The 144,179-nt window shown below is 40.0% G+C and overlaps 3 protein-coding genes across 5 annotated transcripts; 2 read left to right on the plus strand and 1 right to left on the minus strand.

Moving 5' to 3' along the window:
• Nucleotides 1-10,266: 10,266 nt before the first annotated feature.
• Nucleotides 10,267-48,540, minus strand: tg (thyroglobulin). Of its 2 annotated transcripts, none has more exons than XM_080767947.1 (51): nucleotides 48,463-48,540; nucleotides 47,166-47,268; nucleotides 46,757-46,854; nucleotides 46,289-46,498; nucleotides 45,923-46,085; nucleotides 45,295-45,401; nucleotides 44,977-45,120; nucleotides 43,623-43,820; nucleotides 42,992-43,109; nucleotides 42,305-42,507; nucleotides 42,027-42,220; nucleotides 40,911-41,313; nucleotides 40,479-40,514; nucleotides 39,830-40,084; nucleotides 38,849-38,977; nucleotides 37,846-37,923; nucleotides 37,622-37,737; nucleotides 37,187-37,298; nucleotides 36,433-36,594; nucleotides 34,906-35,100; nucleotides 34,241-34,368; nucleotides 33,533-33,683; nucleotides 32,051-32,215; nucleotides 31,554-31,697; nucleotides 30,935-31,099; nucleotides 29,498-29,602; nucleotides 28,756-28,871; nucleotides 28,070-28,175; nucleotides 27,406-27,663; nucleotides 26,597-26,767; nucleotides 25,953-26,039; nucleotides 25,191-25,262; nucleotides 23,776-23,913; nucleotides 23,059-23,232; nucleotides 21,537-21,648; nucleotides 21,249-21,328; nucleotides 20,667-20,813; nucleotides 20,440-20,505; nucleotides 20,210-20,344; nucleotides 19,929-20,120; nucleotides 18,764-18,971; nucleotides 18,027-18,117; nucleotides 17,269-17,422; nucleotides 16,480-16,688; nucleotides 15,295-15,459; nucleotides 14,929-15,087; nucleotides 14,194-14,393; nucleotides 13,099-13,203; nucleotides 12,870-13,010; nucleotides 12,041-12,240; nucleotides 10,267-10,979 (listed from the first exon to the last, which is right to left on the minus strand). In XM_080767947.1, the coding sequence occupies exons 1-51, from the start codon at nucleotides 48,536-48,538 to the stop codon at nucleotides 10,888-10,890; spliced, it is 7,536 nt and encodes a 2,511-aa protein (XP_080624073.1). In that variant the 5' UTR covers nucleotides 48,539-48,540; the 3' UTR covers nucleotides 10,267-10,887. The 2 variants fall into 2 exon arrangements, with proteins under 2 accessions (XP_080624073.1, XP_080624072.1); XM_080767946.1 differs by having other exon boundaries at nucleotides 40,479-40,520.
• A 6,410-nt stretch (nucleotides 48,541-54,950) lies between these two features.
• Nucleotides 54,951-61,479, plus strand: LOC308318907 (uncharacterized protein). 2 transcript variants are annotated; one of them, XM_080768624.1, is made up of 6 exons: nucleotides 54,951-55,298; nucleotides 56,283-56,314; nucleotides 56,626-56,702; nucleotides 57,363-57,625; nucleotides 58,993-59,135; nucleotides 59,716-61,479. In XM_080768624.1, the coding sequence occupies exons 1-6, from the start codon at nucleotides 54,953-54,955 to the stop codon at nucleotides 60,439-60,441; spliced, it is 1,587 nt and encodes a 528-aa protein (XP_080624750.1). In that variant the 5' UTR covers nucleotides 54,951-54,952; the 3' UTR covers nucleotides 60,442-61,479. The 2 variants fall into 2 exon arrangements, with proteins under 2 accessions (XP_080624750.1, XP_080624751.1); XM_080768625.1 differs by having other exon boundaries at nucleotides 54,951-55,292.
• Nucleotides 61,480-62,451: 972 nt separating this feature from the next.
• Nucleotides 62,452-73,147, plus strand: LOC308318478 (uncharacterized protein). Its single transcript, XM_080768047.1, has 4 exons — nucleotides 62,452-62,576; nucleotides 65,741-65,842; nucleotides 70,485-71,854; nucleotides 72,288-73,147. The coding sequence occupies exons 2-3, from the start codon at nucleotides 65,773-65,775 to the stop codon at nucleotides 71,684-71,686; spliced, it is 1,272 nt and encodes a 423-aa protein (XP_080624173.1). The 5' UTR covers nucleotides 62,452-62,576; nucleotides 65,741-65,772; the 3' UTR covers nucleotides 71,687-71,854; nucleotides 72,288-73,147.
• The last annotated feature ends 71,032 nt before the right edge of the window (nucleotides 73,148-144,179 follow it).

Genomic DNA, 144,179 nt, shown 5'->3' on the forward strand with positions numbered 1-144,179 from the left:
CACTCAGGCATGAAGGAGTTCAAGTCCGTTGCTCTCCCCTTGTCCCCCATATATGGGGGACTAGGTTGGTGGAGGGTGTGTAGAGCCCAGGATCACATTAGATGATTGACACAGGGCTGAAAAATGGGTTACAAAATCGTGGGATAAAAAAATATAAATTAAAAAAACAAAGAAAACATGAAAATACATAATTACAATTTATTCTATGCACAGAATACATTTTGTAGAGAAACTGGGCCCCTTCCAAACGTGTTACCGAACTTACCGATGATGATACAAGGCTCTGTTCCATTCTGGTCAAACGGGGTCAGGGTGCTGCCATTGTGCATGTTGGCTCACTGTGGGGCGACTGTGGCTCAGGAGGTAGAGCAGGTCGTCCAATGATCCATGGGTCGGCGGTTCGAATCCCAGCTCCTCCTCCTCCTGTCTACTTGTCGAAGTGTCCTTGGGCAAAGACACTGAACCCCAAATTGCTCCCGATGTGCTGGTTGGTGCCTTGCATGGCTTCTGCCGCAATCTGTGTGTGAATGGGTGAATATCTATGTAAAGCACCTTGGATAAAGGTGCTATATAAATGCACCATTTACCATTTTAAACACTCTCCTACGTCACCAGTGGGTTCTTGAGTAGGTTGCAAATGGCCCTGTGTACGTGTGTGTGTGTTATTTTCTTTAAATGAAAATAGTGGATCTACAAGCTATATGTGTCGTATAAAGTTACAAAGTGTGAAGTTAATGCACGTTTTACGTCCTATCTTCCCCGTGCAACTTTAGTTTACAAAGGCTAATAATGTTTCAATGTTCAACGACAGAAACACAGTTAACCCATTTAGACCAGGAACGCGTCTGTGTCACATTAGCGTTTAACCGCTCGACCACTTTAGCTGCTGAAAAGTAGCAGGTCTACAAGCTCATAGTGCCGTGCTGTGAGCTTGTAGATCTGCTAAAATCGTGAAAACTTGTGCAAATCTTTGAATATTTATTCTTTGACAGTGAACTTTTTAAATGCATGCCTATCTTTGCTCCGGGGGGGGGGGGGGGGGTCGCTGGAACAACATATGTTCACATACGGCAGGCAAATACATGTTATTTTCTAACAGCAGAAAGAATCAATAATAAGCAGACTTGGCAACCTGACTGTAGAAAGTAACTGTACAGTAAAGAACCTGGGGGTCATTATTGATTCTGAATTGAATTTTAATTCACACATTAATCATGTTACCAAGATTGCCTTTTTTCACCTTAGAAATATTGCACGAATCAGAGCCTATTTGTCTTTGGACGATGCAAAAACGCGAATCCACGCCTTTGTTTTTTCTCGGCTTGATTACTGCAATGCACTTTTTTTCAGGACTGCCTAAGAAAACCACTGACAGATTACAACTTTTTTTTTTAACTAGAACTAAGATGAGAGAACATATTACTCCAGTTTTGGCTTCACTGCACTGGCTTCCGGTTGTTTTTAGGATTGATTTTAAAATTATTTTACTTGTGTATAAAGCTCTCAATGGTCTCGCACCTTCCTACCTACATGACTGCCTGCCTAAATATGTCCCAAACCGCCCCCCTAAGGTCTTCCACTGCTGGCCTGCTCGCTTTGCCTAAAAAAAATGGAAACTAAAAAATACGGGGAAGCAGCTTTTTGCTTCTACGGGCCGACGGCATGGAACAAGCTCCCACTGTACCTTCGTCAGGCAGCCTCTGTAGACATTTTTAAAGCACAGCTCAAGGCCCACTTCTACAACATTGCTTTTAATTGATCTTTTATTTTTTGTTATTCATGTCCTCACTGTTGCATTACTGCTTGTTTTTTTTAATGTCGTTGCCTTGCTTTTCTTTTTTTTTTCTCCATTGCTCTGTAAAGCACTTTGAGCTGCATTTCATGTCATGAAAGGTGCTATACAAATAAAGGTTTATTATTATTATTATACTGTTTGTGCTCAGGTAATGTCACTGACTCAGATCAGATCTATAAGGTCCCATATTGTCTGGCCCATAGTCACATTCCTTAGGAATACCGTGGTCACCAATTAGCCCTTCGCTAAGTCCCTCCTCAACCCGTCCTTGTTAGCAACGGTTACTAAGAGAGGAGGCAAGAGACACGCCCATTACGCTACACTGGTGTGTTGGTGAATTAGAATGTTGCATTTGATATAACACGTTGATTTTTATTTCCTTTACATTTAGCCTTCTCTCTTTTATCTTTTTTGCCTAGACTCCCTGCACCTCCCTGTGTGTGAAGAGGTTCCACCTGGACAGCATGAGAGAAGTCCCAGTCTGCTCCAGGAGGAACCAGAGTCTCCACACATTCAAGATAAACCGGAGCTGCTCCAAAGGTCCCCGGAGGCAGATGGGTCAACATCAGGCATGTAACGATTCACTCACCTCACGTTTCGATTCGAATATGATCGAGGTTCACGATACGACACACATTTATTTTCCAGATGACCGAAAAACACACGGCCGGGAAGTCTTATCTTGATTTTTAACCACTTGAACCCCTGTATGCATTCCCTATTCTGGGGGAACATTCGCCCAAAAATAGCTGATCTACGACCTAGTAGATCGGCTATTCTCGCGAAGCGATTTGTTGTAGACCAGTGCAGTGTTGCTCAACCTTTTTACACCGTGTACCACCTCAGAACATATTTGGCTCTCCAAGTACACCTACCCTATCCCTGTACCCTATCCCAGTACCCTATCCCAGTACCCTATCCCAGTACCCCAGTACCCTATCCAAGTACACCTACCCTATCCTATTCAGCTGTGAACCGTTCACACAGGAGGCAAATTCATTCCAATTTACATATAAAAATAATATATGTTTCACAGCCTGGTGTCAGCCAACAACCAAAACAGCTTGTTTAAGCTGTACACAATGGTAACAATAAAGAGTAGGCCTGCACGATTAATTGAAAAAAGATTGTGATCTCATATCTCGATTCAGACACCTATGCGATCGATCTCATTGTTTAAGTGACTGCCATTCTGTGACGTCATGCTGCCTTCGTGTGTTTGATTATTTGCCTGCAGCCTAAACAATTGCAATGTCCGTCACACTTACTGCAAAAAGGACAGTCGAAAACAACCATCGTATACAACTGGATTTGTCTGTATGTCTTAACTCACACACAGCGCTCGTATCACTATAGAAACCCGACACTGCATGTACTGTATGTAGTCTCGTGTGGCCAGGCTGCAAATTTCAAATGCCTCCGTCATACAGTCATGGAACAAGGAAGCTCTGATCATGATCAAGCGATAAAACGGAAGTGAAGCCTCCTCCCCACTTCCGTTCGTCTTTACAGTCACACAAATTTATCCTAATAATATAAATACAAATCATCTAAGCATGTATAACTTGCTGCTTGGCAGAAATTAAACATTATAATTGAAAGAAATGCCGGCTTCCTTGCTCAGATTTCTGGAGGTGTACAGTAGCTCTAGACTCTATATAGCATTCGGAGATTGTGGAGTTGTTGATTGTTAGTCTTGCTATGTGAGAATAACACTTGTGGAATAAGCAAGCTTATTCTAGCATTTATTTAGCGTACTTGGACAGCTTATGACAGAGAGTGCCGTGTGTCACACAAGATTTTCAATTAAATGTTTGAAAGGTGAGAGAGTTAACCCATTTAGACCCGAGGACGATTCTACAAATATCTTCAAAATCCTTCTAAATAGTTTTCTGGAAAACCCTATGTTTCTACCGTATATCAGTTTTCATGTATTTCATGTTAAAGACCCCCAAGAATATATGTAATTGGCTGACGACCCCCATCTGAAAATATGTTGTTCCAGGGACTCTCCCAGAAGCAAAGATTTTTAGTTAAAAACATTCGCTGTGAAAGAATATATATTCAAAGATTTGCGTCACATTTTTCAAAAATAGCAGACCTACAAGCTCGTAGCGCGGCACTCGGTGCCGCACTATGAGCTTGTAGATCTTCTATTTTTCAATAGCTAAAGTATAACACAATGCTTAAAACACCAAAAGGGTTTCCCGTCCTGAATGGGTTAAGTTGTGCTAGACCTCTAGTGGCGCAAATAGCAGATCTACAAGCTCACAACGATGCCACACATGGTGAGCTTGTAGATTTGTGTTACTTTTTCATTACTGTTTATTATACATCTTCAATTAAATTATTTTATTTTCACCTTGTGTTGCTCCTTTCAACTGAACGGGACATGATGTACAGTTTGATTTGACTTTGTGGTATAATTAATGTAAGAGTCTTTCTACTGGTGATTTCCACAGAGCACCACAGGGAGAGGTCTACAACTACGTCTAGAGAGATGGCCTCCAGAAGTCCTTCAACGTTGTCGGAGGAAAAGCCAGAGACGGACCAGGGACGCGGACCGCTCCCTGCAAAGATGGAACAGCCAGAGACGGACCGGGGACGTGGACCGCTCCATGCAGAGACGGACCAGGGACGCGGACCGGTCCATGCAAAGATGCAGCCCGTCGTAAAGTTGTTCAGTATGTAGCGTTTTGTTTATTAACCCATTCTGACCTGAGATCAGATTAATACGAGGTTTCCACTGGACACACACTGGTCTGATGAACCCATTCCTCCATTCTGACCTGAGATCAGATTCTAAAAAATGTCAGTCGTTCTTCGATTTTTCAAAAATAGCAGACCTACAAGCTCGTAGCGCGCCACTCGGTGGCGCGCTATGAGCTTGTAGATCTGCTATTTTTCAATAGCTAAAGCATGACATGGTGCTAACACCAAAATGGGTTCCCGGCCAGAATGGGTTAAAGGACCACTTCACCACTTTTCAACCTATCTTCATATAATAGGTTCTCACTAATAATCATGATAAAATGGCACAATTCTTTTCTACTCAGTCTGTGTCTCATAGGAGGTCTGTGGGCAGTTCAGAAACCGTCTTCCAGTGACATCATGATTAGGCAGATTATTTTTTAAACAAGATTTTGCTTTACAAAAATGTTTAGATTTTCATTATCGTGTGAACGATGGCTTCCATTTTCGCATTGCAACTTTTCAGGACTAGAACGCCTGCTGTTTTTATTACCTTTTTTTTCAAGATTATTAGTGAGGACCTATTATATGAAGATAGGTTGAAAAGTCTTGAAGTGGTCCTTTAAGCAATATTACACGAGAGGGTGTTGTTTAACGTGATTATTGCCACGACATTGATGCGGTCAGGAACGAGACGAAGTCGAGTTCCGCAAGCATCACTGTTGATCACATTAACGACCTGTCGTAGAATGTGGTTTAAACCTGTAGTAAAGTTGGAATACAAGAACGTAAGACTCAAAACCCGCTCACTCCGGGTGTGATAGGCTGCTTATTAACGGAACACGATCGGGTCTGCTGATCATGTACTGTATTATGATTCTTCTGACTACACATACATCATGTCTTAATATGAGCGAATAGGGGAAGAGTATCAACGTCACGTGATTATTATTACTTTTTTTGTAACACAATTCACCCGGTCCCAATGCCATTGCTGTAATCCTGGGCGCAGCTCTCCCTCTGCCAACCTGGGGAGAGCTGCAAACTGAGCTCGTGTATCCTTCGATTCATGGGGAATTTTCCTTTACATTTAGTCTGCTCTCTCTTCTCTTTTGCCTAGACTTCTTTCACCTCCTTGTGTTCAAAGAGGTTCCACCTGAACAGCATGAGAGAAGTCCCTGTCTGGTCCAGGAGGAAGCAGAGCCTCCACACATCAAAGAGGAGCTACTGCAAAGATCCCAGGAGGCAGATGGGTCAACATTGACATTAGTCAAAGTTGAAGGTAAGAAAACTATGATGAGAGAACATATCACTCCAGTTTTAGCCTCTCTACATTGGCTCCCGGTTGTTTTTAGACTTAACTTATTGATAAGATTCTCTTGTTTATAAAGCTCTCAATGGTCTTGCACCAATTCCTACCTCCATGACTGCCTGCCTAGATATGTCCCAAACTGCCCCCCTTAGGTTCTCCACTGCTGGCCTGCTCGAAGTGCCTAAAAAAATGGCAATTAAAAAACACGGTGAAGCATCATTCTGCTTCTACGGGCCAGCAGCCTCTGTAGACATTTTTTAAGTACAGCTCAAGACCTACTAATTCACTCTGGCTTTTAGTTGCGTTTTTAAAAAAATCCCTGTTTTGGGACTGATCGAGGGTAGCTACTGGGACGTAAGTTGGGACTTGATCACCCAGGCTGGGTCACCTGAGTGAGGGGTATGATGTTCGAGGGAGACCCGGAACACTGATGGCCTTGGGATCCATCACTGAGGATACGTGTCAGGTGCATCCATGCAATGTTTTTTTCTATCTTTTCGTATTAGTATTATCAATGTCATGACGTGAAAGTCACGTCTTTGCATTGACTTTGTATATAATGGCGTCGCTCAAACAATCTAAAAGAATCATGTCTGAACGCACCTTGGGCTGTATTTTGCGTGTCTTAAGTACCAGGTCTTAATGCTCAATGCTCTTTGGCCACTCAGAATAGCCAAATGGCATTGATCACGCCTCCAGGTCTTTAGTTTACTCAAGTTAGGTAATAAGACCTGGTACTTTAAGACACACAAAATACAGCCCATAGTCTCTTACTGATCTTGATACACTAATGTCAGCAACACAGCTGCAGCTAGTTAAATTCAAAAGGCTTGTGCTAGATAAGAGTGCCAATGGGCAAGCATTTACTATATTCTTCAGACTACACATACATCGTGTCCTAGAATGAACCAATAGGGAAAGTGGATCAGCGTCACATGATTCTTTGTGTGACCCCCGCAAAAACTTGGATGTGTGTCTCAAAGAATGATTGTTGCCAGAATTGCAGGAAGTTTCGAATAGTTGGCAGTCCCCTTATCATTTTTCAAATACCTGCATTACAATACTCAAAACATTTATTAATAATATTATTTGCTGGATGGGAAAATAGCAAACATTTCTTTTTCATTTGTATCTTCTCTCTTATCTTTTGGCCTAGGCTCCTTGCATGAGAGAAGTCCCAGTCTGGTCCAGGAGGAAGCAGAGCCTCCACACATTCAAGAGGAACAGGAGGGTGAAAGGTCAACACGGACATTACAAGCAGTGAAAAGTGAAGGTGATGTTGAACGTAGAGAAATGGAGCCTCGAGCCGGGACCTCAAATGAACACATGAAAACACAAGCTTACATAGAGCACTGGGTTTCGTCACAGCCCACTAGTGATGACCAGCTCCTCTCTCCTCTCTCGCACGGTTCCGAATCTGACACTGAAGACATTGGTGAGTGGGAGGAGACCGGGGAAGGTCAGTCGACTTTAGACACACCTAACAGATCCTCAAGACAAACTCGCTCCACGAGGACTCGTACAGCGAAAAAGTCCTTTGTTTGCAAAGTTTGCGGCCGAGACTGTATTAGCCAGAGTAGTCTGAAACTTCACATGCAGACCCATACAGGGGAGAAGCCCTTCACGTGTATGGTTTGTGGCAAAGGCTTACGTTATAAGAGTTCTCTTAAATTACACATGTGCATACATACAGGGGAAATGCCCTTTAAATGTACGGTGTGTGGCAGAGGCTGTGTTTGCAAAAGTCACCTGGAGAAACACGAGATGACTCATACAGAGGCAAAATACTTCAAGTGTACAGTTTGTGGCAAAGCTTGCACAAATCTAAAATCACATATGAGGACCCATACAGGGGAGAAGCCGTTCACTTGTACAGTTTGTGGCAAAGCTTGTACTCATTTAAAATCCCACATGAGGACCCATACCGGGGAGAAGCCATTCACTTGCACCGTTTGCGGCAAAAGCTGTACTAATCTAAGTTCACATATGAGGACCCATACAGGGGAGAAGCAGAAGCCCTTTACATGTACAATTTGTGGCAAAGTTGTGAGTCAGAAAAGTCGTCTAAAAGCACACATGTGTACACATACAGGGGAAATGCAACACACAACTTCCACAGTGGAAAAACCCTATACATGTACAGTTTGTGGCAAAGGTTGTACTAATCCAAAAATACACATGAGGACCCATACAGGGGAGAAACCATGTACTTGTACGGTTTGTGGCAAACGCTGTCATAATCTAAAATCACACATGAGGTCCCATACAGGAGAGAAACCATATACTTGTACAGTTTGTGGCAAACGCTGTAATAATCTGAAATCGCACATGAGGACCCATACAGGGGAGAAGCCCTTTACATGTATAGTTTGTGGCAAAGGTTTTAGTGAGAAGAGTTCTCTAAAAACACACATGTATACACATACAGGGGAGAAGCCCTTTAAGTGTACAGTCTGTGGCAGAGGCTCCAGTTGCCAGAGTCTTCTGGAGCAACACATGAGGACGCATACAGGTGAAAAACCCTTTATTTGTACAGTTTGTGGCAAACAATTTAGTGAAAAGCGTGCACTGGCACAACACATGAGGACTCATACGGGTGAAAAACCCTTTAGTTGTACAGTTTGTGGAAAAGGCTTTATTGGTCGGCGTTATCTCAGAAGACACATGGTGACTCATACTGGGGAGAAATCATTGGAAAAATCACAAGAAAAATCCTTTACTTGTACAGTGTGTGGCAAAGTCCTCAAGTATACCTGTAATCTTAAATTACACATGATGACTCACACCGGGGAAAAACCCTTTAGTTGTACAGTGTGTGGAAAAGTCTTTAGGAGACAGTCTCATGTTAAAAGACACATGATGACTCATATACTGGTGTGGCAAAGTCCTCAAGAGTAATCGTAAAGCACACATGATGACTCGTACTGGGGAAAAACCCTTTACTTGTACTGTTTGTGTAGACCTAGCACTATGCATATAGTGTATATTATTATATTTTTTTATGGTCGATTTCGATACGCTACCGATTATTATATCGTGCATCTCTACTTGGAATCACCTACTGTATGCGCTGCCAATTGGCATATTCACTTGTCATTCTACTAGATGTTAAAAATCTAGTTTTTTAAAAAAGTAAAAAAAAAAAATCAGCTTCCCATCATGCACCTGCAAACCAGCATGCCTTGCACTGCGTCGACGCGCGTGTCACGTGATCGGCTATAGCCGTTCGGAAGGAGGAAACATCGGAGTGCAATTTCTGTTTGTCGGCTGTTTTCAAAGGCCGTTTTCTCTGAATGTAGGCCATCATTTCTGATGTTATGCAGTGTCGAGGTTACAATATTAACGCTTCTGATGATGAATGGATTTTGTTAAGGCGGAGGGAGTGAACTAATGGTCGTCTACAGATTTGGCGACCTCGCGACTTCCGTCACCAAGTCGCCGGCCGTTCAAATTGTAATATCAGATACTTGTGAAAGGATGTTGGTGAGTGAACATCTGTCTTTAGTTAAGATGTAATTGTTAAAATAAAACTGTACAAACTGACTTTAACTGAGTATTTCTATATTGTAAGTAAAAAGTAAGTAAGACATTGCTTTGTAGAATTCTCACTAGTTTGAGTCTTGTAGATCTCCCCTATACTGCACTATATACTGTCATAAACTAAACTTAAAAACTATTTTCACTATCGTTTAGATCTGCTGTAGATCTTCTATTTTCACTAGTTTGTGTCCTATGGGCAAACGTCTTAATTTCTTGAGCTAAAAGGTCTGGTCTTCTAGCCGATGTGATGAAACCATCGGTGTGATGTTATGGACACCTGGCAACCAGACGTACAATGATTCACTGATAACAGTTGCTTCTCCTCCACAGTGTTATATAATGACACCCATTGTGATACAAATAAGTGCTTCAACCTGACCTGACTCCATAGTGTTGCAGTCTTGCCCCCTTTCATGACGACGACAGGCCCGGAAGAGAATTCCCCATATTTATTTTTCCCATAGACGTTTCAAAAAAGTATTTATTTAAAGACCTTTTAAGCCTCGGACAAAGCCAACTCTTGTTGTGACAAATCATGTCACAATAAACACGTTTTGGGCCGATCAAATAATTAGAAGAACAAAAGGGCAGGGTACAGTACAAGAGTCGTTGGTTTTCTTCTTTCTAATTATTTGATCGGCAATTGTGTTTATTGTCACGACTTTCGCAACAAGAGTTGGCTTTGTCCGAGGCTTAAAGGGTCTTTAAATATATGCTTTTTTAAACATCTATGGGGGAAAATGAATGGGGAATTGTCTTCTGGGCCTGTCGTCGTCATGGAAGGGGACGGGACTGCGACGGGACTATTCCCCATCTGTATAATAATAGTACATTTTCAGACACGCCCCCTTCCTATACGAACCCATTTTACGACAGATTCAGTAGCGCAGCTCGAAATCTGTTGAGATTACACATAAGACAAACGGTATGATGTGTTTGAAATGCTTTTTATTGTCACTACAATGACGGCAAGAGGAACAGGAACAATAAGCAGTATAGAACACTTCAGAGTAAACGAGAGATTCTATATTGCAGTGATTCTCAACGTCTGGTTGGATCCGTAAAGCTCAATTCCAATACACAAAACCGCAGCCACATGGTCACTCACACACTCACTCCCTGTGTTACGGTGAAATTGGTTACCAGCGGAAATCATGTAGACATAATCATGTCGACGTAACATCCGAACGTAAATCATTGTGGTTTGTTAATTAGCAGACTTCAACCGACAATGCGTCATGTAGGTTTGCATATTGAAAGACCTCCAGGCAAAGTTATGTGTAGTCCACAAGATGGTTGCATAATGGGTATTGGAATTTGGCTTGGGTCCATTTGGTTCAGTTTGCACACTCTCAGAGTAGCAGACCTGTAAGGGTCCACTTGGACCTCTAGTGGTCCCCGGACCCTAAGTTGAGAAACAGTGCTATAGCGAATGTATTTACTCTGAAGGAGAAAGTGACAGAATATGTATGACATCATCAAGAAGTGACCGTTGCGATGCCACTTGTGACATCATCAGAAAAGGGACATCGGGCGTTGTTGGCGGGGCTTAGTTGTAGCCATCCTTCTCAGTCTGTGATTGGCTGGCGGGCACGGTAGGAGGAGTCACTACAGGCTGGACGGGCTCCGCCCCCAGCTCAGCTGAAACAAAGAATAAAAATAAATCTTTAGAATCGAGTAGTTCAGAGTACACTAGAGTAGTTTAAAGTATGCTACAGTAGTTTACCATTTACTTTTTTACCCAGAGTGACCTAGAGCAAGCAATGTAAACACATACATACATGAAATGAAGAGAAACGGTGTAGTGCCTCAGTAAACTAGGATTGTTATGTTCTAGAGTCTAAACAACATAATTATCCTAGTTTATTAATCACTGATGACACCAGATGACTGAGATCTATATGTCCATGGCAGTTTAATTTGATATGGCGTAGATATCCCGTCAGTGGCAGTCGATGTGTTATATAACGGGGCTTTAATGTGTTTTTCAAACTTGAGTGATATGATACATATATTTTATTCATATAGCTTGTAGATCTGCTATTTTTGAAACATCGAAGAACGACTGAGATAGAAACATAGCTTTTTCAGAAAACTGTCAGGATGTAGAAGAACATTTTTAGAGTCTGATCTCAGGTCAGAATGGGTTAATGCCCTATTAGGAGCCATACCTGTCTGTGTGCTGGTGGTGAGTTTAGGAGCCCTACCTGTCTGTGTGCTGGTGGTGGTGAGTTTAGGAGCCCTACCTGTCTGTGTGCTGGTGGTGAGTTTAGGAGCCCTACCTGTCTGTGTGCTGGTGGTGGTGAGTTTAGGAGCCATACCTGTCTGTGTGCTGGTGCTGAGTTTAGGAGCCATACCTGTCTGTGTGCTGGTGCTGAGTTTAGGAGCCATACCTGTCTGTGTGCTGGTGGTGGTGAGTTTAGGAGCCATACCTGTCTGTGTGCTGGTGGTGGTGAGTTTAGGAGCCATACCTGTCTGTGTGCTGGTGGTGGTGAGTTTAGGAGCCATACCTGTCTGTGTGCTGGTGGTGGTGAGTTTAGGAGCCATACCTGTCTGTGTGCTGGTGGTGAGTTTAGGAGCCATACCTGTCTGTGTGCTGGTGGTGGTGAGTTTAGGAGCCATACCTGTCTGTGTGCTGGTGGTGGTGAGTTTAGGAGCCATACCTGTCTGTGTGCTGGTGGTGGTGAGTTTAGGAGCCATACCTGTCTGTGTGCTGGTGGTGAGTTTAGGAGCCAGGTCGTTCCAGAAGGAACACTGCTGCTGCCGCAGACCCTGGATCTGTCGGAGCTCAGGCTCCACCTCCTTGTAGAGGGGCGGGGCGGGAGGGGGCGGGACCGCGGACCAGAGGGGCAGGCCTGGCGCCGGAGGCGCTCTGGACGAATCCTGGGCCTGGTTAGGATCTCTGCAACACAATTTGATTGGTTAGGATCTCTGCAACACAATGTGATTGGTTAGGATCTCTGCAACACAATGTGATTGGTTAGGATCTCTGCAACACAATGTGATTGGTTAAGATCTCTGCAACACAATGTGATTGGTTAAGATCTCTGCAACACAATGTGATTGGTTAAGATCTCTGCAACACAATGTGATTGGTTAAGATCTCTGCAACACAATGTGATTGGTTAAGATCTCTGCAACACAATGTGATTGGTTAGGATCCCTGCAACACAATGTGGTTGGTTAAGATTTCTGCAATACAATGTGATTGGTTAGGATCTCTGCAACACAATGTGATTGGTTATAGGATCTCTGCAACACAATGTGATTGGTTAAGATCTCTGGAACACAATGTGATTGGTTAGGATCTCTGCAACACAATGTGATTGGTTAGGATCTCTGCAATACAATGTGATTGGTTATAGGATCTCTGCAACACAATGTGATTGGTTAAGATCTCTGCAATACAAGTGATTGGTTAGATGGGTAGGAAGGTACAGAATAGGTAGATAAATATGTTGGTCAGTGGCCTTGTGGTTGTAGGCAGGTAGGTAGGTAGGTAGGTAGGTACTGTAGGTAGGTATACTGTACCCTGTCTTGACGAAGTTGGAGAAGTAAGTCATCATTGCCAGAGAGAGGCGTTGCTCCGTGGATGTGAACCGCTGCGAGCTGATAGGCTGAAGGGGAGTTCCAAACACTAACTGAACGTCCAATGGGATCGACGCGTCGGCACTGCAGACAGACGCACCGCATCGACATTAATGACAACCTGTTAAACAGCCATTGGATAATTGACAGACAGACAGACAGACGGAGTTACCTGGTTTGGGCGGTGCTCTCTGGCAGGTGGTAGAGGAAAGCATTGGCTCTTCTCTCAGCCCAGTGACGAGCCATCTGTAGACTGGGACACACTATGAACATGTCCCTGGAGGTGGGACGGACAGACAGACAGACAGATATTATTACTGTTCTAGTAGCCATCTGTAGACTGGGACACACTATGAACATGTCCCTGGAGGTGGGGCAGACAGACAGACAGACAGACAGACAGACAGATATTATTACTGTTCTAGTAGCCATCTGTAGACTGGGACACACTATGAACATGTCCCTGGAGGTGGGGCAGACAGACAGACAGACAGACAGACAGACAGATATTATTACTGTTCTAGTAGCCATCTGTAGACTGGGACACACTATGAACATGTCCCTGGAGGTGGGGCAGACAGACAGACAGACAGACAGACAGACAGATATTATTACTGTTCTAGTAGCCATCTGTAGACTGGGACACACTATGAACATGTCCCTGGAGGTGGGACAGACAGACAGACAGACAGACAGACAGACAGACAGACAGATATTATTACTGTTCTACTAGCCATCTGGGACACACTATGAACATATCCCTGGAGGTGGGACGGACGGACAGACAGACAGACAGACAGACAGACAGACAGACAGACGGACGGACGGACGGACAGACAGACAGACAGACAGACAGACAGACGGATATTATTACTGTTCTACTAGCCATCTGTAGACTGGGACACACTATGAACATGTCCCTGGAGGTGGGACAGACAGACAGACAGACAGACAGACAGATATTATTACTGTTCTACCAAACAGGATACTAGTGTGGTGATTCGTGCTGAGCTGGATTGGAACCCCAGTCTCCCACTCTCTCCAGACCAACACCACAACCGTACCGTGCCAATAGGGCCGAGCCCGATTGGCAGGGCTGCTGTGGTCCGGATCTGCTCGCACACAAGTAGGCCATTCATGGCCAACTTGTGTGCGAAGCGCAAGTTGGCAGCTCGACAGAGTGCATTTCTATAGTTAAGATGGCGGTGGTATAGCACCTCAACCATCCCGAGGAAAACCACCGTTTATTTATTTTTACTGCACTGACCTGGTGGCGTCGTTGAGGGCGACGGAGAAGAGGTTGTACCCGGCGGGCGAGGGGGCGTGCTGGAGGCCGTAGAGCCAGGAGGCGGCCACCTTCACCAGCCCGCTGCCCCCCTCATGCTCCTCCTCCCCGCCCAGAGAGCGGCTCAGGGCCTCGTAGAACGCCGTCTTACCGTCCAGCCTGCCCTGCAGAACCTCAAAGTCCTGTTGGAACGCACAGCAGAAATGTCGACGTAGTTATAGCCTGTGAAGCATTCCTTTTTCGGGTTTATGATCCAGTCAGGAGCGGTTTATTTAAATACGTTTTTTATTTAACCTATTTTGTGCGGGAACCCCTTTTGGTGTTAGCATTATGCTATGCTTTAGCTATTGAAAAATAGCAGATCTACAAGCTCGTAGCGCGCCACTCGGTGGCGCGCTACGAGCTTGTAGGTCTGCTATTTTTGAAAAATCGAAGAACGACTGACATATAGAAACAGAAACTTTTTCAGAAAACTGTCAGGATGTAGAAGACATTTTTAGAATCTGATCTCAGGTCAGAATGGGTTAAATAAGTAGAAAATGGCAAAAAAGTTTAGGGATAAGGGGTAAGGCGAACTGGGTGCAAAATAGAGCCCTTTAAGTCTTTAGCCTTTTTGAATAAACTTTAATTTAGTTTTAGCGTGTGAGAAGACGAACTACAGATTGTGAGAAGGCGTTTTCAGTAGGATCGGCCTCGGGGTCTCGATGGCTTCCTGACCTTGATCCTCCGGGCTCGTCCGATCAGTCCGTCCTGCGCCGAGCTGCCCAGCAGAAGGTCAAAGGGCGTCGGGACGTCCAGAGGACGGACGACAGAAGACACCGCCACGCCGTCCACCACGGGAGACCAGGCCGAAAGAGGACCGCTCACCGCCAGCAACTACACACACACACACACACACACACACACACAAGTTAATTGCCTATTGAATGTTGCCCAACAGCCAGGTGTGGAGCGATGCGATCAGATTTCATATCAATAACAACATTTTTGATCAATCTTCGTCTTGGGCGCTACTAATTGTGTTACTAACTGAAAGGACGGTGAACTTCGTCCTGGGCTTTTAATGCACTTCTTAACTCCTACCTTGGTCTGTGCGGCGTTGAGCGTGTGCGCGGCGGTCTGCCGGAGGCAGGCGGCCATGCCGAGGTCGTCGGAGGTCACACAGCCCAGCTCCGTGGCCAGCCGCACGGCCTGCCGTCTGGACCGGGACGCTGACTGCACCGCCGCTGGAGAGAACACACTGCCCCCCTGTGGACGGGAGGAGGACCGACATGAGACTATATGAGAGGAGATGTATATACCGTATGTATACCAGACAGGGGTTCCCAAACCTTTTCATGCCAAGGACCCCCAAATCAACATGTATTATTAGTCCACGGACCTCCCATTTGAAAAAGATATGCCGGGGACCCCCCATAACAGCAGGGTGGTGCTGAAAGTGTTAAGAGTGTCTGCTAAATGTCTAAATTATAGAGCGTCGCAGTCCCGCCCCCTCGAGAGACCCGGAAAAGAAATCGCCGTTCATTTTCCCTCATAGACTTTTCAGAAAGTATTTAGTTAAAGACGGTTACGCCGCGGACAAAGCCAACTCTTGTCGTGACAAATCATGACAACAAACACAATGTTTCTGGCCAAACAAAGAATTAAAAAGTAGGAAAAACGGCAGGTTACAACACTTTTTTTTTTTTTTCTTTGTAATTATTTGTTTGGTCCAAAATATTGTGTGTGTTGTCATGATTTGTCACGACAAGAGTTGGCTTCGTTACGACGCTTAAAAGGTCTTTAAATAAATAAGTTTTGAAAAGCCTATGGAAAACTGCCTCCCCCTGGCCAGCCGGGGCGCCTGATGGAGGCGAAAGGAACTGGTTGGAATAACGTGTTCCTTCCACGCGCTACGACGTCCAACCAGGGAAACTCCCCCCTGTCAGGTGTAAAGGAGCAACTTGGACACTCAGGCATGAAGGAAGCATGAGTTCAAGTCCGTTGCTCTCCCCTTGTCCCCCATATATGGGGACTAGGTTGGTCTCCCCTTGTCCCCCATATATGGGGACTAGGTTGGTCTCCCCTTGTCCCCCATATATGGGGACTAGGTTGGCGGAGGGTGTGTAGAGCCCAGGATCACATTAGATGATTGACACAGGGGTGAAAAATGGGTTACAAAATCGTGGGATAAAAATTATAATTAAAAAAAAGAGTCTCTGCTAAATGTCTAGGAGAGAGGAGAGGAGAGGAGAGGTGAGGTGAGGAGGAAGGGAGTCGTATTCTCACCATCAGCATCATGCGTCTGAAGAGAGGCGGACGGGAGGAGGAGGGGGAGGGGAGGAGGAGGAGGAGACTGGTGACGTCGGCCCCTCCCCGCTCCGCCCCCACGGTCACCCGGGCGCCGTCCCCGCCGAACAGGGAGGCGTGGCCTGTGACCCAACGCAGTGCCGCTTCCTGGTCCGCCAGGCCGTAGTTCCCGGACAGCTCCTCCGACCCTGATCACATGACGCAACACAGGACAGCTCATTGGGTAAGTATAATGCCACCCTGATCACATGACGCAACACAGGACAGCTCATTGGGTAAGTGATATGCCACCCTGATCACATGACGCAACACAGGACAGCTCATTGGGTAAGTAATATGCCACTTCACCCCTTTTGCAACCAGATCTTATTTTAACCCATTTTGGGCGGGGACCCCTTTACGTGTTAGCATTATGTCATGCTTTAGCTATTGAAAAATAGCAGATCTACAAGCTCATAGCGCGCCACCGAGTGGCGCGCTATGAGCTTGTAGGTCTGCTATTTTTGAAAAATCGAAGAACGACTGACATAGAAACATAGCTTTTTCAGAAAACTGTCAGGATGTAGAAGACATTCTTTTTAGATTTTAGAATCTGATCTCAGGTCAGAAGTTTAGGACACAAGAAGCACTTTTCTTGTGTGTGTGTGTGTAAGTAATGTGTTTTGAGACATTTTAGTAGCCTATTTCAAAGTCTGATGCGTGTGTGTGTGTGTGTGTGTGTGTGTGTGTGTGTGTGTGTGTGTGAGACGTGCGTGCGTGTACCTGTACCTGTACTGAGGAAGCCCAGCGCGGCGGTCCTGTAGTTGGCCGTTACCACGACGATGTTTCCCACGGCCGAGAGGGTGGAGCCATCCAGCAGTCCTGGACTCTGATTGGCTGAGGAGGGGTTGAAGAAGAACACCAGCACGGGGACGGGACCAGACTGTGTCAAGTGAGACGCACGCACACACACACACACGCACACGCACACGCGCACGCACACGCACACGCACACGCACACACACACACACACACACACGCACACACACACACCCACACACACACACGTGCACACACACACACACACACACACACACACACACGTGCACACACACACACACACGTGCACACACACACACACACACACACACACACACGCGCACACATGCACGCATGCGCGCGCACACACACACACACGCACACACACTTTTTAAATATGGTGTATTTTCATCCACATACGCAGAAGAAAAATGCCTGAAGGACATAGACGGTTCCAGAGCAGTTACAAAGTGCCTTTAAGGCAGAACATTGTTTCATAGTTATAATACTTCTGCAAACACAGCAGACGATAAACGATGAAGGAAACAAAGCCTCCTCCAAATGGAGCGTCATACAGACTTAGAGGCCTGACTCACACCTTTCCATCTATAGCATACAACAATGACGCATGGCTGATGCATAAGACTGGTTTACTGATGCAAGCTCGCAATGCATTTCCAATGGTTTGACACAACATTTTTGTTGTGTTGTGCAGTGCACAGACTCACCACCGGGCCGACCGGTACGAAGACGTTGAGGTAGAGACAGTCTTCACTGGAGGCTGCCGACTGGAGGTCACCTGGTTGGATGCAGCTAGGTCTGTAGCACGCACACACACACACACACACACACACACACACACACACACACACACACACACACACCACACACACACACTACTGTTATATCACCTGGTTGGATGCAGCTAGGTCTGTAGGACACGCATGCATGTACTGTCAGACAGACAGACAGACAGGCAGGCAGGTGGACAGACGGACGTATGTATGTAGGCCTACAGACTAGCCTGGAAGTAGCCAAGCTTTTCATGGACTAGACGAGGGGTGGATTCAAAACTAGCACTGGAAACCCGACGCCGGCTCCCTATTGCTTCACCAACGTATGTGCCCGCCAGAGTAATATAGTGAGAGAGTGGCGACACTATCGTTGACTCCAATTGTAACAATGGAATGCTGAAGTGCTCATTCTATCTCAATGGGATAGTTCCAATGTGTGGAACTATAGCCCATAGCATGCAGCTCTGCGGCGAGATCAAAGCGTGTCGCCTACCCCTCTGCACTGTGATTGGTTAGCAAAACACACGGTTTCACGTCCGCTCCTATGACACTCCCCTTTCTTCCCATTCCCCATTCTTTTGAAACCGAAACCCAAGGCTGCTGGCAGGCAGGCAGGCACACAGCAGTCCAGACAGACAGACAGACAGACAGACAGACAGACAGGTAGGTACCGGGCTTTGCCGGCGTCCCAGCTCCCCGTCCAGTTGGCAGGCTGGGGCGGTCTGAAACGCAGCGGTCCTATTGGTGGACGGGCGTAGGGAACGCCCAGGTAGCGGACCACCGACTTCCTGTCTCCGCCCACCAGGCTGGTCGTCACTGCGACGCCTCGCAGCGTTCCGTGACCCGGGATCGCCACGGACGTAACCAACGGCAACCGCTCTGGAACACAATTAAATAATAATAAGAATAATAAAACTTTATTTGTATAGCACCTTTCATGACATGAAATGCAGCTCAAAGTGCTTTACAGAAAAATGGAGGATAAAATAAAAGCAAGGCAACAACATTAAAAACAAGCAGTAATGTAATACAGTGAATAACGAAAATAAAAAATAAAATATCAATTAAAAGCAATGTTGTAGAAGTGGGTCTTGAGCTGAGCTTTAAAAATGTCTACAGAGGCTGCCTGACGAAGGTACAGTGGGAGCTTGTTCCATGCCGACGGCCCGTAGAAGCAAAAAGCCCCGTATTATTTTGTTGCCATTGTTTTTGGCAAAGCGAGCAGGCCAGCAGTGGAAGACCTTAGGGGGCGGTTTGGGACATATTTAGGCAGGCAGTCATGTAGGTAGGAAGGTGCGAGACCATTGAGAGCTTTATAGACAAGTAAAATAATTTTAAAATCAATCCTAAAAACAACCGGAAGCCAGTGCAGTGATGCCAAAACTGGAGTAATATGTTCTCTCATCTTAGTTCTAGTTAAAACTCTGGCTGCTGCATTTTGAACAAGTTGTAATCTGTCAGTTGTTTTCTTAGGCAGTCCTGAAAAAAGTGCATTGCAGTAGTCAAGCCGAGAGAAAACAAAGGCGTGGATTAGCGTTTTTGCATCGTCCAAGGACAAATAGGCTCTGATTCGTGCAAAATTTCTAAGGTGAAAAAAGGCAATCTTGGTAACATGATTAATGTGTGAATTGAAATTCAATTCAGAATCAATAATAACCCCCAGGTTCTTTACTTTACTGTTACTTTCTACAGTCAGGTTACCAAGTCTGCTTATTATTGATTCTTTCTGCTCACTAGAACCGATTATGAGACCCATTTGTTTCCGTTTCGTGGTTGGACAAAAGTCCTCTCTCTCCATCCACTACCATTGAAATAACAGGTGTGTGATTGGCTCACCTTTCTTCAGGTAGACGCGGGAGGCGGGCTCTCTGACGACCAGTCTGCACGAGGTGGTGGAGGCGGGGCCGGAGGCTTTAGGGGCGGGGCTAAGCAGCACACAGCTGGTGGTGTCCGGGTAGAGGACGCAGCGAGTTGCAGAGTGCGTCTGGCTGATGGTCACGGCCTTGCAGGACTCCACCGACTCACACGCTGAAATAATGGTAAAACATTCATATTAATATATGCTATCAAGGCTAAAACTGTGGCGATTTTGTCAATACAAATACAATACTGGTTACCATGGAGACACCAGTCTCTGGTCTTGTCGCTGTCGCTGGCGATGTCCCGGCTCACGTGGATGACATCATAGGCGGAGAGGGCGGGGTCTATCGTCACCCGGGAGTCCTCTACGACACTCCACTCGTCCACAGACACTGAAAACAACAGACACAAAAAGTGTAAGTAGTTACTAACAGTAAGTAGTAGTACTAGTAGTACTATAGTACTAGTAGTAGTAGTAGTTTCATACCGTTGTTTTTGGGTGCAGGCAGAGTGAAAGGAGGGCAGAGAGCAGGAGATTTACTCCACTGGTTCACTGGAGACACACAGAGACACAGTTTGTCAGAGACATTTAACAACAACTTTAAACATTTCATTGATCGACTGTGTGTGTGTGTGTGTGTGTGTGTGTGTGTGTGTGTGTGTGTGTGTGCGTGTGTGTGTGTGTGTGTCTGTGTGTCTGTGCACATTTAGTACCAGGTTTGAGGTACCAGCCGAAGGGGTGTGGCCGGGCTCTGACGGCAGACGGCCTGCAGTCCTGAGTGGTCCAGGTGGTGGCGCTGTCGTCCTCGGAGCACGTCAGAACGCCCAGACTGATCAGCGACAGACACACCACATCGCCACCTGTTGGTGAGACATCATATCTTCCCTATAATTTCTGACGTGTCTGTCGCTTTGCTTTTCACTGGCTTGTTCATTTTGACAGTTTTAGTCTTTTGAATAGTTAAAATTTAGTTTTAGTCACATTTTAGTCACCTGGCTGGAATGTTTTAGTGTTAGTCTAGTTTGAGTCGACTAAATAAAATTTAAGATGTTAGTCGACTAAATCTACAGTTGATTTAGTCGACTAAAATGTGTTTTGGTGGGCCTCGCTGCCGTCGTAATGAGTTTACACTAGCAGATCTACAAGCTTGTAGATCTGCTATTTTCAGCATGCAACTAAGTGTAAAATGACTTATTATACTGGATCTCTTGTCCACTAGGCCCTTGCAAACATTTAGTCTAGATTCCTGTTTAAATATACCAATAATATAAATAATATAATATATAATAATATACCTGAAGACTTGGTATCTCTGACAAATCCCATACCCCGGCAGCACGGATCTTCATCACATCGACGCTCACACTCCAAGAATCTACACATGCACACGAACACACACACACACACACACACACACACACACACACACACTTTATCGTCACATTTGTGCTACTGTGCTCACTGCACACACAGTGGAGTGTCTCCCAGAGAGATACGACTGTAACCAAATGGACCCAATCATTTTTACTGTATACAGTGTCATGTTTTACATATCATTGTATTTGTTGTGTTAACAGTGTTACCCCTGAGACAGAGGAGTGTCTCCCAGAGAGAGTCGACTTCGCACGGAGTAAGAAACCATCTTCTGGAACGGAACCCGACGGTAGAAACTCTTCACCGGCCCGGACAGGTCAACTGAAACACACACACACACACACAGAGACACACACACACACACAGACACACACACACACACACACACAGACACACACACAGACACACACGCAGGCATGCAGAAACACACAGACACGTACCCATACGCCCACGCGCACACACACACTGTGTCATACTCGTGTTTGACTATAAATGTGCAGTAATTTGTAATTTTTTTTACATTTTGTTAAAAGGACATTTCATGAAAGCTGTATCCATCCATGGGCCTGTATAACATTATGCACATATTCAGTAGGAAGGCTGAGAGGAAGACAGCGTAGGAGAAACTAAGCATATGAATCTGACTAAATTGTGACGCAAATAAAAACTAGACTAAGATCCAGAAGAACTAAAAGATAAGTTATTTGATTTTGTCACGCTAAAGAAATAGCTGATCTACAAGCTTTGTAGATCTATTTTTGGCACACGTCTAACTATAAATCGGGTAATAAGGCACCGAGGCCTGCCTTAGTTTTAGTCACAAAAATTTGACTAAGACTAAAAAAAGAATTGTATTCAAAAGACTAAGAAATTAACACCGAAGTATAGTATTAACAAGAAATGATCACATAGTGATATTTGTCAGGTGAAAGAAGCGCTGTCTCCGTTGTGTTCTTATTGTCTCCGTTGTTCTCCCGCCCATATTAGTATGATTATTATTAGTAACGTGTCGTGTATGTTTGTGTGTCACAACCTCGCGGCTGTTGTTTGCGTTCGTTTCCGACGTTCTGTGCGTTGGTTCAATGACTGTGTTTTGTTGTGGCTTTCCTGCTGTCCAGCTCATAACATTAGCAGCTGTTTTCGCTTGCTCGCTGTGGTGCGGAAATCAGCCCTTTCGCGGTGCGTGTGGCATAGCTTAGGAGGAGGCAGGCAATAGAGCGTCGCAGGGAAATGAATCCCAATGCATTTTTCCCGTAGACATTTCAAAAAGTATTTATTTAAAGACCTTTTTAAGCGTCGTACGAAGCCAACTCGAGTCGTGACAAATCATGACAACAAACAAATAATTACAAAAAAGAAAAACAACAAAAAAAGTGTTGTAACCTGCCGTTCTTTTCTACTTTCCAATTATTTGTTTGGCCCAAAACATTGTGTTTATTGTCATGATTTGTCACGACAAGAGTTGGCTTTGTCCGCGACGTAAACGTCTTTAAATAAATACTTTCTGAAAAGTCTATGAGGAAAATTAACGGGGGAATTCTTTTCCGGGTCTCTCGAGGGGGGCGGGACTGCGACGCTCTATCATACGACACACTAGGCATTCAGTATGACTAGGTGCTGACTATGACTAGGTCGTCTACATTTCACGAGCTTCCATTAGCCAGCTTTCACCTACAGTAGCCTCGGAAAACCAAAAACGTCTTTTGTAACGGACTGACACACTCAACTCACCCTTCTTGACGTGGGCGCTGTGTGGCGCGCTGGGCAGCAGGGGGCGACAGGGCTGCCTCAGAGGCTTGTCGTAGGCCCCGCACACCGTGGAGTCTGGGTAGAGGAGACAGCTGTGGAAACCTGCTGTGTCCTGTCTCACGTCCACTAGGTGGCACTGCTGCTCCGACCGACAGCCTGCACACACACACACAAACACACACACACACAGCTCTTTGAAAATGGCAGATCTTTGATCAGCTATGACCTACAACGCATCACGTTGCCATTGATTCGCAACGTGAGTCATTACTATGCCATCAAGGCCCGCCAAAATATATATTTTTGTTGACGCAATTGACTGTAGATTTAAAATAGCAGATGTACAAGCTCTGAGCTTGTAGATCTGTTATAATGGCCAACAGAAAAATCTAAAATGACACTAATGCTTTCCCTGTTTTCAATATGTTTAAAAATGTAACCTATTTAAAGATGTGTGGAATGTTTTTTGAAACATTTCAAATACACAAACAAACCCTGCACAGACGTCCCTGGCACAAAACATTTTAAAATGGGCGTTAAATAAATGAATGTATGTTTTGTAATAATAATCAGAATCTACAAAGTGACTAACTACTAGTTTTCAAATGAATGTAGTGGAGTAAAAGTGCAGTATTTGTAGTAAAAGTATTGACAATGTGGTGTAGTAAAGATATTGATACAACTCAAACAGGTCCATACGTGAGAGACACCAGAGCAGTGCTTGCTGGGAGTTGAAGTTCATCTTGTTGAGCCAATAGGAGAGGGCGGGGAGGCTTCTCTTTGGATCCACCAGCACCATGCTCTCGTCCAGGGACTCGAACCCACTTTGTACCGCTTCTGTAGAGGGACACAATGCATGACAGGTATAGTCATGCATCTAATACACTGGTGTCAGTCCAATCCATCCATCCATCCATCCATCCATCAACAGATCAATCAATCACATGTATGTGTTGCATACACAGTTGTCTTTAGCCCTGGTCCAATCGAGTGTCTCTCTCTGACGCCTTGTGGAAGTACCTTCCACAGCCCTCTGGTCATATTTCCACTCCCGTGCGCTGTATTTTTAATACCAGCAAATAAACAAAACGACGTAACCACTTACCGAAATAAAGCCTGCTAGACCTTGGTAAAAGTCTATTCTCGAACTTGGGAAGCGTCTCAGGTCCCCAGTTTCTCTCTAAAATGCACTATTTTAATCATTAAATAAAATTAATCCAGCCAGATCGGCGCGGGTAAAACCCGTAAATGCCATAGTAGAAGAAATGACTAAACTAATGGTAAATTCAGGGTACATTGCGTTATTAAAATGACACAAAGTGCATTTTAGAGAGAAACTGGGGACCTGAGACGCTTCCCAGGTTCGAGAATAGACTTTTACCTTAAGGTCTAGCAGGCTTTATTTCGGTAAGTGGTTACGTCGTTTTGTTTATTTGCTGGTATTAGAAAAACAGCGCACGGGAGTGGAAATATGACCAGTGGGCTGTGGAAGGTACTTCCACAAGGCGTCAGAGAGAGACACTCGCTGTAAGCATTGGACCAGGGCTAAGTTGTCCTAAGACACATTTTAGTGTGAGCTGACAATATAGTACTACAGTATATCATATTTCTTTTTTTTTGTTTCACTTAATTTTTATTGAAGGAAGAACAGACAAAAAAAGGAACTCAACTAACAAGACAATACGGGAAAGAAAAAGAAAATAAAAGGACAAAAAGTAAAAGAAAAAAGGCTGCATTTTTCATATTACAACAAACATTCGATGAAATCCTATTTGCAATATCGCTATAGGCTGAGAGAAGAGATTCCACTTTTCCCACTTTTTATAGAATTTATCCTCTTGTAGTCTCAGTATGAATGTTAGTTTTTCCATAGCATACAGTTCCTCAATAATGTCCATCCATTGATCTTTCGTTGGTGGGTCCTGTTGGCACCAGCGTCGTGTGATCGCCTTTTTTACTTGATGCTAAGAGGAGTATATCATATTTCTAATCAATCAAGCTATCAATAGACAGACAGACACATATCCCTCTACTTTTATATCATGCATTGTACGCCATTAGCTTGTACCTGAATGCACCTGAATTAATGAATGGATGAATGAATGAATACCAACCATCCACGGCAAACGTGGCCTGCTGTGTCCCTGTGCAGGGTGGGGATGTAACATCTGCTGCCGGCTCTGAGCCTGTGAGACACATGGAATAGCATTTATACACACAGTAGAAGTAATTAAGGGTGCATTTATATAGCGCCTTTATCCAAAGGTGCTTTCTCAATAGGCTGTGCATTACATTCACACATTCACACACCGATGGCGGAGGAAACCATGCAAGGCTCCATGCAAGCCTGCACACTGGGAGCAATTAGGGGTTGAGAGAGTCTTTTGCTCAAGGACACTTTGACACTAACTCTGGGGGAGCCCACAGGGATCGAACCGGGGAACCTCAACCTTGCGGTTCCCATCCGGCTGCTCTATAGGGTTGGTACCAGTGTGTGTGTGTAGGACCCGGTAGGTGGGGTTGTAGAATGTAGATAGGCTTATTGTAGAGTTAGGGTAAGGGTTGGGTTGTACAGTACTTGTACCTTTGTGGAGTTAGAGTTAACCCATTCTGAACGGGAACCCGTTTCGGTGTTAGCATCATGTTATGCTTTAGCTATTGAAAAATAGCAGATCTACAAGCTCATAGCGCGCCACCGAGTGGCGCGCTACGAGCTTGTAGGTCTGCTATTTTTGAAAAATCGAAGAACGACTGACATTTTTTTAGAATCTGATCTCAGGTCAGAATGGGTTAATCAGACCAGTGTGTGTCCAGTGGAAACCTCGGATGAATCTGATCTCAGGTCAGAATGGGTTAAGGTTGGGTTGTACTTGTACCGTTGTGGAGGTAGATGGCCTGGAAGGTGACGATAGACGCCTGGTAGTCCTTCTTGTTCTTGCTGTCAGCCGGTAGAGCAGCATCGGCTGCATGAGAGAAGAAGGACAATACAAGCGTTGGACACAACACACCTCCGGCTGTGGCTGGCTGGCTGCCACTGGAATTAGCTACAAAGATACGGTCTACCATTCATTGTCAATGGAAGCCAGCGACGTGAAGATGCAAAGATGCATCCGACGCTTGCAGCTGCTATGAAAGCTACAAATTTACAAGTTGAGCTGATTTCAACTTCAGATAAAAAGATACAAAGCTATGAATAAATATGCTGTGTAGCTTAAGTAGCTTTATCTGCCAGTGTGAGCATAAGATTAATGAATATATTATCGGTAATTTCTATGTATTCTTCAGGTTTTTTTTGTCATATCTGCCCTGTTCATGTTAGAATGCTATTGGCCGGTGTTCTCACATCTGCCTTGTGTTCATGTTGGAGTGCTATTGGCCGGTGTTCATATCTGCCCTGTGTTCATGTTAGAATGCTATTGGCCGGTGTTCATATCTGCCCTGTTCATGTTGGAGTGCTATTGGCCGGTGTTCATATCTGCCCTGTGTTCATGTTAGAACGCTATTGGCTGGTTGTTCTCACTGATGGTGAAGTCCTGTCCCCCGAAGTTGAAGACGAAGCTCCGGTGCTGGGGGTCGTAGGTCAGTCCCGCTCCGCACACACGCTCCGCCGCGCCCTGGCCAATCACGTCCCAGTCCTCATCGGCACACTGCAGCACTGATGGCGCCCCCATGAGGCCGCACAGCACGGAGCCTGCACACACACATGCACACACGCACGCACACATGCACACACACACACACACACACACACACGCACACAGAATTTGATTGGCGATTTGGCCAATAATCATCACTCTTTGAGACACACGTCTAAGTTTTTGCACGGGTGGTCAAATAAGCGAAACACGTGACGTTGATCCCCTTTCCCCTATTGGCTCATTCTAGGACATGTGACATTGATATCCCCTTCCCCTATTGGCTCATTCTAAGGCATACGACATAAGACGTCTGTATGTGTACTCAGAAGCATCTCCATAGACTGACACCACGCTAGACAGGAACGCCCATAAACGTCACATCCGGGGTAAGAATTTTCTATGGCTGCCAATGCAACTTGTTCCAATCCTTAATCACATACGGACAAACATCTATGCCGATAATGTCTAACTTGCGGAGGTAACGTGCCTTATTGTCTACGGGCAACAGATCTTTCAACGTATGGCATTGCAAATACGTTTGATAATCGCTACTCTGCGCAATATTGTTTTGGAAATGCCGCAAATTGCATCGCAGTGAACGAGAGCACATCACAACTTCCCCCGGGGGTGGTGACTCCGCCCTGAATACGCGCCGTGGTGTCAGTCTATGGTAACGTGCGCACATACGTACCTCCGTCGAGGACGTTGCGGTTGAGGACGAAGCCTCGACAGCAGGTGTCGCGGCTGCACTGCTCCTGACAGAAACGGTGCACGTCGGTGAGGGAGGTTCCGCCCCGGGCGGGGGAGGGGGAGGAGGAGGAGGAGGAGGAGGAGGAGGAGGAGGAGGAGGAGGAGAAGGCCAGCGTGCGGAACACTCCCGACAGAGCCTTCGTCATCCTCATCCTCTCGTAGCTCTGCTGCTGATGCTGAGAGACGGAGAACTCCTCGCCTGGAAACAACCATGCATGTTTTTGACTGAAAATGTGCGTCGTTTACATTTCTTTCACTGATGATGAAAACTAAATCAAAACGAATCTATGCTGATTATAACAAATTAAGACTAGACTAAAATGTTAGGGAGGGATTAGTGTAGAAGATATCCAGTAGAACTACAATTTATGTTTGGTTGCGCTCGAGAATATAGCAGATTTTGTCAACATATGCAACCAATTATATAATAAGTCATTACGATGCCATCATACATTTTTGTCGACCAAATCAACTGTTGGTTTAGTAGAGTAAAATCTTATACTTATACAAGTAGCCTACATTTTGAAATGTCTAAAACAAATATTAAATTCTGTATTGTATTATTGTTGTTGTTATTATTACATATATAATATAATAATGGTTACCTTTCTTCCTGACAACCAGTAGATCTGAACCACCGCCCCTCACTCTTGGAGAACAGCTCAACCAATCAAACAGCTCTGTCTCCGGATTTCCCAGAAACCCACTGGCCTGGACACACAGACACACACACACACACACACACAGTGAGTAATGAGTAGCTGGGAACGACAGTTTTCTACCTCTGGTCTGCTTTGAGGCAGGACTCCAGAGAAGAAGGGACGATATAACCTCATTGTCGGCTCTGTAGCAGTGGCCGGAAAAACTGTTGTTCTTCTGGATCGGACCAGTGAAGAAACACGGGGAAGGTTGCCATATATTAAATCGGTCGATGACATGTTTTGAGAGGCGTTAGAAATTGCATCATAGGCCAGCCAAGTCTATAGATTTTAATGATGCAAGTCTATGGACTTAATTGACTGCCAATGACATGTTTCTTCCTAATGTTGATTTCTGCCATTGACGTGATTTATGTGATAAGAGTTTTTTTTTTTAATTGATTCGGAAAGGTCTCGCTAATATCTACCGAGTAGTAACTTACCAGTCGCTGTAGGCAACGCTTGTGCATACACACCTGTGTGGAGGTGTTGCAGCGTGTGTTCTGTGTGTGTGTGTGTGTGTGTGTGTGTGTGTGTGTGTGTGTGTGTGTGTGTGTGTGTGTGTGTGTGTGTGTGTGCATGTGCATACACACCTGTGTGGAGGTGTTGCAGCGTGTGTTCAGTGTGTGTGTGCTGTACAGCTGACATTGTCTCTGCTCCTCCTCGGTGAAAACAGCCACGTGATGACAGGCCGGCTCTGTAGCGCACGCTGCAACACACACACACACACACACACACACACACACACACACACTGTCACATACACACAGAGCAGGCACGTGCACAGAAACTGTCACATACACACAGAGCACGTATAGGCATCAACGGGGGCTTAATTGTGTCCCGTCTGTAAAAAGTTCCACATGCAGACATGCTTTATCTATTGAAAAATAGCAGATCTACAAGCTCGTAGCGCGCCACAAGAAATCGATAATAACGACAACGTAGCTTTTTCAGAAAACTGTCAGGATGTAGAAGACATTTTTAGAATCTGATCTCGGGTTAAAATGGAGGTTAAAGGGATTATATGTAACTTTCAAAAAAGTGTTGGATCATTTCATCATCTATTTCCAGACAGCGTATATAGCTCAATTCAGTATTTACTAGATATTCATTTTTATCAGAACTTCCAAAACAATCCATTGTAACGTCAAAATCCATGTCCTTGGTTCTGGTGACTCATACACTGCATGTCCTCCTAATACGTGAGAGGGCTGTGTTTTTATTAAATGCTGTAATCATTTATTGTTGTATTTTTTCATTTTTTTTCATTGTGTTTTTCATTTTCCAAAAGGTATTAAAAATACACTGTACATGTGCGTGCGAGAGAGTTACCTTGGACACACGCTACCAGATCAGTGTTGAGAGTTGACAGAATGTCTGTGTCTTCAGCTCCAGTGAGAAGATCTGACCCGGGAACAGCCTCAAACCTGGACAGCACTGAAAACACATTCACACACAGTGAGTATAGAACTGACCCGGGAACAGCCTCAAACCTGGACAGCACTGAAAACACATTCACACACAGTGAGTAAAGAACTGACCCGGGAACAGCCTCAAACCTGGACAGCACTGAAACACATTCACACACAGTGAGTATAGAACTGACCCGGGAACAGCCTCAAACCTGGACAGCACTAAAACACATTCACACACAGTGAGTATTAAACTGACCCGGGAACAGCCTCAAACCTGGACAGCACTGAAACACACATGCACACACAGTGAGTATAGAACTGACCCGGGAACAGCCTCAAACCTGGACAGCACTGAAAACACATTCACACACAGTGAGTATAGAACTGACCCAGGAACAGCCTCAAACCTGGACAGCACTGAAACACACATTCACACACAGTGAGTATAGAACTGACCCGGGAACAGCCTCAAACCTGGACAGCACTGAAAACACATTCACACACAGTGAGTATAGAACTGACCCGGGAACAGCCTCAAACCTGGACAGCACTGAAAACACATTCACACACAGTGAGTATAGAACTGACCCGGGAACAGCCTCAAACCTGGACAGCACTGAAACACACATTCACACACAGTTAGTAGATCTGACCCGGGAACAGCCTCAAACCTGGACAGCACTAAAAACACATGTTTTCGCACACAGTGAGTAGAACTGACCCAGGAACTGACCCCTGACACCGGTATACTGGTGGTTACTTTAATTATTTGACATGTATCTATAAAGCTATCGTCATTTATCATATATCATCATATAATCATTCTTCCAAGTATTTTGTAAAATAGTGAAAGCAGGGAGATGAGGTCTGTGTAAGTTTGTGAATTGATGCCGTTGATGTTTTGTGGATGGGAATGATTTTAGCATCTTCGTGGGGGAAGTGCCTGTCAGAAATGATAAGTTACAGATGTGTGTGAATATTACTATGGTGTCTATTATGCTTTTGATTATTGCCATAGATAGATATTCCATTTAGTTGTAGTCCTAATTTAGTCATCTGAAATGTTTGTTTGTTTGATTTTGTCTAGTTTTAGTCGACTAAATCTACAGGTGATTTAGTTGACTAAAATGTATTTTTGGCGGGCCGTGACTGAAAACAGCCGACCTACAAGCTCACAACGTGTCACTCTGCGACGTGTTGTGAGCTTGTAGATCTGCTATTTTCGGAGCACGACACTGACACCGACTTCAGTCAAAACAAAAGAGTATTTTCTTTTTTTTGCAGAATTGGCGATACCATTAAAACGAAAACGCATGCTTCGTTGTGATTGGTTCCCGTGTGTGCGTACAGGTACCTGTGCACTGCTCGTCGGAGAGAGGCTCGTTGCTATTGGTCCAGACCAGATCGTCTCCCTGGGCGGAGACACACCTCCAGCCTCCCGATTGGATGTCAGGCTGAGCCGGCAGGAAGTCACCTGACCCCGAACACCGTAAGCCCCGCCTCTGACACGACGTCACACCTGAGGTGCGCACGTGCACAAACACACACACACACACACACGTTGTACGTACGCTCAAGTCAAATTAAAATAAAACTTCCAACCTTCTGACAGTATGGATCAATTCTAGAGATGGACGGATTTGGTGTATTTGGTCATAAGTTATCGGTCATACGTTCTATATCGTGCATCTCTATTCAATTCTTACATTTAGCAAGCAGCAGACCTTTACTTTCTCTTTATCTGATTTATGTATCTTTATTGACAAAACCTGCACACTGTAGTGTACACGACCATATTTGTACATGTGTCAAAAATCGACAAAAACAATCTGGAGAGTAGGAAGTATAGGGAATTTGCAACACTGAGAATAGCAGATCTACAAGCTCACGACACGACGCACTGCGATGGTGTCGTGGGCTTGTAGATCTGCTATTTTCTGCACGACGCCCCTCACAAAACTGGTGTGGCTCACATTGGCTGGCAGACGACGCTCCAATGGCAGAGCTGCCTCGGGGACACCTGAGACAGAAGTCCCTCCCCTCTTCTCCCTGATAGGTCCCCTCGGGACAGAGGAGACACGCCCCCTCTGCGGAGAAGGTCCCGGCAGGACAAACCACTGCAGAGACGGTAACAGACCTGAGTTAAAAACATTCACTTTGAAAGAATATATATTCAAAGATTTGCGCCACATTTCTACGATTTTTCAAAAATAGGAGACCTACAAGCTCGTAGCGCGCCACTCGGCTATTTTATCATGAACATTGGTGATGAGTTGATGACTATAATTATATGAAGATACGTTGAAAAATGGTGAAGTGGTCCTTTAACAGTCCTTTAACAAAAAACTGAAAAAAATGTTTGTTTTTTGTTTGTTTTTTTTTAAACGGCACTCCATCTTTAAACAGCTGAGTCATTGACTCACCACAACCTGCAGTACCATCGGTGTCCAGCAGGGGAACAGTGACTCACCACAACCTGCAGTACCATCGGTGTCCAGGCGGTAACCGGGCGAACAGCCAAAGCTTGGTGTTGTCGTGGAAACCAGCCGGGGTTCTGATGTCATCAGCGAGGGGAGGAGATTACCCAGAAGCCCCTGCAGCGCAGCCAGCAGCCTGCTCCCATCGAGGAACACACCTGGTAAACAAACAACATTAACGATACAATATAACTTATTTTGTTGTGTGTTGTTGAATAAGATTGTGTCCACGATTCCATGCTGTATTGATGCTGGTACTATTTAGGAGAGATAACAGGGCAAACGTTGATCACAATAACAACTCTTCTACATCCTCTAATTGTGTCGACTTCTTAGTAAATTAAGTAATGCAGATGTTTAATTAACAATAATTTTACTCTTGAGAGCGTGAGAGTTAAGAATCCATTTGGTTTCATTTTACACTCTCAAGAGTTAAAGAACTAGTAAGGTTTTCATTGGGTTACCGACTCTCCCTCATTAGGTTGAGAACCACATCGATGGTAAACGATACAATTAAGCTAAAACGATTACTTAAGCAATATTACACGAGAGGGTGTGCTTTACTGTCATGCACACCTGCGTTGTTTCAGGAACGTATCGAACCGATAGGCCAGTTCTGTAAGCAGCGCAGAAGTGCAATTAAGGACTTAACAGATACCGTTAAAAAAACACACGTCAACTCAATGTCACTATAGAGGGTATGAGCATGCTTAAAGTGAACTGGCACACCGAGTGGCAAAGCAACATGCAAAGTAAGTTTAACATTGTTTAATGCAATCAGACAGGACTTTTCTGTGTGGATGCATTGGGCTGTCGAGGCCAGAAAGTAGTTTTTTGCCACTCAATAGGCGTTCCTGCATAACGTCCGGGTTTGATGAGGATGTCACGCATACCCTCTATAACTAAGATATTTGCTAAAAAAAACACATATTTTTGTAATGACAGATGTCACTACGACCGAAAATGTTCCAAGGAAATTGCTAGCCTAGCAACCCAACCTCCGCTCCGCTCAGAGCAGAGAGATTTGAAGCACGGTTAGATGGCTGTTTTCAACCAATCAGATTGCTTCCCCGAAATGACCTGTTGAATAATGTTATATTATACCTAATAATGTCTGTGTTAGGGCCGATTCATACTCCTATTTTACCGCTGTTTCGGCGCTGTAGTGCCGAAATGATTTCGGCTCGTCAGAAGTTTTCAGTAGCACCGAAGAGATGACTTTAGGACGGTACCCCCCCCCCCCCCCCCCCCCCAAACCTCAAATGACGTCACATTGTAGACTTTTATTCTGCTCTAAAATAGGAGTATGAATCGGCCCTTACTGTTTAGCAATCATCTATAGTGATATCTGTCAATCATCAATAGTGATATCTGTCAATCATCAATAGTGATATCTGTCAATCATCAATAGTGATATCTGTCAATCATCAATAGTGATATCTGTCAATCATCTATAGTGATATCTGTTTGCTCACCGACATCGTGGAGGTCGGGTAGGTCAGGGGTCGGGAGGTCAGATAGAGAGGCCACCCACGTGACCTTTAACCTCATGATGTCATCGCTGTCGCACTGCACCTGCACCGAGGAGTCGTCACACACCGTCACCCAGTCACCTGACACAGGTAGCTGCACACGCACACACACACACACACACACACACACATATATATTATACACACACAAATGCTCAGCTGCCATTGTTAGTTAAGTACTTGAACCCCAAAATCCACGTGTCATGAGCTTGTAGATCTGCTGTTTTTGGAGAATATATGTGGTCAGATGGGTGTGTGTGTGTGTGTGTGTGTGTGTGTGTGTGTGTGTGGCTAACCTTCAGTGAACACACAGCAGTGATGAGTGGAGGTGTGTGTGTGTGTGTGTGTGTGTGTGTGTGTGTGTGTGTGTGCGTGGCTAACCTTCAGTGAACACACAGCAGTGATGAGTGGAGGTGTGTGTGTGTGTGTGTGTGTGTGTGTGTGTGTGTGTGTGTGTGTGTGTGTTGCTAACCTTCAGTGAACACACATCGTGGAGGTGTGTGTGTGTGTGTGTGTGCGTGGCTAACCTTCAGTGAACACACAGCAGTGATGAGTGGAGGTGTGTGTGTGTGTGTGTGTGTGGCTAACCTTCAGTGAACACACAGCAGTGATGAGTGGAGGTGTGTGTGTGTATGTGTGTGCGTTGCTAACCTTCAGTGAACACACAGCAGTGATGAGTGGAGTTGTGAGGTTGGAGCTGATGGAGGAACAGGACTGATGGTCGTCTACAGAGAGAGACATCTCTGCTGTCGAACGCACCGTCTGGAAGGCCTGGGATCCTGTATGTACAAACCATAGACTGTAAAACATGGACAAAGCGTTCCCCGGGTCTGACATGGACGTACAATGAAGCCTGTAATTCCTTGCACTGTAAGTCGCCATATTTCTAGATCCGTTTGGGCCCAGCTGGCCATTAGCTGGCTCCGTTTGGGCCCAGCTGGCCATTGGCTGGCCCAGACAACGAGGCAGGACTTCCCCCCTTACTCTTCGTTGGTTTATATTTTGACTGAACGGGGGGGGGGCTCCCGATCATAGACTGTAACGGTATAGCCACGCCCCTCAGAACATACGCGACTTTATTCATTTCATTAATTTTTTTAATAAATGGGACCATAATCTTCCAAAAAGAATATTATGACATGATGAATGAGACTTTAAACTAGTAACTGTAAGCAGAAAGTATTCATGACCATGTTTATTAAGGTAATACAGTCTGGGTGAAGTTGACAGCGCCACAACAGGCCATTATATTAACTTTCAGGAAGTCCCGATTTCCTCAGTGGCTTCATGAAATATGGTTAGGGTCAGGGTCTTACTCTGACACGCCGCGGCCAGCAGGGGGGTGTCTGCGTCCCAGCGTTGGTCCTCCAGCGCGCACAGGAAGCTGCCGACAGCAGGAAGCGCGTTCCGGTAACCGCGGTGACAGACGAGGTCGCAGCTCTGCGTGCCGCCCGTCGGCGTGCTGCAGAGCAGTGCACCATGGGTAATGACGGGGTGAGGACAGGCGGGTCCTACACCCAGACAAAGACACATGAAAGACAAACTGTGTAAAAAATCACACCCGTGTGAACTGAGTGGTGCAACTTCCCTCTCTCCCCTCCTCTCCTCTCCTCTCTCTCTCTCTCTCTCTCTCTCTCTCATATTAGCAGGCAACAGGCAGCACTAATACTATCTCTCTCTCTGTTTCTGGCAAACAGCGCCCCTACTGGTACTAATAGTCATTATACTCGTGCTCATGGCCACATAGGTGGCCACATAGGTAGTGGTACGCACGGACATTGCTGGTTGTAGGAGTGGTTGCACCACTCAAAAATAAGCTATTATGACTCGAGTCGTGACAAATCATGACAACAAATGTAGACGGCACTATAATTGCATTGTATATAGTCATAGCACGCCATAGTACATATGTATAGCATAGTACTATATATGTATAGTTTATATGTATAGTTTCATTATATAGATATTCCACTGTTACTTTCTTAGCTTACGCATGTTTCTTGATAAATGTGATGTATTCCCATGCTTTTGTTCTTGCTTAATGTAAGTCGCTCTGGATTAAGAGCGTCTGCTAAATGCCTAAATTGTAAATTGTAACAAACACAATATTTTGGACCAAACAAATAATTACAAAGAAGAAAAACAACAAAAAAAAGTGTTGTAACCTGCCGTTTTCTTCTTCTTTCTACGGTACGCACGGACATTGCTGGTTGTAGGAGTGGTTGCACCACTCAAAAATGAGAAGAGATCCAGTAGAACTAAAAGGCAAGTCATTTTTGCCTTCAAGTTTGGTTCCGTTCAGGTGTTGAGCTCGGCCCAAATACACAGTACATGTAATCGACTAAAATCTTATGGTATTTAGTCGACCAAATCTAGACTAAAACAAAAACTTTGCAGATAATTAAGACATATATTATTTTGTAAAATGACAACCATCTGTGCTGACTTTTTCTGTTTGGAGGACTATGAAAAACTGGAATTTTGTTTTAGGAAAGGTACTTTTGCTTTGGCAGACTTTTTATGCAGGGCGTGGGAAAAAAGGCAGAATGTTTTGTTTGTGTAAAAGAAAAAGAAGAAAAACGGAATAACAACAAAACAGATCTGTTTCTTGTACACAATGTAATATTGAAGCAATGTTATGGTGTGTCCTGTAAGTCCATGTGGGCTGGGCGCCTTTGGTGCATGACACAAAAATAAAGAAATCTATAATCTATAATAAAAAACTAAAATATGAGTAAAAAGTGGAATTTTATCCAAAATACTATTGACTTAAACTAAATCAAACTTTGCTGTCAAACTCGACACTGCATGGTGCTGACGTTCCGGGGGGGGAGGAGACTCACGGTCACATGACATGGGTGCGTTGACGCTGGCCCTCCTCCTGGTCCCGCCCACTTCCTGTCCATCCTCTGTCATGCACCAGCAGGAAGTGATGTCACACTGGAACGGGGCGAAGCTTCCGTCCGGCCGGCAGAGAGCGCCCTGCAGCTCGCACCAGCTGGGACCTGGGGAGGGGGGGGGGGGGCAGTCAGACAGATATTTTGTGAAGCCACTAAGGAAATCGGGATTTCCTGAAAGTTCATATAATGGCCTGTTGTGGCGCTGTCATTGGGCCCAAAAAAAACCCCATAGCCCCATAGAGGTCCATGTATTTGGGCCCAACTTCACCTAGACTGTATTACCTTTAAAAACATGGTCATGAATACTTTCTGCTTCCAGTCACTAGTTTAAAGTCTCATTTCTAATTTCATAACCAAAACGGATCTAGAAAGATGGCGACTTACAATACAAGGACTGACAGGCTTCATTTTACGTTCATGTTAGACCCGGAGAACGCTTTGTCCATATTTTTTACAGTCTATGGTGCACACACAGGCACTGACCAGTCACTGACCTGAGGAGGGGGGGTGCACGTGTTTTGACCGACGTACTGACAGTCCGACAGGCATTAGTCTGACACCCGATACCCCAAACCCTAACCTAACAGCGTGAATGTCATATTTTCACAGCCTGTATGTCATATTTTCACGGCCTGTAAGTCATATTTTCACAGCGTGTATGTCATATTTTCACAGCGTGTATGTGATGATGTCATACATGTGAATTGTCCTGCAGGGTCGAAGGCCGCGGCTCGCAGAACGTCTCCCGTCAGAGGGTTGACACACCAGCCTGCAGCGCCCTCTGTCTGCAGCACCGAGAACTGACCGCTCTGCGAACAAAACACACATCACAACGGTATGGGACGCCCATTCTTCCACGATCCTCCTCACTGTGTGTGTGTGTGTGTGTGTGTGTGTGTGTGTGTGTGTGTGTGTGCGCGTGCGCCACATACCTCCTCACAGCGTGTGTGTGTGTGTGTGTGTGTGTGTGTGTGTGTGTGTGTGTGTGTGTGTGTGTGTGTGTGTGTGTGTGTGTGTGTGTGTGTGTGTGTGTGTGTGTGTGTGTGTGTGTGTGTGTGTGTGTGTGTGTGTGTGTGTGTGTGTGTGTGTGTGCGTGTGTGTGCGCGTACGCGTGTGTGTGTGTGCCACATACCTCCTCACAGCGTGCGCTGTAGCCAGTGGTATTATGTCCATCAGACGTGATGTCAGAGCCTTTCAGCCAACCAGAGAGGAGAGTGTGGACACGCCTCCTCTGACAGCGAGACAGACCTGTGGGAGGCACACATAATGAGTGTGTGTGTGCATGCGTGTGTGTGTGCGTGTGTGTGTGTGTGTGTGTGTGTGTGTGTGCGTCCGTGCGCATGCCTATACACTTACACTTGGGCAGAGTTTTGGAACGGCTGGTCAGAGACTCAGGGATGTACTGTCCATCTTCATCAACACACCAACACTGACCTGCACACACACACGCACACACACACACACACACACACACACACAAAAACACACACACACACACACACACAAAAACACACACACACACACACACACACACACACACACGAAAAACATCACTTTTCTTACTTTTCGTTCTTTGTAACAATACTAGTATAAAGCGTCGCAGTCCCGTGGCCCTTTCATGACGATGCCAGGCCCAGGAAATTAATCCCAATGCATTTTTCCCATAGACATTTCAAAACGTATTTATTTAAAGACCTTTTTAAGCGTCGTACGAAGCCAACTCGAGTCGTGACAAATCATGACAACAAACACAATGTTTTGGACCAAACAGATAATTTTACAAAGAAGAAAAACATCAAAAAAAGTGTTTCTAATTATTTGTTCAGCCCGAAAAATTCTGTTTGTTGTCATGATTTGTCACGACAAGAGTTGGCTTTGTCCACGGCGTAAACGTCTTTAAATAAATACTTTCTGAAACGTCTATGAGGAAAATGACCGGCGATTTATTTTCCGGGACTCTCCCATCGGCACTTCTAATATAATTTATTTAAAGACGGTTACGCCGCGGACAAAGCCAACTTGGATTGTGACAAATCATGACAATGAACACAATGTTTTGGGCCGATCAAATCATTAGAAAGAAGAAAAGAAAGTCAGGAGACAACACTACGTATTTGTTTTGTTTTTCGTCTTATAAATTATTTGATCGGCCCAAAACATTGTGTTCATTGTCATGATTTGTCACGATCAGAGTTGGCTTTGTCCGCGGCGTAACCGTCTTTAAATAAATTATATTAGAAGTGCCGATGGGAGAATGCATTGGGGTTTCATTTCCTGGGCCACTCGCTTTTCTGAAAGGGGGAGGGACTGCGGCGCTCTATAGGGGTGTAACGATAGCTAATAATAGTATCTATGGAACCTGTGCTATGGTGACACTGCGTGCTGAGCCAGTCTCCTCGTTGGTCACACTGTGGCGTGTACGGCTGGTAGCCCGCTGGCCTCTGGCTCTCTGCAACGCTGTCATCTCTACGCCAGTACCACTGGAGAGCTGCACACAATTTACAATTTAGGCATTTAGCAGACGCTCTTAATCCAGAGCGACTTACATTAAGCAAGAACAAAAGCATGGGAATACATCACATAAAAACATTTATCATGAAACATGCGTAAGCTAAGAAAGTAACAGTGGAATATCTATATAATGAAACTATACTATAAACTATACATATATACTACTATGCTATACATATGTACTATGGAGTGCTATGACTATATACAATGCAATTCTAGTGCTGTCTACATAACATGCTGTAAGTCTGTATCAAATGCTATCTAAGTCTACAGAAATGCTATCACACGCACACACGCACGCACGAGCACACACACAAACCATATCACGATGTGACACATTGTGAGCTTGTAGAGATCGGCTATTTCCAAAACGATTTATGCACATTTTAAAACTTGAAAACGGGGCTCTGCATAATGAGTATATCCTACTTTTTACTTTTGGTGCTTTAAGTACATTTTGACGCCAATATACTTTTGTACTTTTTAACTCGAGAGCATTTAGAATTTCCGGACTTTTATACTCGTAACAGAATATTTATATACGTGGCAGTATTGATTTTAACCCATTTTGGTGTTAGCATCATGTTATGCTTTAAGCTATTGAAAAATAGCTTAAATATATAGCTTGTAGGTCTGCTATTTTTTGAAAAATCGAAGAACGACTGACATTTTTTTTATCTGATCTCAGGTCAGAATGGGTTGATCAGACCAGTGTGTGTCCAGTGGAAACCTCGTATGAATCTGATCTCAGGTCAGAATGGGTTCATCAGACCAGTGTGTGTCCAGTGGAAACCTCGTATGAATCTGATCTCAGGTCAGTGTGTCTTACTGGAGTAGGCGGCCAGCTGCAGCGCCGATCTGGAGCGGCTCAGCAGCAGCCCGTCGAATATCCGCGCCTGCTCCTCCGCCGCCCCCGATTGGCTCGCCACCAGGAGCTCCTCCTCCCCGGTCAGACGCAGGCCCTCGGCCAATAGGAACGCGTATCCCAGAGGGAGGCGGGAGGAGTTGGAGTTGGAGAGGAAGACGATGGTCTCTGCTTCCTGTCTGAAGGCGGTGACCTCGGCCAACGCCTCGGAGCACAGCGCTGGAGGAGGAGGAGGAGGTGAGGGCAGGAACTGGATTTAACACATCTAACGTAAGGTACTAGGTTTGTTAAATTTAGGTTAAAAAGATGATAAAAACGCAGAAAAACAAAACAATCAACAGCCAATGAAGGGCCCCAGGAGCCCTTCAAATATTACCGGGCCAGGGGCCTTCATGGGGGTTAATCCGTCCCTGGAAATGAGCTTGTAGACCGGCTATTTGAACAATTTTAAACTGCTTTTTTTTTTATAGTAAAACATGGCAAAAGAGTTTAGGGACGAGGGGTAAGGCAGCGCGCAAGATGGGGCCCGATGACTAAACAAAAACAAAATTCGCTGTCAAAAGTAAAACTGCTGTGTACAAGTAGAACCAGATAGAGCTTTAATGGGACTGACCTGGTCTGTTCTGAAGGGTCTGGGTCTGGGTCGATGCTGGGCCTGCAAACAGATACAGTAAAGAAAGAGTCAGGTAATATCTCAACAACAGATTCCGAGATGCAAATTCAATCTGGTTTCCCAGATTTAATTTGTGTTCATTTCTTATAATGAAGATTTATTTGTTTCCTATAAATTAACAAATATTGGTTTCAGTATCAGCCATCATGCATTTGCATTTCCAACTCCAGAAGCAAATATTTAAGTAAAAAATGTTCGCTATAAAAAAAACATAGATTTACAGATTTGTATTAATAATAAATAAAATAGCAGATCTACATATGAGCTTGAATATCTGCTCTGTTTTTGGAATATGATCCAACACTAAACATCTAAAAAAATACTGACTTTCGCAGTTTGTATAACGGATCAAATGCAGTGTAAAAAACCCACAGGTGAGAGCAGCGCCCCCTGCTGCCAGAGCCGTCGTCCTGCTGCCCGTCCTGCTGTCCACGCAGAAGCACCTGGCCCCGCCCCCGGCGCACTGCAGCGGCAGGAAGCCGCCGTCCTCCGCCGAGCATGCTGGGACATGGAGTTCCGCTCCGGCGGCCATGGCGCTCTTGGCCCGCAGTGCCCGCGCCCGCTCCGCCTCGCAGCGGGACGGGCAGCGGGCGCCGGGCCGCGACGCGGCGGCCACCTCCCGTCCGCTGAGCGGGTCCACGCACCAGCACTGAGCTCCGTCGCACTGGACCTCCTGGTAGAGACCGCCGGGGACGCAGCTCGGCACAAACATGGCCGCTGACGTCGCGTCTTCGATGCCGACGCCGGAGCACGACTGCAGCAGGGGGGTGAGTACCTTTTGGAGCAAAAAGACCATGATTTATTATTTATTGATTATCTATAAAGTTTCTAAACATAGACCGCAGCACGGGAGTCAATATCTTGGAGCTGAGTCGGTGATTTATGGATTGTTTTTATATTTCAACTAAACCATGACAATTTATTTAAGCAGTAAAAGCCACGTTGAGAATAAAGTCTCTTTTACGAGTGTTAACTGGCCAAGAGGATAAATAATGTTACACAGCTCTGCCAGTACCAACAACTACAGCACCATAAAAGGACAGACTACTAGGAAACTACAAGGAACCATGACCGTAGGGCCTAGGAAACTACAAGGAAGCATGACTGTAGGAGCTAGGAAACTACAATACAGTATAACATTCATACACACAGTCATACACTATAGGAAGCTCAATGGAAAAACCCGGAGTTGCACCACTCACTTCACACAGGTGTGATTTTTAAACTCACTACTAGGGGGATGACAAAAGTCAATTTGAGTCTGGTCTGTAGGTCTATAGGTCTGGTCTGTAGGTCTGTAGGTCATTCCTAACCTGACTCCGCCAGATGGAAGAGACACGTACTTGCTTCAATCACATTTGTTTCACAACGTACTTCCGTCTGGCATATCTGTTCTGACTGTAGCCCAATCGCTGAAGAAAGCTGTCACTTTTTTCAAGCTACTTGGCAGGTGATTGGATTAGTGTGCGTGCATCTGTATTCCGGTACCTGCTCCAGAGAGGCAGAGTGCGAGCTCCTCAGGCCCAGCAGGGTGCGTCTCAGAGCATGGAGGAAGGCCGGGGACTCCAGAGTCCTGCTGAACAGCAGCACCAGCTGGGTGTTCTCCTTCACGTCCTCACCACTCACTGCAGCCAGCTGAGCCAACGCTCCTCTCTCCCCCACCGTCCCACTGAAGTTCAGGGCTGAGGGAGGCAGAGGTTTACATAGTTAAACTTAATGAGATCTCTGCTGTCGGGAAGACACCACCTAAATTCTAAATGTTTCACCTGCAGCGTTCTTGAGGAACTTCCCTCCGAACAGGTTCTCCTGGAGGCGCTGAGGGGAGGAGGAGCGGGCCAGAGCCTCCAGCGCCAGGCCCACGGAGGGGAACAGCCCGTGGAGGACGTCGGACAGTCCGGTCACGATGGACGGAACCACGGGAGATCCTCCGAGGAGGTCCTTGACGGGCTGGAGGAGATCAGTGCAGGAGCTGGACGGAGGTACGGAGCCAAGGTTATTATGGTTTAACAAACTAACTAAATAACCCAAACAAAAGAAAATAATAATAATGATAATAATCATTAACCGAACTAAATTAAAACTCAAATTAAAAACAATGACTAGTTGAAACTGTATTGTGTGATTACAAAACTAACTAAAGGTTTTAGTTTCTCCCATTATCAACTGCACCTGAATATATATATATTTTAAATTGTATCTTTATTTAAAAAAATATATTACACATTAGGCCTACTTAATCTGACCACTTTTTTTATCCTGCCCAAAGTTTGAAGAACAAAAAACCTAAAACTAATAAACTCTAAACTTAAACAAATTTTAAACTAACACACAAGTAAAAACAAATCAGCAAACCCGCTCTAACAACTAACTAAAACTAACTGAATTAGAAAAGAAAAAAAATAGTCAAAACTAACTAAAACTATAATGAAAAGTCCACTCCAACTAATTGTAACCTTGATGAGGAGTCCGGGAGGCCAGAGGAGGAGGTTCTGCTGGGTGGTTCCACTGGACCAGAGAACAGCCTGGAGAGAGCCTGGCGCCTCTGGGCCGGACACGACGCAGAACCTGCATCTAGACATGCATCACAATATAAACACACCTCATCCTTCAGGACACGACGCAGAACCTGCATCTAGACATGCATCACAATGTAAACACACCATCATCCATTTTACAACCCATTATGATAATGATGATCATGATAATATAGTGAGTGTGTGGCAAAGTGAGTTAGACGACATTTAACGTCGTTTAATGCAATCAGATAGGACTTTTCTGTTTGGATGTCTGGGCTGTCCAGGACAGAAAGTAGTTTTTTGCCACTCAGTAGGTTTTCCCGCATGATGTCACACGCAAGATTTGAATATATATCTTTTCAGAGCGAACATTTTTAAGTCAAATCTTTGCTTCTGGGGGGACGGACAGATGGGGGTCCACGGCCAAATACAGATAATTCTGGTGTCCTTGACATGAAAGAAGTTGACACCACCGCACTGACATAGATTGATTTTTCATAAAACTATAGGATTAGGATTTAGAAGACATTCTATTTTATAATGGTGTAATGGTTACTCTTCTCACCACAGTCCACAGAGTCTCCGTCGAGCCGTCGGGATCCAGGCAGCTCGGTGCCCGTGGTGGGCTCCACGCACCAGCACTGTTGTCCTCCCGCCTGCAGGCACTGCCTGGCAGAATACCGCCCCCTGCTGGACTCACACTGTGGTACGTACGCACTGGACACCTGCTCTGATGCACGCCGCTGATCCTCACACGCCGTGGGACCTAGGAAACCACAAGGAAGCATGACTGTAAGACCTAGGAAACCACAAGGAAGCATGACTTTAGGACCTAGGAAACTACAAGGAAGAATGACTTTAGGACCTAGGAAACTACAAGGAAGAATGACTTTAGGACCTAGGAAACTACAAGGAAGAATGACTTTAGGACCTAGGAAACTACAAGGAACCATGACTGTAGGACCTAGGAAACCACAAGGAACCATGACTGTAGGACCTAGGAAACCACAAGGAACCATGACTGTAGGACCTAGGAAACCACAAGGAAGCATGACTGTAGGAGCTATGAAACTACAAGGAAGCATGACTGTAGGGCCTAGGAAACTGCAAGGAACCATGACTGTAGGACCTAGGAAACTACAAGGAACCATGACTGTAGGAGCTAGGAAACCACAAGGAAGCATGACTGTAGGACCTAGGAAACTACAAGGAAGCATGGCTGTAGGAGCTAGGAAACTACAAGGAACCATGACTGTAGGAGCTAGGAAACTACAAGGAACCATGACTGTAGGAGCTAGGAAACTACAAGGAAGCATGACTGTAGGACCTAGGAAACTACAAGGAAACATGACTGTAGGACCTAGGAAACTACAAGGAACCATGACTGTAGGACCTAGGAAACTACAAGGAACCATGACTGTAGGACCTAGGAAACTACAAGGAAGCATGACTTTAGGACCTAGGAAACTACAAGGAACCATGACTTTAGGGCCCAGGAAACCACAAGGAAGCATGTCTGTAGGACCTAGGAAACCACAAGGAACCATGACTGTAGGTCCAGGACCTAGGAAACCACAAGGAACCAGGGCTGGACTGGGACATAAATTCGGCCCGGTCATTTTCGCGTGAATTTGGCCCAGACCGGCCCACCACAACCAGATCGTGTGCAGTGACCACAGAATGTCACTGCACTGCAGTGACCACAGAATGTCACTGCACTGAGAGACATGCCGCTGCTACCGCAGTTGCTCTATACATCTCCTTACAACGCTGTTCTACCGGATTTTGCGTTATAACACCATAAAACCACCATTACCCTTGGCTTTCCATGTCATGCACCCCCTAGAAGGCGTTGGCGCACCACAAAGGGTGCACGTGAGTGACAAACCACCGTTTTGTAAACCCCTGGACAAGAGCCTTACATCTGAAGAGTCCGGTCAGGGCCAGTCTGAGCGCCAGCAGTCTCCTCTGCAGGACTCTGTAGATGTTGGTCTGGGAGAAGGACGGACCCGAGCTCACCCCTCTGAACGCTGTGTCGTACACCTGGGAGAGCAGCAGCTCCACACCTAGTGATAGAGTTTGATTGATTGATTGATTTTATTAACGGTTTGCAGAATTACAGTACATTTCAAGTACAACTCGATACAAAAAACTGTTAACTCATTCTAGTACTAGTATTTGACTTATTTTAACAAATATAGCCAAAGATTTTTTTTGTTTGTCTTTTGTACAAATTGTACCTGTATTGTCCATCTCTCTGCCTCTGCTATCAGAGCAGTAACAGTAGGACGAGACTGAAGGGAAAGCTTGTCGGAAATTGCTGAACGTCTCAAAGGCCTCTGGGAACCTACACACACACACACACACACACACACACACACACACACACATACACACACACTTAAAATTATCCAAATGATTAACTTGCATGTCGGCAACAAATTCATTGAAAGGTCAACATTTTAGCAATAATTTAATATGTCAGTCAGTCAGTCAATCAATCACAGTACATAGGTAATTAGGTATACTACCTACATAAGTGCATACAGAGATTCCGTGTATTTATTTATTGTGTGTGTGTTCAGTGAACCTGTTGAATGAGTTAATATTCTGAGTGTGTTCATTGAACCTGTTGAACGAGCCATTATGACCTGAGATCAGATTCTAAAAATGTCTGTTTGAAAATGACAGTTTTCTGAAAAAGCTATGTTTCTATGTCAGTCGTTCTTCGATTTTTCAAAAATAGCAGACCTACAAGCTCGTAGCGCGCCGCTCGTAGCGTGCCACTCGGTGGCGCGCTATGAGCTTGTAGATCTGCTATTTTTAAATGGCTAAAGCATAACGTGTGTTATGCTTTGTTCAGTGAACCTGTTGAAGGAGTTCGTCAGGTCCAGCTCCGTTGCGTCCGTGGTGTTGATGAACTTGCACTGCACCGGCAGGAAGCTGCCGTCCTCCACTGAGCACTGAGGAGGAGACCGCCCCCTGTTGGTGCGGAGGAAACGCCGCGCTCGCACTTCACAGCTTCCGGGACCTGCGGCAGGGGGTTCAGAGGTAAGCCAATGGCACTTCTGCTTAATAGTATAGCCAATCAACAAGCTCGCTCTGACACATTGTGAGCTTGCAGATCGGTTATTTTCACAGAAAACACACACACTAAAAAAATACAGTATATAGCAACAATAATAGCATAGACTTAGAGAGTCTATGAAAGTATAGCATGAGTATTTGTCGTACAGTTTGCAGGCCTGCCGTTCTGTCGGGTTCCGTAGAGCTCCATGCCGTCCGGGTCCACGCACCAGCACTGACCCTCAGCGCCGCGCTGGTCACACTGGACCGCCGCGAACTCCCCCGAGCGCTGGCATTCTGGGAGCGGCGTGCTGGAGCCGGAGACGGAGACCTCCTCGGACAACACCGCCTGCCTCTGCTGCCTGCAGAAAGACAGACCTGGGAGGAGGGGGAGGAGGAGGAGGAGGAGAGGAGGAGGAGGAGGAGGAGGAGGAGGAGGAGGAGGAGGAGGAGAGAAGAGAGAGGAGGAGGAGGAGGAGGAGGAGGGAGTGCATGCATTAAGTGAGTGGCAAAGTGAGTCTAACATTGTTTAATGCAATCAGATAGGACTTTTCTGTATGGATGTATTATATGGGCTGTCAAGGCCAGAAAGCAGTTTTTTTTCTGCCACTCAGTGGGCGTTCCCTCATAACTTACAGTGTGGAACAGAGTTGTTGGTTTGAGTCCCTGGTATCTCCTGCCCCTGGCTGTCCACACACCAACATGTCACACCGCTCCCGCTGCACTGCACGTGTCTGGAAAGCACACACACACACACACACACACACACACACACACACACACACACACACACACACACACACACACACACGCACACACACACACACACACACACATCATTACAACCCAGTGAGACGGTGGTCCTTGAGGGGGTTCCAGGGGGTGGCCGCCAGCTAAATGATGGAGAGTGTCATGACGACGCCATGCATGACAGGGCCCAGGAAATAATTCCCAATGCATTTTTTCCCCATAGACATTTCAAGAAAGTTTTTTATTTAAAGACGTTTGCGCCGCGGATAAAGCCAACTGGAGTTGACGGGTATACCTGAAGCGGCCGTCTTGTGTGCAGTGGGGGGCGTGGTCCTGTGGTCCAGCTCGTTGCCGTAGCGACTCACAGCTGGTGAGGCCGTCCTCCTCCAGCTGGTACTCTGAAAACGTTAATAGTAATGATGATTAACCCATTCTGACCTGAGATCAGATTCTAAAAATGTCTTCTACATCCTGACAGTTTTCCATTCTGACCTGAGATCAGATTCTAAAAATGTCTTCTACATCCTGACAGTTTTCCATTCTGACCTGAGATCAGATTCTAAAAATTGTCTTCTACGTCAGTCGCTCTTCGATTTTTCAAAAATAGCAGACCTACAAGCTCGTAGCGCGCCACTCGGTGGCGCGCTATGAGCTTGTAGATCTGCTATTTTTCAATAGCTAAAGCATAACATAGTGCTAACACTGTATAGCAGCGAATGTCCGCCGTTTCAAATGTGTTCCCATTTAAACCCATTTAGACCTGAGATCGATTCTATACAAATGCCTTCTAAATCCTGGCAGTTTTCTGAAAAACCTCATGTTTCTATAATGCCAGTGGTTCTGAAACGTTTTCATGTCAAGGACCACCCAAAAATATGTGTGATTGGCCGTCGACCCCCATCTGAAAATATGTTGTTCCAGCGACCCCCCAGAAGCAAAGATTTGAGTTATAAACGTTCACCCTGAGAGAATATATATGTTCAAAGAATTGAGTTAAAAACTTTTGCTCTGAGAGAATAATATGTTCAAAGATTTGAGTTATAAACGTTGGCTCTGAGAGAATAATATGTTCAAAGATTTGAGTTATAAACGTTGGCTCTGAGAGAATAATATGTTCAAAGATTTGAGTTATAAACGTTGGCTCTGAGAGAATAATATGTTCAAAGATTTGAGTTATAAACGTTCTCTCTGAGAGAATATATTATGTTCAAAGATTTGAGTTAAAAACGTTCGCTCTGAGAGAATATATATGTTCAAAGAATTGAGTTATAAACGTTCTCTCTGAGAGAATATATGTTCAAAGATTTGCGCCACATTTGCACGATTCTTCAAAAATAGCAGACCTACAAGCTCATAGCACGGCACTGTCAATGTTCAATTTGTCAATTAAAACTATGGCAAAAAAAAGAAAAGAAAGAAAATAGGCTATACTTTTTTAAACGGACGAAAAGATCACACCCGTGTGAAGCGCTCTTATCATCGTAGACGTATACATCATACAACAGACAGACAGACAGACAGACAGACAGACAGACAGACAGACAGGCAGACAGACAGACAGACAGGCAGGCAGACAGACAGACAGATCTCACCTGAAGCCTTGGTGTGTGTCAGACGACAGCAGCAGCAGAGCAGCAGACAGGTGGTGGTGATTACCCACGATGCCATGGTGCAGACTGGTGACACCACCCTGGACCGGAGGTCTCTTTATAGCTGGCAATGTGCACTGTCATGATGACGGGCACGCACGCACAGCCACGCACGCGTACACACACTCCTCCATCTCCTCCTCATCATCATCGTCCTCTTCGTGTCACTTCAACGGCCTCGTCTGACGTTCATATACGAACGCAAGTAATCTGATTATTTACTCAAGTAAAACTCTAGCAATACCACCATTATATGAAGCCCAAACCGCACCGATGCGACTCGTCTCAACTCAACTCGCAAGAACACACTTTTAACCCATTCTGGACGGGAACCCCTTTTGGTGTTTTAAACATTATGTTATACGTTAAGCTATTGAAAAATTGAAAAGATCTACAAGCTCGTAGCGCGGCACCGAGTGCCGCGCTACGAGCTTTGTAGATCTGCAATTTATTTTTAAATCAAGAAAATGTGGCTCAAGTCTTTGAATATATATATACTCTTTGGGGTTCTTGACATGATATAGTTTGAGAATCACTGACATGGAAACATAGTTTTTTCAGAGAACTGTCATGATTTAGAAGACATTTGTAGAATCTGGTCTCAGGTCTAAAGGTAAACCGTCAAAGTGTAGATGTAGAATAGATGATTGCCAGATTGGATAGCCTATGTTAAATAGATCTTAATCTGTTAATGTAGTATGCTTTGTAATAATAATACAATTCTGCAAAGTAACTCAAGTTTTCAAATAATGATATAGTACAGAGTAAGACGTATTTGCCTGGAGTAGAAGTATGAAGTATCCAAAAAATGGAAAGACGTTGAGTAAATTAAACCGTATATTGGTACAATAGGCTACTGAGTAATAGGGTACAGAATAATAGGGTACAGAGTAATAGGGTACAGAATAATAGGGTACAGAGTAATAGGGTACAGAGTAATAGGATACAGAGTAAACGTACTTATTTACTTTCCACCACAAGCTATACCATCATCATCATCTTCCTCTTGAACTCCAAGTCAGTGGAACTAAGATCCTTCCTGACTCAAGTCCAACTGTTGAAGCCCTCTCAGACACACTCTGCAGGCTGTGTGTGTGTGTGTGTGTGTGTGTGCGTGTGCGTGTGCGTGTGTGTTGTGCTCACCATTCAGGCGAGCTGCTGACAGGTCAGATTGTGAAGCCCTCGAACTCTCATCCAAATGTTCTCAACATTTATTTAAAACGCTATAATTAATGTCTTCTCTTATTCTCTTATCTTTCTGACTTTTCGTTTGAGGGGCGCTAGCTCTCCTATGGCCAGCTTCATGTGTCTGTGTGTACCACATAGCGGTGGTTTGATTGGCTGAGGGCTTAAAAACTGAAGATAAATGAGTGAGGACAGAAAAGTGAGGATGCCAAAAGTAACTGGCCAGAATGTGATGTATGTTACTGTATGATGTATGATGTATACGTATGATGTATGTATGATGTGATGTATGATGATTCTTTTGTATCTCGGAGGGACAAGCCGGCCAGAACTAAAGGGGGACTGCCCATAAGTCCGACTTTCTGTTAGTCAGTTTCTGTTGGTCATCAATACCACGGCAAACCTCTTTGCCAAAAATATCCGATCTATACGAGCTCCCAATGCCTCGCATGCAGGCTGCAGTGCGAGGCGTTGTGGGCTTGTAGATCGGCTATTTTGGGGCTAAGGTTGTACTCCGAATGGGGATGGATGGTGAATCCAAGCCATTAGAAACTCAACTGCAGGCTTTCTATTCCTGGAAAGTTACCAAGCTACATTGGAAGCCACCGTTCTTGCGATAATAAATAAGATCTATTTTTTAATGTAATTTATTTTTTGTTAAAAGCAAAAAGAATCAGCCTATAAATATTCGATGAAACAGGCGTACTGACAGAGACTAAAACAGAGGACATTTCGGTTCGAATGCCGGCTCCTCCTGTCCGCATGTGGAAGTGTCCTTGGGCAAGACACTGAACCCTACATTTCCTCCAATGAGGTGGTCGGTGCTAGCTCGCCACCGTCTGTGTGTGAATGTGGGAAGTGAGGACGCTGGCGTCGACTGCCCAGCCCAGGCCAGGCCTCAGACCGGGCTCAGGGTCCCCAGTATAGTCCTGTCACAATTATGACATAATTGTCTAATTGCAATTATTATTGCATAATCGTAAAAAAAAAAAACTAAATACAGAAACACCAGATCTACATGTTTACGGTCCGGAAAATGACCACACCATTAATTAAAACATTTAACTCCTAAATGCACTGTATGTTGCACCAATAGGTTTGGGTCTATCCAACACAGAAAGATGAAATATTCACCAAATAAACTGATAAATGGTGCATGATCACACAAGAGGTCAGTATCAAACCATGCAATGCTAAAGTGGTAATGGAAAGGGAAAACAATAGCAAGAATATGTTAACTTCAAAAAGGGAGAAAACAAGCTTGTACCTGTTTAGGCTGTTTCTGCTATTTTTTCACATTTAGTTTCAGGTAGTTATATCTTTTTCTATTTCTGTTAAAGCAGCACTGAAATATTCCACCCCGGATTCGAACCTGCATGTTCCCTGCTAAACTGCTTTGTGGTTTTTATATGATTTTCTATTATTTTTTATGTCTCAAAAATATAATAAAACAGTTGGGAATGGGGAAGTGTTACAAGTGTATAGCGGCTATAGCCTACTTATTGATGAGGACTGGGAAGGATATTAAAAAGGTCCTATGTTTTTAAACAGCAGACAGGATGTTGTTACGTCACAAAGAAGTACATTGTTGCCATGTCCGCTAGTTATAAGCGACTTCTGGCTTGTTTTTCTCCAAAATTGCGTGTAATTTGTTTTCAAAGTAGTATAGTTGCATATTTGGGGCTTGTTTCATAAATGTTGTTTCAACCAGTGGTTCTCAAACATTTTCATGTCAGAAGACCCTCATCTGAAAAATATGTTTTGTACCACTGCCGCCACACGACCCCCATACCAGATTTGTTATATTTTTGTTTTAAATCCCCAAGCTTTTTTGGGTAAAGAGCCGATCTACAAGCTTGTGAGCGTGTAGATTAGCTATTTTCAAACAGCTGATGAATATGAGATTTAAATGTGTGGAGTGGCTTAATTATTCTGGATGTGTTTTTCATAGACCTGGTGTCCTGGTCGCTCATTTCTCTTCTGTCGCATTATCTGGCAACACTGGTCAAGCGGGTCTTTTTGTCTTTTGGAATCCCCCCAGAGCAGCAGCGAACAACAGAGAAGCATAGAATATTACCGATATTATCCGTGCACCGTAGGCCTACATAGTTATTATACCCAACGAATACAACACCACGCAATTTACGCAAGACAATTAAGTAAATGAAGTGCTGTAGTCTAATAGTTAAACCACATATGGTGGACTCAGACCGCTATTCTTTGCAATAATAGCCTATGCAGGATTGCAGGTAGGAGGCTACAACACAACTTTCCACTGTGAGACAGTGGACTTTGGACTACAGTGAGTAGCCTATCTTTGTTTATTGTTCACAAGTAAGCTAAGCAGTCCATAAGCAGTGGTGGAAAACGTAGCCTGTACCAAAACGTTTTACTTAAGTAAAAGTATTGTGGTAAACTCTCCCGTTCTGAAGAACAATTTACGGCGTAAAAAACACCCAAAAGGCAGGTTCGGATAGGTTTGAAGAAAGACTTATTTTATTTGCAGGAAAGCACAGTCCACAGTCGAGGCAAAATAGTACTCAAGTATTTATTTAATAATTGTTTGAATATTGTTTACTATAATTGTAACAAATCTGTTACAAAATAAAAAACCCTGGAATACAATGTAGCCTACTTGAGTAAAAGTGCAAACGTTTTGGCATCAAATGATCAAAATGTAGCCCTACTTAAAGTGCCAAAAGTAAAATATGCCTACTCATTATGCAGAATTTCTTTAAGAATTTTTTACATTTTCTAATGTACAAAAAAAATCATTTAAAAATAGCCAATCTACAGCAAGTAGATCGGCATTTTTCAAATGGCCAAAATGAAGGGGTTAATGTATGTTTGGTAATAATAATCAAAATCTACAAAGTTTTTGATTGATTGATTGAAATCTTTATTAACAGTTTGCAGAATTACAGTACATTTCAAGCACAAACTCAATACAAAGACTGTTAACTGTGAGTGGACGACCCAATTAAGCCTTACACTTGTTTACAACAGGGTCCACATTGTTCAATTCATCAAAACATTTAGAGACAAACAAATAGACACTTCTATGTAGTTAAGAACAGAACAGGAATTCATCATATAGGAAGCGAAAAGGGAAAAAAATATATATACAGTGAGGGGAACAGGGGGATAAAAGAAAAGAAAACGAAAGACAGAGTGTAGGGCGCCTGCACACAACACCATGCGTTGATGCCATGTGTGCATATGTGCAGGCACCCAACACCACGTCCATACAGAAACATAGTACAATCCAGATAAAAATTCAGCTTTTACAGAGGCCAGTTTCGAATTGCAGCCATCCGTAGGTGCCCTTTGAGAGCAGTTTTGAAGGAGCCAAGGGATTCACATGTAACTTTAAACTAACGTTTTCAAATAAATGCAGTAAAGCACAATATTTTGATCCGAGATGTAGTGGAGAAGAAGTAAAAGTATTGAAAATTGGAAATATTCAAGTATGCATGCCTCAAATACCTCAAAATTGTACTTGAGTAAGTATACAGTAGGCTACTTGAGTAAATGTAGGCCTACTTAGTTACTTTCCACCATTGTTGGAATTTGTCGATAACGTAGATAACAAGTTAACAAAACCGTTGTGTGTTGATTATGATTTATATGATGATCAAACACTTGTTGTTTTATGAGAGACAGGCTATAGAAGTGGCTGCGTTCTATACCGTTGCCTATAGTTATTAATAGGCTGTAAAATGTATGTATTTCTTGTTACAGTTTGTTTTGCATCTTAATAGAACAATTTATATTGCATCTGTGGTATCTATATTTCATGATATTCAAATATAAGCCATGTTAAAATGTCCGACTTATACATTTGGTCACTGCTAAGGTGATGCTAAGTAGGTCAATGTCTGCCAGGAAGTAGCTTGGCCTGGCCAGGTGTGATAGAAGTTTAGCATACTATTGTCTCAACGAGAGGCCCTGGCAGAGATCACTCTGTATGCGTTCTATGCAAAAGTTTCAACCCCCTCCCAGAAATTCAACTGTTTGATGTGAAACTGTATAATAATGCCTGTAAAATACAATGTGGGGAGGTCTGAGGAGGCTAGCCACAAGCGTGGTTAGTCTGCTGTGTGCTCCCGTGGGCGTGAGAACGGCCTACGGGGAAGCTCTCTGTCTTGGTCTGTCTTGGTCTCGGTTACAATAAAATGATCAACTCTACACAACACTTCAGAACGCTCTCTGCCTGTTTTCATTCAACTGACCGTCCGGTGCTTTTGACTACAGCCTACAAGCCTGCCGTTTGCTCAGCCGTTTCTGTCTCAAATAGATTAGAATTAGTCAGTGTAAAGGGAGAAACTACACGACACATCTCTCCTGCCAAGACCCCAGTAGCCTTTGACCATCTGAGCTGTGTGTAACTGTGCATAGCATAATAAATATATAACTTTTACCTTTCTTAGGACAACCTGTTTACATTAAAATATAGAAATGTGAATGAATACAAATTGTTATAATAGTCATCTATATTACACAATTAAGCCTAAAGCATTATATACTTTACTGTTATAGCCATTCATTTTGCAAGGGATAATGTATGCCTATTGCCTGGTGGTCCTATTGCAACAATGACCACATAGCCGTACATTATCCCAATTATTCCACAGCTACTAAAAACATACATTAATAAATTGACAACAACACGAAGTATTGGCTCTGCAGAGCGCAACAGTCGCCTCGGAAACAGGAAAGTGAGTGTTGGTCAAATGGAATACATTTTCGGGTACTGCATTGTCTATTTCACGCTTCAAATGTTGTGTCATATGTCACATTCTTGAGAGCTTAATTCAATTACATTGTGTGTGTGTTTACATGGCTGTCATGTTGGATACAGCATAAAATTCAAGTAACGCAGCAGGTGCTCTGAGCCTGAATCTTTGATTAGACGGCGGAGTGGTCATTAGCAAGAAATAGCACACCGCTGAATTCAGCGACTAACTATTACACGGCTCGGTTGAATGCTTGATTCTGATTAAACGTATAATTCTGCCATCTGTCTATTTTTCTTTACACTCGATATGAAATTGCACATTGGCATATAATATGCTTCTCATATAATCTTCAACTTAATAAAAATAAAAGAACACATATCCACTCGTGACATGTATTTCCCTAAGGAAAGGGAGCAGTGCAGAAAATGTCTAATAAAAGAAAACTACTTTTACTTTGAAAATGTGTTTCCCCACCTAATGTGTTCCCTGTGTCTCTCTTCAGCGTCAGCATGGCGGCCAAAGATGCAATCAGGCGTCGTAAAACTGAGCTTCAGGACATTCTGTGTTTAGACCCCCAACGCATCCTCGACAGAGTCTTTGAGACTTCAGACCCTGTTCTGATAACCCAGCGTGAGTACAGAGACCTGAAAGACAAGGATAATGTGGAGGCACACGTCATCAGCCTTGTGGACAGGATCATGGATAAAGGAGAAGATACTTGCAAAAGATTCCTGGATTTACTGCAAACTGACCAGGACATCAAGGATACTTTCCCTGACCTGAAGAAGATGGAGTGGGACATCGATCCTAATCCATTGAAACGTACCTCAGACGATACCAAGCCAACGAGTCATGGTACAGTAGAGAAACACTTCAGTGGTGTGTCCAATCTATTGGTTCAGATCAGAGAACCAATAGGATCCACCAGCCGTGGTTAACCCATTTAGACCTGAGGACGATTCTTTAAAAAAATGTCTTCTAAGGGGGCCACGGTGGCACAGTTGGTAGTGCTGTTGCCGCACAGATATACAAGGTCCTGGGTTCGATTCCCGCTCGGGACGCTGTGGGCGCTGGCGGCGTGTCCTCTCCTCCGCGTCGTCAGTGCCCACACCCGAAGGCGGGGGTTGGCGAAATGGCCTTTCTGTGTGGAGTCTGCATGTTCTCCCCGTGTCCCCCTGGTCACTAAAACTGCCTCCCCCTGGCCAGCCGGGGCGCCTGATGGGAGGGGAAAGGAACTGGTTGGAATAACGTGTTCCTTCCACGCGCTACGACGTCCAACCAGGGCTCACATTAGATAACATTAGAAGATGACACAGGGGTGAAAAATGGGTTACACAATCGTGGGATAAATAGAAAAAAAAAAGTCAGTTTTCTGAAATACCTACTGTATGTTTTTATATCAGTGGTGCTCAATATTATTATATTATGTATTTTGCCGCCGACCCCCATCTGAAAATATTTCGTATGCCAGAACCAAAGATTTGAGTTAAAAACCTTCACTCTGAAAGAATATATTCAAAGATTTGGGCCACATTTTCACGATTTAAAAAAAAAAGCATAACATAATGCTTAAAACACCAAAAGGGGTTCCCGCCCAGAATGACTTAACTTGGCACTAGCAACACAGGGATTCATAGTATGAGGAATTGGAGAAATTAATTGCAATAATTTAAAAGTAATCAAGAAGGAAAACTTGGGGGAGTAAAACAAATGTGAATGATTGTGATTCATGAATTGTTTAATAAACTGTTCATGTCTAGGACATGATCTGTTCTGTACACACACCTAGCCACAGCACAACCATGTCATTTTGTTCATTTATTTCCTTTTTTCACCCAGGTGGTCCTGTCCATGAAGGCAAGAGACACAAGGTGAGTAGCAACTTAAGGCCTATTCATAGTCTGGATTTTCGGTGGTGAGGTGACCACCGATCCGGTGGTGAGCTGACCACCGGAGCTGAAATAATATAATAATATAATAATAAAATAAATGATGAATGACATGTTCTCAAGTAGCCTACACACTTTAGGATGAAAACTTAAACTAAACTAAAGTTAAGTGAATGAATGGTGTTGAATGCGTATAGGCTCCGTTTTATAAATGTAAGGACAGTTTAGGATGACACCGGCTAGTGTGTATTTGTGGCAAAACTCTAAATGTGTCTATGGTGTGTTTTTTTTAGGGTGACCAGGACGAGTCGACCAGCAACCCTACAGGTCTCAGTGTGCACATAAACATTGTAAACAACCACAACAATGGGTGAGTTTCAGCTCATTATCATGTTCTCTTCACTCTTGGTTAGTGTGCTCGCTGGGAGAAAGCAGATTAATACTGTATTATGTGCTCTTCCTAAAACCTTGGGATGTTTTTCAACTCCATACTCTACCCTTTACCATAAGCTTATTTTGGGAATTGTGTGCCTCTACTCAAGTTACAAAATACAACTATAGAGCGTCGCAGTCCCGCCCCCTACCATGGCCCAGGAAATGATTCTCCGTTCATTTTCCTCATAGACATTTCAGAAAGTATTTATTTAAAGACGTTTACAGCGCTGGACAAAGCCAACTCTTGTCGTGACAAATCATGACAACATAACACAATTTTCGGGCCAAACAAAGAATTAGAAAGTAGAAAAAAACGGCAGGTTACAACACTTTTTGTTGTTGTTTTTTCTTCTATGTAATTATTAGTTTTGTCCAAAATATTGTGTTTTTTTGTTATGATTTGTCACGACTCGAGTTGGCTTCGTACGACGCTTAAAAGGTCTGTAAATAAAAACGTATTGAAATGTCTATGAGGGAAGAATGCATTGTGATTAATTTCCTGGGCCAGGCGTCGTCATGAAAGGGGGCGGTATTATTGTGCATTTATGGGCGTTTTCATTCTTATTTTGACCACCTTGTTGTTTACTTTCCTCAGCCAAAACAATACGGTGGCACACGGCAGAGTCCAGAAGAAACCACGCTGTGCTGACGGAGACGACACGGTGTCCGGGTTCGTACACCGTGTGACCGGAATCCAAACGTCAAAGAAGTCGTGCAGATACTTCAACGCTGTGATACAAACCGACCGGGAGGAGTTCCACCGAGCGGTGATATTCAGCGCAGCGAAGCACAGGTCGTTTAGCCAGGCAGCAAACGACTCCACCCCGGTTAGGCTGTCACGGATTAAGAAGAGTTGGAGTAAGTATATTGAACTTGAACAACACTTTTATTTGGTGTTTTTTGGTACCCGTTTTTATGCACGTTGTTTAGCGGCACATACCGAAATAAATAAACTTGAATGGAAACAAAATATTTTAAAACAATATTCAATAATATTGTTTTAAAATATTTGGGTTCCAATAGAAAAATAGAAAAAAGGGTTTTACGCTATAGATTGAGGTTTGCGGGTAACCTTCGTAAAACCAACCCCCCCCCCCCCCCCCCCCAAAAAAAGGGGTCAGATCATCAACATATGGAATGAATTCTGGCCCCATATGGAGCGTGTCTTGAGTGTACAGGCCAGGGTTTGATAAGGTCAGATCAACATATGGAATGAATTCTGGCCCCATATGGAGCGTGTCTTGAGTGTACAGGCCAGGGTTTGATAAGGTCAGATCAACATATGGAATGAATTCTGGCCCCATATGGAGCGTGTCTTGAGTGTACAGGCCAGGGTTTGATAAGGTCAGATCAACATATGGAATGAATTCTGGCCACATTATGGAGCGTGTCTTGAGTGTACAGGCCAGGGTTTGATGAGGTCAGATCAACATATGGAATGCCAGAACAGGTCAGCTCCAGAGATTTTGAAGTTGTTTGAATTTCTGCCTCTGTGTGTGTGTGTGGGGGGGGTATTTATATGCAAATAGCATGGCCAATGGCATTGCAAGACTAAACAATGAACATCAATGATGATTTTTAGGTGAAAAAAGAACAGAAACAATGATATTAATTAAGCCATTAATTAAAAATAAAAATGTTGACAAAAAGCATTGCTGGGGCTTGCAGGGTTTTAATGTCTAATAACGTGTCTCACCTGATTGCATGGATAAATACTGCCATCTACTGCTCATCTCATGAAACATCCCCTAACATTAGCATAAGAGTGGTGTAGGCCTATGTGCTTAACCTGGGTTTTTTTTTCTGTTGAAGATTTTCTGAAAATGTGGCTAACATTTGAGATGCATTTTAATACTGAAACTATATTAAAGGAAGTTCCTTGAAAGCATGAAAAAGAGAGGAGAGACTCTAGTCCGTACAAATGCCTTCTAAATCCTGACAGTTTCTATATCAGTCGTTCTCAAACATTTTCATGTCAAGGACCCCCAAAAATATAATTATGTAATTGGCCGTTTTCAACCATTTTCATATCAAGGTCCATTATTTATTCAGCATTTGAGCCACAGAATACAATCTAATTAATTTTAAATGATTTGATATGGTTGGACATTTAACTTGGTGAATTGTTAATATGTAACAGTATTACAATCATGTGGAATATAATAAATAACCATGTTCTTTTTTTTATTGCAATTATTATATGACTCCAATATCTTTCTCTGCAGGTACCTCAGAGGACACATTTGATATCCATGTGTCAGACACATCATTCATGGTGGAGACGACTGTACCGTTCATCCCCAAGCCTCCCACGGCGTCCGTGAAGATGGACATCGCTCAAGTGTTGAAAATGGGACCAAAAGAGACGGTACGTTTTGACGATGGCAAATTTATTTGTTAGGATACTTTCATATTTACGTTTTTTTTATATACTGTTTTTTTATTAGGCATTTTTTGTATGACAGTTTCAGAATATTATCGACAATGATAAGTAATTCAGTAAAATAAAAATGAAAAAAATAACAGGCAATGTAAATGTTCCACATACAATACATAATAAAAATGACATATAAGTGTGATAAACAAGAAAAAACAAAAAACTGTTAAACAATGACAAGTGTGAACAGACAACAGGACAGACACTCTTGCTCTTCCAACATGTTGTAAATTAAGTGAATTACAGACATTCTTTTTTTAAATAAGAAAAAATAAAATAAAGAAAAAACACTCATTTTTTTCCTTTTCTTTCTTTCCAATTTTCTATTGTGCTATCTATTGTGTAGGAGGGGTTAGTGTGCACCTATTGAAATATTCAATGAAGGGTTGCCATGTCTGGTAGAATCTATCTTATATTTACGCAGTTTTAACCAAAAAATGCTATTATGTACATCTATGAAACATGATTCTACACGCCCTTGACCCCTATGAACATTTCTCACTATTAACAGATCGGAAAACTACAGGCACGGGTGATCCGCATCAAGGACGGCAGCCATGACATGATAAAGTCGGGAGGTGAAGACCAAGAAATCAAAGAGTGCGTGATTTCCGACGCGACTGGACAAGTCGTACTGCGGCTGTGGAACAGCCAGATAAACCGCGTCGCGATAAACTCGTGCTACGACTTTTCTAACGTCTCGACCAGACGGCAAACGGAATTCTACCTCACGTGCACGAAACAAACCAGCATTACCCCCATTGCCGACCTGGAGGAAATACCACATCATCTGTCGATGCCGAACTCTGTGGAAGAGCCTCTGAACGCCACCTCGGGACGGATCCGTTTCGTGCGTCTGACCAACAGGATGTGTTGTGGAAAATGTGACAGATCGCAGAAGGACATTGATCCCCGCTCTGTGGCCGTGCACCGCTGTGAGGGTTGCGAGTTGAACCAGCGCGTCGAGTCCTACGCATCGATTGTGTCCGGCACGGTCGTGATGACCACGTCCACCGGGGAGGTCGACCTCACCGTGCCGCCGTCGCCGCTCACCACGTACCTCACGTCGGGCGATCTCTTGCACCTGTTGAAGGACACCGACGAGCTAGAGAAACACTTCCTTGTCAGTCCGAGCTTCGACGTCGTTTACAATGCGAGCAACCTTCTCACCAAGATCCAGAACACGTCCGCCGTGGCTGAGAAACTGAGGGCTCTTGCCGACGAACCCCACAACTAATCGTTCGACGTAGCATTGGTCTGACTGGATTAAGATTGCTGAGGGGTCCGTTAAAACGACCGGATTAAGGTTGGTGAGGGGTCCGTTAACCCATTCTGACCTGAGATCAGATTCATACGAGGTTTCCACTGGACACACACAGGTCTGATTAACCCATTCTGACCTGAGATCAGATTCTAAAAATGTCAGTCGACTCTTCGAGTGGCGCGCTATGAGCTTGTAGATCTGCTATTTTTCAATAGCTAAAGCATAACATGATGCTAACACCAAAATGGGTTCCCGTTCAGAATGGGTTAAAACGGCCGTATTAAGGTTGGTGAGGGGTCCGTTAAAACGACCGGATTAAGGTTGGTGAGGGGTCCGTTAAAACGACCGTATTATAAGGTTTGTGTCGGATCCGTCTGCGAACAGAATAAATAAAAGGTTATTGTTGTGTGAAATAATGCATAATACAAGTTCAAAGGTGAATACAGTATTGTAAACGGTGTCTTAAAAAGTGAGAACGAGACCTTCAGGTGGAAAGACAACAGGAGGACTGCTCTTCATTTCTTTATCACAAAGTTTAAGGCAACACATCCTACGATTTGAGACATACTGTACGTTATACAGTAAACGTTTACTTTATACAGAGAGTTTACTCTAAACAAGATGAACAGTGAAATGTCATTTCTCTATTGTAAGGAGAAAAAGAGAAAGAAAAAAATTCTTAACTTGAATGTTTTAAATGTTTTGGTCATGTCATGTGATGTGTTTTTTTTTTTAACTATTTCAGATGTTCCTTTTTTTGTATGGCAATCACACCTATGGGGATTTTTAGCAGCTGTTGACAATCTGAGTATAGATACTCTTGCTGAAATTGCTGTTCATTTTGTGTTTTCGGCGGATAATGTTTAATTTGATTTCTTTTTAAATATATATGCTTGAATAAAATGAAAATGAAAATTTAAAAATATGTATAAAAGACATTTGAGTTGAATGACAAGCGAGACGAGTTGCTGTCCTGCACAGGCAAGAAGGAACATTTTGAAAAGTAAGTCATCCCAGAGTAAATCTCAACTAATCCACAAGATGTAACATATATAAATGTTCTCTATGCAAAATTAAACTGTAATGCAATTGCTGATAGAGTACTATAAAAATAAAAAAAAATGTGAATCTACCAAATCTCATTTCAATATTGAAGAAATTAATCTAATTTAAATATTGAAGAAATTAAAGATACACATACAATCACTTCTAATGTGAAGGCTGTAGGATCAGAATAATACATTTTTGTGGGAACGATCGTTATTCACACAATCCTTTTATGAGGACAATATTCATCTATTGCTTTAAAAAGGGAGGGATGATTCAGATCTGTTGGAACACTTGCTCGGGGAGACATCCTCTAATTCGTGTCAGCCTACAATTTAAATTAAAATTTGTAACAAAGGACACTTAAGCATAGCCTACTCTAGTATAATAATAAGCCATTTCAAATGCATACATCATAAAGGTATATTTTAAATAAATGTATGTAAAAAAACTAAAAGAAGAAAAAAGGAAAGAAAACATGAACAACGATTAGCTTATTGTGAAGGCAACCGGAAACCTTATTGGTGCTAGCTCACAAACCGGGAATATTGTTGCTGCAACATAACGGGGAAGAGATCGTCCGGAAGTCTTATATTTAGCTTAGATTTGCCAAAACAACACTGCGGTTATCCTGGCTCCATTGTTGACACTGCGGCCAGGCCCAGCAGCAGTGCAGCAACAGAGCACAGTGAAGTTCAGTGAATGGACATGAAACGGTCGAGAAAGCCTATCATAATATCAGTTTTCAGCACAAACCTTAAGTGTAACTTGTGTCTGAGGTTGTCTTTGCTCCACAGTCTGTGTCAAGAGTGACACTATAGACTAGAGGCTGGCACGTTGTATACACACGAGTCACGACGTCTGGTTTTTTTGTGTGCTAATGCTAATGCTAATAACAGACGGACAGTATTGAGGGACAGTCTGCCGTTTTCAACCTGAAGACACAAAGAGGACAACCCAGATAGAGTTTAGTTTGAGCAACCAGCTGAGCGTCACTCCAATGTTGTAACCCTGGCAAGAACAAGAAGTATTCGCCTCTGCTCTGACGTGTTGAGAAGACGGTGAGTAGGACTACTGATCAGTAGCCTATCTGTAAGAGTAGACCCGACAGTAGCCCCTCTCGGAACCCCCTGGGTCAGCCCAATCCGAACCGAACCGGGCTGACCCGTAGGGTTCCTGGTCAAGCTAAGATTTTTCAATGCGATTGTTGGGACGCGGATATACACAAACTCATCGTTTAGTCCATCGGCGCGGAATTAGGACGCTTTTTATTGTGTTTGTTTACGGATGTGCGAACTATAAGTACCTTACATACCTCTGATAAAATCTCCTGTGTCGCGGAAGCCGTTAAGTATTTTTAATCCATGTTTGATTAAAAATGTCGCTTTGATTTCTTCTTGTTTATTTACCGTTTATTGTACCGCCTCTCGATGTGCGGTTGGCTTTGCGGGCTATGTCCCTTCCTCTGATCTGCTCCGTCATAGCTGTAGCACCACTAGCTAGCCAGATAGGCGGTACAATGAGGTGTCAATAAACAAGGTAGGAAGAAGCGACATTTTTAATCAATCATGGATTAAAAATACTTAACGGCTTCCGCGACACAGGAGATGTGTCGGTATGGTATGTAAGGTACTTATAGTTCGCACATTCGTAAGTCAATACATGAATAACCATGGTAAAAGCGCGCAGAAGTCCGTCTCATGGAGTGTTTACATTGTATTTGTTTGTGCGTAACTGGCGACAGCCCCACGTGAAGCAGGACCCAATGCAGTAAAGTCATAAAAGTGTCAGAAACTTTACTACATTCGGGTTCTGCTTGCGGGGCTAACCCGACAGTAGAGTCGTGGATGTGACACAGTGTGTGTGTGTGTGTGTGAATAAAGCCCTTTAAATTGAATTGTGTGCGCGCGCGTGCACTAGCCGCAATTTGCACTAGAATGTTTTTTATAATGGGATCTAGATCTCAATATTTTTTTTAAATCTAGCGTTGCAAAGTGTGTTTGTGTGTGTGTTTGTGTGTGTGTTAAAGTGACAGATTTATACATTCCATTTTGTACAGCATGACCTTAATTGGCTTACGAATGTGCAAGACAAATATATATATAGGCCTATTCTTCATATATTTGTGTAATTTTTTTGCGACCTCTGGCCGCATTTACTATGAAATCGTACAGTTTTGTCCGTCAGTCAAAGTCCACATACTATGGGAAAGCCCCCATAGGAAAGCCTATATATGGTCCCCAGGTCTCGTGACATCACGTGACATCATAGTAAATGTGACCTGCTGTCACAGTTGAGCTCATATATGGAGATGCCTGATGTCATCAATATTGGCCAGCAACTCTACATCTGACCTCAAACCCTGTCAGAACCTGTTCTGACATTCCATAATGTTGATCCTTCCCCATCCATCCATCTATCCATCTATCTATCCTATTCCATGTCTCCCTTTTGACTTATAACAACCATTGTCCATTCAAACTCTAGAAGGGCCTGCCCCCAAGTTATTAGTGCAGCCACGCCTGGCAGCAGTTGAATGGGGGAATTGACAGGTTAAGTCATGATTGTATATTTTTCTATGAGGGTTTGGGCTTGTTGCAGAGATTAAAATAGGGTGCATTTTGCATCCCAAAACACAGATTATAGTTAAGAGACGCAATAAAACAACGACTTCTGCATCCACAGGATGCACTACTGTACTGTTTTTTATTCTAGTTTATTGTGCTAGCTTTAGTTATAATAATCATTTCTTCTTCTGGTTTGTACATGAGTATAACCCATTATAACCACATAAATTGAAATGGGAGTTAAATGCTGTAAAAATGGCAAGATTTGACTCCTAATGTCGTTGAAGTGGGACTCAAAACATTTCCCTGGGACTCATCTAAAAGACCATCCCTGCATCCCGGGACTCATTACATTGAAAACCTATTTACAATTTACATCACTGTTGTTGAGCTAGTTCGTCGTTGGTGGCGTTGCAAAGCGTGTCGGGCTGAATGACTTTGAATGTTTCCACTGTAGAGCGCAGCCCTTTGAACCTGTGCGTCATCTGTGATATGATTATGTTATATTAACGGGCCTGGGACACATTCACTCTAGAAGAGGTTTCTGGGTCCGCTATACGCTCGTCAGACGGAAGCTCATCGAAGTGTTTCTTCACCTTCACCGTCTCTGCCTAACGTTTTCAAAGGTTTTGCTGTGTCACCCCATTTTTCAGCAAGCCTCTCAGCTTGTCAGCTTGGCATCATCAAAACTCGCTCGAAATACGGTCAAATCTTTTGATTTTGCTGTCTAGCAGCTTAACCCATTTTGTACGGGAACACCTTTTGGTGTTTTAAACATTGTTATAATTTTATTGAAAAATAGCAGATCTACAAGCTCGTAGCACGCCACCGAGTGGCGCGCTACGAGCTTGTAGGGCTGCTATTTTTGAAAAATCATGAACATGTGGTGCAAAGCTTTGAATATATACTCTTTCAGAGCGAACGTTTTTAACGCAAATCTTTGCTTCTGGGGGGGGGGGGGGGGGGGGTCCCTGAAACAACACATTTTCAGATGGGGGGTCAGCTGCCAATTTCATATATCTTTGGGGGTCCTTGACATGAAATATTGAGAACCACTGATATGAGGTTTTTCAGAAAGAAATACATTTAAAAAAATACATTTTATAAATAGTAGTCAGGCATAAATGGGTTAACTGCTGTGGCCAGGTCTGTGTCTTGGGATTGCAGAAGTTTTGAGGCAACATTTGTTCGCTCCAAAATCTTGCTTTGGAGAACAACAGTGCAGATGAAGTTGAATTTCTCAATTGAACCTTTCAGTGAAATAGCCTCGTCTCGCTCGTCTCTCTCTTTGCGCTCGTCAGTGACAGTTTAGTCAAAGCTTTCATAACATCACTGTAGCGATATATCTCAGCGAGGTCACTGCATCATGACGTGATGACCATCTAGTGGGGCATAAACATACAAGTATGTATGTTTTTAGTGCACTGAAACTAATTCCAATCGACTCTGTTGACATGGCAATAAAGTCTTGATTCCTATTCTTTTCAAGATCATTATCCATTTTTGTTGTATTTGAGAGCATTGCCCATCTCTTTATACTGTGCCTTTTATACTGTGCCCAAAGAACGCGTGCGTGCGTGCGTGCGTGCGTGCGCGTGCAACACGTGTAGCCTAGTCCTATGTCTCAAAGTCATTCACTTGCATGGTTTTAATTTCAGACCAGTGTGTGGAGTCCAGACTGCAGGTGACGATGAACTCTCCAGACTCTTCCAGGGACATTTCTATTAAACAGGAGGAACCTGAAGACCACCCACACCTCGGTACGTGTCATGTGCTCTCTCTCTCTCTCTCTCTCTCTCTCTCTCTCTCTCCAACAAGTCCAACATCTTCTTACACAACACTTTTTTGACTTGAGAGCTACTTTCACAATGACCAGCTCAAACAAGATCTACTCACACCAAAAAAAGTATTATCCCATTGCTGAAAACGGCAGCACTGGCTGCTTATACATACTATAAGACAAACACACTTGGAATGGGAAATAGAGAGAGGAAAGTGGAATTCGTAGTTATTAGTATATTACTTTGTATTTGTATTGCATTTGTATTGTGTGTTTGAGCTGAAAGGCTCTTAATCAATCAGTCACCTTAATTCCAAGTAGTTTTTTTTAATGATATATATTTTCGGGGCATGTCATGTGGACTACCTGCAAAAAGCCTTTGTGATCTACTGGTAGATCGCGATCTACCTTCTGGGCACCCCTGAGTTTAGGGATATCCCTATGGACCAGGGGAGAGGCCATCGAGGCACCAATGCAAAGCTGCAATCCTGTGGAATTGCGAGTGTGGTTTCCTATCTCTCTATAGGAATATTGTTCAATTAGAAGAGTTGCATTGGGAATGTCACCGTGTCGTTTACTGTCCAATTAGTAGTGTGGGAAAGGTTACTTACCGTAATACGCCCTGCCAGAAGTAACCTTTTTTTTCTCGCCCCCCAGTAATTGCATCTTTTGTCTCCATGTCTTACTTTGCATTTTCAACTTAAGCAGTGCCCCCCCCCCCCCCCCCCCCCCAACCCCTGTTCTGCTACATTGTAAAATCTTCATTGTTTATTTAACTCTGAAAGGTGTACTGTATAGAGCAGGTGTTCCCAAACTTTTTTGGACCAGGTACCCCTTTTGGGGTAGATATTTTTCCAGGTACCCCTGTATCACATATACAGACGTCTAAATGTAGACGTCTAAATGTAGGCGTCTAAATGTATACAGACGTCTAAATGTAGACGTCTAAATGTATACGTCTAAATGTAGACGTCTAAATGTAGACGTCTAAATGTATACAGACGTCTAAATGTAGACGTCTAAATGTAGACGTCTAAATGTGTACGTCTAAGTGTAGACGTCTAAATGTGTACGTCTTCTCTTATGGGGGTCCCTGGCATATCTTTTCAAATGGGGGTCCACGGGCTAAGTAGTGTCAATTTGGGGGTCCTTGACATGAAAAAGTTTGGGAACCACTGCTTTAAACACTTTAGCACTTTATGAACATGAACAAAATAGATGGGTCCCCCCTGGAACTCCCTCAGGTACCCCTGGGGGTCCCCGGACCCCACTTTGGGAACCACTGGTATAGAGCGTCGCAGTTCCGCCCCCCCTCGAGAGACCCGGAAAATAAATCGCCGTTCATTTTCCTCATAGGCATTTCTTAAAGTATTTATTTAAAGACGGTTACGCCGCGGACAAAGCCAACTCGGATCGTGACAAATCATGACAATGAACACAATATTTTGGGCCGATCAAATCATTAGAAAGAAGAAAATAAAGGCAGGAGATGACACTATTTGTTTTGTTTTTCTTCTTATAAATGAATTGATCGGCCACTAAACATTGTGTTCATCGTCATGATTTGTCACGATCCGAGTTGGCTTTGTCCGCGGCGTAACCGTCTTTAAATAAATACTTTAAGAAAATCCTATGGAAGAAATGCATTGCATTTCATTTCCTGGGCCACTCGTCGTTCTGAAAGGGGGAGGGACTGCGACGCTCTATATGCCACCACACTAACTAGAAAGATGTATTTCTGGAAATGTGTGGTTGCACTTTCCCTTGATCAGCTCGCTAAGTACAATATGATGTAGCCGGCGAGTATCCCACATAACTTCACGGTCATGTTGGTCATTATTATTATCCGGGTATCCCACATAACTTCACGGTCATGTTGGTCATTATTATTATCCGGGTATCCCACATAACTTCACGGTCATGTTGGTCATTATTATTAACTTCACGGTCAACTTCATGGTCAGGTTTATCTGGAATCAAGCTGGGCAATAATTATAGGCTGGTTGCCTACTGCAACCACACTAATGATTAAGATAATAAACTTCACCACATTGTACTTTTTTTTTTTTCAACTTCTCACCTTTATTTATAAAATACATCAAACAACATTATAAATCAGGGTAAATCACAAAGGAACTTTATACAGAACAACCATCAGTAAAATGAATCAATTGAAGCAGGAGCAATCACGGTGGAAAATATTCTGGAGCATATTGTTTTGGAGTTCATGTCCATGTTCAAGTTGGGCCATTGACAGAAAAAGCTGTCTTGCCCAACTCTGTCTGGGCCTGAGGAACCTTGAGCCTTAAGGAATCACTAGAGCGGGTCTGATAGGTGCTATTGTTCAGTTCCATCATGGAACACATCTAGTCGGGGAGCATCCCAGCAATGGCTTTATATAAAAATAGGTGCCAATGCTTATCTCGCCTCTCAGTCAGAGAGGATAAACCTGCGTTCTCATAAAGTGCACAGTGGTGGGCACCATAACTATCACTAGTAGTCCACCGCAAGGCGGAGTGGTAACTACAGAGTGGACGTAGGCCAAAGGACCTTGAAGCCTGTTGTTTTTCTTCAGAGCTTAGTTTTCCAGAACCTCCTGTAATAACCTGTACTTAGCAACTGTAATGGCACAAACTTAGTAGGCAAAAGCTCAGTTTGTACATGCTACATGGAATTCAATTCAATTCAATTTTATTATAGTGTCAAATCACAACAAGTTGTCTCAAGACACTTTACAACCAACAAAGATCCACCCAGAGCAAGCAACATTGCGACAATGGTAACGAAAAACTCCCCTTTAGGAAGGAACGTCAGGCAGAACCCGACTCTAGGGTGGGCGGCCATCTGCCTCGACCGTGTCGGGGGGGGGGGGGGGTGGGGGGGTGGAGGGAGAGAGAGAGAGATAGACAGAGAGAGAAGACAGAGAATAGGCAGGTGGGCTCCGTGGAGGGGTCTGGTCCACATCTGGTCCAGGTCGAGCTCTGTGAGGCCGGGTCCAGGTCACACTTCTGGTGGGCTCCATGAAGAGGCCTGATCCACGGTCACACTCGGCAGTCCGTTGGGGGTTAATATTAGAGGTCCATGGAACATCTTAGTTAGTAGGTACAAGCTCAGTTTGTGCATGGAACACGGAAGTTAGAAAAATGGATTTACATTGGAAATGACATGTCACGGTTATTGTGGCAGAATGAATTGCGAATAACATTGTTATTTATTAGAAATGGCACTTCTGTTGAACCACTTGAAACCCCGGCATCCCTACAGAGCACCGAAGTCCTGTCCATCCTCGTGTACTTTTTATTTGCATTGTAATCATAGGGGGATTTTAGATCGCCTCATAAGAACTGTGTTTGAAAAATAAACGGATCACCCCGGCCTTTTCACTCATATGGATATGAAGCATCGACTGAAGGTGGAAATGTACAAATATACCCAAAGAGTAACAAAATAAGCGTTAGAAACAACCCAAACAACCCAGAGACTACATTTCCGGGTAGGCGGGTACATGGCTGCATCTGCCCGTCGCACAACAGAAACTCAATGTTAATGACGTTTATTTTTATTTTTATTTCATTGATATTTAATGTTTTGTGGTTATAGTACGAGTCGAGTCACCACCAGCTGAGCTTACGTCAACGAGGAATCTCAGGAACGCTATGTGTCGACGGCTGGGCGTGACGTATATTAGCAGCGACATTGCCTTCATATGTAGTTTCAAGGCTTTTTGCGGCCACATTAATTCCATTTTCTCCAGAAACTGGCCGTATCAAATATGAATAGACATCATTAACGACGCACAGCCACTCCCCTGACAGAAAGGTGGTCGGTTTATTTTTCAAACGCAGTTCTTATATGAAGCGACCTAAAATCGCCCTATATGGGGATTTCACTGCAAATAAAAAAAATACATGAACCTGTGTATTGGCGCCCTCTACTGAAAGTGACGTCAGACTTCGGTGCTCTATTCTGGGGGTAATGCCCGCCAAAAATGGCTCACAACGTGGTGTGTTGCAGATCCACAAGTTCACTACGCAAATTGATTTGTGTACAGTGAAATAAGAGCGTTCCAAATGTACTCAATACACGTCCGTTTTTTATCAACTATGGAGGGTTAAAGTTAACCTGACTCCGCGAGAATGCGTTCACAAGTTCCCTCCTCCTGCCTGGATCTGGTCTTTCAAACAGAAATGATGAACCCGGAAGCAGCTCGACAAAAATCTGTTATTTCGAGTTGTGGTCCTGTTAGGTTGTGTTTACATTTGTGCTGTGGCACAGCTACGATACGTCACCAGTCTCGCGTTGATCCCGCCTCTAGCGGCCGCATATCGCTCCGATCAGCATTTGTTCTCAGCGCATCGTCTCTGCCTGAGAGAGACCAGCTGGGAGCAGGAGGAGGAACTCTCTGCTGCCACCAGCTGGCAGAGTCAGGTTAGGTTAAAGTGGTACTGAAGTGAATTTGCACCTCGACAAAAGCCAATTCTTCCTCTTGCGTGACGGAGGACGATCTTTACAATACATTTTAATCCCTCTGCGATGTGATTATTGTGAGTGTTTTCATCATGATAACGATGTCCCATTCTTAATCCAGTGTTGACTATCATGTTCTATGTTTCTGCTCCTAGACGTCCTGCACATGGTTGTGTGTAAAGAGGAGGTTTCCTCTAAACAGGAGAGCAGCCCCAGTCTGCTCCAGGAGGAACCAGAGCCTCCACACATTAAAAAAGAAGAGGAGGAGCTACTCCAAAGACCAGAGGAGCCCACTGGATCAATGTTGACATTACTAGCAGTGAAAAGTGAAGACGGGGATGAAGACATCTCTTCACACTGCTCTGAAGTTGAATCTGACACTGAAGACAGTTTTGATTGGGATGAGACCAGTGGAGGTCAGTCGGCTTCAAACACCAGCTCTATAAGCAGGAAGAGACAAGGAGACGCAGAGGAACCGAGATCTCACAGTCATCAACAGTTTAGCAAGACTTTAACTCAGCCAGGAGAAGTGTGCATAGACGTACTCAATGTCACAGGAAGAAAACACGTCTGTAATCAGTGTGACAAGAGTTTCAAAGACGCATACAATCTGACGACCCACCAGCGTACCCACACTGGAGAAAAACCTTTCCGTTGTACAACATGTAACAAATGTTTTGCTACGTCAACTTCTCTGAAATCACACCAGCGTGTCCACACTGTAAAAAAAACTTTCCACTGTAAACACTGTGACAAGAGTTTCAAATACTCATTTGGACTGAAAACACACCAGCGTACCCACACCGGAGAAAAACCTTTCCGTTGTACACTGTGTAACAAGTGTTTTACTACGTCAACTTATCTGAAATCGCACCAGCTTACCCACACTGATGAAAAACCTTTCAGTTGTACACTGTGTAACAAGTGTTTTACTATGGAATACTATCTTAAAAAACACCAGAGTGTCCACACTGGAGAAAGACCCTTCCACTGTAAACATTGTGACAAGACTTTCAAATACTCATTTGGAATGAAAAGACACCAGCATACCCACACTGGAGAACAACCTTTCCGTTGTACACTGTGTAACAAATGTTTTTCTTTGTCAAGTTCTCTGAAAACACACCAGCGCGTCCACACTGGAGAAAGACCGTTCCAGTGCAAATATTGTGACAAGAGTTTCAAACACTCAGGTAAACTGTCAAAACACCAAGGTGTCCACGCTGGAGAGAAACTTTACCACTGTACACATTGTGGAAAAAGCTTGAGAGTGTTAGGTAACGTAAAGACACACCAACACGGAGAACAACCTTTCCACTGTAAACATTGTGACAAGAGTTTCACTTTGAATGATTGAATACCTTAGACAGAAATGCAAACAGCAACAGAGTACAGTCAAACACTTGGTCTAAAAGGATAACAATGCGTTCTTGTTTCCATTCGGGTCCTATGTATTCAATTGAGATGTGGGAGGGGCCCGGACAGGAGACAACCCACAGAGCCTAGTCCCTCCATGTGCCAGAAGGTATACTGGACTACTCGCCCCGGTGCTTGCCCGTTTTTCCTCCCGGAATTTTCCCTAGTGAGGGGGATAACTTTGTAATATGCTATTGGCTGTTTGTATTCTTTTTGGAAAAATATAAAAAGATACTGCTGTGGAAAGGCATGTATAGTATTACCTATAAACAATTTAGTATAATGTAGTATATGTAAGGTTTTTCCCCCCCTCAAATGGTACCTCGTCAGATAATCCCCGCATATCCTACAACAACTTCTGTGAACAGACTTCACTGTAGTAGCTTTTCATAAATTATATTTGTACTTAAGGCTGTTCTGCTGTCATGAAAGTTTATAGTTAGAGAAATTCAAAGTCCAGCCGTCTGCTGTCCAGCCTCTCACTGGGGAAAATTCTGGGAGGAAAACAGAAACGGGGCGAGTAGTCTTGTTACCGCCAGAAGTATACCTCCCAGCCCTGGCAGAGTAGTTCTGGAGTAGTTCCAACGGATTGTGTGCCCCTGGTTTTTCCATAGTGGGACTGATTGAGGGTAGCTATACTGGGACGTAAGTCTGGACTTGATCACTCCCGGCTGGGTCGCCTGAGTGAGGGGTATGATGTTGAGAGACCCCGAAACCCCGTTGACCTCAGGATACATCACTGAGGATACGTCCAAGGTGCATCCATGTGATGTTTTTTTTTGTTATAATTAATAAACATAACACAAAATTAAATATCGCAAAATATAAAACACTATGGGGACCTATTTCCGCTGGTGCTTTACCCCTTATCCCTAAACTTTATTTGTTACTATTTTGAAAAGCATACAAAAAATAAAGGCAAAGAAGATGACAAACGGGTCCATATATGTACAGACACCAGTATGTCCACACTGGAAAAACCTTTCCACTGTAAACATTGTGACAAAGAGTTTCAATAAATCAGGTAACTAGGGAAACAAACGTTCCACTATAAATTAGCTCACTGGGAGGATCAAGATGAAACACCTGTATGTTGGTAGGGAGGTGGATAGTGATTGGTGTGACACAAACCACAGAATTCGAGACAAACATCGATTTTTCTGATCAGGTTTTAGAACTTGGTTGAATTGCCTTTCGCTACATTTTTTTTTGATCAGTTACTGTGTGAGGACACAGTTCACACGCACACATGCAAACTCAAACCTAAGTGACATGTAAAAAATAAAAATAAGTTCACCAAAAATGGGAGATCTACACGATGGATGCTTAACCCATTCTGAACGGGCACCCATTTTGGTGTTAGCATCATGTTATGCTTTAGCTATTGAAAAATAGCAGATCTACAAGCTCATAGCGCGCCACCGAGTGGCGCGATACGAGCTTGTAGGTCTGCTATTTTTGAAAAATCGAAGAACGACTGACATTTTTCTAGAATCTGATCTCAGGTCAGAATGGATTAATCAGACCAGTGTGTGTCCAGTGGAAACCTCGTATGAATCTGATCTCAGGTCAGAATGGGTTAAGTTATCATGCCATTCGCGTAGATCTACGCCAGTTAACCCATTCTGACCGGGAACCCATTTTGGTGTTCCAGCATCATGTCATGCTTTAGCTATTGAAAAATAGCAGATCTACAAGCTCGTAGCGCGCCACCGAGTGGCGCGCTACGAACGACTGACATTTTTAGAATCTGATCTCGGGTCAGAATGGGTTCATCAGACCAGTGTGTGTCCGCAGTGGAAACCTCGTATGAATCTGATCTCAGGTCAGAATGGGTTAATAAATGCTGCACTCCACGCCATTGCCGTTGATGTCCGGCAATTGTTTTTTTAATAGTGAATTTGATTGTCAATAACACAAGATCGCACATCTTGATCTGTCGTGCCCATAAACATCTACTCTATTCTGTTTCTTTGCCTGTATCTCCTATTCCTTGTCCCAGATGGCATTTATGAGAGACATTGAGGAACATGTCATGTGAGTACAGATGTACAGTATAATAAATCATTCTGATCTGAACGGGAGTATCTATTCTCTATTATTATAGGAGTATATTATTATTATTATTGAGGGGTGCTAGCCCCATCTCTTTGACTCTAACCTATATACCTATTTTAGCGTGATGATTAAGTTTAAAACGAGTAATACACTGTCTGGATGTGATCTTGAATGAGATTTTAAAACTGGGTGCTTCTGTAATCAAAACCACCTGTGTTTGGAGGCCGACACAGCAATGGGAATCAAACGGGTGAGCTTCATTTGTATTGGCATTTATTGATGTGATTTTATGCATTTCTTTATATAAAAATACACAAAAATGAAAATGTTCAAATTCTTTTGGCATCCATTGTTGGGTATGCCCATATGGTTACCAGGTGCACCGGATGTGGTCTTAAAGTGTGACAAACGTATTTTTCATTTCAGCAGGTCTTTACATGCCAATGACAATGAAAGGATAATTTACGTCATATGTGTCTGAGCAAATCGGCTTTTCTCGTAACCCTTTACAAACATTAAATGCCATTGCATAGACTGTGCCATTGACATTGGATGATGATGTACGGCAGATGATGATCTGATATCTCCATATGTGGATATATATCATATGTTGGTCCTTCCAATCCCCATCCATCCTTCCTCTTCAATGTCTCCCTTTTGACTGATACCTGTCCATTTAAACTCTATACGGGCCTGCCCTAAAGTTATTAGTGCAGCTGCGACCGGAAGCCGGCGGAAAACTAGAGTTCTCCAGCACATAATTCATTCCATCTATTGACCTGACCCCCCCATTCCAAAGCTCCAGCGCTGTCACCCAGGCGGATGCGTGCACGTGACCTCGCGTGCACGCTGGTTATCATACTGCAGTATTAGGCCAGTGCATCCCAACCTTTAATGGACCAGCTCAGTGGCCTTGTGGTTAGAGTGTCCGCCCTGAGACTGGGAGGTCGGGGGTTCGATCCCCGGCCGGGTCATACCAAACTACCAAAGACTCTAAAAATGGGACCGAATGCCTCCCTGCTTGACACTCAGCATCAAGGGTTGGATTGGGGGGTATGTCCCTGCGACATACTAGCGTCATGTCCAGGGGGTGTACTTGTACATCAAGCTGCCTCATGGCTACAGAAACAGGAGATAGGCCCTATGGGCCTAGGATCCGGAACAATCCTCTCTGTTTTACCCCTGCCCTTATTGGCCGCCCAAAAGCATGCAAGCTCCCATTGGACCGTGAGTTCCAACTTCTCGGCCAACGGGAGATTGCCCCTGTGTTTCGATGGCGTTGCCACGTCTGCTCGTATCAAGCCTGGCTTCGTCCACTGAAAACGTTTTTATTTCGGGAACATTTTTCTGATTTTATTTGACTTGATTATGTTGTTCTTATTTGCTTGTTGTACTGTCACTGTTTTAATTATGATTGATTTGATTGTGTCACTGTACAGCACTTTGTAACATTGTTAAGAAAGGTGCTTTATAAATAAAATTTACTTACTTACTTACACAAGGCAGGTCGCTGGTTTCCGTGGCAAAACATGGCAACGACCCAGTGCGTCTCACAATGTTGTGATTTCTCTGCATGCATGCAATTAAAATGAATGACCTGTAGGTGTCGTCAATGCACAGCGTCTGATCAATAGTTGAAATGTCAATTTTGATTGATTTAAATATTTATTAACAGTTTGCAGAATTACAGTAGGCCTACATTTCAAAAACAAACTCAATACAAAGACTGTTAACTGTGAGTGGACGACCCAATTAAGCCTTACACTTGTTTACCAAAAGGGCATTGTTCAATTCATCAAAACATTTAGAGACAAACAAATAGACACTTAAATCAAATGTAAAATTCTACAGTGTAAAGACACCAATTTAATTATAAATGTCAATAAAGTTGAATATCTAAGAATATCAATTTAAAATGTATTATCCAATACAAATTTCCTTACCATTTTTAATGTTTTTAGTTTTGTATTGCTATTTTTATTTGCTAATTGTAGATTGACCTACTTTTTGTTTCTGGCATTCCGCTGCTTGTTATTTTTTATTTTATTTTCATGTGAAGTACTTTGAGTTGCATTTTATGTATGAAATGTGCTATATAAATAAAGTTTACACCACTGACTGTCCCTCCATATAAAATAAAGGCGAAAGTCACAAAAGAAAATTGATCAGTTACAATTCCAGACTATGAAGAATAATTTAATAAAGGAATACTTCCAGATTCAGTTAAAGATTAGCTACAATAATTGTGATATTAAAAGTTAAATGCTCGTAATATGACATAACAGAGAGGAATGGGCCGGACCCTAAGCGCAAGGGGACAATTTACAATTTAGGCATTTAGCAGACGCTCTTAATCCAGAGCGACTTACATTTTAAATTGATATTGTAATCACAGACTATCTTCTTGGTGTCTTTGAACTATAATTTGACATTTGATTTAAACATACAAAAGGACAAAAGTGTCATCAAAGCAGGTTATTGAGCAATGCAGGGCCTCGCACCCCATATAGGTCAGCAGAAGCTGGCTAATAGTACTATTACCATCGCTTTTCGTGTTGCTTTGCTTTGTGACACTTGAGTTCATTGTTCATCATCCAGCAGCTAGCTAACATGCTAACAGATACTACATGTCCATAACTAAGCCAAAAATGGACAGAAATGTTCCAAATTAAAATCGATCCCTTATTGGCCCCTGGAGAAAGCCCTGCTGCCTTTAAATATTTTCCAAACACCTTGTACGATTTAATAAAAAAATATCAAATATCCACACATAATATTAAGAACCCATCATCATCATCATCATCCAGCAGCTAGCTAACATGCTAAACAGATACTATTCAATTCAATTCAATTTTATTATAGTGTCAAATCACAACAAGTTGTCTCAAGACACTTTACAACCAACAAAGATCCACCCAGAGCAAGCAACATTGCGACAATGGTAACGAAAAACTCCCCTTTAGGAAGAAACGTCAGGCAGAACCCGACTCTAGGGTGGGCGGCCATCTGCCTCGACCGTGTCGGGGGGGGGGGGGGGGGGGGGGGTAGAGGGAGAGAGAGAGAGATAGACAGAGAGAAAAGACAGAGAATAGGCAGGTGGGCTCCGTGGAGGGGTCTGGTCCACATCTGGTCCAGGTCGAGCTCTGTGAGGCCGGGTCCAGGTCACACTTCTGGTGGGCTCCATGAAGAGGCCTGATCCACGGTCACACTCGGCAGTCAGTTGGGGGTTAATATTAGAGGTCCACAGAACTGCGACGGGGAGGACGAAAAGAGACTCCGGGGAGAGATTCCCCGGATGCTGGATTAGTGGCAGGCCTTACTGGAGCCTATATAGTGTATATTACAAGTACTGCTGGGAGACAAACCCACACAACAATGTACGACCATGGTATCCAGCTAGACCCGGAGACAAGTCTGGCCATAGGCTTTGTCGTAGAGAAAGGTTTTCAACCTTGTCTTGAATGTGCAGAGCGTGTCAGCCCCACGGACCGAAGCCGGGAGAAGGTTCCACAGCTGCGGTGCCTGGGACCTAAACGCCCTGCCTCCTATTGTAACTTTTGATATTTTTGGAACAGTAAGCATGTTTGCATATTGCAAACGCACTGCTGTTCTATTTGGTTTGTAGGGATCAATGAGATCCTTGAGATATTGTGGTGCCTGACCATTGAGGGCTTTGTAAGTGAGAAGAAGAACTTTGAACTCTATTCTGTATTTGACCGGGAGCCAGTGTAGGGAGGCCAGTGAAGGAGTGATATGGTCTCTTCTTCTGGTACCTGTCAACACACGCGCCGCAGCATTTTGAACTAACTGTAGGCTTTTCAGAGACTTGCCTGGGCAGCCTGATAATAGCGAATTGCAGTAGTCCAGCCTTGAGGTGACGAAGGCGTGGACAAGTTTTTCTGCGTCATTTTTGGACAGGATGTGCCTGACCTTTGCAATATTTCGCAGGTGAAAGAAAGCATTCTTTGAGATTTGTTTGATATGAGATTTGAAAGACAAGTCTTGATCAAAGGTAACCCCCAGATTCCTCACAGTGGCCTTGGAGGCCAAAGTAATGCCATCTAGAGAAAAGTTCCCATCGACCAACTTGTCTCTCAGGGGCTTAGGGCCGATCACGATAACTTCCGTTTTGTTAGAGTTGAGGAGCAGGTAATTACCTGCCATCCAACTCTTTATGTCTTTAAGACATGCTTGAAGTTTGACTAGTTGGTCCGTTTCGTTCGGTTTCATCGATAGATATAGTTGAGTGTCGTCTGCGTAACAATGAAAATCTATGGAGTGTTCCCTGATGATGTTGCCCAGAGGGAGCATATATAAAGAGAAGAGTATTGGTCCAAGCACAGAGCCTTGTGGGACTCCGTATTTGACCTTTTCACGTGTAGAGGAGCCATTATTGACCTCTACAAACTGAAAACGATCAGACAGATAGGACTCGAACCATTTCAGTGCGGCACCCCTGATGCCAACCAGATGTTCCAGTCTCTGTAGCAGAATGTGGTGGTCAATAGTGTCGAATGCAGCACTAAGGTCCAGCAACACCAGTACGGAGAGGAGGTTATTATCTGCTGCAGTCAGGAGGTCATTTGTAACTCTCAGCAGGGCCGTCTCAGTGCTATGGTTAGCTCTGAAGCCCGACTGAAAGCCTTCTAATATATTGTTGTTTTGTAGAAAGTCACACAACTGTTTGGCGACCGCTACATGTCCATAACTAAGCCAAAAATGGACAGAAATGTTCCAAATTAAAATCGATCCCTTATTGGCCCCTGGAGAAAGCCCCGCTGCCTTTAAATATTTTCCAAACACCTTGTACGATTTATTAAAATTATGAATACGTCCATCCACCGCACACTGTAACAAGATGGCCGCCGCCGTGCTGTTTTGGAATTACTGAGAGGTAGGGGCGGGACCATGCCGCCATTGGCTCCTGGGTTGGAACCCCAGGTGGAACCCCAGGTGGAACCAGCCAATGGTAGCCTGCACGATCCGGGCACCGGCCAATCGGTGGCCCGGAAGTTGGAACAATGTTGGAACACTTGGAACAAAAAAAGGACGAAGATGGAACTCGACCAAGCAGTCTCATGGCTACAGAAACAGGATATAGGCTCCTGCCCCTATGGGCCTCATGGCTACAGAAACAGGAGATAGGCTCCTGCCCTATGGGCCTCATGGCTACAGAAACAGGAGATAGGCCCTATGGGCCTCATGGCTACAGAAACAGGAGATAGGCTCCTGCCCTATGGGCCTCATGGCTACAGAAACAGGAGATAGGCTCCTGCCCTATGGGCCTCATGGCTACAGAAACAGGAGATAGGCTCCTGCCCCTATGGGCCTCATGGCTACAGAAACAGGAGATAGGCTCCTGCCCTATGGGCCTCATGGCTACAGAAACAGGAGATAGGCTCCTGCCCCCTATGGGCCTCATGGCTACAGAAACAGGAGATAGGCTCCTGCCCTATGGGCCTCATGGCTACAGAAACAGGAGATAGGCTCCTGCCCTATATGGGCCTCATGGCTCGGCAAGGCTACTTACTTACTTATACTTACTTATAGCAGAGAAGTAAGACTAGCACTAATTAAATATCCATTCATAGTAGATATGAGTAGAAATACGATGCCTTATATACAGTATGTTCTGACCACAAGTAAAAGAGTATAAAAGTGCACTTTCATTTGATTGTATTTATTTTGAGGTCAAGCAGTTGAGACGAATAACATTCTAAGTCCACACTAATTATCCATATTGGGGTCCCTGGTACAACACATGTTCATATGAGGGTCCCTGGTACAACACATGTTCAGATGGGGGTCCCTGGTACAACACATGTTCAGATGGGGGTCCCTGACATTAATTCGGGGGTCCTTTTAACTCCTTGACATGAGAAGGTTTGAGAAGCACTGTAAATATTCCTCACACATGCAGTGTCTGCTGGCGACCACTAGATGGTGGCAATACGTTGGTATTCCAGTCTGCTCCATGACACAAGACTGAACAAAATGTGTACGTTTTCACCTGCTCTACGTTCTCTCTCTCTCTCTCTCTCTCTCTCTCTCTCTCTCTCTCTCTCTCTCTCTCTCTCCCCTCTGTTGTTAGGGCTGAGACTAGAATATGAGCACATATCTCAGCCCCTGGCCTCCACCACCTCCACCTCCACCTCCTCCTCCTCCGACCGACAGCAATGTGAACCGATTCATTATGTTGAACTGTCCATCAACTGTCTGTCTGTCTGTCTGTCTGTCTGTCTGTCTGTCTGTCGTGTGTGCGTGCGTGCGTGTGTGTGTGCGCGCGCATGCGTGCAGCTTGTAAATCCACACAGCTGTAATCTGGACCAATGACGGACGGTCTAGACCCGGATAAGGTAGGCGGGGCTTATGATTTAAAATGGATCCCACACGGTGCATAGCAGCAGTGTTTGGGGCGTAGCTGCAATAAGGTAAGGTCTGTTTGAGAACCGCATGGTTGTTGTTTGCCAACATTAACTCTGATATTGTTTAAACATTACAACAGTGTTGTTAGAAGGACTGTTGGTTGTTTATTGTGACTATTAAAAGGACAACAATATGAGGAATGTGTTGGTACTTTTTGAGAGACACAAACAAATAAACTAAAACGGGTGGAAAGTAAATAATTACATCTACTGAAGTACTGTGGACAATATATTGTACTTTAATATTCTATTATTTGGACACTTTACTAGTTTTGTAGATTTGGATTATTTTAAATTTATCCTTTTGGCTACATTGCAATTTGCCACTGGGCTACAAACACATTTTGGCCATTTGGAAGTAGCTGATCTACAATCTCTCAATGCATTGTGAGATTTTCAGATTTTTATTTTTCTTTCAAACATTTTGAAATGGGACATTTCTGTGTAATGAGTACATTTGGTCTTTTTAAGTGCATTTTGATGCCATACCCTTTTACTTTAGTACATAAAGGTAACACAAGTTGTAACTGTGGCTCAGACACATTCATAAGATTAAGCTAAACTAAATGTCTCTCTGCTGGATGGAAAACTCAAATGTACAAACGTACATACATACAAAAGTAGCAGATCTACATGCCCATTTCTACCATACAGAGAAACTTTATTTCAACTTTAAAGGGCCACTTCACCCCTTTTGCAACCAGATCTTATTTTAATGATTTTTGAGAAACACTTTCCTGGGGTTTTTGTGTTTTTAGATATTTTAGTATTTCAAAGTGTCCATGGACTCCATGATGTCATGGACACCGGGCTAACTTCCTTCCTGAACTACAATTCCCACAATGCTTTGGTGCACTGCTCCTCCTTGTGGATAGGGGGAGGGCTGTCTTACTGAGACAACATTTAGTCCAGGAAGGAAGTGAGCCCAGTGTTCAACTTCATGACATCATGGACTCTTTGAAATACTAAAATATCTAAATGCATAAAAACCCCAGGAAAGTGTTTTTTGTCTCCCAAACATAAAAAAACTGGTTGCAAAAGAAATGCAAGAATTTCCTTAAAGATGTTTTTTCTACAATGTATAAAATCTGGATAAAGTGTAATATTGGTGTATGTTTGTGTCTTACAGGTTGATCATGTGACCTTGGTGTCATGCGGTGACCTTGGCTGCAGTCATCAGGAGATAGCTGGTATTGGTAATAGAGTGTCTACTCGGCTGGGCTGAAACTTATAACGGTGTCAACGAACGCTCCCTGAGATTACGAGGCGTACGGTGCTCGGGACGTATTGTGCCATACAACCTACGCGGCTCTATTAATACCGGCTGTCTTCAACCGCGCGACGGAAGCCCCCCCCACGGTATGTGAGAATGTGTGTAATAATGGTGACACAGCTCTGTCAGTGACTGTTATGACTTCCAAAATGTCATCCTGTAGGCCGACAACTAATTTTCTTTTCCCCTGCCATTTCAGAAAGTGAAGCTGACTGGAAGTGTGGACTCTATGCTTTTGCCACTGCTGGGTGAACTCTATGCTGTTGCCACTGCTGGCTGCTGTTAGCAGTGAAGGTTAGTTAACCGTCTGATTCCTGCTGCTTGTTTAAGTGGACTACATGCTACCATACCGTAGGTTGTCTTTCGCGCCATGTATAGTTTCACTTAATTTGTGTGTGTATAATGCCAGTCCACATCACAGTTGTGTGATGTTTGTGGAGGCATGTGATTTATTTATCGTTTAACATAATTTACGGGTAAACTCTGTCCACATCCACATCACATATGTATGTTCTCTTGTGTCTCCTTTCTCTTCTCTATTCTTTGGTTTAATAAAGTTATTTATTTTTTGTTGTCATAGTTTTTAATCGCATTTTGCTTTATTTTATTTAGGTAGGTAATTTCTTTCTTCTTGCCTATCTATTGCCCTAGTTCTTCACTGTGCATACAAATGTGATGTGGAGGTATGTGATTTATGTCTCGTGTCATTATGGTAGCATGTAGCCCCTTAACACTGTGTTTACAGCCTATGCTGTAGGTCTAACGGATGAAGCAAATGATGGCCGCTGTGTCATTTGCTTCCTTGGTTGGTGTGTTTTGTTTAGTGCTGATATTGAAGGTAAGTGAGCGTAGTTTATTATCCTTGGCTGTTGGGCAGAAACCTTGTATCTCCATAGTTCAACCTTTTTGTAAATTAATTTCCTTACTTATCATGCTACAGTGTCACACACAAGTAGCAAATGGCCAATCTCACGAGGCAAAGATAATCCATTATTGAATATTTAACATGTAGTATTCTGTTTTTCTAATATATCGAACCAGTGAAGTATCGGCAAGAGCTTGTGACTAAATGATAACATTGGAACACAGATTATTATATTAATAATATTGGATCACAGTTGTTTTGGTCCATAAAAGTAACCGTTTTGGACGTACAAGGTTTCTACCCAACCTTCATATTTTCTCTCTTCTATTCTTTGTTTTAATAAAGTTATTTGTTTTTGTGGTCTGAGTTTTTAATCGCATTTTGCTTTATTTTTTTGTAATTTATTATTTCTTCCATGTATGACACTAGTTCTTCACTAGTGTATGTGTGATTCGGGTAGTGTCTCGTGTACAGTTTCTCATTTGGAGCTGTTTCATGTAATTTACCAGTAAAGCGTCATCACGTCAGTTCACATCAGATATAAACACAGGCCCGGTATGTGATGTGCATTTATGTGAGTTTTTAAAGGTGATATTTCACAGCAATTGCGGATAGCTCGTCATTCGCGTCTGTCGGCATTGTTCACACCATACCAATTGTGTTCATTGCAGTTGTATGTTGTGTTCTAATGTCGTCCATAGTGTTGTATGTTGTGTACTGTTCATTGTATTGCTGACAAATACTGGGGCGCAAAGAATGCTGCTACCTCGTATAATTTATGTCAATCGTCCACAAATGGCATAAATTGTACAGTCTTGCCCCATGTTTCCTACATGGGACAACTAGATAGAAAAATACTTGCGCCACGAAAACCTAAGGCCAACTGCTTGGGCAGAGACCAAGAAAATCTATTTTGTTCATGTTTATGAAGCGCTCCAAGTGCTTAAAGTGAAAAGTGCAGCTGCAAACATCTAGGTCATAAGACCATTGTTGGTGCTATATTATCAGATCTAATTTGTAAAGTAAAGCTTCATTACGTAAGCCCACATCACCTATGAACACAGGCCCGGTATGTGATGTGTGTTTATGTCTTGTCTCATTTCACATTTGTGAGTAAGGCTTCATCATATCATCCCACATCACATAATTAACAATAGGGTTAGGGTAGGGCTAGGTATGTGATGTTGGTTGATGTGATGTATGTCTTATAATGTGCAAGCTTCATCGCGTCAGTTCACATCACATTATGTGGTGTGTATTGATATGATTTATTTATGCTGCAATTTTTCAGCTAAAACTTCATCCATGCCGGTCAGTAGGCGAGGCATTGACGATGGGCCTATATGACCCAAACGTTTTCTGCTGCACTTTTCACTTTTAGCACTTTGCAGCACTTTATGAGCATGACCAAATAAGATATTCTTAGTTTATGTCTGAGGAGTTTTCCTTAAGGTATTTGTGGAGTGAGTCTTCCGGTTTTCAATTGTATAAAGACATAATCATGGATATCAGTCATGATTCAAATTGAGTGTGTAGGCTATCTTTTATTTTATTCTCTTGCCGCTGGAGGCTGGCAAGAGTAAGTTTAAAAAAAAACTAATGACTGATTTGGACCTGTAAATTATAAAACTAAGGCACTGGTGTGGTACTCCTGGTTTACCAGAACAGGGTTCAACTCCCTGCGGTGCCCTCAATTTGTTGTATTTACATGGTTCATTTTCTGCTCATTGTGTTGCCTTTTCATAGATGATAATGTAACCCAGGTGGAAAACCCAGCTTACAAGCTAAAAGAGTTGACAAGGTTAACTAAGCTATTTCATCTGTATTGAAATTCATTATAAGGTATTTTATGTACAAAACAACCTACCTCAAACTAATAATACTCAATGGTTTAGTTGTTCATGATGTATACTTGGAGGCAACACTAGAGGGCAGCACTGCTTTTTACAGCAGCTGAAAGTGATGTCACGTCACGAAGCCCACAATTGGCCAATGGGTGGCGCTATAGCACTCAACTGAAAATGCAAACTTTAAACGGGCATAGCTCATGAACCGTTTGACCGTGCGCAATAAAACTTTGATACCCATGTGTCGTGTTCTGACCTTTGACCTGACGGGGTCTGATAGATCACCTGCCATTTTGAATTGTATTTCTCTTCTCCCGGCATCTTTGCTCAAAATGTCAACATTAACCATGGACCTATACTGATAAAACAAAATCAACATTTATTTTTTTAAGTCTAAGTCTAAAAATGACTACTATAAACTGTAGTCATATCAGAACCTGGAAGGACCACAGACGAGGGTTTTAAATATATAATGGCAATCTTTATTAAAGTAAATTTATAGAAGGCAAAACGGTGATGAACTATACGACAAGACATTTCATAATATGCAAAGCACTTAAACACAATTAAACTCTTCACATAATAAAACCTCTCTATACAATACTAGCCTATATTGCGTGTACACAATATACAACAGCGCTTTGGTGCCTCGGTGTTCCATCTATCCATTTAGTTAAATGTATTTACAATATTTATTACGTTAACGACATGAACCCTATAATCACTATTCTGAGGGGAACATTAGCCAAAAAAAATCAGATCTACAAGCTCATGATTTGAGCTTTGTCTCTGGTTGCCTGGGACTGACTGAGCACAAATGGCATTTGGTTGGTTTTCAAAACCAAATGGCACTGTTGTGCAGCCTAACGCACACATGCATATTAACTATATACGTTACCAGATTTGACTGAGACTGCCATCGCGCAAATTTCCTTTTCACCAGAGGAGAAAAGTTCTTTTTTTTCTTAAAAAAAAAAAATATATATATATATATATATATATATATATATATCACAGGCAGTCTTCACAAGTATAAGAGCTGAAATTGACATGTAAATATGAAATAAATGCTTAAACATCTAGCTAGGTGTAATGTTAGACCACAGAAGTGAACCTTTCAAGCCTGTTTTCTCAACTCTGTTTTCTGCAAGACATATCTCCAAAACTGGTGGGTCAAACTGAACAACCAATATGTCAATTTGAAGCTATGATTCCCTGCTTTCATATGACGTGAAAAAAAAATCCAATGGCAGTCCCTCAGTCAAATTTAGTCACGTATGATGATTTCAGGTGTCGGGTGACAGTTCAGTACAGTAGAGCGACCCCCCCCCCCCCACACACACGGTAACAGTCCTTTCTCGACCCTGGGGACGTTCCTGTGGGTCTGGAAGTTCCGGGGACCCCCACACGGAGTTGCACCACTTACTTCACACGAGTGTGATTTTCATGATTTGGGGGAAAAAAAGTCTACTATACCATCTACTATAGTCCATGGTTTCGGACCGCATGCAGTTTTTCATGATATTGCAGGATTTGAGAAAAATATGAAGATAATGGCCCTGTAAATTACAACAAAACAAACCAAGGCACTGGTGTGGTACTCCTGGTTTACCAGAACGGGGTTCGAGTCCCTGCAGTGCTATGCTCAATTTGTCGTATTTACATGGTTTATTTAAATTTTCTTCTCATTGTGTTGCCTTTTCATAGATGATAACCCTTATTTTTTCTACGGTTAGTACTCCCTACAGTTGAGTTACCAAGTCTATTTATTACATATGATTTCTGTTCACTAGACCCAGAACAGAAATGAGAACGTCTGTCTTATTTTAGTTTGAGAAAGTTCTCTCACATATATTTATTCTGCAAAAATTAGTGATGACGTGAAGACCAACACAACACTGACTCAACAAAGTCATCACTTTACCGAATGTTTTGTAGTTTCTGAGTTATTTAACTTAAACGCCCAATGCATTCTCAATGGCAATAGCACACATTTTGCCTGTGTCCTACATACTTAAACCTACCAACCCTATTTTAGCCTACTTAGGTTCATCTTACGGTGGACATGTTTGCCTGAAAAGGAATCTTTGAAATGTTTCATAGTTTTAGAAATATAGTGCTTTCAAATTTGAGACATTTATAGGCAGATAGTGGCATTTCAAAAATCACTTTCACCTAGAAACTCCATTCACACTTGGTAAAATTCAGCTTACTGTGGAGACAAACGCTGAAACTTTTTACTTTGAAATGTTTTGTAGTTTCTGAGTTATTTAACTTAAACGCCCAATGCATTCTCAATGGCAATATCACAAACTTTGGCATGTCCTACATACTTACACCTAGCAACCCCATTCTAGCCTACTTAGGTTCATGTTACGGTGGACATATTTGCCTGAAAAGGAATCTTTGAAATGTTTCATAGTTTTAGAAATATAGTGCTTTCGAATTTACAATGGGGCTCAATGGCAGACATTGGCACGTCAAAAATCACTTTCACCTAGAAACTCCATTCACACTTTTTATTATTCAGCTGACTGTGGAGACACATGCTGGAACCTTTTACTTTGAAATGTTTTATAGTTTCTGAGTTATTTAACTTAAACGCCCAATGCATTCTTTATGGCAATAGCACAAACTTTGGCATTTTTTTCAAATTTTCAAAAAACATGGGCTATAACCCATCGTTTTTGTCATTTCGTATTTTTTTTCAAATCTTCAAAAATTATGAAAAACGGCGCGCTATAGTATGCCGTACGATATGGGCTATAGCCCATGGTCCAAAATGATGAGAAACGAGGCTAACTTTTTTTTTCAAAATTTCAAAAAACATGGGCTATAACCCATCGTTTTTGTCATTTCGTCATTTTTTTAAAATCTTCAAAAATGATGAAAAACGGCGCGCTATAGTATGCCGTACGATATGGGCTATAGCCCATGGTCCAAAATGATGAGAAACGAGGCTAACTTTTTTTTTCAAAATTTCAAAAAACATGGGCTATAACGTCATTTCGTCATTTTTTTCAAATCTTCAAAAATGATGAAAAACGGCGCGCTATAGTATGCCGTACGATATGGGCTATAGCCCATGGTCCAAAATGATGAGAAACGAGGCTAACTTTTTTTTTCAAAATTTCAAAAAACATGGGCTATAACTCATCGTTTTTGTCATTTCGTCATTTTTTTCAAATCTTCAAAAATGATGAAAAACGGCGCGCTATAGTATGCCGTACGATATGGGCTATAGCCCATGGTCCAAAATGATGAGAAACGAGGCTAACTTTTTTTTTCAAAATTTCAAAAAACATGGGCTATAACCCATCGTTTTTGTCATTTCGTCATTTTTTTCAAATCTTCAAAAATGATGAAAAACGGCGCGCTATAGTATGCCGTACGATATGGGCTATAGCCCATGGTCCAAAATTATGAGAAACGAGGCTAACTTTTTTTTTTTAATTTTAGAAAAACATGGGCTATAACCCATCGTTTTTGTCATTTCGTAATTTTTTTCAAATCTTAAAAAATGATGAAAAACGGCGCGCTATAGTATGCCGTACGATATGGGCTATAGCCCATGGTCCAAAATGATGAGAAACGAGGCTAACTTTTTTTTTCAAAATTTCAAAAAACATGGGCTATAACCTTTCGTTTTTGTCATTTCGTCATTTTTTTCAAATCTTCAAAAATGATGAAAAACGGCGCGCTATAGTATGCCGTACGATATGGGCTATAGCCCATGGTCCAAAATGATGAGAAACGAGGCTAACTTTTTTTTTCAAAATTTCAAAAAACATGGGCTATAACCTTTCGTTTTTGTCATTTCGTCATTTTTTTCAAATCTTCAAAAATGATGAAAAACGGCGCGCTATAGTATGCCGTACGATATGGGCTATAGCCCATGGTCCAAAATGATGAGAAACGAGGCTAACTTTTTTTTTCAAAATTTCAAAAAACATGGGCTATAACCCATCGTTTTTGTCATTTCGTCATTTTTTTAAAATCTTCAAAAATGATGAAAAACGGCGCGCTATAGTATGCCGTACGATATGGGCTATAGCCCATGGTCCAAAATGATGAGAAACGAGGCTAACTTTTTTTTTCAAAATTTCAAAAAACATGGGCTATAACGTCATTTCGTCATTTTTTTCAAATCTTCAAAAATGATGAAAAACGGCGCGCTATAGTATGCCGTACGATATGGGCTATAGCCCATGGTCCAAAATGATGAGAAACGAGGCTAACTTTTTTTTTCAAAATTTCAAAAAACATGGGCTATAACTCATCGTTTTTGTCATTTCGTCATTTTTTTTCAAATCTTCAAAAATGATGAAAAACGGCGCGCTATAGTATGCCGTACGATATGGGCTATAGCCCATGGTCCAAAATGATGAGAAACGAGGCTAACTTTTTTTTTTTAATTTTCAAAAAACATGGGCTATAACCCATCGTTTTTGTCATTTCGTAATTTTTTTCAAATCTTAAAAAATGATGAAAAACGGCGCGCTATAGTATGCCGTACGATATGGGCTATAGCCCATGGTCCAAAATGATGAGAAACGAGGCTAACTTTTTTTTTCAAAATTTCAAAAAACATGGGCTATAACTCATCGTTTTTGTCATTTCGTCATTTTTTTTCAAATCTTCAAAAATGATGAAAAACGGCGCGCTATAGTATGCCGTACGATATGGGCTATAGCCCATGGTCCAAAATTATGAGAAACGAGGCTAACTTTTTTTTTTTAATTTTCAAAAAACATGGGCTATAACCCATCGTTTTTGTCATTTCGTAATTTTTTTCAAATCTTAAAAAATGATGAAAAACGGCGCGCTATAGTATGCCGTACGATATGGGCTATAGCCCATGGTCCAAAATGATGAGAAACGAGGCTAACTTTTTTTTTCAAAATTTCAAAAAACATGGGCTATAACCTTTCGTTTTTGTCATTTCGTCATTTTTTTCAAATCTTCAAAAATGATGAAAAACGGCGCGCTATAGTATGCCGTACGATATGGGCTATAGCCCATGGTCCAAAATGATGAGAAACGAGGCTAACTTTTTTTTTCAAAATTTCAAAAAACATGGGCTATAACCTTTCGTTTTTGTCATTTCGTCATTTTTTTCAAATCTTCAAAAATGATGAAAAACGGCGCGCTATAGTATGCCGTACGATATGGGCTATAGCCCATGGTCCAAAATGATGAGAAACGAGGCTAACTTTTTTTTTCAAAATTTCAAAAAACATGGGCTATAACCCATCGTTTTTGTCATTTCGTCATTTTTTTTAAATCTTCAAAAATGATGAAAAACGGCGCGCTATAGTATGCCGTACGATATGGGCTATAGCCCATGGTCCAAAATTATGAGAAACGAGGCTAACTTTTTTTTTCAAAATTTCAAAAAACATGGGCTATAACCCATCGTTTTTGTCATTTCGTCATTTTTTTTAAATCTTCAAAAATGATGAAAAACGGCGCGCTATAGTATGCCGTACGATATGGGCTATAGCCCATGGTCCAAAATGATGAGAAACGAGGCTAACTTTTTTTTTCAAAATTTCAAAAAACATGGGCTATAACCCATCGTTTTTGTCATTTCGTCATTTTTTTTAAATCTTCAAAAATGATGAAAAACGGCGCACTATAGTATGCCGTACGATATGGGCTATAGCCCATGGTCCAAAATGATGAGAAACGAGGCTAACTTTTTTTTTCAAAATTTCAAAAAACATGGGCTATAACCTTTCGTTTTTGTCATTTCGTCATTTTTTTCAAATCTTCAAAAATGATGAAAAACGGCGCGCTATAGTATGCCGTACGATATGGGCTATAGCCCATGGTCCAAAATGATGAGAAACGAGGCTAACTTTTTTTTTCAAAATTTCAAAAAACATGGGCTATAACCTTTCGTTTTTGTCATTTCGTCATTTTTTTCAAATCTTCAAAAATGATGAAAAACGGCGCGCTATAGTATGCCGTACGATATGGGCTATAGCCCATGGTCCAAAATGATGAGAAACGAGGCTAACTTTTTTTTTCAAAATTTCAAAAAACATGGGCTATAACCCATCGTTTTTGTCATTTCGTCATTTTTTTTAAATCTTCAAAAATGATGAAAAACGGCGCGCTATAGTATGCCGTACGATATGGGCTATAGCCCATGGTCCAAAATGATGAGAAACGAGGCTAACTTTTTTTTTCAAAATTTCAAAAAACATGGGCTATAACCTTTCGTTTTTGTCATTTCGTCATTTTTTTTAAATCTTCAAAAATGATGAAAAACGGCGCGCTATAGTATGCCGTACGATATGGGCTATAGCCCATGGTCCAAAATGATGAGAAACGAGGCTAACTTTTTTTTTTTTTTTTTCAAAAAACATGGGCTATAACCCATCGTTTTTGTCATTTCGTCATTTTTTTCAAATCTTCAAAAATGATGAAAAACGGCGCGCTATATTATGCCGTACGATATGGGCTATAGCCCATGGTCCAAAATGATGAGAAATGAGGCTAACTTTTTTTTTCAAAATTTCAAAAAACATGGGCTATAACCTTTCGTTTTTGTCATTTCGTCATTTTTTTCAAATCTTCAAAAATGATGAAAAACGGCGCGCTATAGTATGCCGTACGATATGGGCTATAGCCCATGGTCCAAAATGATGAGAAACGAGGCTAACTTTTTTTTTCAAAATTTCAAAAAACATGGGCTATAACCCATCGTTTTTGTCATTTCGTCATTTTTTTTAAATCTTCAAAAATGATGAAAAACGGCGCGCTATAGTATGCCGTACGATATGGGTTATAGCCCATGGTCCAAAATGATGAGAAACGAGGCTAACTTTTTTTTTCAAAATTTCAAAAAACATGGGCTATAACCTTTCGTTTTTGTCATTTCGTCATTTTTTTTAAATCTTCAAAAATGATGAAAAACGGCGCGCTATAGTATGCCGTACGATATGGGCTATAGCCCATGGTCCAAAATGATGAGAAACGAGGCTAACTTTTTTTTTTTTAATTTAAAAAAACATGGGCTATAACCCATCGTTTTTGTCATTTCGTCATTTTTTTCAAATCTTCAAAAATGATGAAAAACGGCGCGCTATATTATGCCGTACGATATGGGCTATAGCCCATGGTCCAAAATGATGAGAAATGAGGCTAACTTTTTTTTTCAAAATTTCAAAAAACATGGGCTATAACCTTTCGTTTTTGTCATTTCGTCATTTTTTTTCAAATCTTCAAAAATGATGAAAAACGGCGCGCTATAGTATGCCGTACGATATGGGCTATAGCCCATGGTCCAAAATGATGAGAAACGAGGCTAACTTTTTTTTTCAAAATTTCAAAAAACATGGGCTATAACCCATCGTTTTTGTCATTTCGTCATTTTTTTTAAATCTTCAAAAATGATGAAAAACGGCGCGCTATAGTATGCCGTACGATATGGGCTATAGCCCATGGTCCAAAATTATGAGAAACGAGGCTAACTTTTTTTTTCAAAATTTCAAAAAACATGGGCTATAACCTTTCGTTTTTGTCATTTCGTCATTTTTTTCAAATCTTCAAAAATGATGAAAAACGGCGCGCTATAGTATGCCGTACGATATGGGCTATAGCCCATGGTCCAAAATGATGAGAAACGAGGCTAACTTTTTTTTTCAAAATTTCAAAAAACATGGGCTATAACCTTTCGTTTTTGTCATTTCGTCATTTTTTTCAAATCTTCAAAAATGATGAAAAACGGCGCGCTATAGTATGCCGTACGATATGGGCTATAGCCCATGGTCCAAAATGATGAGAAACGAGGCTAACTTTTTTTTTCAAAATTTCAAAAAACATGGGCTATAACCTTTCGTTTTTGTCATTTCGTCATTTTTTTCAAATCTTCAAAAATGATGAAAAACGGCGCGCTATAGTATGCCGTACGATATGGGCTATAGCCCATGGTCCAAAATGATGAGAAACGAGGCTAACTTTTTTTTTCAAAATTTCAAAAAACATGGGCTATAACCCATCGTTTTTGTCATTTCGTCATTTTTTTTAAATCTTCAAAAATGATGAAAAACGGCGCGCTATAGTATGCCGTACGATATGGGCTATAGCCCATGGTCCAAAATTATGAGAAACGAGGCTAACTTTTTTTTTCAAAATTTCAAAAAACATGGGCTATAACCCATCGTTTTTGTCATTTCGTCATTTTTTTCAAATCTTCAAAAATGATGAAAAACGGCGCGCTATATTATGCCGTACGATATGGGCTATAGCCCATGGTCCAAAATGATGAGAAATGAGGCTAACTTTTTTTTTCAAAATTTCAAAAAACATGGGCTATAACCTTTCGTTTTTGTCATTTCGTCATTTTTTTCAAATCTTCAAAAATGATGAAAAACGGCGCGCTATAGTATGCCGTACGATATGGGCTATAGCCCATGGTCCAAAATGATGAGAAACGAGGCTAACTTTTTTTTTCAAAATTTCAAAAAACATGGGCTATAACCCATCGTTTTTGTCATTTCGTCATTTTTTTTAAATCTTCAAAAATGATGAAAAACGGCGCGCTATAGTATGCCGTACGATATGGGTTATAGCCCATGGTCCAAAATGATGAGAAACGAGGCTAACTTTTTTTTTCAAAATTTCAAAAAACATGGGCTATAACCTTTCGTTTTTGTCATTTCGTCATTTTTTTTAAATCTTCAAAAATGATGAAAAACGGCGCGCTATAGTATGCCGTACGATATGGGCTATAGCCCATGGTCCAAAATGATGAGAAACGAGGCTAACTTTTTTTTTTTTAATTTAAAAAAACATGGGCTATAACCCATCGTTTTTGTCATTTCGTCATTTTTTTCAAATCTTCAAAAATGATGAAAAACGGCGCGCTATATTATGCCGTACGATATGGGCTATAGCCCATGGTCCAAAATGATGAGAAATGAGGCTAACTTTTTTTTTCAAAATTTCAAAAAACATGGGCTATAACCTTTCGTTTTTGTCATTTCGTCATTTTTTTTCAAATCTTCAAAAATGATGAAAAACGGCGCGCTATAGTATGCCGTACGATATGGGCTATAGCCCATGGTCCAAAATGATGAGAAACGAGGCTAACTTTTTTTTTCAAAATTTCAAAAAACATGGGCTATAACCCATCGTTTTTGTCATTTCGTCATTTTTTTTAAATCTTCAAAAATGATGAAAAACGGCGCGCTATAGTATGCCGTACGATATGGGCTATAGCCCATGGTCCAAAATTATGAGAAACGAGGCTAACTTTTTTTTTCAAAATTTCAAAAAACATGGGCTATAACCTTTCGTTTTTGTCATTTCGTCATTTTTTTCAAATCTTCAAAAATGATGAAAAACGGCGCGCTATAGTATGCCGTACGATATGGGCTATAGCCCATGGTCCAAAATGATGAGAAACGAGGCTAACTTTTTTTTTCAAAATTTCAAAAAACATGGGCTATAACCTTTCGTTTTTGTCATTTCGTCATTTTTTTCAAATCTTCAAAAATGATGAAAAACGGCGCGCTATAGTATGCCGTACGATATGGGCTATAGCCCATGGTCCAAAATGATGAGAAACGAGGCTAACTTTTTTTTTCAAAATTTCAAAAAACATGGGCTATAACCTTTCGTTTTTGTCATTTCGTCATTTTTTTCAAATCTTCAAAAATGATGAAAAACGGCGCGCTATAGTATGCCGTACGATATGGGCTATAGCCCATGGTCCAAAATGATGAGAAACGAGGCTAACTTTTTTTTTCAAAATTTCAAAAAACATGGGCTATAACCCATCGTTTTTGTCATTTCGTCATTTTTTTTAAATCTTCAAAAATGATGAAAAACGGCGCGCTATAGTATGCCGTACGATATGGGCTATAGCCCATGGTCCAAAATTATGAGAAACGAGGCTAACTTTTTTTTTCAAAATTTCAAAAAACATGGGCTATAACCCATCGTTTTTGTCATTTCGTCATTTTTTTTAAATCTTCAAAAATGATGAAAAACGGCGCGCTATAGTATGCCGTACGATATGGGCTATAGCCCATGGTCCAAAATGATGAGAAACGAGGCTAACTTTTTTTTTCAAAATTTCAAAAAACATGGGCTATAACCTTTCGTTTTTGTCATTTCGTCATTTTTTTTAAATCTTCAAAAATGATGAAAAACGGCGCGCTATAGTATGCCGTACGATATGAGCTATAGCCCATGGTCCAAAATGATGAGAAACGAGGCTAACTTTTTTTTTTTTAATTTAAAAAAACATGGGCTATAACCCATCGTTTTTGTCATTTCGTCATTTTTTTCAAATCTTCAAAAATGATGAAAAACGGCGCGCTATATTATGCCGTACGATATGGGCTATAGCCCATGGTCCAAAATGATGAGAAATGAGGCTAACTTTTTTTTTCAAAATTTCAAAAAACATGGGCTATAACCTTTCGTTTTTGTCATTTCGTCATTTTTTTCAAATCTTCAAAAATGATGAAAAACGGCGCGCTATAGTATGCCGTACGATATGGGCTATAGCCCATGGTCCAAAATGATGAGAAACGAGGCTAATTTTTTTTTTTCAAAATTTCAAAAAACATGGGCTATAACCCATCGTTTTTGTCATTTCGTCATTTTTTTTTAATCTTCAAAAATGATGAAAAACGGCCCGCTTTAGTATGCCGTACGATATGGGCTATAGCCCATGGTCCAAAATGATGAGAAACGAGGCTAACTTTTTTTTTCAAAATTTCAAAAAACATGGGCTATAACCTTTCGTTTTTGTCATTTCGTCATTTTTTTTAAATCTTCAAAAATGATGAAAAACGGCGCGCTATAGTATGCCGTACGATATGGGCTATAGCCCATGGTCCAAAATGATGAGAAATGAGGCTAACTTTTTTTTTCAAAATTTCAAAAAACATGGGCTATAACCTTTCGTTTTTGTCATTTCGTCATTTTTTTCAAATCTTCAAAAATGATGAAAAACGGCGCGCTATAGTATGCCGTACGATATGGGCTATAGCCCATGGTCCAAAATGATGAGAAACGAGGCTAACTTTTTTTTTCAAAATTTCAAAAAACATGGGCTATAACCCATCGTTTTTGTCATTTCGTCATTTTTTTTAAATCTTCAAAAATGATGAAAAACGGCGCGCTATAGTATGCCGTACGATATGGGCTATAGCCCATGGTCCAAAATTATGAGAAACGAGGCTAACTTTTTTTTTCAAAATTTCAAAAAACATGGGCTATAACCTTTCGTTTTTGTCATTTCGTCATTTTTTTCTAATCTTCAAAAATGATGAAAAACGGCGCGCTATAGTATGCCGTACGATATGGGCTATAGCCCATGGTCCAAAATGATGAGAAACGAGGCTAACTTTTTTTTTCAAAATTTCAAAAAACATGGGCTATAACCTTTCGTTTTTGTCATTTCGTCATTTTTTTCAAATCTTCAAAAATGATGAAAAACGGCGCGCTATAGTATGCCGTACGATATGGGCTATAGCCCATGGTCCAAAATGATGAGAAACGAGGCTAACTTTTTTTTTCAAAATTTCAAAAAACATGGGCTATAACCTTTCGTTTTTGTCATTTCGTCATTTTTTTCAAATCTTCAAAAATGATGAAAAACGGCGCGCTATAGTATGCCGTACGATATGGGCTATAGCCCATGGTCCAAAATGATGAGAAACGAGGCTAACTTTTTTTTTTTAATTTTCAAAAAACATGGGCTATAACCCATCGTTTTTGTCATTTCGTAATTTTTTTCAAATCTTAAAAAATGATGAAAAACGGCGCGCTATAGTATGCCGTACGATATGGGCTATAGCCCATGGTCCAAAATTATGAGAAACGAGGCTAACTTTTTTTTTCAAAATTTCAAAAAACATGGGCTATAACCCATCGTTTTTGTCATTTCGTCATTTTTTTTAAATCTTCAAAAATGATGAAAAACGGCGCGCTATAGTATGCCGTACGATATGGGCTATAGCCCATGGTCCAAAATTATGAGAAACCAGGCTAACTTTTTTTTTCAAAATTTCAAAAAACATGGGCTATAACCTTTCGTTTTTGTCATTTTGTCATTTTTTTCAAATCTTCAAAAATGATGAAAAACGGCGCGCTATAGTATGCCGTACGATATGGGCTATAGCCCATGGTCCAAAATGATGAGAAACGAGGCTAACTTTTTTTTTCAAAATTTCAAAAAACATGGGCTATAACCTTTCGTTTTTGTCATTTCGTCATTTTTTTCAAATCTTCAAAAATGATGAAAAACGGCGCGCTATAGTATGCCGTACGATATGGGCTATAGCCCATGGTCCAAAATGATGAGAAACGAGGCTAACTTTTTTTTTCAAAATTTAAAAAAACATGGGCTATAACCTTTCGTTTTTGTCATTTCGTCATTTTTTTCAAATCTTCAAAAATGATGAAAAACGGCGCGCTATAGTATGCCGTACGATATGGGCTATAGCCCATGGTCCAAAATGATGAGAAACGAGGCTAACTTTTTTTTTTTAATTTTCAAAAAACATGGGCTATAACCTTTCGTTTTTGTCATTTCGTCATTTTTTTCAAATCTTCAAAAATGATGAAAAACGGCGCGCTATAGTATGCCGTACGATATGGGCTATAGCCCATGGTCCAAAATGATGAGAAACGAGGCTAACTTTTTTTTTCAAAATTTCAAAAAACATGGGCTATAACCTTTCGTTTTTGTCATTTCGTCATTTTTTTCAAATCTTCAAAAATTATGAAAAACGGCGCGCTATAGTATGCCGTACGATATGGGCTATAGACCATGGTCCAAAATGATGAGAAACGAGGCTAACTTTTTTTTTCAAAATTTCAAAAAACATGGGCTATAACCTTTCGTTTTTGTCATTTCGTCATTTTTTTCAAATCTTCAAAAATGATGAAAAACGGCGCGCTATAGTATGCCGTACGATATGGGCTATAGCCCATGGTCCAAAATGATGAGAAACGAGGCTAACTTTTTTTTTTTAATTTTCAAAAAACATGGGCTATAACCCATCGTTTTTGTCATTTCGTAATTTTTTTCAAATCTTAAAAAATGATGAAAAACGGCGCGCTATAGTATGCCGTACGATATGGGCTATAGCCCATGGTCCAAAATGATGAGAAACGAGGCTAACTTTTTTTTTCAAAATTTCAAAAAACATGGGCTATAACCCATCGTTTTTGTCATTTCGTCATTTTTTTTAAATCTTCAAAAATGATGAAAAACGGCGCGCTATAGTATGCCGTACGATATGGGCTATAGCCCATGGTCCAAAATTATGAGAAACCAGGCTAACTTTTTTTTTTCAAAATTTCAAAAAACATGGGCTATAACCTTTCGTTTTTGTCATTTTGTCATTTTTTTCAAATCTTCAAAAATGATGAAAAACGGCGCACTATAGTATGCCGTACGATATGGGCTATAGCCCATGGTCCAAAATGATGAGAAACGAGGCTAACTTTTTTTTTTTAATTTTCAAAAAACATGGGCTATAACCTTTCGTTTTTGTCATTTCGTCATTTTTTTTAAATCTTCAAAAATGATGAAAAACGGCGCGCTATAGTATGCCGTACGATATGGGCTATAGCCCATGGTCCAAAATGATGAGAAACGAGGCTAACTTTTTTTTTCAAAATTTCAAAAAACATGGGCTATAACCTTTCGTTTTTGTCATTTCGTCATTTTTTTCAAATCTTCAAAAATTATGAAAAACGGCGCGCTATAGTATGCCGTACGATATGGGCTATAGCCCATGGTCCAAAATGATGAGAAACGAGGCTAACTTTTTTTTTCAAAATTTCAAAAAACATGGGCTATAACCTTTCGTTTTTGTCATTTCGTCATTTTTTTCAAATCTTCAAAAATGATGAAAAACGGCGCGCTATAGTATGCCGTACGATATGGGCTATAGCCCATGGTCCAAAATGATGAGAAACGAGGCTAACTTTTTTTTTTTAATTTTCAAAAAACATGGGCTATAACCCATCGTTTTTGTCATTTCGTAATTTTTTTCAAATCTTAAAAAATGATGAAAAACGGCGCGCTATAGTATGCCGTACGATATGGGCTATAGCCCATGGTCCAAAATGATGAGAAACGAGGCTAACTTTTTTTTTCAAAATTTCAAAAAACATGGGCTATAACCCATCGTTTTTGTCATTTCGTCATTTTTTTTAAATCTTCAAAAATGATGAAAAACGGCGCGCTATAGTATGCCGTACGATATGGGCTATAGCCCATGGTCCAAAATTATGAGAAACCAGGCTAACTTTTTTTTTTTCAAAATTTCAAAAAACATGGGCTATAACCTTTCGTTTTTGTCATTTTGTCATTTTTTTCAAATCTTCAAAAATGATGAAAAACGGCGCACTATAGTATGCCGTACGATATGGGCTATAGCCCATGGTCCAAAATGATGAGAAACGAGGCTAACTTTTTTTTTTTTAATTAAAAAAAACATGGGCTATAATAACCCATCGTTTTTGTCATTTCGTCATTTTTTTTAAATCTTCAAAAATGATGAAAAACGGCGCGCTATAGTATGCCGTACGATATGGGCTATAGCCCATGGTCCAAAATGATGAGAAACGAGGCTAACTTTTTTTTTCAAAATTTCAAAAAACATGGGCTATAACCTTTCGTTTTTGTCATTTCGTCATTTTTTTCAAATCTTCAAAAATGATGAAAAACGGCGCGCTATAGTATGCCGTACGATATGGGCTATAGCCCATGGTCCAAAATGATGAGAAACGAGGCTAACTTTTTTTTTCAAAATTTCAAAAAACATGGGCTATAACCTTTCGTTTTTGTCATTTCGTCATTTTTTTCAAATCTTCAAAAATGATGAAAAACGGCGCGCTATAGTATGCCGTACGATATGGGCTATAGCCCATGGTCCAAAATGATGAGAAACGAGGCTAACTTTTTTTTTTTAATTTTCAAAAAACATGGGCTATAACCTTTCGTTTTTGTCATTTCGTCATTTTTTTCAAATCTTCAAAAATGATGAAAAACGGCGCGCTATAGTATGCCGTACGATATGGGCTATAGCCCATGGTCCAAAATGATGAGAAACGAGGCTAACTTTTTTTTTCAAAATTTCAAAAAACATGGGCTATAACCTTTCGTTTTTGTCATTTCGTAATTTTTTTCAAATCTTCAAAAATGATGAAAAACGGCGCGCTATAGTATGCCGTACGATATGGGCTATAGCCCATGGTCCAAAATGATGAGAAACGAGGCTAACTTTATTTTTCAAAATTTCAAAAAACATGGGCTATAACCTTTCGTTTTTGTCATTTCGTCATTTTTTTCAAATCTTCAAAAATGATGAAAAACGGCGCGCTATAGTATGCCGTACGATATGGGCTATAGCCCATGGTCCAAAATGATGAGAAACGAGGCTAACTTTTTTTTTTTAATTTTCAAAAAACATGGGCTATAACCCATCGTTTTTGTCATTTCGTAATTTTTTTCAAATCTTAAAAAATTATGAAAAACGGCGCGCTATAGTATGCCGTACGATATGGGCTATAGCCCATGGTCCAAAATGATGAGAAACGAGGCTAACTTTTTTTTTCAAAATTTCAAAAAACATGGGCTATAACCCATCGTTTTTGTCATTTCGTCATTTTTTTTAAATCTTCAAAAATGATGAAAAACGGCGCGCTATAGTATGCCGTACGATATGGGCTATAGCCCATGGTCCAAAATTATGAGAAACGAGGCTAACCTTTTTTTTCAAAATTTCAAAAAACATGGGCTATAACCTTTCTTTTTGTCATTTTGTCATTTTTTTCAAATCTTCAAAAATGATGAAAAACGGCGCGCTATAGTATGCCGTACGATATGGGCTATAGCCCATGGTCCAAAATGATGAGAAACGAGGCTAACTTTTTTTTTTTTAATTTAAAAAAACATGGGCTATAACCCATAGTTTTTGTCATTTCGTCATTTTTTTTAAATCTTCAAAAATGATGAAAAACGGCGCGCTATAGTATGCCGTACGATATGGGCTATAGCCCATGGTCCAAAATGATGAGAAACGAGGCTAACTTTTTTTTTCAAAATTTCAAAAAACATGGGCTATAACCTTTCGTTTTTGTCATTTCGTCATTTTTTTCAAATCTTCAAAAATGATGAAAAACGGCGCGCTATAGTATGCCGTACGATATGGGCTATAGCCCATGGTCCAAAATGATGAGAAACGAGGCTAACTTTTTTTTTCAAAATTTCAAAAAACATGGGCTATAACCTTTCGTTTTTGTCATTTCGTCATTTTTTTCAAATCTTCAAAAATGATGAAAAACGGCGCGCTATAGTATGCCGTACGATATGGGCTATAGCCCATGGTCCAAAATGATGAGAAAAGAGGCTAACTTTTTTTTTTAATTTTCAAAAAACATGGGCTATAACCTTTCGTTTTTGTCATTTCGTCATTTTTTTCAAATCTTCAAAAATGATGAAAAACGGTGCGCTATAGTATGCCGTACGATATGGGCTATAGCCCATGGTCCAAAATGATGAGAAACGAGGCTAACTTTTTTTTTCAAAATTTCAAAAAACATGGGCTATAACCCATCGTTTTTGTCATTTCGTCATTTTTTTTCAAATCTTCAAAAATGATGAAAAACGGCGCGCTATAGTATGCCGTACGATATGGGCTATAGCCCATGGTCCAAAATTATGAGAAACGAGGCTAACTTTTTTTTTTTAATTTTCAAAAAACATGGGCTATAACCCATCGTTTTTGTCATTTCGTAATTTTTTTCAAATCTTAAAAAATGATGAAAAACGGCGCGCTATAGTATGCCGTACGATATGGGCTATAGCCCATGGTCCAAAATGATGAGAAACGAGGCTAACTTTTTTTTTCAAAATTTCAAAAAACATGGGCTATAACCTTTCGTTTTTGTCATTTCGTCATTTTTTTCAAATCTTCAAAAATGATGAAAAACGGCGCGCTATAGTATGCCGTACGATATGGGCTATAGCCCATGGTCCAAAATGATGAGAAACGAGGCTAACTTTTTTTTTCAAAATTTCAAAAAACATGGGCTATAACCTTTCGTTTTTGTCATTTCGTCATTTTTTTCAAATCTTCAAAAATGATGAAAAACGGCGCGCTATAGTATGCCGTACGATATGGGCTATAGCCCATGGTCCAAAATTATGAGAAACGAGGCTAACCTTTTTTTTCAAAATTTCAAAAAACATGGGCTATAACCTTTCTTTTTGTCATTTTGTCATTTTTTTCAAATCTTCAAAAATGATGAAAAACGGCGCGCTATAGTATGCCGTACGATATGGGCTATAGCCCATGGTCCAAAATGATGAGAAACGAGGCTAACTTTTTTTTTTTTAATTTAAAAAAACATGGGCTATAACCCATCGTTTTTGTCATTTCGTCATTTTTTTTAAATCTTCAAAAATGATGAAAAACGGCGCGCTATAGTATGCCGTACGATATGGGCTATAGCCCATGGTCCAAAATGATGAGAAACGAGGCTAACTTTTTTTTTCAAAATTTCAAAAAACATGGGCTATAACCTTTCGTTTTTGTCATTTCGTCATTTTTTTCAAATCTTCAAAAATGATGAAAAACGGCGCGCTATAGTATGCCGTACGATATGGGCTATAGCCCATGGTCCAAAATGATGAGAAACGAGGCTAACTTTTTTTTTCAAAATTTCAAAAAACATGGGCTATAACCTTTCGTTTTTGTCATTTCGTCATTTTTTTCAAATCTTCAAAAATGATGAAAAACGGCGCGCTATAGTATGCCGTACGATATGGGCTATAGCCCATGGTCCAAAATGATGAGAAAAGAGGCTAACTTTTTTTTTTTAATTTTCAAAAAACATGGGCTATAACCTTTCGTTTTTGTCATTTCGTCATTTTTTTCAAATCTTCAAAAATGATGAAAAACGGCGCGCTATAGTATGCCGTACGATATGGGCTATAGCCCATGGTCCAAAATGATGAGAAACGAGGCTAACTTTTTTTTTCAAAATTTCAAAAAACATGGGCTATAACCTTTCGTTTTTGTCATTTCGTCATTTTTTTCAAATCTTCAAAAATGATGAAAAACGGCGCGCTATAGTATGCCGTACGATATGGGCTATAGCCCATGGTCCAAAATGATGAGAAAAGAGGCTAACTTTTTTTTTTAATTTTCAAAAAACATGGGCTATAACCTTTCGTTTTTGTCATTTCGTCATTTTTTTCAAATCTTCAAAAATGATGAAAAACGGTGCGCTATAGTATGCCGTACGATATGGGCTATAGCCCATGGTCCAAAATGATGAGAAACGAGGCTAACTTTTTTTTTCAAAATTTCAAAAAACATGGGCTATAACCCATCGTTTTTGTCATTTCGTCATTTTTTTTCAAATCTTCAAAAATGATGAAAAACGGCGCGCTATAGTATGCCGTACGATATGGGCTATAGCCCATGGTCCAAAATTATGAGAAACGAGGCTAACTTTTTTTTTTTAATTTTCAAAAAACATGGGCTATAACCCATCGTTTTTGTCATTTCGTAATTTTTTTCAAATCTTAAAAAATGATGAAAAACGGCGCGCTATAGTATGCCGTACGATATGGGCTATAGCCCATGGTCCAAAATGATGAGAAACGAGGCTAACTTTTTTTTTCAAAATTTCAAAAAACATGGGCTATAACCTTTCGTTTTTGTCATTTCGTCATTTTTTTCAAATCTTCAAAAATGATGAAAAACGGCGCGCTATAGTATGCCGTACGATATGGGCTATAGCCCATGGTCCAAAATGATGAGAAACGAGGCTAACTTTTTTTTTCAAAATTTCAAAAAACATGGGCTATAACCTTTCGTTTTTGTCATTTCGTCATTTTTTTCAAATCTTCAAAAATGATGAAAAACGGCGCGCTATAGTATGCCGTACGATATGGGCTATAGCCCATGGTCCAAAATTATGAGAAACGAGGCTAACCTTTTTTTTCAAAATTTCAAAAAACATGGGCTATAACCTTTCTTTTTGTCATTTTGTCATTTTTTTCAAATCTTCAAAAATGATGAAAAACGGCGCGCTATAGTATGCCGTACGATATGGGCTATAGCCCATGGTCCAAAATGATGAGAAACGAGGCTAACTTTTTTTTTTTTAATTTAAAAAAACATGGGCTATAACCCATCGTTTTTGTCATTTCGTCATTTTTTTTAAATCTTCAAAAATGATGAAAAACGGCGCGCTATAGTATGCCGTACGATATGGGCTATAGCCCATGGTCCAAAATGATGAGAAACGAGGCTAACTTTTTTTTTCAAAATTTCAAAAAACATGGGCTATAACCTTTCGTTTTTGTCATTTCGTCATTTTTTTCAAATCTTCAAAAATGATGAAAAACGGCGCGCTATAGTATGCCGTACGATATGGGCTATAGCCCATGGTCCAAAATGATGAGAAACGAGGCTAACTTTTTTTTTCAAAATTTCAAAAAACATGGGCTATAACCTTTCGTTTTTGTCATTTCGTCATTTTTTTCAAATCTTCAAAAATGATGAAAAACGGCGCGCTATAGTATGCCGTACGATATGGGCTATAGCCCATGGTCCAAAATGATGAGAAAAGAGGCTAACTTTTTTTTTTTAATTTTCAAAAAACATGGGCTATAACCTTTCGTTTTTGTCATTTCGTCATTTTTTTCAAATCTTCAAAAATGATGAAAAACGGCGCGCTATAGTATGCCGTACGATATGGGCTATAGCCCATGGTCCAAAATGATGAGAAACGAGGCTAACTTTTTTTTTCAAAATTTCAAAAAACATGGGCTATAACCCATCGTTTTTGTCATTTCGTCATTTTTTTTAAATCTTCAAAAATGATGAAAAACGGCGCGCTATAGTATGCCGTACGATATGGGCTATAGCCCATGGTCCAAAATGATGAGAAACGAGGCTAATTTTTTTTTTCAAAATTTCAAAAAACATGGGCTATAACCTTTCGTTTTTGTCATTTCGTCATTTTTTTCAAATCTTCAAAAATGATGAAAAACGGCGCGCTATAGTATGCCGTACGATATGGGCTATAGCCCATGGTCCAAAATGATGAGAAACGAGGCTAACTTTTTTTTTCAAAATTTCAAAAAAACATGGGCTATAACCTTTCGTTTTTGTCATTTCGTCATTTTTTTCAAATCTTCAAAAATGATGAAAAACGGCGCGCTATAGTATGCCGTACGATATGGGCTATAGCCCATGGTCCAAAATGATGAGAAACGAGGCTAACTTTTTTTTTCAAAATTTCAAAAAACATGGGCTATAACCTTTCGTTTTTGTCATTTCGTCATTTTTTTCAAATCTTCAAAAATGATGAAAAACGGCGCGCTATAGTATGCCGTACGATATGGGCTATAGCCCATGGTCCAAAATGATGAGAAACGAGGCTAACTTTTTTTTTCAAAATTTCAAAAAACATTGGCTATAACCCATCGTTTTTGTCATTTCGTCATTTTTTTTAAATCTTCAAAAATGATGAAAAACGGCGCGCTATAGTATGCCGTACGATATGGGCTATAGCCCATGGTCCAAAATTATGAGAAACGAGGCTAACTTTTTTTTTCAAAATTTCAAAAAACATGGGCTATAACCCATCGTTTTTGTCATTTCGTCATTTTTTTAAATCTTCAAAAATGATGAAAAACGGCGCGCTATAGTATGCCGTACGATATGGGCTATAGCCCATGGTCCAAAATGATGAGAAACGAGGCTAACTTTTTTTTTCAAAATTTCAAAAAACATGGGCTATAACCTTTCGTTTTTGTCATTTCGTCATTTTTTTTAAATCTTCAAAAATGATGAAAAACGGCGCGCTATAGTATGCCGTACGATATGGGCTATAGCCCATGGTCCAAAATGATGAGAAACGAGGCTAACTTTTTTTTTCAAAATTTCAAAAAACATGGGCTATAACCTTTCGTTTTTGTCATTTCGTCATTTTTTTCAAATCTTCAAAAATGATGAAAAACGGCACGCTATAGTATGCCGTACGATATGGGCTATAGCCCATGGTCCAAAATGATGAGAAACGAGGCTAACTTTTTTTTTCAAAATTTCAAAAAACATGGGCTATAACCTTTCGTTTTTGTCATTTCGTCATTTTTTTCAAATCTTCAAAAATGATGAAAAACGGCGCGCTATAGTATGCCGTACGATATGGGCTATAGCCCATGGTCCAAAATGATGAGAAACGAGGCTAACTTTTTTTTTCAAAATTTCAAAAAACATGGGCTATAACCTTTCGTTTTTGTCATTTCGTCATTTTTTTCAAATCTTCAAAAATGATGAAAAACGGCGCGCTATAGTATGCCGTACGATATGGGCTATAGCCCATGGTCCAAAATGATGAGAAACGAGGCTAACTTTTTTTTTCAAAATTTCAAAAAACATGGGCTATAACCCATCGTTTTTGTCATTTCGTCATTTTTTTTAAATCTTCAAAAATGATGAAAAACGGCGCGCTATAGTATGCCGTACGATATGGGCTATAGCCCATGGTCCAAAATTATGAGAAACGAGGCTAACTTTTTTTTTCAAAATTTCAAAAAACATGGGCTATAACCCATCGTTTTTGTCATTTCGTCATTTTTTTAAATCTTCAAAAATGATGAAAAACGGCGCGCTATAGTATGCCGTACGATATGGGCTATAGCCCATGGTCCAAAATGATGAGAAACGAGGCTAACTTTTTTTTTTCAAAATTTCAAAAAACATGGGCTATAACCTTTCGTTTTTGTCATTTCGTCATTTTTTTTAAATCTTCAAAAATGATGAAAAACGGCGCGCTATAGTATGCCGTACGATATGGGCTATAGCCCATGGTCCAAAATGATGAGAAACGAGGCTAACTTTTTTTTTTTTAATTAAAAAAAACATGGGCTATAACCCATCGTTTTTGTCATTTCGTCATTTTTTTCAAATCTTCAAAAATGATGAAAAACGGCGCGCTATATTATGCCGTACGATATGGGCTATAGCCCATGGTCCAAAATGATGAGAAATGAGGCTAACTTTTTTTTTCAAAATTTCAAAAAACATGGGCTATAACCTTTCGTTTTTGTCATTTCGTCATTTTTTTCAAATCTTCAAAAATGATGAAAAACGGCACGCTATAGTATGCCGTACGATATGGGCTATAGCCCATGGTCCAAAATGATGAGAAACGAGGCTAACTTTTTTTTTCAAAATTTCAAAAAACATGGGCTATAACCCATCGTTTTTGTCATTTCGTCATTTTTTTTAAATCTTCAAAAATGATGAAAAACGGCGAGCTATAGTATGCCGTACGATATGGGCTATAGCCCATGGTCCAAAATTATGAGAAACGAGGCTAACTTTTTTTTTCAAAATTTCAAAAAACATGGGCAATAACCTTTCGTTTTTGTCATTTCGTCATTTTTTTCAAATCTTCAAAAATGATGAAAAACGGCGCGCTATAGTATGCCGTACGATATGGGCTATAGCCCATGGTCCAAAATGATGAGAAATGAGGCTAACTTTTTTTTTCAAAATTTCAAAAAACATGGGCTATAACCTTTCGTTTTTGTCATTTCGTCATTTTTTTCAAATCTTCAAAAATGATGAAAAACGGCACGCTATAGTATGACGTACGATATGGGCTATAGCCCATGGTCCAAAATGATGAGAAACGAGGCTAACTTTTTTTTTCAAAATTTCAAAAAACATGGGCTATAACCCATCGTTTTTGTCATTTCGTCATTTTTTTTTAATCTTCAAAAATGATGAAAAACGGCGCGCTATAGTATGCCGTACGATATGGGCTAGAGCCCATGGTCCAAAATTATGAGAAACGAGGCTAACTTTTTTTTTCAAAATTTCAAAAAACATGGGCTATAACCTTTCGTTTTTGTCATTTCGTCATTTTTTTCAAATCTTCAAAAATGATGAAAAACGGCGCGCTATAGTATGCCGTACGATATGGGCTATAGCCCATGGTCCAAAATGATGAGAAACGAGGCTAACTTTTTTTTTCAAAATTTCAAAAAACATGGGCTATAACCTTTCGTTTTTGTCATTTCGTCATTTTTTTCAAATCTTCAAAAATGATGAAAAACGGCGCGCTATAGTATGCCGTACGATATGGGCTATAGCCCATGGTCCAAAATGATGAGAAACGAGGCTAACTTTTTTTTTTTAATTTTCAAAAAACATGGGCTATAACCTTTCGTTTTTGTCATTTCGTCATTTTTTTCAAATCTTCAAAAATGATGAAAAACGGCGCGCTATAGTATGCCGTACGATATGGGCTATAGCCCATGGTCCAAAATGATGAGAAACGAGGCTAACTTTTTTTTTCAAAATTTCAAAAAACATGGGCTATAACCTTTCGTTTTTGTCATTTCGTCATTTTTTTCAAATCTTCAAAAATGATGAAAAACGGCGCGCTATAGTATGCCGTACGATATGGGCTATAGCCCATGGTCCAAAATGATGAGAAACGAGGCTAACTTTTTTTTTCAAAATTTCAAAAAACATGGGCTATAACCTTTCGTTTTTGTCATTTCGTCATTTTTTTCAAATCTTCAAAAATGATGAAAAACGGCGCGCTATAGTATGCCGTACGATATGGGCTATAGCCCATGGTCCAAAATGATGAGAAACGAGGCTAACTTTTTTTTTCAAAATTTCAAAAAACATGGGCTATAACCCATCGTTTTTGTCATTTCGTCATTTTTTTTAAATCTTCAAAAATGATGAAAAACGGCGCGCTATAGTATGCCGTACGATATGGGCTATAGCCCATGGTCCAAAATGATGAGAAACGAGGCTATTTTTTTTTTTCAAAATTTCAAAAAACATGGGCTATAACCTTTCGTTTTTGTCATTTCGTCATTTTTTTCAAATCTTCAAAAATGATGAAAAACGGCGCACTATAGTATGCCGTACGATATGGGCTATAGCCCATGGTCCAAAATGATGAGAAACGAGGCTAACTTTTTTTTTCAAAATTTCAAAAAACATGGGCTATAACCTTTCGTTTTTGTCATTTCGTCATTTTTTTCAAATCTTCAAAAATGATGAAAAACGGCGCGCTATAGTATGCCGTACGATATGGGCTATAGCCCATGGTCCAAAATGATGAGAAACGAGGCTAACTTTTTTTTTCCAAAATTTCAAAAAACATGGGCTATAACCTTTCGTTTTTGTCATTTCGTCATTTTTTTCAAATCTTCAAAAATGATGAAAAACGGCGCGCTATAGTATGCCGTACGATATGGGCTATAGCCCATGGTCCAAAATGATGAGAAACGAGGCTAACTTTTTTTTTCAAAATTTAAAAAAACATGGGCTATAACCCATCGTTTTTGTCATTTCGTCATTTTTTTTAAATCTTCAAAAATGATGAAAAACGGCGCGCTATAGTATGCCGTACGATATGGGCTATAGCCCATGGTCCAAAATTATGAGAAACGAGGCTAACTTTTTTTTTCAAAATTTCAAAAAACATGGGCTATAACCCATCGTTTTTGTCATTTCGTCATTTTTTTAAATCTTCAAAAATGATGAAAAACGGCGCGCTATAGTATGCCGTACGATATGGGCTATAGCCCATGGTCCAAAATGATGAGAAACGAGGCTAACTTTTTTTTTCAAAATTTCAAAAAACATGGGCTATAACCTTTCGTTTTTGTCATTTCGTCATTTTTTTTAAATCTTCAAAAATGATGAAAAACGGCGCGCTATAGTATGCCGTACGATATGGGCTATAGCCCATGGTCCAAAATGATGAGAAACGAGGCTAACTTTTTTTTTTTTAATTTAAAAAAACATGGGCTATAATCCATCGTTTTTGTCATTTCGTCATTTTTTTCAAATCTTCAAAAATGATGAAAAACGGCGCGCTATATTATGCCGTACGATATGGGCTATAGCCCATGGTCCAAAATGATGAGAAATGAGGCTAACTTTTTTTTTCAAAATTTCAAAAAACATGGGCTATAACCTTTCGTTTTTGTCATTTCGTCATTTTTTTCAAATCTTCAAAAATGATGAAAAACGGCGCGCTATAGTATGCCGTACGATATGGGCTATAGCCCATGGTCCAAAATGATGAGAAACGAGGCTAACTTTCTTTTTCAAAATTTCAAAAAACATGGGCTATAACCCATCGTTTTTGTCATTTCGTCATTTTTTTTAAATCTTCAAAAATGATGAAAAACGGCGCGCTATAGTATGCCATACGATATGGGCTGTAGCCCATGGTCCAAAATTATGAGAAACGAGGCTAACTTTTTTTTTCAAAATTTCAAAAAACATGGGCTATAACCTTTCGTTTTTGTCATTTCGTCATTTTTTTCAAATCTTCAAAAATGATGAAAAACGGCGCGCTATAGTATGCCGTACGATATGGGCTATAGCACATGGTCCAAAATGATGAGAAACGAGGCTAACTTTTTTTTTTTAAATTTCAAAAAACATGGGCTATAACCCATCGTTTTTGTCATTTCGTCATTTTTTTCAAATCTTCAAAAATGATGAAAAACGGCGCGCTATAGTATGCCGTACGATATGGGCTATAGCCCATGGTCCAAAATGATGAGAAATGAGGCTAACTTTTTTTTTCAAAATTTCAAAAAACATGGGCTATAACCCATCGTTTTTGTCATTTCGTCATTTTTTTAAAATCTTCAAAAATGATGAAAAACGGCGCGCTATAGTATGCCGTACGATATGGGCTATAGCCCATGGTCCAAAATGATGAGAAACGAGGCTATTTTTTTTTTTCAAAATTTCAAAAAACATGGGCTATAACCTTTCGTTTTTGTCATTTCGTCATTTTTTTCAAATCTTCAAAAATGATGAAAAACGGCGCACTATAGTATGCCGTACGATATGGGCTATAGCCCATGGTCCAAAATGATGAGAAACGAGGCTAACTTTTTTTTTCAAAATTTCAAAAAACATGGGCTATAACCTTTCGTTTTTGTCATTTCGTCATTTTTTTCAAATCTTCAAAAATGATGAAAAACGGCGCGCTATAGTATGCCGTACGATATGGGCTATAGCCCATGGTCCAAAATGATGAGAAACGAGGCTAACTTTTTTTTTTCAAAATTTCAAAAAACATGGGCTATAACCTTTCGTTTTTGTCATTTCGTCATTTTTTTCAAATCTTCAAAAATGATGAAAAACGGCGCGCTATAGTATGCCGTACGATATGGGCTATAGCCCATGGTCCAAAATGATGAGAAACGAGGCTAACTTTTTTTTTCAAAATTTAAAAAAACATGGGCTATAACCCATCGTTTTTGTCATTTCGTCATTTTTTTTAAATCTTCAAAAATGATGAAAAACGGCGCGCTATAGTATGCCGTACGATATGGGCTATAGCCCATGGTCCAAAATTATGAGAAACGAGGCTAACTTTTTTTTTCAAAATTTCAAAAAACATGGGCTATAACCCATCGTTTTTGTCATTTCGTCATTTTTTTAAATCTTCAAAAATGATGAAAAACGGCGCGCTATAGTATGCCGTACGATATGGGCTATAGCCCATGGTCCAAAATGATGAGAAACGAGGCTAACTTTTTTTTTCAAAATTTCAAAAAACATGGGCTATAACCTTTCGTTTTTGTCATTTCGTCATTTTTTTTAAATCTTCAAAAATGATGAAAAACGGCGCGCTATAGTATGCCGTACGATATGGGCTATAGCCCATGGTCCAAAATGATGAGAAACGAGGCTAACTTTTTTTTTTTTAATTTAAAAAAACATGGGCTATAATCCATCGTTTTTGTCATTTCGTCATTTTTTTCAAATCTTCAAAAATGATGAAAAACGGCGCGCTATATTATGCCGTACGATATGGGCTATAGCCCATGGTCCAAAATGATGAGAAATGAGGCTAACTTTTTTTTTCAAAATTTCAAAAAACATGGGCTATAACCTTTCGTTTTTGTCATTTCGTCATTTTTTTCAAATCTTCAAAAATGATGAAAAACGGCGCGCTATAGTATGCCGTACGATATGGGCTATAGCCCATGGTCCAAAATGATGAGAAACGAGGCTAACTTTCTTTTTCAAAATTTCAAAAAACATGGGCTATAACCCATCGTTTTTGTCATTTCGTCATTTTTTTTAAATCTTCAAAAATGATGAAAAACGGCGCGCTATAGTATGCCGTACGATATGGGCTGTAGCCCATGGTCCAAAATTATGAGAAACGAGGCTAACTTTTTTTTTCAAAATTTCAAAAAACATGGGCTATAACCTTTCGTTTTTGTCATTTCGTCATTTTTTTCAAATCTTCAAAAATGATGAAAAACGGCGCGCTATAGTATGCCGTACGATATGGGCTATAGCACATGGTCCAAAATGATGAGAAACGAGGCTAACTTTTTTTTTTTAAATTTCAAAAAACATGGGCTATAACCCATCGTTTTTGTCATTTCGTCATTTTTTTCAAATCTTCAAAAATGATGAAAAACGGCGCGCTATAGTATGCCGTACGATATGGGCTATAGCCCATGGTCCAAAATGATGAGAAATGAGGCTAACTTTTTTTTTCAAAATTTCAAAAAACATGGGCTATAACCCATCGTTTTTGTCATTTCGTCATTTTTTTAAAATCTTCAAAAATGATGAAAAACGGCGCGCTATAGTATGCCGTACGATATGGGCTATTGCCCATGGTCCAAAATGATGAGAAACGAGGCTAACTTTTTTTTTCAAAATTTCAAAAAACATGGGCTATAACCTTTCGTTTTTGTCATTTCGTCATTTTTTTCAAATCTTCAAAAATGATGAAAAACGGCGCGCTATAGTATGCCGTACGATATGGGCTATAGCCCATGGTCCAAAATGATGAGAAACGAGGCTAACTTTTTTTTTCAAAATTTCAAAAAACATGGGCTATAACCTTTCGTTTTTGTCATTTCGTCATTTTTTTCAAATCTTCAAAAATGATGAAAAACGGCGCGCTATAGTATGCCGTACGATATGGGCTATAGCCCATGGTCCAAAATGATGAGAAACGAGGCTAACTTTTTTTTTCAAAATTTCAAAAAACATGGGCTATAACCCATCGTTTTTGTCATTTCGTCATTTTTTTTAATCTTCAAAAATGATGAAAAACGGCGCGCTATAGTATGCCGTACGATATGGGCTATAGCCCATGGTCCAAAATTATGAGAAACGAGGCTAACTTTTTTTTTCAAAATTTCAAAAAACATGGGCTATAACCCATCGTTTTTGTCATTTCGTCATTTTTTTTAAATCTTCAAAAATGATGAAAAACGGCGCGCTATAGTATGCCGTACGATATGGGCTATAGCCCATGGTCCAAAATGATGAGAAACGAGGCTAACTTTTTTTTTCAAAATTTCAAAAAACATGGGCTATAACCTTTCGTTTTTGTCATTTCGTCATTTTTTTCAAATCTTCAAAAATGATGAAAAACGGCGCGCTATAGTATGCCGTACGATATGGGCTATAGCCCATGGTCCAAAATGATGAGAAACGAGGCTAACTTTTTTTTTTTAATTTTCAAAAAACATGGGATATAACCTTTCGTTTTTGTCATTTCGTCATTTTTTTCAAATCTTCAAAAATGATGAAAAACGGCGCGCTATAGTATGCCGTACGATATGGGCTATAGCCCATGGTCCAAAATGATGAGAAACGAGGCTAACTTTTTTTTTCAAAATTTCAAAAAACATGGGCTATAACCCATCGTTTTTGTCATTTCGTCATTTTTAAAATGATGAAAAACGGCGCGCTATAGTATGCCGTACGATATGGGCTATAGCCCATGGTCCAAAATGATAAGAAACGAGGCTATTTTTTTTTTTCAAAATTTCAAAAAACATGGGCTATAACCTTTCGTTTTTGTCATTTCGTCATTTTTTTCAAATCTTCAAAAATGATGAAAAACGGCGCGCTATAGTATGCCGTACGATATGGGCTATAGCCCATGGTCCAAAATGATGAGAAACGAGGCTAACTTTTTTTTTCAAAATTTCAAAAAACATGGGCTATAACCTTTCGTTTTTGTCATTTCGTCATTTTTTTCAAATCTTCAAAAATGATGAAAAACGGCGCGCTATAGTATGCCGTACGATATGGGCTATAGCCCATGGTCCAAAATGATGAGAAACGAGGCTAACTTTTTTTTTCAAAATTTCAAAAAACATGGGCTATAACCCATCGTTTTTGTCATTTCGTCATTTTTTTTAAATCTTCAAAAATGATGAAAAACGGCGCGCTATAGTATGCCGTACGATATGGGCTATAGCCCATGGTCCAAAATTATGAGAAACGAGGCTAACTTTTTTTTTCAAAATTTCAAAAAACATGGGCTATAACCCATCGTTTTTGTCATTTCGTCATTTTTTTTAAATCTTCAAAAATGATGAAAAACGGCGCGCTATAGTATGCCGTACGATATGGGCTATAGCCCATGGTCCAAAATGATGAGAAACGAGGCTAACTTTTTTTTTCAAAATTTCAAAAAACATGGGCTATAACCTTTCGTTTTTGTCATTTCGTCATTTTTTTTAAATCTTCAAAAATGATGAAAAACGGCGCGCTATAGTATGCCGTACGATATGGGCTATAGCCCATGGTCCAAAATGATGAGAAACGAGGCTAACTTTTTTTTTTTTAATTTAAAAAAACATGGGCTATAACCCATCGTTTTTTTCATTTCGTCATTTTTTTCAAATCTTCAAAAATGATGAAAAACGGCGCGCTATATTATGCCGTACGATATGGGCTATAGCCCATGGTCCAAAATGATGAGAAATTAGGCTAACTTTTTTTTTCAAAATTTCAAAAAACATGGGCTATAACCTTTCGTTTTTGTCATTTCGTCATTTTTTTCAAATCTTCAAAAATGATGAAAAACGGCACGCTATAGTATGCCGTACGATATGGGCTATAGCCCATGGTCCAAAATGATGAGAAATGAGGCTAACTTTTTTTTTCAAAATTTCAAAAAACATGGGCTATAACCTTTCGTTTTTGTCATTTCGTCATTTTTTTCAAATCTTCAAAAATGATGAAAAACGGCGCGCTATAGTATGCCGTACGATATGGGCTATAGCCCATGGTCCAAAATGATGAGAAACGAGGCTAACTTTTTTTTTTTTAATTTAAAAAAACATGGGCTATAACCCATCGTTTTTGTCATTTCGTCATTTTTTTCAAATCTTCAAAAATGATGAAAAACGGCGCGCTATATTATGCCGTACGGTATGGGCTATAGCCCATGGTCCAAAATGATGAGAAATGAGGCTAACTTTTTTTTTCAAAATTTCAAAAAACATGGGCTATAACCTTTCGTTTTTGTCATTTCGTCATTTTTTTCAAATCTTCAAAAATGATGAAAAACGGCACGCTATAGTATGCCGTACGATATGGGCTATAGCCCATGGTCCAAAATGATGAGAAATGAGGCTAACTTTTTTTTTCAAAATTTCAAAAAACATGGGCTATAACCTTTCGTTTTTGTCATTTCGTCATTTTTTTCAAATCTTCAAAAATGATGAAAAACGGCGCGCTATAGTATGCCGTACGATATGGGCTATAGCCCATGGTCCAAAATGATGAGAAACGAGGCTAACTTTTTTTTTCAAAATTTCAAAAAACATGGGCTATAACCTTTCGTTTTTGTCATTTCGTCATTTTTTTCAAATCTTCAAAAATGATGAAAAACGGCGCGCTATAGTATGCCGTACGATATGGGCTATAGCCCATGGTCCAAAATGATGAGAAACGAGGCTAACTTTTTTTTTCAAAATTTCAAAAAACATGGGCTATAACCCATCGTTTTTGTCATTTCGTCATTTTTTTTAAATCTTCAAAAATGATGAAAAACGGCGCGCTATAGTATGCCGTACGATATGGGCTATAGCCCATGGTCCAAAATTATGAGAAACGAGGCTAACTTTTTTTTTCAAAATTTCAAAAAACATGGGCTATAACCCATCGTTTTTGTCATTTCGTCATTTTTTTTAAATCTTCAAAAATGATGAAAAACGGCGCGCTATAGTATGCCGTACGATATGGGCTATAGCCCATGGTCCAAAATGATGAGAAACGAGGCTAACTTTTTTTTTCAAAATTTCAAAAAACATGGGCTATAACCTTTCGTTTTTGTCATTTCGTCATTTTTTTTAAATCTTCAAAAATGATGAAAAACGGCGCGCTATAGTATGCCGTACGATATGGGCTATAGCCCATGGTCCAAAATGATGAGAAACGAGGCTAACTTTTTTTTTTTTAATTTAAAAAAACATGGGCTATAACCCATCGTTTTTTTCATTTCGTCATTTTTTTCAAATCTTCAAAAATGATGAAAAACGGCGCGCTATATTATGCCGTACGATATGGGCTATAGCCCATGGTCCAAAATGATGAGAAATTAGGCTAACTTTTTTTTTCAAAATTTCAAAAAACATGGGCTATAACCTTTCGTTTTTGTCATTTCGTCATTTTTTTCAAATCTTCAAAAATGATGAAAAACGGCACGCTATAGTATGCCGTACGATATGGGCTATAGCCCATGGTCCAAAATGATGAGAAATGAGGCTAACTTTTTTTTTCAAAATTTCAAAAAACATGGGCTATAACCTTTCGTTTTTGTCATTTCGTCATTTTTTTCAAATCTTCAAAAATGATGAAAAACGGCGCGCTATAGTATGCCGTACGATAAGGGGTATAGCCCATGGTCCAAAATGATGAGAAACGAGGCTAACTTTTTTTTTCAAAATTTCAAAAAACATGGGCTATAACCTTTCGTTTTTGTCATTTCGTCATTTTTTTTAAATCTTCAAAAATGATGAAAAACGGCGCGCTATAGTATGCCGTACGATATGGGCTATAGCCCATGGTCCAAAATGATGAGAAACGAGGCTAACTTTTTTTTTTTTAATTAAAAAAAACATGGGCTATAACCCATCGTTTTTGTCATTTCGTCATTTTTTTCAAATCTTCAAAAATGATGAAAAACGGCGCGCTATATTATGCCGTACGGTATGGGCTATAGCCCATGGTCCAAAATGATGAGAAATGAGGCTAACTTTTTTTTTCAAAATTTCAAAAAACATGGGCTATAACCTTTCGTTTTTGTCATTTCGTCATTTTTTTCAAATCTTCAAAAATGATGAAAAACGGCACGCTATAGTATGCCGTACGATATGGGCTATAGCCCATGGTCCAAAATGATGAGAAATGAGGCTAACTTTTTTTTTCAAAATTTCAAAAAACATGGGCTATAACCTTTCGTTTTTGTCATTTCGTCATTTTTTTCAAATCTTCAAAAATGATGAAAAACGGCGCGCTATAGTATGCCGTACGATATGGGCTATAGCCCATGGTCCAAAATGATGAGAAACGAGGCTAACTTTTTTGTTCAAAATTTCAAAAAACATGGGCTATAACCTTTCGTTTTTGTCATTTCGTCATTTTTTTCAAATCTTCAAAAATGATGAAAAACGGCGCGCTATAGTATGCCGTACGATATGGGCTATAGCCCATGGTCCAAAATGATGAGAAACGAGGCTAACTTTTTTTTTCAAAATTTCAAAAAACATGGGCTATAACCTTTCGTTTTTGTCATTTCGTCATTTTTTTCAAATCTTCAAAAATGATGAAAAACGGCGCGCTATAGTATGCCGTACGATATGGGCTATAGCCCATGGTCCAAAATGATGAGAAACGAGTCTAACTTTTTTTTTTTTTTTTTTTTTAAACATGGGCTATAATCCATCGTTTTTGTCATTTCGTCATTTTTTTCAAATCTTCAAAAATGATGAAAAACGGCGCGCTATATTATGCCGTACGATATGGGCTATAGCCCATGGTCCAAAATGATGAGAAATGAGGCTAACTTTTTTTTTCAAAATTTCAAAAAACATGGGCTATAACCTTTCGTTTTTGTCATTTCGTCATTTTTTTCAAATCTTCAAAAATGATGAAAAACGGCGCGCTATAGTATGCCGTACGATATGGGCTATAGCCCATGGTCCAAAATGATGAGAAACGAGGCTAACTTTTTTTTTCAAAATTTCAAAAAACATGGGCTATAACCCATCGTTTTTGTCATTTCGTCATTTTTTTTAAATCTTCAAAAATGATGAAAAACGGCGCGCTATAGTATGCCGTACGATATGGGCTATAGCCCATGGTCCAAAATGATGAGAAACGAGGCTAACTTTTTTTTTCAAAATTTCAAAAAACATGGGCTATAACCCATCGTTTTTGTCATTTCGTCATTTTTTTTAAATCTTCAAAAATGATGAAAAACGGCGCGCTATAGTATGCCGTACGATATGGGCTATAGCCCATGGTCCAAAATTATGAGAAACGAGGCTAACTTTTTTTTTCAAAATTTCAAAAAACATGGGCTATAACCCATCGTTTTTGTCATTTCGTCATTTTTTTTAAATCTTCAAAAATGATGAAAAACGGCGCGCTATAGTATGCCGTACGATATGGGCTAAAGCCCATGGTCCAAAATGATGAGAAACGAGGCTAACTTTTTTTTTCAAAATTTCAAAAAACATGGGCTATAACCCATCGTTTTTGTCATTTCGTCATTTTTTTTAAATCTTCAAAAATGATGAAAAACGGCGCGCTATAGTATGCCGTACGATATGGGCTATAGCCCATGGTCCAAAATGATGAGAAACGAGGCTAACTTTTTTTTTCAACATTTCAAAAAACATGGGCTATAACCTTTCGTTTTTGTCATTTCGTCATTTTTTTCAAATCTTCAAAAATGATGAAAAACGGCGCGCTATAGTATGCCGTACGATATGGGCTATAGCCCATGGTCCAAAATGATGAGAAACGAGGCTAACTTTCTTTTTCAAAATTTCAAAAAACATGGGCTATAACCCATCGTTTTTGTCATTTCGTCATTTTTTTTAAATCTTCAAAAATGATGAAAAACGGCGCGCTATAGTATGCCGTACGATATGGGCTATAGCCCAAGGTCCAAAATGATGAGAAACGAGGCTAACTTTTTTTTTCAAAATTTCAAAAAACATGGGCTATAACCTTTCGTTTTTGTCATTTCGTCATTTTTTTCAAATCTTCAAAAATGATGAAAAACGGCGCGCTATAGTATGCCGTACGATATGGGCTATAGCCCATGGTCCAAAATGATGAGAAACGAGCCTAACTTTTTTTTTTTAAATTTCAAAAAACATGGGCTATAACCCATCGTTTTTGTCTTTTCGTCATTTTTTTCAAATCTTCAAAAATGATGAAAAACGGCGCGCTATAGTATGCCGTACGATATGGGCTATAGCCCATGGTCCAAAATGATGAGAAACGAGGCTAACTTTCTTTTTCAAAATTTAAAAAAAACATGGGCTATAACCCATCGTTTTTGTCATTTCGTCATTTTTTTTTAATCTTCAAAAATGATGAAAAACGGCGCGCTATAGTATGCCGTACGATATGGGCTATAGCCCATGGTCCAAAATGATGAGAAACGAGGCTAACTTTTTTTTGCAAAATTTCAAAAAACATGGGCTATAACCTTTCGTTTTTGTCATTTCGTCATTTTTTTCAAATCTTCAAAAATGATGAAAAACGGCGCGCTATAGTATGCCGTACGATATGGGCTATAGCCCATGGTCCAAAATGATGAGAAACGAGGCTAACTTTTTTTTTTTTAATTTCAAAAAACATGGGCTATAACCCATCGTTTTTGTCATTTCGTCATTTTTTTCAAATCTTCAAAAATGATGAAAAACGGCGCGCTATAGTATGCCGTACGATATGGGCTACAGCCCATGGTCCAAAATGATGAGAAACGAGGCTAACTTTTTTTTTCAAAATTTCAAAAAACATGGGCTATAACCTTTCGTTTTTGTCATTTCGTCATTTTTTTCAAATCTTCAAAAATGATGAAAAACGGCGCGCTATAGTATGCCGTACGATATGGGCTATAGCCCATGGTCCAAAATGATGAGAAACGAGCCTAACTTTTTTTTTTTAAATTTCAAAAAACATGGGCTATAACCCATCGTTTTTGTCATTTCGTCATTTTTTTCAAATCTTCAAAAATGATGAAAAACGGCGCGCTATAGTATGCCGTACGATATGGGCTATAGCCCATGGTCCAAAATGATGAGAAACGAGGCTAACTTTCTTTTTCAAAATTTCAAAAAACATGGGCTATAACCCATCGTTTTTGTCATTTCGTCATTTTTTTTTAATCTTCAAAAATGATGAAAAACGGCGCGCTATAGTATGCCGTACGATATGGGCTATAGCCCATGGTCCAAAATGATGAGAAACGAGGCTAACTTTTTTTTTCAAAATTTCAAAAAACATGGGCTATAACCTTTTGTTTTTGTCATTTCGTCATTTTTTTCAAATCTTCAAAAATGATGAAAAACGGCGCGCTATAGTATGCCGTACGATATGGGCTATAGCCCATGGTCCAAAATGATGAGAAACGAGGCTAACTTTTTTTTTTTTAATTTCAAAAAACATGGGCTATAACCCATCGTTTTTGTCATTTCGTCATTTTTTTCAAATCTTCAAAAATGATGAAAAACGGCGCGCTATAGTATGCCGTACGATATGGGCTATAGCCCATGGTCCAAAATGATGAGAAACGAGGCTAACTTTTTTTTTTTTAATTTAAAAAAACATGGGCTATAACCCATCGTTTTTGGCATTTCGTCATTTTTTTCAAATCTTCAAAAATGATGAAAAACGGCGCGCTATATTATGCCGTACGATATGGGCTATAGCCCATGGTCCAAAATGATGAGAAATGAGGCTAACTTTTTTTTTCAAAATTTCAAAAAACATGGGCTATAACCTTTCGTTTTTGTCATTTCGTCATTTTTTCAAATCTTCAAAAATGATGAAAAACGGCGCGCTATAGTATGCCGTACGATATGGGCTATAGCCCATGGTCCAAAATGATGAGAAACGAGGCTAACTTTTTTTTTCAAAATTTCAAAAAACATGGGCTATAACCTTTCGTTTTTGTCATTTCGTCATTTTTTTCAAATCTTCAAAAATGATGAAAAACGGCGCGCTATAGTATGCCGTACGATATGGGCTATAGCCCATGGTCCAAAATGATGAGAAACGAGGCTAACTTTTTTTTTCAAAATTTCAAAAAACATGGGCTATAACCTTTCGTTTTTGTCATTTCGTCATTTTTTCAAATCTTCAAAAATGATGAAAAACGGCGCGCTATAGTATGCCGTACGATATGGGCTATAGCCCATGGTCCAAAATGATGAGAAACGAGGCTAACTTTTTTTTTCAAAATTTCAAAAAACATGGGCTATAACCTTTCGTTTTTGTCATTTCGTCATTTTTTTCAAATCTTCAAAAATGATGAAAAACGGCGCGCTATAGTATGCCGTACGATATGGGCTATAGCCCATGGTCCAAAATGATGAGAAATGAGGCTAACTTTTTTTTTCAAAATTTCAAAAAACATGGGCTATAACCTTTCGTTTTTGTCATTTCGTCATTTTTTTTAATCTTCAAAAATGATGAAAAACGGCGCGCTATAGTATGCCGTACGATATGGGCTATAGCCCATGGTCCAAAATGATGAGAAACGAGGCTAACTTTTTTTTTCAAAATTTCAAAAAACATGGGCTATAACCTTTCGTTTTTGTCATTTCGTCATTTTTTTCAAATCTTCAAAAATGATGAAAAACGGCGCGCTATAGTATGCCGTACGATATGGGCTATAGCCCATGGTCCAAAATGATGAGAAACGAGGCTAACTTTTTTTTTTTAAATTTCAAAAAACATGGGCTATAACCCATCGTTTTTGTCATTTCGTCATTTTTTTCAAATCTTCAAAAATGATGAAAAACGGCGCGCTATAGTATGCCGTACGATATGGGCTATAGCCCATGGTCCAAAATGATGAGAAACGAGGCTAACTTTCTTTTTCAAAATTTCAAAAAACATGGGCTATAACCCATCGTTTTTGTCATTTCGTCATTTTTTTTTAATCTTCAAAAATGATGAAAAACGGCGCGCTATAGTATGCCGTACGATATGGGCTATAGCCCATGGTCCAAAATGATAAGAAACGAGGCTAACTTTTTTTTTCAAAATTTCAAAAAACATGGGCTATAACCTTTCGTTTTTGTCATTTCGTCATTTTTTTCAAATCTTCAAAAATGATGAAAAACGGCGCGCTATAGTATGCCGTACGATATGGGCTATAGCCCATGGTCCAAAATGATGAGAAACGAGCCTAACTTTTTTTTTTTAAATTTCAAAAAACATGGGCTATAACCCATCGTTTTTGTCATTTCGTTATTTTTTTCAAATCTTCAAAAATGATGAAAAACGGCGCGCTATAGTATGCCGTACGATATGGGCTATAGCCCATGGTCCAAAATGATGAGAAACGAGGCTAACTTTTTTTTTCAAAATTTCAAAAAACATGGGCTATAACCTTTCGTTTTTGTCATTTCGTCATTTTTTTCAAATCTTCAAAAATGATGAAAAACGGCGCGCTATAGTATGCCGTACGATATGGGCTATAGCCCATGGTCCAAAATGATGAGAAACGAGGCTAACTTTTTTTTTTTAAATTTCAAAAAACATGGGCTATAACCCATCGTTTTTGTCATTTCGTCATTTTTTTCAAATCTTCAAAAATGATGAAAAACGGCGCGCTATAGTATGCCGTACGATATGGGCTATAGCCCATGGTCCAAAATGATGAGAAACGAGGCTAACTTTTTTTTTTTTAATTTAAAAAAACATGGGCTATAACCCATCGTTTTTGTCATTTCGTCATTTTTTTCAAATCTTCAAAAATGATGAAAAACGGCGCGCTATATTATGCCGTACGATATGGGCTATAGCCCATGGTCCAAAATGATGAGAAATGAGGCTAACTTTTTTTTTCAAAATTTCAAAAAACATGGGCTATAACCTTTCGTTTTTGTCATTTCGTCATTTTTTCAAATCTTCAAAAATGATGAAAAACGGCGCGCTATAGTATGCCGTACGATATGGGCTATAGCCCATGGTCCAAAATGATGAGAAACGAGGCTAACTTTTTTTTTCAAAATTTCAAAAAACATGGGCTATAACCTTTCGTTTTTGTCATTTCGTCATTTTTTTCAAATCTTCAAAAATGATGAAAAACGGCGCGCTATAGTATGCCGTACGATATGGGCTATAGCCCATGGTCCAAAATGATGAGAAACGAGGCTAACTTTTTTTTTCAAAATTTCAAAAAACATGGGCTATAACCCATCGTTTTTGTCATTTCGTCATTTTTTTTAAATCTTCAAAAATGATGAAAAACGGCGCGCTATAGTATGCCGTACGATATGGGCTATAGCCCATGGTCCAAAATTATGAGAAACGAGGCTAACTTTTTTTTTCAAAATTTCAAAAAACATGGGCTATAACCCATCGTTTTTGTCATTTCGTCATTTTTTTTAAATCTTCAAAAATGATGAAAAACGGCGCGCTATAGTATGCCGTACGATATGGGCTATAGCCCATGGTCCAAAATGATGAGAAACGAGGCTAACTTTTTTTTTCAAAATTTCAAAAAACATGGGCTATAACCTTTCGTTTTTGTCATTTCGTCATTTTTTTCAAATCTTCAAAAATGATGAAAAACGGCGCGCTATAGTATGCCGTACGATATGGGCTATAGCCCATGGTCCAAAATGATGAGAAACGAGTCTAACTTTTTTTTTTTTAATTTAAAAAAACATGGGCTATAATCCATCGTTTTTGTCATTTCGTCATTTTTTTCAAATCTTCAAAAATGATGAAAAACGGCGCGCTATATTATGCCGTACGATATGGGCTATAGCCCATGGTCCAAAATGATGAGAAATGAGGCTAACTTTTTTTTTCAAAATTTCAAAAAACATGGGCTATAACCTTTCGTTTTTGTCATTTCGTCATTTTTTTCAAATCTTCAAAAATGATGAAAAACGGCGCGCTATAGTATGCCGTACGATATGGGCTATAGCCCATGGTCCAAAATGATGAGAAACGAGGCTAACTTTTTTTTTTCAAAATTTCAAAAAACATGGGCTATAACCCATCGTTTTTGTAATTTCGTCATTTTTTTTAAATCTTCAAAAATGATGAAAAACGGCGCGCTATAGTATGCCGTACGATATGGGCTATAGCCCATGGTCAAAAATTATGAGAAACGAGGCTAACTTTTTTTTTCAAAATTTCAAAAAACATGGGCTATAACCTTTCGTTTTTGTCATTTCGTCATTTTTTTCAAATCTTCAAAAATGATGAAAAACGGCGCGCTATATTATGCCGTACGATATGGGCTATAGCCCATGGTCCAAAATGATGAGAAATGAGGCTAACTTTTTTTTTCAAAATTTCAAAAAACATGGGCTATAACCTTTCGTTTTTGTCATTTCGTCATTTTTTTCAAATCTTCAAAAATGATGAAAAACGGCGCGCTATAGTATGCCGTACGATATGGGCTATAGCCCATGGTCCAAAATGATGAGAAACGAGGCTAACTTTTTTTTTTCAAAATTTCAAAAAACATGGGCTATAACCCATCGTTTTTGTAATTTCGTCATTTTTTTTAAATCTTCAAAAATGATGAAAAACGGCGCGCTATAGTATGCCGTACGATATGGGCTATAGCCCATGGTCAAAAATTATGAGAAACGAGGCTAACTTTTTTTTTCAAAATTTCAAAAAACATGGGCTATAACCTTTCGTTTTTGTCATTTCGTCATTTTTTTCAAATCTTCAAAAATGATGAAAAACGGCGCGCTATAGTATGCCGTACGATATGGGCTATAGCCCATGGTCCAAAATGATGAGAAACGAGGCTAACTTTTTTTTTCAAAATTTCAAAAAACATGGGCTATAACCCATCGTTTTTGTCATTTCGTCATTTTTTTTAAATCTTCAAAAATGATGAAAAACGGCGCGCTATAGTATGCCGTACGATATGGGCTATAGCCCATGGTCCAAAATTATGAGAAACGAGGCTAACTTTTTTTTTCAAAATTTCAAAAAACATGGGCTATAACCTTTCGTTTTTGTCATTTCGTCATTTTTTTCAAATCTTCAAAAATGATGAAAAACGGCGCGCTATAGTATGCCGTACGATATGGGCTATAGCCCATGGTCCAAAATGATGAGAAACGAGGCTAACTTTTTTTTTCAAAATTTCAAAAAACATGGGCTATAACCCATCGTTTTTGTCATTTCGTCATTTTTTTTAAATCTTCAAAAATGATGAAAAACGGCGCGCTATAGTATGCCGTACGATATGGGCTATAGCCCATGGTCCAAAATTATGAGAAACGAGGCTAACTTTTTTTTTCAAAATTTCAAAAAACATGGGCTATAACCCATCGTTTTTGTCATTTCGTCATTTTTTTTAAATCTTCAAAAATGATGAAAAACGGCGCGCTATAGTATGCCGTACGATATGGGCTATAGCCCATGGTCCAAAATGATGAGAAACGAGGCTAACCTTTTTTTTCAAAATTTCAAAAAACATGGGCTATAACCTTTCGTTTTTGTCATTTCGTCATTTTTTTTAAATCTTCAAAAATGATGAAAAACGGCGCGCTATATTATGCCGTACGATATGGGCTATAGCCCATGGTCCAAAATGATGAGAAATGAGGCTAACTTTTTTTTTCAAAATTTCAAAAAACATGGGCTATAACCTTTCGTTTTTGTCATTTCGTCATTTTTTTCAAATCTTCAAAAATGATGAAAAACGGCACGCTATAGTATGCCGTACGATATGGGCTATAGCCCATGGTCCAAAATGATGAGAAACGAGGCTAACTTTTTTTTTCAAAATTTCAAAAAACATGGGCTATAACCCATCGTTTTTGTCATTTCGTCATTTTTTTTAAATCTTCAAAAATGATGAAAAACGGCGCGCTATAGTATGCCGTACGATATGGGCTATAGCCCATGGTCCAAAATTATGAGAAACGAGGCTAACTTTTTTTTTCAAAATTTCAAAAAACATGGGCTATAACCTTTCGTTTTTGTCATTTCGTCATTTTTTTCAAATCTTCAAAAATGATGAAAAACGGCGCGCTATAGTATGCCGTACGATATGGGCTATAGCCCATGGTCCAAAATGATGAGAAACGAGGCTAACTTTTTTTTTCAAAATTTCAAAAAACATGGGCTATAACCTTTCGTTTTTGTCATTTCGTCATTTTTTTCAAATCTTCAAAAATGATGAAAAACGGCGCGCTATAGTATGCCGTACGATATGGGCTATAGCCCATGGTCCAAAATGATGAGAAACGAGTCTAACTTTTTTTTTTTTAATTTAAAAAAACATGGGCTATAATCCATCGTTTTTGTCATTTCGTCATTTTTTTCAAATCTTCAAAAATGATGAAAAACGGCGCGCTATAGTATGCCGTACGATATGGGCTATAGCCCATGGTCCAAAATGATGAGAAACGAGGCTAACTTTTTTTTTCAAAATTTCAAAAAACATGGGCTATAACCCATCGTTTTTGTCATTTCGTCATTTTTTTTAAATCTTCAAAAATGATGAAAAACGGCGCGCTATAGTATGCCGTACGATATGGGCTATAGCCCATGGTCCAAAATTATGAGAAACGAGGCTAACTTTTTTTTTCAAAATTTCAAAAAACATGGGCTATAACCTTTCGTTTTTGTCATTTCGTCATTTTTTTTAAATCTTCAAAAATGATGAAAAACGGCGCGCTATAGTATGCCGTACGATATGGGCTATAGCCCATGGTCCAAAATGATGAGAAACGAGGCTAACTTTTTTTTTCAAAATTTCAAAAAACATGGGCTATAACCCATCGTTTTTGTCATTTCGTCATTTTTTTTAAATCTTCAAAAATGATGAAAAACGGCGCGCTATAGTATGCCGTACGATATGGGCTATAGCCCATGGTCCAAAATTATGAGAAACGAGGCTAACTTTTTTTTTCAAAATTTCAAAAAACATGGGCTATAACCTTTCGTTTTTGTCATTTCGTCATTTTTTTCAAATCTTCAAAAATGATGAAAAACGGCGCGCTATAGTATGCCGTACGATATGGGCTATAGCCCATGGTCCAAAATGATGAGAAACGAGGCTAACTTTTTTTTTCAAAATTTCAAAAAACATGGGCTATAACCTTTCGTTTTTGTCATTTCGTCATTTTTTTCAAATCTTAAAAAATGATGAAAAACGGCGCGCTATAGTATGCCGTACGATATGGGCTATAGCCCATGGTCCAAAATGATGAGAAACGAGGCTAACTTTTTTTTTTTTAATTAAAAAAAACATGGGCTATAATCCATCGTTTTTGTCATTTCGTCATTTTTTTCAAATCTTCAAAAATGATGAAAAACGGCGCGCTATATTATGCCGTACGATATGGGCTATAGCCCATGGTCCAAAATGATGAGAAATGAGGCTAACTTTTTTTTTCAAAATTTCAAAAAACATGGGCTATAACCTTTCGTTTTTGTCATTTCGTCATTTTTTTCAAATCTTCAAAAATGATGAAAAACGGCGCGCTATAGTATGCCGTACGATATGGGCTATAGCCCATGGTCCAAAATGATGAGAAACGAGGCTAACTTTCTTTTTCAAAATTTCAAAAAACATGGGCTATAACCCATCGTTTTTGTCATTTCGTCATTTTTTTTAAATCTTCAAAAATGATGAAAAACGGCGCGCTATAGTATGCCGTACGATATGGGCTATAGCCCATGGTCCAAAATTATGAGAAACGAGGCTAACTTTTTTTTTCAAAATTTCAAAAAACATGGGCTATAACCTTTCGTTTTTGTCATTTCGTCATTTTTTTCAAATCTTCAAAAATGATGAAAAACGGCGCGCTATAGTATGCCGTACGATATGGGCTATAGCCCATGGTCCAAAATGATGAGAAACGAGGCTAACTTTTTTTTTTTTAATTTAAAAAAACATGGGCTATAACCCATCGTTTTTGTCATTTCGTCATTTTTTTCAAATCTTCAAAAATGATGAAAAACGGCGCGCTATAGTATGCCGTACGATATGGGCTATAGCCCATGGTCCAAAATGATGAGAAATGAGGCTAACTTTTTTTTTCAAAATTTCAAAAAACATGGGCTATAACCCATCGTTTTTGTCATTTCGTCATTTTTTTTAAATCTTCAAAAATGATGAAAAACGGCGCGCTATAGTATGCCGTACGATATGGGCTATAGCCCATGGTCCAAAATTATGAGAAACGAGGCTAACTTTTTTTTTCAAAATTTCAAAAAACATGGGCTATAACCCATCGTTTTTGTCATTTCGTCATTTTTTTTAAATCTTCAAAAATGATGAAAAACGGCGCACTATAGTATGCCGTACGATATGGGCTATAGCCCATGGTCCAAAATGATGAGAAACGAGGCTAACTTTTTTTTTCAAAATTTCAAAAAACATGGGCTATAACCTTTCGTTTTTGTCATTTCGTCATTTTTTTCAAATCTTCAAAAATGATGAAAAACGGCGCGCTATAGTATGCCGTACGATATGGGCTATAGCCCATGGTCCAAAATGATGAGAAACGAGGCTAACTTTTTTTTTCAAAATTTCAAAAAACATGGGCTATAACCTTTCGTTTTTGTCATTTCGTCATTTTTTTCAAATCTTCAAAAATGATGAAAAACGGCGCGCTATAGTATGCCATACGATATGGGCTATAGCCCATGGTCCAAAATGATGAGAAACGAGGCTAACTTTTTTTTTTTTAATTTCAAAAAACATGGGCTTTAACCCATCGTTTTTGTCATTTCGTCATTTTTTTCAAATCTTCAAAAATGATGAAAAACGGCGCGCTATATTATGCCGTACGATATGGGCTATAGCCCATGGTCCAAAATGATGAGAAACGAGGCTAACTTTTTTTTTCAAAATTTCAAAAAACATGGGCTATAACCTTTCGTTTTTGTCATTTCGTCATTTTTTTCAAATCTTCAAAAATGATGAAAAACGGCGCGCTATAGTATGCCGTACGATATGGGCTATAGCCCATGGTCCAAAATGATGAGAAACGAGGCTAATTTTTTTTTTCAAAATTTCAAAAAACATGGGCTATAACCTGTCGTTTTTGTCATTTCGTCATTTTTTTCAAATCTTCAAAAAAGATGAAAAACGGCGCGCTATAGTATGCCGTACGATATGGGCTATAGCCCATGGTCCAAAATGATGAGAAACGAGGCTAATTTTTTTTTTCAAAATTTCAAAAAACATGGGCTATAACCTTTCGTTTTAGTCATTTCGTCATTTTTTTCAAATCTTCAAAAATGATGAAAAACGGCGCGCTATAGTATGCCGTACGATATGGGCTATAGCCCATGGTCCAAAATGATGAGAAACGAGGCTAACTTTTTTTTTCAAAATTTCAAAAAACATGGGCTATAACCTTTCGTTTTTGTCATTTCGTCATTTTTTTTAAATCTTCAAAAATGATGAAAAACGGCGCGCTATAGTATGCCGTACGATATGGGCTATAGCCCATGGTCCAAAATGATGAGAAACGAGGCTAACTTTTTTTTTCAAAATTTCAAAAAACATGGGCTATAACCTTTCGTTTTTGTCATTTCGTCATTTTTTTCAAATCTTCAAAAATGATGAAAAACGGCGCGCTATAGTATGCCGTACGATATGGGCTATAGCCCATGGTCCAAAATGATGAGAAACGAGGCTAACTTTTTTTTTCAAAATTTCAAAAAACATGGGCTATAACCCATCGTTTTTGTCTTTTCGTCATTTTTTTTAAATCTTCAAAAATGATGAAAAACGGCGCGCTATAGTATGCCGTACGATATGGGCTATAGCCCATGGTCCAAAATTATGAGAAACGAGGCTAACTTTTTTTTTCAAAATTTCAAAAAACATGGGCTATAACCCATCGTTTTTGTCATTTCGTCATTTTTTTAAAATCTTCAAAAATGATGAAAAACGGCGCGCTATAGTATGCCGTACGATATGGGCTATAGCCCATGGTCCAAAATGATGAGAAACGAGGCTAACTTTTTTTTTCAAAATTTCAAAAAACATGGGCTATAACCCATCGTTTTTGTCATTTCGTCATTTTTTTTAAATCTTCAAAAATGATGAAAAACGGCGCGCTATAGTATGCCGTACGATATGGGCTATAGCCCATGGTCCAAAATTATGAGAAACGAGGCTAACTTTTTTTTTCAAAATTTCAAAAAACATGGGCTATAACCCATCGTTTTTGTCATTTCGTCATTTTTTTTAAATCTTCAAAAATGATGAAAAACGGCGCGCTATAGTATGCCGTACGATATGGGCTATAGCCCATGGTCCAAAATGATGAGAAACGAGGCTAACTTTTTTTTTTTTAATTTAAAAAAACATGGGCTATAACCCATCGTTTTTGTCATTTCGTCATTTTTTTCAAATCTACAAAAATGATGAAAAACGGCGCGCTATATTATGCCGTACGATATGGGCTATAGCCCATGGTCCAAAATGATGAGAAATGAGGCTAACTTTTTTTTTCAAAATTTCAAAAAACATGGGCTATAACCTTTCGTTTTTGTCATTTTGTCATTTTTTCAAATCTTCAAAAATGATGAAAAACGGCGCGCTATAGTATGCCGTACGATATGGGCTATAGCCCATGGTCCAAAATGATGAGAAACGAGGCTAACTTTTTTTTTCAAAATTTCAAAAAACATGGGCTATAACCCATCGTTTTTGTCATTTCGTCATTTTTTTTAAATCTTCAAAAATGATGAAAAACGGCGCGCTATAGTATGCCGTACGATATGGGCTATAGCCCATGGTCCAAAATGATGAGAAACGAGGCTAACTTTTTATTTCAAAATTTCAAAAAACATGGGCTATAACCTTTCGTTTTTGTCATTTCGTCATTTTTTTCAAATCTTCAAAAATGATGAAAAACGGCGCGCTATAGTATGCCGTACGATATGGGCTATAGCCCATGGTCCAAAATGATGAGAAACGAGGCTAACTTTTTTTTTCAAAATTTCAAAAAACATGGGCTATAACCTTTCGTTTTTGTCATTTCGTCATTTTTTTCAAATCTTCAAAAATGATGAAAAACGGCGCGCTATAGTATGCCATACGATATGGGCTATAGCCCATGGTCCAAAATGATGAGAAACGAGGCTAACTTTTTTTTTTTTAATTTAAAAAAACATGGGCTTTAACCCATCGTTTTTGTCATTTCGTCATTTTTTTCAAATCTTCAAAAATGATGAAAAACGGCGCGCTATATTATGCCGTACGATATGGGCTATAGCCCATGGTCCAAAATGATGAGAAACGAGGCTAACTTTTTTTTTCAAAATTTCAAAAAACATGGGCTATAACCTTTCGTTTTTGTCATTTCGTCATTTTTTTCAAATCTTCAAAAATGATGAAAAACGGCGCGCTATAGTATGCCGTACGATATGGGCTATAGCCCATGGTCCAAAATGATGAGAAACGAGGCTAACTTTTTTTTTTTAATTTTCAAAAAACATGGGCTATAACCTTTCGTTTTTGTCATTTCGTCATTTTTTTCAAATCTTCAAAAATGATGAAAAACGGCGCGCTATAGTATGCCGTACGATATGGGCTATAGCCCATGGTCCAAAATGATGAGAAACGAGGCTAACTTTTTTTTTCAAAATTTCAAAAAACATGGGCTATAACCCATCGTTTTTGTCATTTCGTCATTTTTTTCAAATCTTCAAAAATGATGAAAAACGGCGCGCTATAGTATGCCGTACGATATGGGCTATAGCCCATGGTCCAAAATGATGAGAAACGAGGCTAATTTCTTTTTTCAAAATTTCAAAAAACATGGGCTATAACCTTTCGTTTTTGTCATTTCGTCATTTTTTTCAAATCTTCAAAAATGATGAAAAACGGCGCGCTATAGTATGCCGTACGATATGGGCTATAGCCCATGGTCCAAAATGATGAGAAACGAGGCTAACTTTTTTTTTCAAAATTTCAAAAAACATGGGCTATAACCTTTCGTTTTTGTCATTTCGTCATTTTTTTCAAATCTTCAAAAATGATGAAAAACGGCGCACTATAGTATGCCGTACGATATGGGCTATAGCCCATGGTCCAAAATGATGAGAAACGAGGCTAACTTTTTTTTTCAAAATTTCAAAAAACATGGGCTATAACCTTTCGTTTTTGTCATTTCGTCATTTTTTTTTTAAATCTTCAAAAATGATGAAAAACGGCGCGCTATAGTATGCCGTACGATATGGGCTATAGCCCATGGTCCAAAATGATGAGAAACGAGGCTAACTGTTTTTTTCAAAATTTCAAAAAACATGGGCTATAACCCATCGTTTTTGTCATTTCGTCATTTTTTTTAAATCTTCAAAAATGATGAAAAACGGCGCGCTATAGTATGCCGTACGATATGGGCTATAGCCCATGGTCCAAAATTATGAGAAACGAGGCTAACTTTTTTTTTCAAAATTTCAAAAAACATGGGCTATAACCTTTCGTTTTTGTCATTTCGTCATTTTTTAAAAATCTTCAAAAATGATGAAAAACGGCGCGCTATAGTATGCCGTACGATATGGGCTATAGCCCATGGTCCAAAATGATGAGAAACGAGGCTAACTTTTTTTTTTTTAATTTAAAAAAACATGGGCTATAACCCATCGTTTTTGTCATTTCGTCATTTTTTAAAAATCTTCAAAAATGATGAAAAACGGCGCGCTATAGTATGCCGTACGATATGGGCTATAGCCCATGGTCCAAAATGATGAGAAACGAGGCTAACTTTTTATTTCAAAATTTCAAAAAACATGGGCTATAACCTTTCGTTTTTGTCATTTCGTCATTTTTTTCAAATCTTCAAAAATGATGAAAAACGGCGCGCTATAGTATGCCGTACGATATGGGCTATAGCCCATGGTCCAAAATGATGAGAAACGAGGCTAACTTTTTTTTTCAAAATTTCAAAAAACATGGGCTATAACCTTTCGTTTTTGTCATTTCGTCATTTTTTTCAAATCTTCAAAAATGATGAAAAACGGCGCGCTATAGTATGCCATACGATATGGGCTATAGCCCATGGTCCAAAATGATGAGAAACGAGGCTAACTTTTTTTTTTTTAATTTAAAAAAACATGGGCTTTAACCCATCGTTTTTGTCATTTCGTCATTTTTTTCAAATCTTCAAAAATGATGAAAAACGGCGCGCTATATTATGCCGTACGATATGGGCTATAGCCCATGGTCCAAAATGATGAGAAACGAGGCTAACTTTTTTTTTCAAAATTTCAAAAAACATGGGCTATAACCTTTCGTTTTTGTCATTTCGTCATTTTTTTCAAATCTTCAAAAATGATGAAAAACGGCGCGCTATAGTATGCCGTACGATATGGGCTATAGCCCATGGTCCAAAATGATGAGAAACGAGGCTAACTTTTTTTTTTTAATTTTCAAAAAACATGGGCTATAACCTTTCGTTTTTGTCATTTCGTCATTTTTTTCAAATCTTCAAAAATGATGAAAAACGGCGCGCTATAGTATGCCGTACGATATGGGCTATAGCCCATGGTCCAAAATGATGAGAAACGAGGCTAACTTTTTTTTTCAAAATTTCAAAAAACATGGGCTATAACCCATCGTTTTTGTCATTTCGTCATTTTTTTCAAATCTTCAAAAATGATGAAAAACGGCGCGCTATAGTATGCCGTACGATATGGGCTATAGCCCATGGTCCAAAATGATGAGAAACGAGGCTAATTTCTTTTTTCAAAATTTCAAAAAACATGGGCTATAACCTTTCGTTTTTGTCATTTCGTCATTTTTTTCAAATCTTCAAAAATGATGAAAAACGGCGCGCTATAGTATGCCGTACGATATGGGCTATAGCCCATGGTCCAAAATGATGAGAAACGAGGCTAACTTTTTTTTTCAAAATTTCAAAAAACATGGGCTATAACCTTTCGTTTTTGTCATTTCGTCATTTTTTTCAAATCTTCAAAAATGATGAAAAACGGCGCACTATAGTATGCCGTACGATATGGGCTATAGCCCATGGTCCAAAATGATGAGAAACGAGGCTAACTTTTTTTTTCAAAATTTCAAAAAACATGGGCTATAACCTTTCGTTTTTGTCATTTCGTCATTTTTTTTTTAAATCTTCAAAAATGATGAAAAACGGCGCGCTATAGTATGCCGTACGATATGGGCTATAGCCCATGGTCCAAAATGATGAGAAACGAGGCTAACTGTTTTTTTCAAAATTTCAAAAAACATGGGCTATAACCCATCGTTTTTGTCATTTCGTCATTTTTTTTAAATCTTCAAAAATGATGAAAAACGGCGCGCTATAGTATGCCGTACGATATGGGCTATAGCCCATGGTCCAAAATTATGAGAAACGAGGCTAACTTTTTTTTTCAAAATTTCAAAAAACATGGGCTATAACCTTTCGTTTTTGTCATTTCGTCATTTTTTAAAAATCTTCAAAAATGATGAAAAACGGCGCGCTATAGTATGCCGTACGATATGGGCTATAGCCCATGGTCCAAAATGATGAGAAACGAGGCTAACTTTTTTTTTCAAAATTTCAAAAAACATGGGCTATAACCCATCGTTTTTGTCATTTCGTCATTTTTTTCAAATCTTCAAAAATGATGAAAAACGGCGCGCTATAGTATGCCGTACGATATGGGCTATAGCCCATGGTCCAAAATGATGAGAAACGAGGCTAATTTCTTTTTTCAAAATTTCAAAAAACATGGGCTATAACCTTTCGTTTTTGTCATTTCGTCATTTTTTTCAAATCTTCAAAAATGATGAAAAACGGCGCGCTATAGTATGCCGTACGATATGGGCTATAGCCCATGGTCCAAAATGATGAGAAACGAGGCTAACTTTTTTTTTCAAAATTTCAAAAAACATGGGCTATAACCTTTCGTTTTTGTCATTTCGTCATTTTTTTCAAATCTTCAAAAATGATGAAAAACGGCGCACTATAGTATGCCGTACGATATGGGCTATAGCCCATGGTCCAAAATGATGAGAAACGAGGCTAACTTTTTTTTTCAAAATTTCAAAAAACATGGGCTATAACCTTTCGTTTTTGTCATTTCGTCATTTTTTTTTTAAATCTTCAAAAATGATGAAAAACGGCGCGCTATAGTATGCCGTACGATATGGGCTATAGCCCATGGTCCAAAATGATGAGAAACGAGGCTAACTGTTTTTTTCAAAATTTCAAAAAACATGGGCTATAACCCATCGTTTTTGTCATTTCGTCATTTTTTTTAAATCTTCAAAAATGATGAAAAACGGCGCGCTATAGTATGCCGTACGATATGGGCTATAGCCCATGGTCCAAAATTATGAGAAACGAGGCTAACTTTTTTTTTCAAAATTTCAAAAAACATGGGCTATAACCTTTCGTTTTTGTCATTTCGTCATTTTTTAAAAATCTTCAAAAATGATGAAAAACGGCGCGCTATAGTATGCCGTACGATATGGGCTATAGCCCATGGTCCAAAATGATGAGAAACGAGGCTAACTTTTTTTTTTTTAATTTAAAAAAACATGGGCTATAACCCATCGTTTTTGTCATTTCGTCATTTTTTTCAAATCTTCAAAAATGATGAAAAACGGCGCGCTATATTATGCCGTACGATATGGGCTATAGCCCATGGTCCAAAATGATGAGAAACGAGGCTAACTTTTTTTTTCAAAATTTCAAAAAACATGGGCTATAACCCATCGTTTTTGTCATTTCGTCATTTTTTTTAAATCTTCAAAAATGATGAAAAACGGCGCGCTATAGTATGCCGTACGATATGGGCTATAGCCCATGGTCCAAAATTATGAGAAACGAGGCTAACTTTTTTTTTCAAAATTTCAAAAAACATGGGCTATAACCTTTCGTTTTTGTCATTTCGTCATTTTTTTCAAATCTTCAAAAATGATGAAAAACGGCGCGCTATAGTATGCCGTACGATATGGGCTATAGCCCATGGTCCAAAATGATGAGAAACGAGGCTAACTTTTTTTTTCAAATTTTCAAAAAACATGGGCTATAACCTTTCGTTTTTGTCATTTCGTCATTTTTTTCAAATCTTCAAAAATGATGAAAAACGGCGCGCTATAGTATGCCGTACGATATGGGCTATAGCCCATGGTCCAAAATGATGAGAAACGAGGCTAACTTTTTTTTTTTTAATTTAAAAAAACATGGGCTATAATCCATCGTTTTTGTCATTTCGTCATTTTTTTCAAATCTTCAAAAATGATGAAAAACGGCGCGCTATATTATGCCGTACGATATGGGCTATAGCCCATGGTCCAAAATGATGAGAAATGAGGCTAACTTTTTTTTTCAAAATTTCAAAAAACATGGGCTATAACCTTTCGTTTTTGTCATTTCGTCATTTTTTTCAAATCTTCAAAAATGATGAAAAACGGCGTGCTATAGTATGCCGTACGATATGGGCTATAGCCCATGGTCCAAAATGATGAGAAACGAGGCTAACTTTTTTTTTCAAAATTTCAAAAAACATGGGCTATAACCTTTCGTTTTTGTCATTTCGTCATTTTTTTAAAATCTTCAAAAATGATGAAAAACGGCGCGCTATAGTATGCCGTACGATATGGGCTATAGCCCATGGTCCAAAATGATGAGAAACGAGGCTAACTTTTTTTTTTTTAATTTAAAAAAACATGGGCTATAACCCATCGTTTTTGTCATTTCGTCATTTTTTTCAAATCTTCAAAAATGATGAAAAACGGTGCGCTATATTATGCCGTACGATATGGGCTATAGCCCATGGTCCAAAATGATGAGAAATGAGGCTAACTTTTTTTTTCAAAATTTCAAAAAACATGGGCTATAACCTTTCGTTTTTGTCATTTCGTCATTTTTTTCAAATCTTCAAAAATGATGAAAAACGGCGCGCTATAGTATGCCGTACGATATGGGCTATAGCCCATGGTCCAAAATGATGAGAAACGAGGCTAACTTTTTTTTTCAAAATTTCAAAAAACATGGGCTATAACCCATCGTTTTTGTCATTTCGTCATTTTTTTTAAATCTTCAAAAATGATGAAAAACGGCGCGCTATAGTATGCCGTACGATATGGGCTATAGCCCATGGTCCAAAATTATGAGAAACGAGGCTAACTTTTTTTTTCAAAATTTCAAAAAACATGGGCTATAACCATTCGTTTTTGTCATTTCGTCATTTTTTTCAAATCTTCAAAAATGATGAAAAACGGCGCGCTATAGTATGCCGTACGATATGGGCTATAGCCCATGGTCCAAAATGATGAGAAACGAGGCTAACTTTTTTTTTCAAAATTTCAAAAAACATGGGCTATAACCCATCGTTTTTGTCATTTCGTCATTTTTTTTAAATCTTCAAAAATGATGAAAAACGGCGCGCTATAGTATGCCGTACGATATGGGCTATAGCCCATGGTCCAAAATTATGAGAAACGAGGCTAACTTTTTTTTTCAAAATTTCAAAAAACATGGGCTATAACCTTTCGTTTTTGTCATTTCGTCATTTTTTTCAAATCTTCAAAAATGATGCGCGCTATAGTATGCCGTACGATATGGGCTATAGCCCATGGTCCAAAATGATGAGAAACGAGGCTAACTTTTTTTTTCAAAATTTCAAAAAACATGGGCTATAACCTTTCGTTTTTGTCATTTCGTCATTTTTTTCAAATCTTCAAAAATGATGAAAAACGGCGCGCTATAGTATGCCGTACGATATGGGCTATAGCCCATGGTCCAAAATGATGAGAAACGAGGCTAACTTTTTTTTTCAAAATTTCAAAAAACATGGGCTATAACCCATCGTTTTTGTCATTTCGTCATTTTTTTTAAATCTTCAAAAATGATGAAAAACGGCGCGCTATAGTATGCCGTACGATATGGGCTATAGCCCATGGTCCAAAATTATGAGAAACGAGGCTAACTTTTTTTTTCAAAATTTCAAAAAACATGGGCTATAACCTTTCGTTTTTGTCATTTCGTCATTTTTTTCAAATCTTCAAAAATGATGAAAAACGGCGCGCTATAGTATGCCGTACGATATGGGCTATAGCCCATGGTCCAAAATGATGAGAAACGAGGCTAACTTTTTTTTTCAAAATTTCAAAAAACATGGGCTATAACCCATCGTTTTTGTCATTTCGTCATTTTTTTTAAATCTTCAAAAATGATGAAAAACGGAGCGCTATAGTATGCCGTACGATATGGGCTATAGCCCATGGTCCAAAATTATGAGAAACGAGGCTAACTTTTTTTTTCAAAATTTCAAAAAACATGGGCTATAACCTTTCGTTTTTGTCATTTCGTCATTTTTTTCAAATCTTAAAAATGATGAAAAACGGCGCGCTATAGTATGCCGTACGATATGGGCTATAGCCCATGGTCCAAAATGATGAGAAACGAGGCTAACTTTTTTTTTCAAATTTTCAAAAAACATGGGCTATAACCTTTCGTTTTTGTCATTTCGTCATTTTTTTCAAATCTTCAAAAATGATGAAAAACGGCGCGCTATAGTATGCCGTACGATATGGGCTATAGCCCATGGTCCAAAATGATGAGAAACGAGGCTAACTTTTTTTTTTTTAATTTAAAAAAACATGGGCTATAATCCATCGTTTTTGTCATTTCGTCATTTTTTTCAAATCTTCAAAAATGATGAAAAACGGCGCGCTATATTATGCCGTACGATATGGGCTATAGCCCATGGTCCAAAATGATGAGAAATGAGGCTAACTTTTTTTTTCAAAATTTCAAAAAACATGGGCTATAACCTTTCGTTTTTGTCATTTCGTCATTTTTTTCAAATCTTCAAAAATGATGAAAAACGGCGTGCTATAGTATGCCGTACGATATGGGCTATAGCCCATGGTCCAAAATGATGAGAAACGAGGCTAACTTTCTTTTTCAAAATTTCAAAAAACATGGGCTATAACCCATCGTTTTTGTCATTTCGTCATTTTTTTTAAATCTTCAAAAATGATGAAAAACGGCGCGCTATAGTATGCCGTACGATATGGGCTATAGCCCATGGTCCAAAATGATGAGAAACGAGGCTAACTTTTTTTTTTTAAATTTAAAAAAACATGGGCTATAACCCATCGTTTTTGTCATTTCGTCATTTTTTTAAAATCTTCAAAAATGATGAAAAACGGCGCGCTATAGTATGCCGTACGATATGGGCTATAGCCAATGGTCCAAAATGATGAGAAACGAGGCTAACTTTTTTTTTCAAAATTTCAAAAAACATGGGCTATAACCTTTCGTTTTTGTCATTTCGTCATTTTTTTCAAATCTTCAAAAATGATGAAAAACGGCGCGCTATAGTATGCCGTACGATATGGGCTTTAGCCCATGGTCCAAAATGATGAGAAACGAGGCTAACTTTTTTTTTCAAAATTTCAAAAAACATGGGCTATAACCTTTCGTTTTTGTCATTTCGTCATTTTTTTCAAATCTTCAAAAATGATGAAAAACGGCGCGCTATAGTATGCCGTACGATATGGGCTATAGCCCATGGTCCAAAATGATGAGAAACGAGGCTAACTTTTTTTTTTAAATTTTCAAAAAACATGGGCTATAACCTTTCGTTTTTGTCATTTCGTCATTTTTTTCAAATCTTCAAAAATGATGAAAAACGGCGCGCTATAGTATGCCGTACGATATGGGCTATAGCCCATGGTCCAAAATGATGAGAAACGAGGCTAACTTTTTTTTTCAAAATTTCAAAAAACATGGGCTATAACCCATCGTTTTTGTCATTTCGACATTTTTTTTAAATCTTCAAAAATGATGAAAAACGGCGCGCTATAGTATGCCGTACGATATGGGCTATAGCCCATGGTCCAAAATGATGAGAAACGAGGCTAACTTTTTTTTCAAAATTTCAAAAAACATGGGCTATAACCTTTCGTTTTTGTCATTTCGTCATTTTTTTCAAATCTTCAAAAATGATGAAAAACGGCGCGCTATAGTATGCCGTACGATATGGGCTATAGCCCATGGTCCAAAATGATGAGAAACGAGGCTAACTTTTTTTTTCAAAATTTCAAAAAACATGGGCTATAACCTTTCGTTTTTGTCATTTCGTCATTTTTTTCAAATCTTCAAAAATGATGAAAAACGGCGCGCTATAGTATGCCGTACGATATGGGCTATAGCCCATGGTCCAAAATGATGAGAAACGAGGCTAACTTTTTTTTTCAAAATTTCAAAAAACATGGGCTATAACCCATCGTTTTTGTCATTTCGTCATTTTTTTTAAATCTTCAAAAATGATGAAAAACGGCGCGCTATAGTATGCCGTACGATATGGGCTATAGCCCATGGTCCAAAATTATGAGAAACGAGGCTAACTTTTTTTTTCAAAATTTCAAAAAACATGGGCTATAACCTTTCGTTTTTGTCATTTTGTCATTTTTTTTCAAATCTTCAAAAATGATGAAAAACGGCGCGCTATAGTATGCCGTACGATATGGGCTATAGCCCATGGTCCAAAATGATGAGAAACGAGGCTAACTTTTTTTTTTTAAATAAAAAAAAACATGGGCTATAACCCATCGTTTTTGTCATTTCGTCATTTTTTTTAAATCTTCAAAAATGATGAAAAACGGCGCGCTATAGTATGCCGTACGATATGGGCTATAGCCCATGGTCCAAAATTATGAGAAACGAGGCTAACTTTTTTTTTCAAAATTTCAAAAAACATAGGCTATAACCTTTCGTTTTTGTCATTTCGTCATTTTTTTCAAATCTTCAAAAATGATGAAAAACGGCGCGCTATAGTATGCCGTACGATATGGGCTATAGCCCATGGTCCAAAATGATGAGAAACGAGGCTAACTTTTTTTTTCAAAATTTCAAAAAACATGGGCTATAACCCATCGTTTTTGTCATTTCGTCATTTTTTTAAAATCTTCAAAAATGATGAAAAACGGCGCGCTATAGTATGCCGTACGATATGGGCTATAGCCCATGGTCCAAAATGATGAGAAACGAGGCTAACTTTTTTTTTCAAAATTTCAAAAAACATGGGCTATAACCTTTCGTTTTTGTCATTTCGTCATTTTTTTCAAATCTTCAAAAATGATGAAAAACGGCGCGCTATAGTATGCCGTACGATATGGGCTATAGCCCATGGTCCAAAATGATGAGAAACGAGGCTAACTTTTTTTTTCAAAATTTCAAAAAACATGGGCTATAACCTTTCGTTTTTGTCATTTCGTCATTTTTTTCAAATCTTCAAAAATGATGAAAAACGGCGCGCTATAGTATGCCGTACGATATGGGCTATAGCCCATGGTCCAAAATGATGAGAAACGAGGCTAACTTTTTTTTTTAAATTTTCAAAAAACATGGGCTATAACCTTTCGTTTTTGTCATTTCGTCATTTTTTTCAAATCTTCAAAAATGATGAAAAACGGCGCGCTATAGTATGCCGTACGATATGGGCTATAGCCCATGGTCCAAAATGATGAGAAACGAGGCTAACTTTTTTTTTCAAAATTTCAAAAAACATGGGCTATAACCCATCGTTTTTGTCATTTCGACATTTTTTTTAAATCTTCAAAAATGATGAAAAACGGCGCGCTATAGTATGCCGTACGATATGGGCTATAGCCCATGGTCCAAAATGATGAGAAACGAGGCTAACTTTTTTTTTCAAAATTTCAAAAAACATGGGCTATAACCTTTCGTTTTTGTCATTTCGTCATTTTTTTCAAATCTTCAAAAATGATGAAAAACGGCGCGCTATAGTATGCCGTACGATATGGGCTATAGCCCATGGTCCAAAATGATGAGAAACGAGGCTAACTTTTTTTTTCAAAATTTCAAAAAACATGGGCTATAACCTTTCGTTTTTGTCATTTCGTCATTTTTTTCAAATCTTCAAAAATGATGAAAAACGGCGCGCTATAGTATGCCGTACGATATGGGCTATAGCCCATGGTCCAAAATGATGAGAAACGAGGCTAACTTTTTTTTTCAAAATTTCAAAAAACATGGGCTATAACCCATCGTTTTTGTCATTTCGTCATTTTTTTTAAATCTTCAAAAATGATGAAAAACGGCGCGCTATAGTATGCCGTACGATATGGGCTATAGCCCATGGTCCAAAATTATGAGAAACGAGGCTAACTTTTTTTTTCAAAATTTCAAAAAACATGGGCTATAACCTTTCGTTTTTGTCATTTTGTCATTTTTTTTCAAATCTTCAAAAATGATGAAAAACGGCGCGCTATAGTATGCCGTACGATATGGGCTATAGCCCATGGTCCAAAATGATGAGAAACGAGGCTAACTTTTTTTTTTTAAATTAAAAAAAACATGGGCTATAACCCATCGTTTTTGTCATTTCGTCATTTTTTTTAAATCTTCAAAAATGATGAAAAACGGCGCGCTATAGTATGCCGTACGATATGGGCTATAGCCCATGGTCCAAAATTATGAGAAACGAGGCTAACTTTTTTTTTCAAAATTTCAAAAAACATAGGCTATAACCTTTCGTTTTTGTCATTTCGTCATTTTTTTCAAATCTTCAAAAATGATGAAAAACGGCGCGCTATAGTATGCCGTACGATATGGGCTATAGCCCATGGTCCAAAATGATGAGAAACGAGGCTAACTTTGTTTTTCAAAATTTAAAAAAACATGGGCTATAACCTTTCGTTTTTGTCATTTCGTCATTTTTTTCAAATCTTCAAAAATGATGAAAAACGGCGCGCTATAGTATGCCGTACGATATGGGCTATAGCCCATGGTCCAAAATGATGAGAAACGAGGCTAACTTTTTTTTTTAAATTTTCAAAAAACATGGGCTATAACCTTTCGTTTTTGTCATTTCGTCATTTTTTTCAAATCTTCAAAAATGATGAAAAACGGCGCGCTATAGTATGCCGTACGATATGGGCTATAGCCCATGGTCCAAAATTATGAGAAACGAGGCTAACTTTTTTTTTCAAAATTTCAAAAAACATGGGCTATAACCTTTCGTTTTTGTCATTTCGTCATTTTTTTCAAATCTTCAAAAATGATGAAAAACGGCGCGCTATAGTATGCCGTACGATATGGGCTATAGCCCATGGTCCAAAATGATGAGAAACGAGGCTAACTTTTTTTTTTTTAATTTCAAAAAACATGGGCTATAACCCATCGTTTTTGTCATTTCGTCATTTTTTTTAAATCTTCAAAAATGATGAAAAACGGCGCGCCATAGTATGCCGTACGATATGGGCTATAGCCCATGGTCCAAAATGATGAGAAACGAGGCTAACTTTTTTTTTCAAATTTTCAAAAAACATGGGCTATAACCTTTCGTTTTTGTCATTTCGTCATTTTTTTCAAATCTTCAAAAATGATGAAAAACGGCGCGCTATAGTATGCCGTACGATATGGGCTATAGCCCATGGTCCAAAATGATGAGAAACGAGGCTAACTTTTTTTTTCAAAATTTCAAAAAACATGGGCTATAAACTTTCGTTTTTGTCATTTTGTCATTTTTTTTAAATCTTCAAAAATGATGAAAAACGGCGCGCTATAGTATGCCGTACGATATGGGCTATAGCCCATGGTCCAAAATGATGAGAAACGAGGCTAACTTTTTTTTTCAAAATTTCAAAAAACATGGGCTATAACCTTTCGTTTTTGTCATTTCGTCATTTTTTTCAAATCTTCAAAAATGATGAAAAACGGCGCGCTATAGTATGCCGTACGATATGGGCTATAGCCCATGGTCCAAAATTATGAGAAACGAGGCTAACTTTTTTTTTCAAAATTTCAAAAAACATGGGCTATAACCTTTCGTTTTTGTCATTTCGTCTTTTTTTTCAAATCTTCAAAAATGATGAAAAACGGCGCGCTATAGTATGCCGTACGATATGGGCTATAGCCCATGGTCCAAAATGATGAGAAAAGAGGCTAACTTTTTTTTTTTTTAATTCAAAAAACATGGGCTATAACCCATCGTTTTTGTCATTTCGTCATTTTTTTCAAATCTTCAAAAATGATGAAAAACGGCGCGCTATAGTATGCCGTACGATATGGGTTATAGCCCATGGTCCAAAATGATGAGAAAAGAGGCTAACTTTTTTTTTTTTTAATTAAAAAAACATGGGCTATAACCCATCGTTTTTGTCATTTCGTAATTTTTTTCAAATCTTCAAAAATGATGAAAAACGGCGCGCTATAGTATGCCGTACGATATGGGCTATAGCCCATGGTCCAAAATGATGAGAAACGAGGCTAACTTTTTTTTTCAAAATTTCAAAAAACATGGGCTATAACCTTTCGTTTTTGTCATTTCGTCTTTTTTTTCAAATCTTCAAAAATGATGAAAAACGGCGCGCTATAGTATGCCGTACGATATGGGCTATAGCCCATGGTCCAAAATGATGAGAAACGAGGCTAACTTTTTTTTTCAAAATTTCAAAAAACATGGGCTATAACCTTTCGTTTTTGTCATTTCGTCTTTTTTTTCAAATCTTCAAAAATGATGAAAAACGGCGCGCTATAGTATGCCGTACGATATGGGCTATAGCCCATGGTCCAAAATGATGAGAAACGAGGCTAACTTATTTTTTCAAAATTTCAAAAAACATGGGCTATAACCTTTCGTTTTTGTCATTTCGTCTTTTTTTTTAAATCTTCAAAAATGATGAAAAACGGCGCGCTATATATAGTATGCCGTACGATATGGGCTATAGCCCATGGTCCAAAATGATGAGAAACGAGGCTAACTTTTTTTTTCAAAATTTCAAAAAACATGGGCTATAACCCATCGTTTTTGTCATTTCGTCATTTTTTTCAAATCTTCAAAAATGATGAAAAACGGCGCGCTATAGTATGCCGTACGATATGGGCTATAGCCCATGGTCCAAAATTATGAGAAACGAGGCTAACTTTT

The sequence above is a fragment of the Protomyctophum bolini genome (genome assembly GCF_963924005.1).
Source record: "Protomyctophum bolini genome assembly, chromosome: 7".
In the NCBI taxonomy this organism is placed as follows: Eukaryota; Metazoa; Chordata; class Actinopteri; order Myctophiformes; family Myctophidae; genus Protomyctophum; species Protomyctophum bolini.

Coding starts and splice junctions, on each gene's coding strand:
- tg (XM_080767946.1), bottom strand. CDS start 48,538: ATGGCATCGTGGGTAATCACCACCACCTGTCTGCTGCTCTGCTGCTGC. Junction 42,508..42,991: donor CTCCCGGACTCCTCATCAAG/GTTACAATTAGT, acceptor ACCTCCGTCCAG/CTCCTGCACTGATCTCCTCC. Junction 10,980..12,040: donor CACCACCAGCACACAGACAG/GTATGGCTCCTA, acceptor TCTTTGTTTCAG/CTGAGCTGGGGGCGGAGCCC.
- LOC308318907 (XM_080768624.1), top strand. CDS start 54,953: ATGGCGGCCAAAGATGCAATCAGGCGTCGTAAAACTGAGCTTCAGGAC. Junction 57,626..58,992: donor ACGGATTAAGAAGAGTTGGA/GTAAGTATATTG, acceptor CTTTCTCTGCAG/GTACCTCAGAGGACACATTT. Junction 59,136..59,715: donor AAATGGGACCAAAAGAGACG/GTACGTTTTGAC, acceptor CACTATTAACAG/ATCGGAAAACTACAGGCACG.
- LOC308318478 (XM_080768047.1), top strand. CDS start 65,773: ATGAACTCTCCAGACTCTTCCAGGGACATTTCTATTAAACAGGAGGAA. Junction 65,843..70,484: donor TGAAGACCACCCACACCTCG/GTACGTGTCATG, acceptor TTCTGCTCCTAG/ACGTCCTGCACATGGTTGTG.